This window comes from Oncorhynchus clarkii, chromosome 15 (assembly GCF_045791955.1).
Source record: "Oncorhynchus clarkii lewisi isolate Uvic-CL-2024 chromosome 15, UVic_Ocla_1.0, whole genome shotgun sequence".
Classification (NCBI taxonomy): Eukaryota; Metazoa; Chordata; class Actinopteri; order Salmoniformes; family Salmonidae; genus Oncorhynchus; species Oncorhynchus clarkii.
Window position 1 is genome coordinate 29,166,780 of NC_092161.1, and position 144,179 is coordinate 29,310,958.

The window sequence follows — 144,179 nt, forward strand, 5'->3', positions numbered from 1 at the left end:
CCGCATTCAAAACAACTGGAAACTCTGAACTGGGAAATCTTTGATTTCAGTGAGTTAAAGACAACTGGGAACTCTGAAAAAAAAACAAGCTCTGACTGGGAAAATACGTTATGAACGGTCATCCAACTCGGATTAGCAAATTGGGAACTCAGGCCTCTTTCTTGATCCAGCCTGAAGACCACTGACGTCATGATTCAACCTTGTTTTTTTTGGAGATCCCAGTTGTCTTGAAAGTATCATAAATCCAGAGAATGCCAGAAATTTGCCCACAAGGACCGCCGCACCACCTTCCTGTTCAAGTGAGCACAGCACAACAAGTTGAGTCCAAAAATGCCTTGTATGCTGCTGCATAAATGGTGTAATACGCCAGGGAGATATGTATACTGTAGCTAAGAAAGTAATACTAAGTGTATATTGTGTAGTAAGCTGTAAGTAGCCCATGTGCCTCACCCTAATAATTTGGTCCCTTTCCCCCCTCATAAGTTAGCCTACTGTTCTGACTTGGTGGTGCACATGTAGCCTGTTTTAGAGAAATGTAGTCATAGAATATTCTAAGAGCTTTCATTGTCTGCTTATCTGCTCCCTTTATCCTACAGTTCTGACTTTGTGCACAGGGAGAATACCGTAAGAACGGCCCATGTTCTGAATTATTTTGCTGCACATTTCAAAAGTGCTGAGCAAATAGTTATGGACTATGTCCGCCCTAGCTCACTAATTGTCTTAATCAAAATTACGGATTGCCTCTCACCTCATCGTCCCATTATGCCATAGTTTGTACATTTCAATTGTCAGTAGAAACCACATTTGTTTCAGCAAGTCAGCCATATCAGCTATATATTTTTGTTAAGGCAGTAAATGAGGGGGAATTAACTGTTTCACTGACAGACAAGGCTTCGCTGATAGCCAGGTGTAGCAGTGGTAAGATTTCCCTCCTTGGTGCTGAAAAGAAAGCTCTGCTGTTGGGACAGCTTTATGTAGGTCCTAACAGTTTGTGGGCACCGTTTGTCACCGTTATAGTGCAATGCATGTATCGTTTAGTATTGTGGCTTTGCTGGCATGCACCTAAACATTTTTGAGGGAGTTTGCCCCAAGATTTACATGCTAAAACTGCCACTGAGCCTACTTGAATTCAGAGTGCCAAGTTCAAGTACTTAAGCACCTCAGCATGGCTGACAAGTAGCTTCAAAGTCTCTGACTAGCCAATAAATAGCATGAGCAATCCAGAGTTTATATATATACACACATCATTGTTCACAACCGCAAAAATCTTTCGGTGTTAAGATTACTTCCGGGAGGTTGAGTCGTTCATAACTTTAATCGAATTACCTTTTGCAGAGCTGAATGATTGAACAATGGTATAGCCTATATTTCATTACATCTGTACAGGAATGCATTGTAAATACATTTTACATCTAGCTCATTGTTTGCATAGTAAGACAAAATCGTTTTTAAAAAATGAAGACACCATATCAAAAAATGAAGACACCATATCATGTGCAGACGACAAGTCTTATCTTTTTAATATTTAGCATAAAGGCACTATAGTATAAGGATTCAACTTATCCTGTAGCATATATGCAATTGGATAAGAAAATAATGTATAGTAAATAATGTATTACATACAGTATCATATTACAAATTCAATTAAAAATTCAGACCCGTTCAGTCTTCCGTGGCATTAGTTTTGCATCTGAGCTAACATTCACTCCTTTGCACTCTTCAGCTGCTGTAGATGCTGAATCAGTTCCTGGGGCAGACCCAGTTCAGACACTATGTCCATGCAACACTGTAGAAGTTGCTCAAGACTTTCCCCTGTAATGGCAAAGGGGTCTGTGGGCAGTGTGAAGCTCAAACGGGGCTTTTGTGGCAAGATGGGACCAATGTCCATATCACTGTCTTTCCTACAGCCGCCTGAGACTTTGCTGCATCCCCCGCCTGCACAGCAGCCCGACTCAACCTCTACAACCCCCAGATCCTCCATGTTCTCCGAGACGTCACTGACACTGGGTACGGGGTTCTCCAAAGCCGTCTTCATTGCCTCCATGAGAGAGTCCTCATGCTTTACAACCCGCTGTAGGAGGTCAGTCACTGAGGCAGGGGTGGGGGTGTCTGGTCTCTGGAGCTGGCACCAGCACTGTATAGCACTGTGTAGAGAGATACAAAGGGCCAACAGAATCAGAGACAATGGGAGAGAGAACAGAGTGGGACAGGCATGGGTCATGCACAACAAAGAGGACAGCAATAATGTAGCCAGCACAAAGAGTCATATGGTCACATCATGGAAAGAAAGCTACCTTATTATTCCTTTCAGCTGCCCAATGGCCCTGGTGCTTGCAGCTCCTTCTCTGTATCCCATGTTGAAACCAAGCTGGAGTGACGCTTCTTTTCCATGGTCGATGCCATCAACATAGCCGTCCTGACAGAGAACCACAGAACAGCATAACGTTCGTCACATTGTTTCTAGAGAGGGTGCTGTGGGTTACAATGCAGCCAGTTGTATTTACATTAGCTGCCTACAATGCCCACATTGTGTGCTGGGTGACGCTAGAAGCAGGGCGAAACACTTCGAGGTTTTGTTTCAACCTGGTAGTTAATTGCATTCTCCTGGTTTCCCATGTCTGAATTACCCTTATTAGAAGGAGAGGACCATGAAAACGAGAAATGTTTCGCCCCTACAGGTCTGACATTGAACAGCCCTGTGCTACAGAGAAGTGAACATTCTAGCTATAACTGGCTGATAAACCAAATAATTGTGAACAAGTCCAATAAACCAACGCAATATGTAAAATATTAGGGGGAAAAAATACGAAAAATGAACATGTAGCTAGCTATGACAGCTAGCTAGGTGGAAACATGATTGATAAACATCCATGCATTTACCTTCACACGTTTCTTCATATTGTACTTCCATTCTTTGTCCTGTAAATTAATATCATCCGCATCCTCGTCAAATACGTCCTCGCCACTGTACTGTACAGACTTAACCCAAGACATCGTGGACTTTAAAAATAAATGTTTGCCCCTACAAGCTTGAACGTTTAGTAACATAGTTTGACTGCAAGTCACGTGGGCCAGCAAAGTTAACGACGTCATCACAATGCGCGTTGAGGTTTTTTCTTCTTTGGATGGCAATGTATACCCAAAGAGACGAGTGCATACATTCTGCCATCTACTGCGGTGAAGTAAAATTACACACTCGTCTCCAGATGAGGTTTTATTTAGACTGTAGATGGCGCTAAACCCATACAGGTCTACAGAGCTGCTAAAAAATATGAAGGCCTACTGTACCACTGTTTGTCATCTACATTTGTTCACTCTATCCCACATTTTTTTAACAAGTAAAACGAATTATATGAAAATATTTATGAGGATGTAGTTCATAAACATCCAAGGAGTAGGTCTATTTCAAAGTCAAGATAGCCTACACAGAAATGCAAATGGGCTTTACTGTAGCCTACATCAAAATGAATTGCACTACAGATAGTATTTTATGCATTTTAATGATTGGTATTATCAATAACCTTTCCATCTACTACCCATCCCAAATAAAATGCGCACTATTCATATCTGGGAAATAAATATCTGATAACCTTGTTCTAGTCACTAGTGAAAATAGAAATACAGAGTATTCTCTTTAAAGCCTCTGTGGACACTGACAGTCTCTTATTCCTTCCTCTAAGCACTTCAGCCCATCTCTTTGGGATCTTTGCCTGACTGCGGACAGTCCTAATTCATTAAAGCTCCTTGAAACTGAGAGAGGGATGTTAATATTTAATCATTGAATTACTGGCACAATGGAGGAACACCAGAACAAAAATAATGGCAATACCTTACACTTTCCGACTACTTTGTGTGCAAGAAATGTTTCTGTCTATTTACAGAGTTTTGGAGCCCAGATATTTATCCATTAAGAGAGTTGCAAAATGTCTTTTGGGAGCTGGTGTACACGCAGAGTAAACATATTTTGAAAATGGACTACTCTCTCCCATAGCATTTCATTCATGATGCCGGAAATGTTGATACTTTTACTTTGGCAGCTTCAGTACCTAACCCACATCCTTGATTGTTCTAGCAAAATGAGTTTTAGGAATTATGATGGATTACTTTGTGTAACTGAGTAGTGACCAAATGAATGTTTATTTTCAATAAGTCTTCACATTTTGTTCAAGTAAATGTCACAGGGCTGAGATTGAATATCAAATGTAGACCGTCTTGTTGTGGTATTAGAGGTCTGTACCGTATGATCTATTTACACAATACACCCGCAAACAACTTTTGTCCAGCTTGACTGCATCTGTCGTTGATGTCACTGCTCAGACGCTCTTTGCTATCTCCTGTTGAAGTTTCAAAGAGGAAAATATGTTATTTGTGACGACAAACACATTACTTGCTCATCAATATTGCATTTCCCCCCTTCTTGCTGTTGAGAGAAGAAAAAAGTCCCTGCTTTATTTTAAGATTTCCCATTCTTCATGCCATGCTTTATGGAAAACACAGGAGAGATAGAATGTGGTGGACAAATGCATTTCACCTAGGTAAGAATGCATTTGCAGGAGCTGGACAACAATGGCCTTGAGAATACTCAGAGGCCACGGTGGGTTTGTCTTTGCTTTGGAAATGGAGTCAGTCCGTGGGCCTCATTCACAGCAGCAGCCACACCTTCAGTCCCTCTACACAGAAAGCAGAACAACCAGCCAGGGCAATCGCCTGACACATTTCCATCCAATTTCCACTGCAGAATGTGTTCATTTTCGGCCTAATGGCATGTCATTCTGCTGGAGCCTTTGGTCAAGAATTAATCCTGGAATCAAAACAGATTTTCCGGAGAGCAATCTTCCATCAAGTATTGATTTTTTTACACTCACGGAGCCTGTACTCCCTAATTTAACCTGACAGCCGGCAGCACAATGGACTGGGAGCACCTTGGCATCTCACAGAGGGAACTCTCCACCTCCTCCTCTCTCTCGTTCTCACTCTCTTTCTCTCTCCCTCCCTCCTTCTTTATCTCCGTCTCCCTCTTTCAAAAAGTGAAAGAAAGGTGGGGAAAAAAGAATCAGGGGATGTAAAGCTTCCTTCTCCCCGTTTTTACCTCTAATTATGTTTTCAAGTATAGTGCAACTCTGCAAGGTATGAGGCTGAGAGAGAAAAGGGGAGAGAGTCTTCTGGGGCCATCAGGTATCATTATGGGCCTGTTGACATCTCTCTGTTTTTGAGTGATTCTCATCTGTGATTTCCCCCCAGCCATTTTCCTGAGATGTGCGTGGAGGGTCTCATCATGGCCCCATAAAGAAGGCCAAAGTGTCCTCACTGGGCCCCCACTAATAAGACAGCAAAGATGCAGCCAACCATACCACTCACTCCTCTATCCATATCTCCTCTCTCACTCACTGCCTTTTGCTTTGTGCTCTCTGTCTCTTTGTCTCAAAGTACACTATAGGTGGTTCAGGGAGAGAGTGAGAGGCGGATGAAGAGGTGGATGTTGTCCTTACAAACATCTCATCAGAGGAACAGTTATCTTCCAGACTACCAAACATCCGAAAGAAGGGATCTCTGACCCTTCAAGACTCCTGTGATCCATGTACAAAAATATACAGCACTCTCTCAGATGGCACCACTCCACTTAGAATAAAACCCAGTCGTCTTGTTTTGACCTTTTTTTGGATTATATAAATCTGAAGGAAATGGACAGCACAACGATTTTCCACAATGATCAGGATAGCTATGCTGTCTGTATAATGAAATATAGCAGTGACTATGGCTAGAGACCCGGTTTGGGTCCATTCATTTCAACTCATAAATTGAAAGTCAATCCATGGGCAATCCTCCTATTTATAAAGCCAATTCCTTATTGCGTTAACTTGAGGTGGAATTGACCCTGGAAGAGATAATCAGACCTATAGATTTTCACCCTGACAACAATAATTAGGTAAAGCAGATGGTGTTTGCCATTAGATTTTTTTTACATCATGTTCTGAACATTACAGCAATGTAAATATCTCTGTTGAATTCATTCAAAACGATTGAATTTATCATTTCCACAACACACAAGAATGATAGAGAAAAAAATGAAGTCAAATCAACTCCCTTGGAGAAGTGGGACACATGAAACACTGGGCGTAACCCTGAGTCCTGATGGAAAACAGAAGGCATCACAAAGTGAGAAGATGCATTCACACAGTCAGTGTAGACAAGACAGTGTGGAAAGTTTAATGGGCTGTGGGCAATGCAATCTGCTGCTCCAGTCAGGGTGCCAGCCATCTCCATAAAAACCTTGGCTATTAACTCTTCAACCTTCAAATGCCTCAAATTGTGTCATGGCTAATAATGGTGGGAAAACCTCCAGAACAACACCAAAAGCAACAAGGGATCATATGCATGGACAACTTGGATTGCATGAGGATTGGTAATTGTACCCCCAGAGGCATCCTGGTGTGCAGAGCAGAGCAGCATAGTGGGAGACTCCTCAGCGGCTTGGGGGCTGAGCAGTGAGAGGAGCAACATCTCAACCTTGAGGAGAAAGTGAAAACAAGGAAGCAGAGGGCTGCCGGTAGTGAGGGATACACCGACAGTTCATTTACTGAGAACATCAGCCCAGTGCACATTGTCGGAAAGATAAGGAAAGTGAATGCCTCATGCCTGATGGAAAACAAAGGGGGCAATTTAAAACCATCTGCATCCAACACATGCACCCTCCTCCTCCACCTTTATCTTTCTGTGTCCTGACTGATATTGAAACATAATCCATTTGGACTGCCGACATGTCATAATATTTTCTTCTAACCCTCTTTCCCTTCCAGGACAATTTCAGTTGGCGTCTAGTTGAACAGGAATGTGCTATAAGTCAGTCGGTTGACTTTTGCAGAGAGATGATCTTTTTTCTATTCAGACTGTCATAGATCAACCCAGAGAGATTCTCTTGTTTGAAAGACTATATATACGTTCTGTAGCCAAAATCCAAATAGAATTGTCTAATTTGCCAACAGCACATAAAGAAGTGACAATTGTCCCCCTCTAATTTAATTGAGATAGGGCACTTGTTCTTGTCTATAGCTGTTCTGTACTTTGTCATGCATTTGTACGTTTTATATGGAACCCAGCAAGAGTATCTGCTGCATGTTCAGAAGCTAATGGTGATCTTAATCAACTAAACTAAAGTAAACTGCAAAGAACACGGACATGTTTATGATTATTATTAGGGGTCATGGATATTGTCACACCCTGACCTTAGTATTCTTTGTTTTCCTTGTGATTTTGGTTAGGTCAGGGTGTGACATGGGTGATGTATGTGTTTGTCTTGTCTAGGGGTTTTGTATGTTTATGAGGCTAGGTAAATAGGTAAATTGTATGTCTATGTTTGCCTAGATTGGTTCTCAATTAGAGGCAGCTGTCTATCGTTGTCTCTGATTGGGAACCATATTTAGGCATCCATATTCTGTGGGTACTTTGTGGGTGATTTTCTGTGTCTGTTGCTTGTTAGCACAGTTCTTATAGCGTCACGATTGTTTTGTGGTCAGTGCTTTCTTTAATTAAAATATCATCATGAACACATACCACGCTGCGCTTTGGTCTACTCCATACGATGATCGTGACAGATATTGTTTAAAATGCAGGGTCAAACAGCTACAGTATTGATTAAAGATACTTTACTAGCAACCTTACCCCACCCATATACATACAATTAATAGAACAGAATATTCTATACTGAACAAAAATATAAATGCAAAATTTAAAGTGTTAGCCCATGTTTCATGAGCTGAAATAAAATATCCCAGAAATGTTCCATAAGCACAAAAATATTATTTCTCTCTTGTGCACAAAATTCTTTACATCCCTGTTGATGAGCATTTCTCCTTTGCCAAGATAATTCATCCACCTGACTGGTGTTGCATGTTAAGAAGCTGATTAAACAGCATGACCATTACAAAGGTGGTGGGGACAGTAAAAGGCCCCTCTCTAAAATGTGCAGTTTTGTGACACAGCACGATGGCACAGATGTCTCAAGTTTTGAGGGAGCGTGCAATTGGCATGCTGACTGCAGGAATGTCCACCAGAGCTGTTGCCAGAGAATTGAACGTTCATTTCTCTACAATAAGCCGAGGCTTTAGAGAAAGTGGCAGTACGTCCAACCAGCCTCACACCCGCAGACCATGTGTAACCTGGCCAGTTCAGGATCTCCACATCCGGCTTCACCTGTGGGATCGTCTGAGGAGATGGGTGCTGCTGAGGAGTATTTATGTCTGTAATAAAGTACCTTTGTCTGGAAAAAGTAATTGGCTGGGCCTGGCTCCCCAATGGTTGGGCCTGGCTCCCCATAGGCTGGGCCTGGCTCCTCGATGGGTGGGCCTGGCTCCCATATGCCTGATGAATTTATTTCAATTGACTGATTTCCTTTTATGAACTGTAACTCAGTCAAATCTTTTAAGTTGTTGCGTGTTTACATCTATATTTTTGTTGATTATAATTCTAAACAATGTCCCATGATATGTGGTCCAAAATATCAGCATATCAACTGTACCATTTTGAACATTTGAGTAGGATTCTGTATCAGTATGGCATTGTCCAGAGGCAAATGGGTGAACTGAATAATATGGACTTTAAGAATGTTTGTCTATTCTATTCCATTTCTATGATTCCACCTCACGTATCGGGTTACACCTCTCCTTACAAGGGTAGTGTGTTGTTTATATGTTGAGAGTGAGATCTGTTGATTTTGTGCCCTGGTCACTCACTTATTGACACTAACTTTTGGAGTTGAAGTTGACTTTTCCATCAACAAACTATAAACATTTTAAGATATTGAAAAAAGACGAGTCAGAATAGCTGTCTCTGCACAATGATATTGTACATAGAAAAATAAAGAAACTGGAATAAATACAAAACAAAAGAATATCAAATAGCCCAAGTTATACCTCAACCATCGCCACTTAAAAATACATCTAGTATTTCGAAACGAAGAGGGGAAAAAACTGAAAGGATGACAAAAAACATCTTCAACATCAGTTTTCAGCCTAATGTTAATAATTTATGTTGTCTGTGCTTTTTATTATTATTATTATTTATTTACTACTTTCTATTCACCAGACAGTCAGTTTTCAAAGGCTTCATGGACAAGAAAGCTATTTCAAACTTTGGAGTTTAGTTTCAAAAGGCTTTCACCCAAGAATGTGTTTTCCCCCTCATACACTTGTCTCGGTATTGTTTTCTGCTAAGGCAAAGAAATGAAACATTGATGTGAAATAACCCTGACATGTATTCCTTTCTATTGACCCTATGGAAATCTAAATGAATTGCTACTGACCCCAGAGGTTTGCAGCCTGTCCGTTTGCTTTTAGGTGCAAACTCTCTGTATTGAAAGGTGGTTCATTGGTGGAAAAGCCTTTGTGGACACATCTCTCTCAATCATGGCACAGTGGAAGTGCAAGAAGAAAAAAAACCTCTAAACTGATAGCCAAGGGGGTGGGCTGGGGGGATACGAGCAGAACACAGAAGTCTGAGTTAACTTTATGCTCCAACTATACATGTACGTGTACACTGTGTCTGGGTTTTAATGGAATTGAGAGGCACTTGCGCTGACAGCAAAGTATGCATTGGTAAAATAGGAGAGGAAAATATGTCAAAATCTTCTGAGACTGGAGAACAGTGAATTCAAAAAAGCAGATTTTCTGCAATCCGTCCCTTATTACTCCAACTGCAGTGTTTACAATGTCTGTCGGTACACTCTTAGAACCCCGAGGAACCCTTTTTTTTCTAAGAGTCTATGTTGTTAGGAATGTGGTGCATTAGTGCTTTCTTCATCATCATATGCAGCTCTTACCAGAGAAGTTCTCTAAAATGTCCCTAAACATATATTTTAGATTCGGATGATTTATTCTACATTTCATAAGAAACAAGACAGTCCATTCATGTCAAACAATTGTTTATTATTCATTATGTTACAAATAAATGTGACAGACTTGAAGAATTGTAGAAATACACAAAGTGCTGCATAACTGACCAAACAGATATTGCTCTATAGATTAAGTTCAGTCTATAAAATTTAAAGCAACCTTTGCAGATTCATCAGCTTTGGTTTCAAGGTCGTTCTTGAGTTCTAACAACATTTCAAAACCAGTTGGTGTGTGAGTCTGTGTGGATATCGTTTGAAAACATTTATTTAAAATATTATTATTATTATTTTTTTAACATAATTGGGGGCAATTATAAAGCCTTCTTTGCCCCTTATGAAATAGGGCACACCTTGAAGACTGTAACTGAGCAGTGCATGTAACAAAGTCACAGAGAGAGAAAAAAACAAAAAAAACAAGTGACAACAAAGTTTAGAAAGTCCTGTACATGTTACCCTGGAAACCACTTGACTAAAATAAAACACATGGCATACAGAATCTCAGTTCAGACACCCCCCCCCCCCCCACTAGAAGTGAACACTACTTACAAACATTTTACAGGGGCCATTCTTCTGTATTTTCTTCTGTCATGGCGTTTGCGTGGCATTGCTCAGTGTGCGAGGACAGTGCTGAGGTAAAATGTCAATGAACTACAACTTATCTAATCATCGACTCTCTTCGTATTTCAAGATTGTCAGCGACATGAACCCATTTCTCTGTACAATGTGCATATAACTATAGAGCTTTGGTCCAGCATCGAAAGTTTGAGCGAAGGTATAAATCCGTTCCTTGTCTTTGTTTTTGGTTACAGCTTCATTGTTGAGCCTCAGTACTACATGCCCATACTGTACATCAGCCGCAGCATCATCACTTCTCTTACATGTTGGGATGAGGTGGGGTGAGACAGGGAGGGAACACACAAAAAAATCTTTGGATTGATTTAAATCACATATGACTTAAAGTATATTAGGATTGACCACTATTTAGTAATACTGCCTTTAAATATCTAAAAAGGTGTAGTATGACACTGTTTAACACTACTTCCTGTAAAGGTATATAATAACTAATAAATGGAATGAACTCGTCAGGGAGCTTGTATGTATAGTACCTCTTACACCTCGGCCTACTGGAACATACAGTCCAGGCTACAATATCAATGAATGTCTATTTCCTTATGCGTTTGTAAGTGTTATCAAGTGCACTTTACGTTGCTAGGCAACACCAGTGCACAGGGGGACTAACAGACATTGAACAAAACACACCAATACGAAAACACGGCAGAAAATCCAAGTTCACTGAGCCTGTCATGTAACACTCGCCATTCTCCCGTCACCTTATTTAAGTGTTTTATACGAGTCAAATAAGAACATTTCACATCAATGTGAAATCTTAAGAGTTCTGAGAAGTGGTTTTACACATATGTACTAGTTTGCAAATATTCAGTGGAGAGGTTCAACACATTGGCAGTATAGCTTATTGACACATCAACGGTGTAACAATATTGATTCCTTGAATCCTCCATGTGGGTCCTGGTAATATTGAAGTACACCTATGGGGAGGGGGAGGGGGGGGGGGGAGCTCGACGTTTTGATGAGACTCTGTTTAGATCTGTATATTAACAGCTACGCAGCAACAACACCCTATGATTTGTTAGTTGAAATGAATATGGATTATGTCTTGCGGACGGGCTATTGGGTTGTCTTGCGTTTCACACAACTTTTTCCAATACACTTTTTTAATTAGGCTATACTGTCTGTCAAGGCTTCGCTGTAGAATCACTCAAAGCAAAAGACAATGAAAACAAGCACAAAACAACAGCATGACATTTTGCAAACAGTGTTTGACCCCTGAAGACAACGATTCAGAGATGAGAAAACCTTCCGATTGATTCGATTAGAATGAGTTGCTGAATGCTTAAAGAAAGTAATCCATATTTTGCTCTAAGGGCAGAAAAATGTGAGATAATTGCTAAATCCTCTACATGTGTAATTTGTTCTCTGTGACAGTGTACTCTGAAGAATGTACTTAATGATTTGAAGCTCGGGCTACCTTTTGTGGTTTTTGTCGTCTTGTTTTCAGATTCCTGTAACCCAAACCTTGTTATCGGAAACATGCGGAAGCAATTCTGTTATGCTATGCTACGGAAAATAGAACAAACTAGACACACACTTCAGAAAGGGGTGGGCAGAAAAGTCCTCACAGTCCAACACATTTTCTATATTGCAATACAAGAGGGTTGTCAATTAACAAAGAGTTCTCTTTTGAAAGTAAACATTTTATTTGGCATTCTGTTGGCCTTTGTGTAGAGTAGTGTATGAAAGAAACCCCGCAGGAAAAAAAAGAACAAAAGGGAACGTAATAAGCACATCAAAATAACTAAAACTTTTAATCGGCCAAGGTAAAAAAAAAAAACTCTCCCCAAGTCCTTGAGCTGAAGCAATGTGTTCTTTGGCTATCAGGCTTTGGCAACAGAATGACTTACAGCAGCACTTGACACAGTATAACACTGAGGGAAGTTCTCCCTGACACAACACTAGGCCTGAAATAACAGAATTGACGGCATGTTTCTGTATGTATAAAAAAAAAAAAAGTCACAGTTGTCACAAAAGGAGAATAAGGTTGAAAAGACGTTGTTTTCCGTCGTGGGTGACATATATATTTTGGTGAACAGAGACAGAACCTTTATGGTTAGGTACTGAGTATACCCACACTGTTTGGACAGCCTTAAGTTTTATTGTCCTTCATCAACAAAACATAAGACAATCCCATAAAATCATTGATGAATACCTGTAAAAGTTGTTACCTGTAAAAACACCGTGACTTAAAATAGCTGCAGATGAGAAGGAATCTGAGACAAACAACAATGTCATTGTTTCACAGCAAAAAATGCATTTACACGACAAATCTTTCAAAGAGAACTTTGACATTGTGATTTCAATCTGAAGACGGTATTTAGTAGATATTTACATATCAGCCCAGGAAATAAAATGAAGTGAAACAAAGATAAAATGTACACCCAACCTCACACATATATCGTAGATTTTTTTGCCAGTACAAATGTAAAAATTTAGAACACATTTACACTTAAAAAATTATTCTTAGTATTCTGATGCAACAGACTTTGGTAAGTAGTTAGTGTTTTTGTTTTTGATTTTGGTATGATCTCTTTACTAAAATCTCCCTAATGGGAACCCAAATTTGGACAATGTTCTGGTCTATGAGGCCAGAATTCGATTGCTTTGAAACAGCACACTGTAGGTTTGTAATGTTTTCTCTCAAATGTGAACATATTTTTTCCCTTATATTTGGTTTTTGCCAAAATATTTAAATAACTGTGGTAATCACACTGACAACACTTATTTTTGTTTGCAAATGTTCATAACTGTCCTTACAGTTGCCTTTATAAAGGGAGAGGAATGTTCTTTCAGTCTTCATCCTACTTTGGGTCATGAGCCACCGTGTTGTTCGAACTTTCCTCTTTACCTCTAGTTTCGGTCGTTCATTTAGGGAGCTCTTCCAGAGAATCAGAGAGAGGGTCCATGGGCGCGGTCGGGCCGAGGTCCAGGTCCAGGTCACCGGGCTGTTTCAACCGCTTTATTGTGTTTTTCAACGCTTGCCTCTTGTTGCAGAACCAGACGCGGACCACCTCGCGGTCATAGTTCAGTTTCTCGGCTATCTCGGTCATTTCCTGTCCAGAGGGGTGCGTGTTCTTCTCAAAGTGGCTGTTGAGGATCTCCAGCGCTTGTGGGGTGAAAGAGGTCCTCCGCTTGCGTTTTTTGGAGGGCTCACTGCCGATAAACTCGGTCAGGTTCTGCATGCCGGACCGGTGGCGGGCCTCGGCCTCGGCCATCCAGCGTTCCAGAACCGGCTTAATCTTCTGGGCGCTTTTTGGGGTGATGTCCAACTTCTCAAACCTGGCAGGATATAAAAGGCCAGGGTTCAGTTTGCCTGTCAGACTGCTACCTATAGGGTTTTCTTGGGCTTCCTGTGGTAGGAAAAAGTGGCTTCTCAGGATGGTGTGTCTGGGGAGAATTGAGAGAGAAGAATCTTACTTAGGTGCCCTGCTGGGCCAAGGGATAACCTGCCTGCTCAGTGAACTGGGCCTCCTCTCCCAAGCAGCTGCCACTGGGACAGAGACACCCACCAGCCTTGGTTACATCCATGACAGTTTGTAGCCAAAGTTAAAGCAGCTGAAAGTGAACGTTACATGTGGTGCCATTTTGTTTTCGCTTTGTCCGCTTTACTTTTGTCTGGTTGGCTGTGGCTGTAGTTCTCTGTCCCAGATAGGCAGCGTTGGGGTGAGGAGACCCTGCCAATGGCTAGAAAAATACTTCAGGTGGACCAATAAAACTGCCCGAGCACCTGACTATAATGATCAAACACTGAGCTTTAGCTACGGAGACTACACTAGTATGCATTGATACACAATACCATCTACCCATCATATCATCAATCAGAAAAAGGTAAAAAGGGGTTAACCAAACAAGGCCATTTTTCCCAATACCTTCCCTTCAAGTGATAAAAGTCAAGGTTTTTCATTCATATGGTCAAACAGGCAGCAGTGCAAGCACTTAAGCACAGAACTATCATTTACAAAAGCAGTTTGAATGATTCATCAAAATGCACATTTGAATACATTTTTTTGAACTTTTCTCCCTCAGGCGCTCATTGTATATTTAAAAAGAATACATTTCCACTTTTCAGTCTTGAATATACTTGCAAGTTTATGAATGCATGAAGCACGAGTAAATATTCGAATGTAGTGTATTGTGTACTTTAGTGCCTTTGAAATGAACCCTCAATAGCTCAAAACAATAGTTCCAAAGTTTTGAAAGAGTTCCTAAGTCATGAACAGTAGCTAAATTAAGGCTCGCTGAATCAGTATGATCTCACCAAATAGTGGATAGATACTACTGTACTACTAGATCATTGTAAGGGGTATCTGTACTGTAACTCAGTGTATTTTGACCCTGTCAGCTGCAGTGTTCTGTGAGACAAGCACAGAGACGGCGTTTGGCTTGGACGTGCTGAAGGATGATGGAACTGGGCTAAAGTTGCTGGGTTTCTCACATGCCGTGTAATAATGGGATCAGTGTCAGAGTGCGGTTTAAGCTGCCTGCCCTCTAATGAGAGTCCAGGCATCTGTCTAGGTGTTCAGGGGCGAGCGGCTGAGAGAACAAGTAATACGCCTTTAAAACAACAGCGGAACACGCCTCTTCTATGACCTCGACCTATCACGGATGCCTTTGATATAATCTTCCTGGAAGGCAGTGGAGGAGATGCCTCAGAGCTGGGAGAAAGAACCCTCTCACAGGACCAAAATGAAAGACATTTCTTAGTGGCGAGTCGACTTGTCATACAGAACGATAGCGAATAATGCCCTGTCTGTTTTTCCGCTTTCCAACTCTGTTTTTACATTTCTGCTTGTCGACGGGCAGTATTATTTATAAGCCACTCTTAAACAGTGGAAAGAGGACGGTTCCATCCTGCAAGGAATACATTAGCCAGTAAATATATGGAGTGGGCAGAAACAAGACATTTCATGGATCAACAGGGACCAAATGCACTCAAATGAGTGGAGAGCTGCTCGGCTGGCTCCTCAGTAAGGAGCCACTCCTACTAGTTGAGAACCACCAGTGGGAAATGAATACATACTGTATATGTACCTCTTTTACTCCCCTTCCTCTCTCTCTCTCCCAACAGTCTTAAAAGTACCTTTTTCAGGCCATGCATAAACATCTGCTAAGTGCTAATGCTTACAGTGCTGTTTGCGTTTAACCATTTAACAATATCGTGAGGCCATGTGTAAGAATGGGTATTTGACTAAGTGGAAGGTCCCTTACTTACAGAATACAGGGGACAGATCCGATGTATTAAATCAGTATCCGAGCTTTCAGATATGAATCCAACATGCCAGGTACAGGTGGAGAAAGAAGTGGATGCGATGCAATATAAACAGGGTGGGTGTGAAGGCACATTTCTGCTTAATTTGATGTGTAAGTCTGAGTGTAAATGAATGTTGTAAATGCATGCAGCTTAAACATGGAAACATAATTCCCCTTCAGGAATTACACCAGAAACGAGTAGTTAGGACAACATTGTGCACCGATGCATTCTGAGCGGTAGTCACATTAACAGCACAGTGAATCTTTGGACGCGTAGTTGCATTGAGGAGGAGGTGGATTTAAACTTAATGCCGATTTTTTTCTGCAAGAAAAGGTGTCCTCCATTTGGGAAAGCATGCCATCGATCATAATTTGCAACGTTATCTAAAAAAGCATTTTTGGCAATATCATTATTTTAGTTTAACCCTAGATGACAGATTGCATTTGCTGCTGGTACAAAGCACTCTATGATAAGACAATATTCCAACCCATTGGTCTGATGATGTCCTTATGGGATGTCTGTGGCCCTGTGATAAGCTAATGAAGCCTTTTTAACAAAGTGAGCAATGGAATCCGACAAGATGGAACTCTGTGTCACTGTCTGTTCCAGTGACATATGACAACAGCAAGCCCCTAAGCTAGCATGCGGTCCCCTCGTCTCCTCCAACTTCCATGTCTCTGTTGATGTTAACTAAACTAAAGCATGTGAAGACTATCTACTTAAAACGTCATGCCAACAACAAAAAGACGGTCTTACCGACATAGATGAACTCACAAGGACACATTACCTGTTCCGTGTTTTTCTTCTTTTTTTTTGAAGCTAATGGCTTTTAATGTACGTTCTAAATGTCTGAATTATGCACGCGTGTAAATATTTCATGGGTGTTTTTTTTCTAAAGACTTGAAACATTAGTTTGAAAGGGCTGTTGCTCATAAGAACCCTGCTCCCCCAGTTTCAGATTATACCGGCCGTTTGATGCTGATGTGATGAACATTTTAAGAGCGCGTGGTAGCAGTGGGTCACATACTGTAGGCAGGACAGGTCATCAGCAGAGGACATGCAGTTCAGAAGCGCATTACAAATGAATACAGGAATAAGAAGGTTGCACAGTGATGATAACTGTTGACAGTGATGCATGCTACTGCAGTAAAGCACAATACTATGGGTGGGTAGGGTACAAAGAAAAGGCAAAATGACATTAGCCACAGGCCAAATGTCAGCGCTTAATTAGATGTGATTACGACATTTCAACTATTGATTTCGTACACTTGGTGAGAAAAATCAAATAGAACAGAGACAATTGTACTTTTAGATCGTGTGAAACTTAAGAATGAAGGGAGTTTGAATGCTGGGACGTAATATAATGGCGAGAGATGTGCACTTCTCAGGGGTTTAGTTAATTGGTGCTGAAGTTAAAGGAGGAAAGGCTTAAAAAGAACGAGACATTACCTGGTAACACTAAATGTCCGATTATCTAATGAATAGATAATGCGGCGTTTAAACGCACGTCCTTACGGGACTGTGGAACATGACAATCTTATTAACAGACTGGTTCTTGTCAGGTTCTCTTAAGCCCAATGTAGAGTGAACAGCAATAGGCCTTAGTAATTATTAAATGCTTTAAGTGCTTCGTGTAATACTCTAGGTGATGTATTTTGCATAAGTAAGTCATGTCAGAGGAGAGGGGGGGGGGGGAGAAGAGAGGAGGACAGAGAATTGACATGAGACCTTCATTTGACTGGATGGTCTTCAATTATGTATTCATTTTAATATCTTAATGATGTCTGCTTAAATATGAGATGAAATATGGATGTGAGTCGTCATGGACACCAGAAAACCATGTGCAGTCTCAAAGACAGCACTCCTGAGCACCTTTTGTCTACTGTGGCGACTACTACACCGACAGGAGAGCGCAGCAAGAGGATCCGTTGATCTACAGGAGAGTGACCGGACATCATTCAGATATAAAACGGTTTCAGATGTTCTACACGAGGTTCTACATATTTATTTGAATAAAACTGGTAAGATATTGCACTTGCACTTTTAGTACCACAATGAGTGAGTCAACTTAACTTCTGCACTGCAGTCAAGAAAAACACTTTTATCACTTGATGGGAAGGATAGGAATATTCCAGGAGACACCGAAATCAACAGATCTATGCCAGAAAAGACCACGCTTTGCTGTGAATCTTTCGGCACCCCAAGTTCTCCTTACCTGCAGATGGCAGACTGACTATAGGCCGGGCCCTCGGCCGCGCTGAGTGCCTGACCCACCTGCGTCTGGGTCAGCCCCAGGGACAAGCGGCGGATTTTGAACGCTTTGGCGAACTCCCGAATCTCCTCCAGGTTGACCCCATCCACTTCGCTGGCGGCCGTCTGGGGGTCTACAATACAACACAGATAGAGGGGGGGTCAAAAAACGAGAAGGACCAAGGCACTCTTCGTATAGTTAAAAGGCCTTTAAAAAACCCGATTTGTCAGGGAGTAGAGATGGAGGCAGAGGGAGGGGCGCTAGCACCATTAAACACACCGAATACAAAGAATATAGCTAATTCACACACATTCCACTATAACGTGACATTTCTGGTCTCTGTTGACGAACAACAGGAGTAGCTTTAGAAATCTATTATGAATTGAGTTAGCAGTGATTGCCATTCTGGGGCTTCTCTGCCCTCTAGTTGATAATAGCGGTCTCTGTACAATATGTACTGTAATGGTATCGAGAGTGAAAGGAGGGCTTTGCGTTTAACGCTACATTGAAAATGCTCCTCATTTAATCGTCAACGTGACACATAATGGACACAGCAGCACAGAGACATGTCCATTCAATAGGTTAGTCCACTGTGGTGCCATTGCCGTTCTCAGCATTCCTCCTGTTTCATTATGAACAATAAGCAGACTGAAAGCCAACCGTTTTATAGCCCAAACTCTGCGCTTTCATCATGGAAAAAGAAGCCTGTGGAATGTTTATTAAGAGGATCATTCCAATCATCTGTCCCTCCTTTGGGGAAGTCAGTTGACACCTCCGCAGAACGACTGTGCTGCTGTGTGTGCTGCTGTGTGTGCTGCACTACTCAGTTGTTCAACGATGGCATTCAACTCTACTCTAAAGAAGACATTTTATTGTTTGATTGTTGTTTGTAAATTGCTGCTTTTGCGGACCCACATCTAAGTGACTTTGGGGACCTATTTTCCCTGAAGCATTATGAAGAATTTCATAGCTAATAAAAAGTGATTTCACATTGTACATCAATGTCAGGTGCCCTGGCATCCTGCTTACTAAAGCAAAGTTTGTGCCAGTGAATTATTCATCTTGGTCATTATCAATGAATTATTAAAGGAATTTTCCAAGCGTTTTGAAGAAAAAAAATCTATCGGGCTGCCATCTTGCCGTGAGGCCTCATAAGAGACGCAGCGATTCTGAGCTTCTCCGGCGGCAGAGCTCTAGACGTGCGAACATTTGGAGACATGGGACCAAGTCGTCCCAAATGGCACCCTATTCCCAATGTAGTGCACTACTTTGACCAGGACCTATAGTTCTTTTTTATTTTTGACTGAATGGAGGGTTCGCCTCGTCAAATGTAGGGCACTATATACGGAATACGCTGCCATTTGGGATGCAGGCCCTGAATATCTTAAAAGGATGGGAGGATGGGCACTAGCTGCATCCTCAGTCCTCATCACTTCCACCTTGATGAGCATCTGATTATCCCCAATGGAGAGCCATTGAAGTGTGTTTCTCTATGAAATGATTCGTCCTCTCTGTAAGTGGTGCCCACACTGTCTGTCCACTGTGATCCATCACTGGTCTCCTTCCTATATGACTGCCTTCAAGGCTTTACAAATAATACATATTCCATATGATGGCGTTGGATTTCATTTACATTGGGTTTGAAGTTCCTATGTACCCTGAGTGGGCATTTGTGACCTAAAAAGACATTGAATGTTTGAAAAAAAAACATCCGCTCGTTTAGAATAAAAATCTTGGTCATACTTTATTATAGTATGGATACTATCAACAAACTATCTGTTGATAAGCAACTGCTTGCTAAGGTTACGGTTAGGGTTAGAGTAAGGGTTCAGGTTAGGGTTAGAGTAAAGATAAGGGTTACGGTTAGGGTTAGAGTAAGGGTTCAGGTTAGGGTTAGAGTAAGGGTAAAGGTTAGGGTTAGAGTAAGGGTTACGGTTAGGGTTAGAGTAAGGGTTCAGGTTAGGGTTAGAGTAAGGGTTCAGGTTAGGGTTAGGGTTAAGTTTAGGGTTAGGATAAGGGTTACGGTTAGGGTTAGAGTAAGGGTTCAGGTTAGGGTTAGAGTAAGGGTAAAGGTTAGGGTTAGAGTAAGGGTAAGGGTTTGGGTTAGGGTTAGGGTTAAGTTTAGGGTTAGGATAAGTAGATTAGTAGATTAGTAGATAGTTAGGCTAAACGTTAATGATGGTTTGTGGATAGTCTGTAGAGCATCTACAGATGGACTATCCAAAGAAAGTGTTACCCTTGGACCTTGCAAAGACAATGAGCTGGACCAGGGCAGTATATTGGCAAGAGGAATGTAGAATAAAAAAAAACGATATTATGTATGAATCGACACATGTCGATGTCCACGTACGTGTCCACGTACGGGATATTCACCTAAAGGGGCTATGCATTCCTGAACGACGTGGAAGGTGTGCTCCACGATGCATTGACGGAGAACCCCGACTTGATGTTCCCTCTCATACATACCATGGCGACAATTTGACAGTAGAAATGTGTTCAACATCCACTGAAGTAGCTAGAACGTTTACTAGGTAGCTACGGCTGTTGCCTTGGTAACCAAACAAACAGACTTGCTAGTTTAGCTAGCCAAGCCATCAGTCCTAGCTTGCTATTATGAAAATTGAATTCAACGATGACAATAATGTTTTCAGTTCGACTGTTGCTTTCAAAAGCAGCTGAAACATAGAACATGTAAGAATGAACTATAGCCATTGAATTTTACCGTGCTGATATACCATGCATTACAGGGAAATAATGCACGCTCTAGAATGGCCTTCAAGCCAATCAGAAACGAGTATTATCAACAATGCCATGGTGTAATTAAGCAATACGGCCAGAAGAGGTGTGGTATATGGCCAATATACCATGGCTAAGGGCTGTTCATAGGCACAGCCCTTAGCCGAGGAGCCTTATTGCTATTTTAAATTGGTTACCAATGTAATTAGAGCAGTAAAACAAAATGTTTTGTCATACCCGTGGTATACGGTCTGATATACCATGACTTTCAGTCAATCAGAATTCAGGGCTCAAACCACCCAGTACATAAAACAAGTTGATCAATGGCAACTTCTTTATATTGAATGCAGAACTCAGTCGCAGATGCCTTCAAAATGAGTGAATTTAGGTGAGTAGCCTGTGACAAATGAAATTTATATTTATATTTCTCTGACGAAAACAGAGTTTTTAAGGCAACGGTTTGCATGCTGACAGCCTTAGGCTCTATGATTTATTAAGGGTCCACAGAGGGCTAAGCATTTGGAAACTGAGGCTGGTGTTCATTACACACAGTGTTTTTGATAGTCTAATAAACAGAATATTAAATAAATGCTTTAAGAAGAGGAAGGAGAAAAATCTAAAGTTTCTGGACAAACAGAATTCCAGTACTCTTGAAATATAAGGTTCACCATACCAAAAGACTGTGGTCAATGACAATATGTAATTCTCTGACAATGTAGGTTTATCTGTAGGCTTGAATGTTCTCTTAATATGTGTGTGTGTGTGTGTGTGCGCGCACGTGTGCGAGTGTGTGTGCGTGTGTGTGTGAGTGTGTCACCGGGTACTCACTGCTGACCAGCTGACCCACGCTGAGGGCAGAAGAGGAAGATGAGGACGAGGAGGAGGAAGAGGCCTGGCGGAGAGGACTCTGGCTGTGGGGCATGTGGAGCAGGTTGGGCTGAGACGACAATGGGCCTGTCTGAACATGCTGAGCCTGAGGCAGCTGAGGACACACAGAAATGAAATATTGACTTAAAACAACAACACAGCCCCTATAACGTTGCACCAATAGCACTATAAGCGATCTTCATAACCAACCACAGCAGTTATGGTGACTCTCCAGCACCTGTACATTGCTGTGACACTGCAGCAATTATATTTGACATTAACAGCTGAACATAATAAGATTAGGTTTGTGTAAAGAGGTTATATGATCATTACAGTGTATGCTAACAACTATTCAGAATGATAACACACAATGCACTATCAATAGTCGGGTCAATAGAGTAAACTAGTCAGGGCTAGATTTCTATTGAAACAGACAGTGTTACATTTGTATAGAGACAGACAGTGGGGTTTGATAGGCGATGACTGGTGTCTCTGCTGTTTGTATTTCTCTCTCTCTCTCTCTCTCTCTCTCTCTCTCTCTCTCTCTCTCTCTACCATCCTCTCTCTCCTCCATCCATCCCTCTCTCTCTCTCTCTCTCTCTCTCTCTCTCTCTCTCCTCCATCCTCTCTCTCCACCATCCTCTCTCTCCTCCATCCCTCTCTCTCTCTCTCTCTCTCTCTCCTCCATCCTCTCTCTCCATCATCCTCTCTCTCTTCCATCCCTCTCCCTCTCCCTCTCTCCCTATCTCTCTCTCTCTCTCTCCTCCATCCTCTCTCTCTCTCTCTCTCTCTCCTCCATCCCTCTCTCTCTCTCTCTCTCTCTCCTCCCTCCTCACTCTCTCCTCCATCCTCTCTCTCCTCGATCCTCTCTCTCCTCCATCCCTCTCCCTCTCCCACTCTCTCTCTCTCCCTCTCTCTCTTTCTCTCTCTCTCTCTCTCTCTCTCTCTCTCTTTCTCCCTCTGCCATACAGGAGTGTAGAGAACACTATGACAATAGTGTTTTCTCCAGTCGTCAGACACAAGGGAATTGCTAATGAAGGCAGGTCTGTGCAGGAAAAGACACGTGGACACCGCCGTTCCTGTAGCAAACATCATTTAGGATTTACAGGCAATGTGCTTCGGCTCTAAGAAAACGATGCATTTTCATGTTTGTGAGCAAATGAATTGCTCTTACAAGATCAAGCTGATATGTCTTCACTCTAAAGTGAAGGCCGTCTCCTCCGTAAACTAGTTTGGCTTTCCCACTCCTCTCTCTTGCTATTAGTTATCTTCCCCCTCGGTATGTGTTTGTTTGGGAAGTGTGGTGGATGTCAACAGAGATGCACATACTGTCAAGACAGTTGACAGGCAGAGAGAATTATCTAGCTTCACTGGAAATATTCCGCACTGCCGGCGCTGACAACCGTAAATTACACCTGTGGAACTGTCGGTGTCGTGTGTCTTTGAAGTGAGGACAAAAACCATAAACATTATTACAAATGCATTCATTCGATCACGAGTGTGATCCGGTGTTCCGTGAAGTCACGTTTAAGACCATCTTCTGAGTTAATCCACCCTATCAGATTGAACTATTGTCCTTGCCATTTACCTATCATGTTTCACTTTTTTAAACCTGCTTTTTTTTATGGCTGAAAGCCTGGCCGATATTAGGTAGACCTAAAGCTGTGTCATTTATTTGGTTTCTTTGGTATGTGTGCGTCTGACACCTACCACCTAACAAGTCCAAAAGAAGGAAGCTATTTACTTTGTACATAAAACTTTTGCACTAGGTGGGATTTAAGCTCACTCATACAAATAGCACTAAAGAACTCGTGTTCTTCGGAGCACAAGAGAGCCTTCTGTCCCTTTTAGAGGTTCAGTCTGGTCTTGTATTGTTTTGCTAGCTAGAGACACATGATTATCCCTTTAAATGTTTGATTTTTAAGGAGAATTACAACATGGTCAGGTCACAGAGGTCAAATAGGTGTAGGGGGGAGTATTTTAGTTTTAGGTGGGATGATGAAAAGCATTGCTTTTTGTTTGGCTCTGCAAGGACTCTGCATACTTCTTGAGAGGGAGTCTAAGAGGATGCCTGACAGGTGCTTTACACACACGCACACACACACACACACTACTGCTCGACAGATTTGATTTCTTTCTGTAGTATTTCTATAATCTTTACTGCCCTAGTCAAAAGAGTCAATTTGAATGGTTTTATCGAAAGCAACGTCTTCCAAACACTGGGACCAATGAAATGTTACAGTTGGGAGTTATGTTTTTGTGAAGAGAAACCTTTTCAAGTTGTGTTTAGACAGAAGATGAGACGACTTGATAGCTGAAAAAAACATCAGACTTGACTCGTTTTGTAAAGGGTTACTTTTCTCAAGAGTAAACAGAAAAAAAGTTCAATCTACACAGAGAAAGATTTTTCTCCTCATCCATTTTTATAGTGTGTATCTATGTGCTCCTGTAACCAGGTTCCCATCCAACCTTTTTATGCCTAAAAAATGTCACGACAGGCCTGATGGAAAGAGCAAATTTGTCAGCAAACTTTCCAAATGTCGACAAAAAACATACGCTAGACAAGGTGGGATCTTTTTGTGATGGTAAAGTTAATTATGCGATAAATGGCGGTGGAAAAGCTTTAATGGGCAAATATTGATAATTTTTTTTTTATTTTACTTTCATTTAACTAGGCAGGTCCGTTAAGAAAAAAATATGATTTACAATGACGGCCTAGGAACAGTGGTTTAACTGCTTTGTTCAGGGGCAGAACGACAGATTTTTTACCTTGTCACCTCGGGGATTCGGCCAATTCTCTAACCACTAGGCTACCTGCCGCTCTAACCATCATGCCGTGTCTGTGGTCCTCCCACTACGGCTCGGGAAAGCATGCAGTTTATTAGGCTACAGATGAAATACGTTATGGTGAACCTCACAGGGTGGTGAAAGTGCACCGTGATGAGTTGCACCGTGATGCTCCTTTCCTAATAAATATAGAGGGTCTTATTCTGGTGACATGACGTCCGATGTTTGTTTGACGTTTGACAAATGTAAATAATCTTGCTCTTTTGTCCATAATAATCTCATCATGTAGGCTAAACCCGCACTGTATCTGCAAGCTGTTGGCTAGGGCGCACGTACCAATACCGGTGGACACATTCGCTAAATAATTGTCTTTGTGACAAAACCATCAGTAGATTTGAACATGCTTTTTTATTCGCACATGGGAATTTAACCACAAAAGTCATTTTTCTAAGCTCTACATCATCACGCACAGCCTTTTATCCGCAGTAAGTCAATTTGATGGAAACATCTCTGGTGGGAAAATGCGCGTCATTTGCTTATTTGGAATTTAGAATAGTCGCATGAGAATCTGTCGCCAATTGGATGGAAAATGTTTTTGGCCTGCAAATGTACTGTGATTAGGAACATATCTTCATGTGTCTGCATTGTGTGTGTGTGCACGTATGTTTGTATCTGTACATGTGTGCGTGTGTACTGTACGTCTGTGTGTGTGGTTACCTGCTGTCCAGGCTTGATTGGTGACAGTGTGATTCCCTGGGTGTTGATGACAGGCAGGATTTGATTGCCGATCACCGTGGCGATGATCTGGCCCTGGGCGTTGGTCAGAAGCTGGGGTGTAATTGGCTGGACCTGCAGCGCTGGGTTTACGCCCCCTGATTGGCTCGAGGGCCCCCCAGAGTTGGGCATAAGTGGGATCGTTCCAATTATCTACGAAGGAGGGGTGAGAGGAGAAGGGGAAGAAATCAGATGGGTCGTTCCAGTGATCTACAGTACACGGAGAAGTGTAGGGTGAACGTCATTAGAACATATTGTTCGTCTGATCTACTGGACAGAAGTATGGAGCGATGTTCATGTTCTGTATGAAATCCCACAGCAAGTAAAACATAGAGCACTGTGCACGTCCACACATGCATATCAGTGAGCACACAAACCATTAGAATGACAGTACCAAGCCCAGGCGCAGAACACTTGATGGTTGAGTAAGTGTATGAGGGAACGCACAGACAGATTCTCTGATCATCTGTCACAGAGGAGCTTTTATAGGCCAATGCAAGCAAAGGCAGAGCACCCAGCTGGGAGCACACTGCAAAGGTCAGCTCTGAGTACCTGTGTGTGTGCTGGTGCAGACCACTGACTGTGTTATCCATCACCAGGCCAGGAGAGGGGCGTGTGTGTGTGATTCATGTGTGTATATGCGTCTTTGTCCGTTTCTGTTAAGGGGGGTTGGTAATGTGGCTGGGCTGAGAGATCTCCCTCCCTTCCCCTTCCCTCAACGCACACACACACACGACCAAACAGCTCCCAGGGTCCCTGGGGTACTTCATCCCCCCCCCCCCCCAGCTCTCCTCTGCTCTCCTCCATGGCTGTAATCAGGAAGTGCAGATCAAAAGGGGCGGCAGAGTGTCACCGCAGCGTTTTAGCTCTCAGAGCTGCCAGAGTGCGGCCAAGAGTAGCGCTTTAGGGGGGGACTTAGCGCCTCTTCCCGATGATGAAGGTTAATGTCATCTGGGGTCTGGTCCTGGACAGACAACTTCAGTCTCTCTGCCTGCTCTCTCCACTGACAGAACAACAGCACCCAGGCTCATTATGCCAGAGGAGAGTGAACGTGGTTGGGGTTGCCATTATTTTACAAACTTGTCGTTTGGACCAGGCTGGAAGATAGATAATTTTATAGATATGTAAATAGTCGCAGGCAAAATTCAAAGCAAAATAAATGGACACAAGCACAATGAATGTTTTGGTAGCTCATGCTGCCCAGGGTTTCGACCTACTTCAAGCATCGTGTATAAATGAGACACTGGCATAATTTAATCGAGGCAGGGATTCAATTATTACACATGCACCTGTCACTCCCTATGATTTCACAGCGAGATGCGAACAGATCCCTTCATACTGTAGTCCAGCATCTCACCACTGCTCCCTGTGCTAATCTAATTCTTCCTGCCATACCTCCCTCTGCCCGGTCCCCCTCCCCTCTCTCCCCATTCTCCGTTTGATGTAATGTGGAGGGATCAGTGGTAGAATTGTAGGCCGGCAATCTGTAATTCATCCCCTCCACGGCTCATTTGCTTACGTTGCTTCGCATTAAGCGACAGATAATTTATCTCTCTCTCTCTCTCCGCGCTCCGCGTCGCCTGCTCTGATTCCACCCTGTAATGCTCTCCTCTCCTGCCACTTAGCATATTTTATTGCGCCGCCTGACGCTCATGCCTCCCGACGCCTGGCTTCGCGTGCCTCTGTGGCGGTTGACTTGTTCCGCTCAATTATTCATCCTTATTGGACTAAGTGGTTGTTCTATAAACGTAATAACACAGGCAGGGAACTGACAGCTTAGCTCTCGTCCCCGGATGCGCCGCTACCGCCGCGTCTCCATCTCTCCCTCAGACTTCCTGGGTGTTGCATGGTAGTGCTCCAATGGCGTTTCTCAAGGCAGTCGATTGTGACACTGATTTTGAAAACACATAATACATTTAGAGGGAAAACCTGGTGGGCGGCAGGTGGCCTCGAGTTTAGAGCGTCGGGCCAGTGACCGAAAGGTCGCTGGCTTGAATACTGGAGCCGACAAGGTGAAAAATCTGTCGCTGAGCCCTTGAGCAAGGCACTAAACCCTAATTGCTGACCAATGACAACCTTTACTGTGACCCCACTCCCTGTGGGTGTCTCAGGGGGAGTTGGGATATGCAAGAAACACATTTCCATCACACATTTGTGTATAACAGAACAAATATAAGCACCCACAAATGATTATTATTTTACCTGTAGATGCACAGAGAGGTCCATGGAGAAGACACACTTTGGTCTCAGACTACAGCCAGTTATGGCATTTTTTAACAACATAGGCTGTGGCACCTTGCAACAAACAATAGTATTGTCAGCTTTGTCCAACCAGCATTCTTAATGTTTCTCTTTCCTTTTTGTCTTTTCTTTCCCAATCGTGAGGCTTGTCAGGAATGGTCAGGACCTGGGTCCCTCTCTCTCTCTCTCTCTCTCTCTCTCTCTCTCTCTCTCTCTCTCTCTCTCTCTCTCAGCAGAACTCATTAAGATTATGCTGCTCTTCTCTCGTTTCCACAGAAACGTCATGTCATCTCCTCGGCCAGGCCAATCGGTGGTGTTAGCCACGCTGGCCAGACAATATCTTTAGCCATTTTCCCCTCCTTCTCTCTCCGCCAAGGAAATAGAGGCCCGCGTTGGGAAATCCTGACTTTCTTCATTAGAGCTCCAAGACACCAAGCATATCAATTTTATAAGGGACATGGTATGTAAATTGCTTTATACAGCTCCCGAATCCTCTTGATTGTCTGGTTCTAAAATGGAATACTGGTGTAGGTAATGTTGGGTACAGTACAATCTTCCACAAACATGCAAACCTGCACAGCAACTAGCATTCACCTGGCTTAATTTGTCCTGCTGTTATCGTTAAAGCAGGTGTTCAAAAGTTAAAATGGCAATGCCAGAATGTTTCCTCCACCTCTGAGGACTTCCACGAGCAGGAGTGATTTGTATTCCAATGGAGTCCCTCCCTGGTTGTGTTCATGCAGGTTAACAGTGCATGTGTGTGTTCCTACCTGGTGTAGTGTGCATTAGTAACAGCAGTGTCTGCCCTGTGGGCTGTAGCCTTCATCAAAGCCCATTGAAGGGGATGGATGGCTCATGGGGGTTTCACCAGGAAACAGAAAGACCAGCCACCAGGGTTAACAGGGCTGGGAGTTCCCCCATCACAGACCGTTTTGGGGCTAGCTACTTTTCAGGTCATAGATCTTACCATTGCTCTCTTTGTCAAAATATTATAGGTTTCTCTATGGAGCCATGGAAGGTATGGCACAGAATGTGTGGTAAAATTGTGCATAGTACAAGGGAATACGTAGTATGACAGTAACATTTGTGAGGAAATGTTTCCTCTAGATACTGAGGAACTAAGGTAAAATGGTGCAGTCATTATTGAATGAACTCTTTCTTACAGTACAGCCTGAATTACAAAGATGGGACTGTCGAGTGGCTTCGTTGATTACTGGACACATATACTCCATAATCAGGTTGACACATGTTAAAGCCACATTATTAAAGCCAATGCTTTTAAAAGCCCCTATCTGGAACCTACTCTAACAAGAAATCCAGGGCGCAACTTTCACTGGGGAAGGGGGACATGTCCCCCCCATATTCTGAAATTACATTTTCATCATTGGAATGTGATACAAACAAGGCAACGGGGTGCTTTAGGACCATGCGGATGCCTATGAGCAGTCGGGTAGGCTGTTTTGAGTGTTTATCTGACAAAAAATGTAATATATATATATATATTATTATATCACGTATAAAACCAAAGTTGCGCCCCTGAAGAAATCCAATGGGCATTAGTGATAGGGTAAATGACTGTAACCACTACTGTAGTGTTCCGCTCTCTTCAAAATACCAAATATACTTCATTTAGATTAAAAGACCTCTATTAGGAGAAGAAAGGAAAATCAAAGCAGGACAGGGATTTTCACACAGATACCTTTTTATCAAATTCCTTGCGCTTTAGTACAGTTACAACGCTGTCACAATGTTGTCTTACCTAGCTAGAGAATTAATATTCAAGAAGTGTACATGTATTCGAGCTAGTCTAGTCCCTCTATCCTTCTTCCAGCAAAATAAACACCAAAGTCTGATAAAAGCTATTCTTTTGTTTCCTGTTTGAGAATCTACATACCGACACCATTTCTGCTTTTACGGTGGGCAGCATCTGAGGCAGTGTTTGTTTTGTCTCCCAGTCAAGTTCCAAGCATGCATTTAGTTTCTGTAATGTTCTCTTCCCAGTATAAGAGGGGTGTCGGCTTGTACGTGCGCACGTGTGCGTGTGCGGTGGGGGGACCCTGGCTACGTTAGTAAAGTGTGGTGCACGTTTCAGAGTGCTCAGACTGAATAATGCTCTGAAATAATGAGGTGGGGAGCAAAGGACTGTAGCCCAGGGCTTTGACGGTCTCAGTGACCTGATTATGTCAGCCAATGTCAGTCGCCGATACACTACAAAAGCACAGAGCATCCCATCAAATGCATCTCCATGGCGATCTGTCCCTGTGGCCCCGGCACCTTTTCCCAGACCAGGGAAACCCACACTGTCTCATTAGCCGCATTTAGCATCAAGGGCTAACACAGACTCACACGAGCTGTTTACAGTATGAGTGGACAAACATAGAAAAACATCTACAGTCATAAACAATTATAAGTAGCCTACGATACAGTTGAAGTCGGAAGTTTACAAAGTCCCTGTCTTAGGTCAGTTAGGATCACCACTTTATTTTAAGAATGTGAAATGTTAGAATAATAGTAGAGAGAATTATTTATTTCACCTTTTATTTATTTTATCGCGTTCCCAGTGGGTCAGAAGTTTACATACACTCAAATAGTATTTGGTAGCATTGCCTTTAAATTGTTTCACTTGGGTCAAACGTTTTGGGGAGCCTTCCACAAGCTTCCCACAATAAGTTGGGTGAATTTTGGCCCATTCCTCCTGACAGAGCTGGTGTAACTGAGTCAGGTTTGTCGGCCTCCTTGCTCAAACGGGCATTTTTCAGTTCTGCCCACAAATTGTCTATAGGATTGAGGTCAGGGCTTTGTGATGGCCACCCCAATACCTTGACTTTGTTGCCCTTAAGCCATTCTGCCACAACATTGGAAGTATGCTTGGGGTCATTATCCATTTGGAAGACCCATTTGCGACCAAGCTTTAACCCTCTGACTGATGTCTTGAGATGTAGCTTCAATATATCCACATCATTTTCCAACCTCATGATGCCATCTATTTTGTGAAGTGTACCAGTCCTTCCTGCAGCAAAGCATCACCATAACATGATGCAGCCACCCCCGTGCTTCACGGTTGGGATGGTGTTCTTTGGCTTGCAAGCCTCCCCCTTTTTCCTCCAAACATAACGATGGTCGTTATGGCCAAACAGTTATATTTTTGTTTCATCAAACCAGAGGACATTTCTCCAAAAAGTACGATCTTTGTCCCCATGTGCAGTTGCAAACCGTAGTCTAGCTTTTTTTATGGTGGTTTTGGAGCAGTGGCTTTTTCCTTGCCGAGCAGCCTTTCAGATTATGTCGATATAGGACTCGTTTTACTGTGGATGTAGATACTTTTGTACCTGTTTCCTCCAGCATCTTCACAAGGTCCATTGCCGTTGTTCTGGGATTGATTTGCACTTTTCGTACCAAAGTACGTTCATCTCTAGGAGACAGAACGCGTCTCCTTCCTGAGCGGTATGACGGCTGCATAGTCCCATGGTGTTTATACTTGTGTACTATTGTTTCACAGATGAACGTGGTACCTTCGGGCATTTGGAAATTGCTCCCAAGAATGAACCAGACTTGTGGAGGTCTACAACTTTTTTTCTGAGGTCTTGGCTGATTTCTTTTGATTTTCCCATGATGTCAAGCAAAGAAGCACTGAGTTTGAAAGTAGGCCTTGAAATACATCCACAGGTACACCTCCAATTGACTCAAATGATGTCAATTAGCCTATCAGAAGCTTCTAAAGCCATGACATAATTATCTAGAATTTTCCTAGCTGTTTAAAGGCACAGTCAACTTAGTGTATGTAAACCTCTGACCTACTGGAATTGTGATACAGTGAATTATAAGTGAAATAATCTGTCTGTAAACAATTGCTGGAAAAATTACTTGTGTCATGCACACAGTAGATGTCATAACCGACTTGTCGAAACTATAGTTTGTTAACAAGAAATTTGCGGAGTGGTTGAAAACCGAGTTTTAATGACTCCAACCTAAGTGTATGTGCATTGCTCTGTCATGAGCATGTTGACAAAATCTTCCCTGTACAGCAAGTCTTACTCCTTACAGACTTCCTACACAAACAAGCATGGAATTAGGTCCGTCTTATCATAAAACCACAAAAGGTATTCGCCGGGCCGCGGTTTTAATTGAGTGATAAACAGGATAGCGGGAGGAGGGAGGAGAGCGAGGGATGAAATAGGGGTTAAGGTAAATAACTGGCTGGCGTGAAAGGGCACATTGTCCATGCGATCTTTCTTTAATATGCGCCGTGTGCACCTGCGATAAGATGATTCATTAGATAGGGCCCCACTCTGACAAGCGCCATCGTTCAAGCCTCTGGCTACTGATGGAACAATTCTGCAGCCACCCTGTAAATATGACAAGGTCAGCGTTTTACTGCGACGGGTGCATGCGGATAAGAGGAGGAAGGGCTTTGTTTATTCCCAAAAAGCTTAACATATGGCAGGATGGCTGCCGCGGAGCAACGCCACATAACACACAGCTAAAAAAGAAATAAATAAACCCCCAAACTGGATTACTACATATGAAAATGAAATATTGAGACCATCCAGTCTTTGGAATTGTGTGTTGTGTGTATTTAGTTAGTGGAAAGTGTTTTCTAAGACTGGTACAGTGTAACATTGACTGAAGAACATGGAAAATACAGTGAAACCATCATTACGTGATGTGATCTTCCCCCACTATAACTTTCGCATTTCATTTACAAGTAGTTCTAGTCAGGTCTAATGAACACTGTGAAACCTATAGGATACCTCTTTTGATATTACGACTGGTAAAGATCACTAACCTGTCCTTGTGCATTAGTGACCAGTTGCCCCGTGACTCCAGCTTGCAGGTTGGAGAGGGTGTTGCCAAAGACCTGGGATCCGGCCATAGAGCCCATAGCTGCTGCTGCTGCCGCCACCGCAGCCTGGCTGGCCAGAGGGTTCAACTGCAGGGACAGAATCATACCGTTAATGACGGTTACCGTTTGGTTATAAATTAGAACCAGTGATCAGTGTTCTCCAAGTGTTACTGTAAGTAAACACACATGGGAGACAGTGGAGGATGAGGAAAGTGAAGTAGACAGAATATAGTGCTGATGCTTTGTTACTAAAGTAGTACTGTGAGGTATATGACCAGTAGTCTATCATCCAGCCCTTAGAAGAGACAGGGTGGGGTCCGGGAGGGCAGGGACAGGGTGGGGTCCGGGAGGGCAGGGACAGAGTGGGGTCCGGGAGGGCAGGGACAGGGTGAGGTCCGGGAGGGCAGGGACAGGGTGGGGTCCGGGAGGGCAGGGACAGGGTGGGGTCCGGGAGGGCAGGGACAGGGTGAGGTCCGGGAGGGCAGGGACAGGGTGGGGTCCGGGAGGGCAGGGACAGGGTGGGGTCCGGGAGGGCAGGGACAGGGTGGGGTCCAGGAGGGCACAAAGAGGGGGTGGGCCAGTGAATAAGTGCCCATTTTACCAGTCTAAGGGCTTCCTGTGGCCCTCAGGGCTCCCCCAGGGCCCTGCAGCATCTCTGCAGAGGCCGGACAGCACCAGACCATGACGGTTTAACGACAGAAGGAGCCATGGTAGCTATGCATCATTGTATCCTCAACCATCTCAACACGCTCCCACTCTGAATCAACCTGCCACCATACCGGGCCACCACACTGCTCCTTTCCAGGGTTTAAAAAAATGATCGCGTTTACCCTGGCTGTAATGGACTCATCTGGAACTGGTGGACAGGCCAAGTGATTGTAAAGGACGTCTCCCGTGTGGGCAGAGCCTGTGGAGCTCTAGCCTCGTAGGAGCATGAGATCACCCAGATAAATCAAGCTAACCACTTTATTAGAGGGTGAAAATGCACTGCTGATTTGGTTGTAGTGCAGCAGAGCAGAGCCTTATTAGGTTGAGTAAGGGGGGGAAAAAATAGCAGGCCGGCAGAGGAGATCGTCCAATGACTCAAGAGAATAGAGAAATAATAGAAATTCTGTTTAGGCTGTGAATAACTATTCCTGGTTGGCAATAATGTTATGCAGAGGGCTAATACATATTCAAAGATGATTGGAGAAAATATTGAACAGACTAATAGCACCTTAAAGGGGCAATCTGGAATTCAAACCAAAACAAAGCCATCACCACACCACTTTTTGGTAAACAGCTGAGGGATGGGGGGCGGGAGAAATGTAATCACTCAAATTCATATATAGCCTTTATATATCACGCCGAGTAGACAATGTTACAGTCATGCAAAAACATCATTGATAGGTAGATAGATAACTTAGAGAGTAATGGAAATATATTATCATTCAGATAGTTCTGGACAATATCAAAAACTACTCCAGCACAGGCACAAATTCCACTCATTTTTCTGTCCACACAATCGCTCTACGGGGATTTGATCTTTGTTAAACTGAGGAGCGTTCAGTTGCCATTCATCTTTTATTGTTCCCCATCACCATGTGTTATTACGCTTTCTGAAATCAAATGACGGAGGAAAAAAAATGCCACAGAACGATCAATACTTTTTCATTGACAGTAAAGGTTAAGCACATTAAGAATGACACTGCATTTGTCTTATGAAATCATATTTCATGTTGGTGGCCTCAAATTGGCCATGATTGATATTGCGTCCCCTAGTCTGAAAGTCATCCGTTTTTTTTTCTTTCTCTCCAGATAATCACAGGTATTTTCTGTCTTATGTGCCCATGCCCCGTTCGTCCTTCTGAGCAACCTCAGTAGGAAACGTTAAGAAGAAATATCTTTCCACTTTAGTTATTTACCTTTTACAGCACATTGGAGAGTTCATTCAAGCTTTTCCTCATCATTGGCTACTTGACATCTGTCATCATCTCCACACGATAAAACATTTGCACATCATTTCCATATGTCTTTGGAGGGTTATAACGTTTGACAATTTGATTTGTTCTTCCATGATCTTGTTCCAATCAGAGGCTCATAATTTACAATTAATTTCCTCTACGGAGGGTAGTAAAAGGCCAGAGGAACAAAACAGAGGAGGAAGCATATATTTCATTACTTGACATTCAGTAATCGTTTTGAAAACATGTCACTCTACAGTGAAATGGATGCCCTGAAGGACTCGTGTCATTTTGGATCTCCATTTTTGCGATGATATCTACCGACTTCTAACCTTCTAAACTTATCTCATTCATTTTTGATCATATTGAAGCTCATGTCAATGGAGATAGCAATAGTTTGTTGATTTTTACATCTCATGGAATCAGCGGGAGTTCAAGATAAACAGGATCAAAATAACCTGGCTACCCCATGGAGTGGCAAGATGCCTTCATGCCAAAACGTCTTTGGAGTGAGATTGGTACCTAGACAAACTGATAGTGTGTCTAGACTCCTTTTTTTTTATGATAAAGTATGCAGTGTCACTTAGCCTTTTTAGCATGACATTGTCAAATCGAATCAAATCAAAGTTGATTTGTCACGTGCGCCGAATACAACAGGTTTTACAGTGAAATGCTTACTTACAGGCTCTAACCAATAGTGCAAAAAAAGGTATTAGGTGAATAGTAATAGTGAGAGTGAGATATACAGTAGATATAAGGGTTGTCTTCCTCGCAATTCACATGCAAGTTCACACAATGACCTGTATTTTTGTAATATTTTCATAATATAAGACAAACTAAAACAGCTCTAGGAGAGTGTGACCAGACCCCCGCCCCCCTCCCCCCCAATTCTGCGTCCCAAGTGGCACCCTATTCCCTAGTGCACTTCTTTTGACCAGGGCCCATAGGGAATCCCATGGCTGAAATCCATATATGTAGTGGGGGAATGGAGAGAGTCAGCCAGAACCCTATATCCTGCTTCCTGCTGGAGGAGCAGAGCTGGATTTGAGGGAGGGGCTTATCTGGGCCAAATCTTCAAATGACTACATGTATAGGTGAGAAAGTGGTGGGAAAGAGTCGCCTGGTGATATCAGTTAGTCAGCCAGGGATTGCATTAAGAGGTAATCCTCCCTTCATTTCTGAGTGGAGACGCTCTCTCTCCTCTGCTGAGGAGGGGGGGGGGGAGGGGGGGGGGGGGGGGAGGGGGGGGGGGGGGGGGGGGGGGGGGGGTGAGAGGTGATACAATGGCCAAGCCCAGGTGAGACAGAGAGGATTTGGTTATGTTATCGTTTAAATATCAGGCCCTTAGGCGTTTTGGTTATGCTGGTCTGATAAAGAGGATGTCCTCATATAACTGGCTTGATGATGTGTATTTGGTAATCCCATGGGGTGATGTGCTAGCCTGATAGAGGCACAGTGGAGAGGAGGAGGATGTAGAGAGGGGTGTCTACACAACAGCAGAGCAGAGCAGAGCCAGGCTTCATGTGGAGGCGGAGAGGTCTAGATCAGTAAACAGACAACGGTATCAGCTCTGACAGAGTCACTTGACTTCCTGATGTAGTTGGCGTCCAATCAAAATCAAATGAAATCAATAATGTATTGGTCACGTACACATATTTTGCAGATGTTGTCGTGGGTGCAGCGAAATGCTTATGCTCCTAGCTCCAGCAGTGCAGTAAAACTGAACAATACAAAACAATACACGCAAATCCCCCCCAAAAAATAATAAGAAAGGAATGAACAAATATAGAAATATTAGAACCAGCAATGTCAGAATCCACAATATAATATGATGGTGTGTACAGACAGTATGGACAGTATACAAATAGAAAAAGTGTGTACAGAAGTAGTTATATAGGATGAGCCATGACTTGAAGACAGTGTATACATATGAAGTGTGTAAAAGAGTATGTAAACATTATTAAAGTGACCAGTGTTCAATGACTATGTGGGCATGGCAGCAGTCTCTGAGGTGCAAGGTAGAGTACCAGGTGGTAGCCGGCTAGAACAGTAACTAAGGTTCAGGGCAGGGTACTGATTGTAGGTGATGGAAGCTGTTTTTCAGTCTCTCGGTCCCAGCTTGGATGCACCTGTACTGTCTCCGCCTACATGGTAGCGGGTGAACTGGCCTTGGCTCGGGTGGCTGAGGTTCTTGAGGAATTTCTTGGCCTTCCTGTGATACTGGGTGCTGTAGATGTCATGGAGGGCAGGCAGTGTGCCGTACCAGGTGGTGATACATCCCGACAGGATGCTCTCAATGTTGCATTTGTAGAAGTTCGTGACGGTCTTAGGGGCCAAGCAAAATTACTTCAGCCTCCTGAGGTTGAAGAGGCACTATTTGGCTTTTTTTAACACACTGTCTGCGTGGATGTACCATTTCAGATAATCAGTGATGTGCACGCTGAGGAACTTGAAGCTTTTCACCCTCTCCACTGCAGCCTCGTCGATGTGGATGGTGGCGTGCTCCCTGTGCTGTCTCCTGTAATCCACGATCAGCTCCTTCATTTTGCTGATGTTGAGGGAGAGATTATTTTCCTGGCACCACTCTGTCAGGGCCCTCCCTGTATGCTGTCTCGTTGTTTTTGGTAACCAGTCCTACCACTGCTGTATTCGTCTGCAAACTTGATCATTAAGTTGGAGATGTGCGTGGCCATGCAGTCATGGATGAACAGGGAGTACAGGAGGGGGCTGAGCACGCACCCTTGTGGGGCCCCAGAGTTGAGGATCAGTGTTGTTTCCTACCTTCACCACCTGGGGTCAGCCTGTCAGGAAGTCCAGAACCCAGTTGCACAGGCTGAGGTTTAGACCCAGGGCCCCGAGCCGTGTCGTTGTCAGTGTGTGTTGTGTGTGTGTGAGTAAATTTCCCACCCGGTGTGTGTTTGTGTGTGTGAGTAAATTTCCCACCCGGTGTGTGTTTGTGTGTGTGTGTGTGTGTGTGTGTGTGTGTGTGTGTGTGATACTCTTGTGCTTTGAAACTATGGTGCTATGTCCTGTGTAGCTACAGTGTATAAGTGGGCAGCTGAACAACTGTTTGTGGTAGTATTATTGTGTTTGATATCCCTCTGCTATTCAGAGGCTGTTATTCTAGTAAATCCAGGTAAAACGAGAGCGCCAACTGGGCTGTAGCCTAGGATCTTGTATGGGGTAATATGGCTAGCAGTTTGAGGGAGAGCCAGGCATAAGGAGGGGGGATAGCGGTGTTTGACACCTAAACAGGTGATTTTCCGCCACAGTGCTTCCTCTCAACAGCGCAACAGGAGGCAGAAAATGACAGACCTGGCCCAGCATTTGTGTTGATTGCGTGTGTTGCAGGAGATAAATAGTGATCTTCCCGTTTGCAGGGCCGCCATGTAAACCATTGTGTTCCAGACTTTTCATTCTCCCGTCAATAGGTTGGTGAATCGTGTGGTTATGGAGTGTTATGGATCTCACTAGTCGCTCACCGTGGCTGAATCGGGCCAATAACACACAAACAGGAGCCCCAGAAGCCTGATAATTACATTAAATAATTGCATAAATACATATTCTGGAGTCACCAGGGAGTCACAAGGTCCTCGATTCAAGGTAGGTCATTCTTTGATAAAACAGTCACGTTGTTAAAAAAACATGTTTTTCGCCATGGGCAAAAGTTGAGGACTATTACTATTATGCTCTATTATGCTCACTGTTGTTGCCTGTGCTGTTGCCATTTGACCATGAGGGTCACCCGGGGGCAGTAACCCGTGTAATCTCTGGAATAGGAGAGAAAATAGGCACTCTGTGAGCGTGGAGAAACCCCCTTTGGAAACTAAAGTGTCTGACACAAACTAACTGGAGTTTATTCTGGGCTGGCTCTTCTTATGTGCCTGTTTTTAAGTTAATAACTTTTTTCCCCCCGGGGGGACACAACGGGACAGAACGCAGCAGAGGTAATGGGTATCAACCGGGGCCAGACAACAAAAAGGAAGCATCTCATGGGACTTTAGTTTTGATAGGCTTGATGCATGCGCCGCGCAAACTTTTTGACGTTTAGCTCCCCGAAAAACCCACAATAATTTAGCAAAACATAATTATCTGTTTGTTTTGCAGCGATATGTATTGGAAAAGGAAAACAGAGTGTTCTAGCATTACCAACGAGCCTGGAACAACATCCATTATAGACCTCAGTTCTCCCAGCTCCTTATATGGTCATTATCAGAGAGTATTTAGCTGGACAAAACTGGACCAAACCACCTAAGAGTGGACAATTACGGTAGGATGAAAATAGTGGAATTGCATACTCAGCATGTGTAATGGACAAGCAAACCTGTACATGAGAGCACAGTATATCTGACCAGTATTGAAAATAATGTACTTCAGCTTGTCTGAGAGGGTCCTCATGTAGTAATGGGGTTGATAGCACTAGAAGGAAGCCTGGCAAAGTAATGCTATTGAATGCAGCCAGATACACATAGCCCATCTGTCAAAGTAGCACATCCATCTTAAGTCCTTCTGTCATACTCGGCATCACTCAGCCAAAAGTATGGCAAAGTGAACCAAACAGGGAAAATGAACAATCAATAGCGTTATCGCTTCTGGATGAGAGGAACGGGCGTCTATCTCAGGAGGAAAAACAAAGAAGTTCCCCATCCCTCGCTCCATTTTTCCCAGCCCCACCTCGCACATCCCTCCATCCCTCTCTTCTTTCCCCACTCCTGAGTGAATGTAATCAGCTGTGACATGAGAAAGCACGCTCTCTGTCTGCCAGTCCTCTGCTGGGCCTATCTTCCCCAAACAGCTCCCCTCCTTGCCCCAACCTCCTTCCCCTCGCATCCGCCACCAGGCTCATGTACATCGAAATGCCATTAGGCCCTCCCAAACACCTCTAGTCCCTGGGTTGGCTGGGGTGACTGAGGCTCACACACTGCGCCTTCACTCTAGGTCCTCAGAGCTCCTTCTGGGCCACCGATGGGCCTCTGTTACCACTCTACTTATGGGCCATTGTCACAAATCAACATTGGAAAGGACATTGAACATTGCCGATGAGGGAAGAGAAAGCTAGAAAGGCGTACAGAACGCCAGGGACAGTAAACGCCGTGACAATACAACACCACAAGACAACAGTAGCCATACGGACCATTCTACTGGCAGTGGACCAGAGACGGCTGGGAGTGGGGAGTGGTGCTTGCTAACGGAGTGATGTCATCCTATCCCAGCAGTCCGACAACTAGTTAACAGAGGGTGGTTGGGCTGATCAAATAAGATGTATTAACTCCAGGTAATAGACATCCTTAGTTGTCGGGGAGAATGGCCATATTTAATGAACTGAGTGAGGCAGAATGCAAATGAAGGAAGAGCAGAGTTGTGGAAAGGTTGGGGCTAACTATAAAGGGATGATTGAGTGCAGGAGAGTAGCCGCCAATCTCCACACGCTAGCCTCGTGTGAAATGAGCAACGGCTTGAATCATTAAGTAAAACCTGTTCTCGCCCACGCGTTGATAATTGTGGGGCTTGAGAGTTCACAACGGGGACTATAATGTTCAATTTCCTCTGTTCAGAGGGGCCACAGACTGTGTGGCTACAACATATACCATGTAATATCCCTTTCATTCTAATTCCTCCCACCGTTTGAGGAATGGTCCATAATATTAGTCTTTTTTTCCAGGTGTGTTACATTTACGGCCACTGGCTATGTGATGAAGTACTATTCGTGGAAATTCGCTGACCATTCCGGTTTCACGAAGTGACATTTGGTGCAGTTATTTCCGTATGGTTGTAAAGTTGAGAAACATGAGTTTTTTTTTGTTGTTGTTTAAAGCCACCTTGCCTCTCCTGCTGCAGATGTGAAACGGCAGAGAGAGTATTACTCTGGCTGAGAGTGTGAAGTGGAGGCATTGCGTTCCTGGTCTGTGCGTATACTTCTCAGTTTACCACAAAACTAAGTGAAAAATGAAACATCCGGTCAAAAATGCACTGAATAACAAAACCAGATATTCACATGGTAAATCACCAGGGGCTGGTTCCTCGGACACAGACTAAACAGTCCTTGACTTAAAAGCATTCTCAATGGAGACTCTTCATATTAGGAAGTGCTTTTTAGTCTGCAACCAGGCTTTACTGTCTGGAAAACAACCCCTGGAGAGGAATGAAATTATGTTGGGCGTGCATTCAACCATTTCTGTCCAAAAAGTTAAGGAACAGCAATCACTTAACAAGATTAAACAAAATGTATTGCTTAACTTTGGCAATTTTTTATGACATGATCACGATAACCTCCATTATTTTTCATTTGGCGTAGAAATGCCATCTCTTTTCACGTTGCTGTTGTTTGACATATAAATATAGCATTTGAATGACTTTAATATCCTCCTAATCAATGACCGGTGATCTTTCCATGTCCTCAATTCAATATAGGAAGGGTCATCCATGATCCAGCTTTATAAACACAATAAAGGTAAATGATTACTCTCCTCTGTGGTGTCCAACAACACAGCCTTTAATGAAGAGAAATGAGGGAGATTGAGGGGGAGGCCTGTCACGTGTCATTGGTCGACTCTTGAGTCCAGAGATTAATCACAAGAGAGGCGCTCCATGGCCGAGACGTGGTCACCCCAGATCAATAAACCCCACCGCTCACACACACACACACACACACACACACACACACACACACACACACACACACACACACACACACACACACACACACACACACACACACACACACACACACACACACACACACACACACACACACACAGACAGACACACGCACACTCTCACACATACACGTTTCAGTTTTTCTCAAGCGCGTACAAGCATTTTTTTGGAACAATGTTGTTGATTTTCAAAACAGAGTCGGCAAGACACAGAACTCTGTGGCCTTTTGCAAAACAGTAAGTTGCCTTCTCAAAACATTAATACATTCATCCAGACCATATTACACTGTCAAAATTGAAAATAGATTCATCAAATGAACACGACTGCCTGCAAAAAGATGAACACAGCCACATTTACTGAGTCCAAGCAGACAAAACAGAAAGTTAGTATTTAAAAATCCCAGTAGATGAATACATTTTCTTTGCTGTTAGTAAAGTACAACTATCCAAAGGTTGCAGAATTATGGGCAATTCATCTCCTTTTATGAATATTTCACCAAACAATTTCATACACATCAAATCAAATATTATGCCTGATTGCATTTTTTTTGCAAAACACAAGTACATTGTGTGCAGGATTCATTCATCAGTATCATCACAATCCAATTCCCTGTATTCTGTCACACTATCCACAATAGAAAGACGGAAAGGTGAATACAATGGAGGAACACAACTGATATGAATGTATAGGCCTAAATCCACTCCAATGCAACGCTATATAATGGAAGGCCACAATGTCGAAGAAAAACGAACCCACCCAACTTCCTTCTCTGCTTGTCTGCAATATTGTAAAAAAATCCTAACAATTAGACGGTCTCCATGGCCTAGATCCTTCCATATATTGCATTTGCATGGTGTGACACTGATGGGGTGATTTATAATGTTGTGCACTAGTATTTACTGATGGCTGGAAACAGTGAACAGAATTGCACACATTTCTCTTCTGACGAAAACAATGCGTTGTATTCTGTGAACAGAACCCTTAACGGTGAATTTTGAATTCACCGATGACATTTGGATTGAAAGTTTCGCAAAAGGTGGTCACAGATATGCAAGTCAGGTACCAAGGCAAGAAAACGATCAGATGTTCCGTAAACGGATTTGAGCATTTGAGCATTGCTGTTCGGCCATGAGATCGTTTCAACACAGATCTCAAAAATTGCTTGAGGAAAAACTAAGTAAAATTATTGACTTTGAATTCTGGTTCATTCACAGAATCGTCCATATCAGTTTCACTCTGCTAATGAAATGGGGCAGAAGATCACCCACCTGGACAAATACATGATGGAGCTTCCCTTTCCTGTATTCCAATGGTGTATCAGCAGTTTAGAGTACAGCTATTGAGTGCCCCCATTAAGCCTGAATTAGATCATCTAATTCCAACATAACATGCAAATAAAACATTTTCTGGTCATATTTATTTAGCTCTGACTTTTGACTTGGTCTTAGTATGATGCCATAATGTAATAACATTCAATTAAAATAGGAGGCTCTTTGCGCTGCTGCTGCTGTGCGATGCGGCTGTTTTCCTTGTGTGAGCCCGATGCTCTGTTTGCGGTCACTAATGGGCATCAGAAATTACAGGCGGCAGAATCGCGCCCTGCGGGAGGATTGGCCTCCTCAGTGGAGCAGAGCACTTAGAACGTAGCCTGTGTCTGGAGGGGGGGGGGACGACGACTCAATGTCACGGCTTACCCTCATAATTAAAGAAACCCTATTCTGTATCCACTGTTAAGTGAGCCTTGGCTCAGCTCCCCATCTCCAAGGCTCAACTGTGTGTTGCACCCAATGTGAGCGTGGGCTGATCTGGGCACCAAGTCTGTCTACTGGCCGTCTGCTCTGGGCTGGTAGCCTCCTCTCTTCAGCCTCCTCTCTTCAGCCTCCTCTACTCTACTCCTCTACTCTCTACTCAGTGGGAGAGGAAGGCTGGCTGGCGAAAAGGAACAAGCACCAAAACACAGATGGGAAGCAGCAAATAGGTGAGCATGTCGCTGTACATAGTAACAGAGTGCTGTGTAAAAAAAATCTGCTCGCAGTGGTGGGAAAAGTCCCTAATTGTCATATTTGAGTAAAAGTAAAAGTGGAAGTCACCCAGTAAAATACCACTTGAGTAAAAGTCTAAAAGTAAATATAAATGCTCAAATATACTTAAGTATCAAAAGTAAAAGTATAAATCACTTCAAATTCCTAATTTTGAACCAGACAGCAATATTTTATTGTTTTTTTAATCGCCAGGGGCAAAGCATGTACACTACATGACCAAACGTATGTGGACACCTGTTCGTTGAACATCTCATTCCAAAATCATGGACATTAATATGGAATATGTCCCCCTTTTGCTGCTATAACAGCCTCCACTCTTCTGGGAAGGCTTTCCACTAGATGTTGGAACATTGCTGCGGGACTTGCTTCCATTCAGCAACAAGAGCATTAGTGAGGTTGGGCACTGATGTTGGGCGATAAGGCCTGGCTTGCAATCGATGTTCCAATTCATCCCAAAGGTCTTCAATCGAGTTGAGGTCAGGGCTCTGTGCAGGCCAGTCAAGTTCTTCCACATCGATCTTTTGACAAACCACTTCTGTATGGACCTCGCTTTGTGCATGGGGGCATTGTCATACTGAAAGAGGAAAGGGCCTTCCCCAAACTGTTGCTACAAAGTTGGAAGCACAGGATTGTCTAGAATGTCATTGTATGCTGTAGAGTTAAGATTTCCCTTCGATGGAATTAAGAGGCCTAGCCCGAACCATGAAAAACAGCCCCAGACCACTATTTCTCCTCCACCAAACATTACAGTTGGCACTATGCATTCGAGCAGGTAGCGTTCTCCTGACATCTGTCAAACCCAGATTAGTTGGTCGGACTGCCAGATGGTGAAGCGTGATTCATCACTCCAGAGAACACTGCTCCAGAGTCCAATGGAGGCAAACTTTACACAACTCCAGCTGACTCTTGGCATTGCGCATGGTGATCTTAGGCTTGTGTGCGGCTGCTCTGCCATGGAAACCAATTTCATGGAGCTCCCGACGAACAGTTACTGTGCTGACGTGCTTCCACAGGGAGTTTGGAACTCAGTAGTGAGTTTTGCAACCGAGGACAGACAATTTCTACTCGCTACGTGCTTCAGCACTCCGCAGTCCCATTCTGTGAGCTTGTGTGGCCTACCACTTCACGGCTGAGCTGTTGTTGCTCCTAGACTTTTCCACTTAACAAATAACAGCATTACAGTTGACCGGGGCAGCTCTAGCAGGGCAGAAACTGACTTGTTGGGAAGGTGGCATCTTATGATAGTGCCACGTTGAAAGTCACTGAGCTCTTCAGTACAGGCCACTCTACTGCCAATGTTTGTCTATGGAGATTGCATGTCGGTGTGCTCGATTTTATACACATGTCCCCATACATGTAGTTAGTATATATATATATATATATAATTTGAGTCAATTGGAGGTGTACCTGTGGATGTATTTCAAGGCCTACCTTCAAACACTGTGCCTCTTTGTTTGACATCATGGGACAATCAAAAGAAATCAGCCAAGACTTCAGAAAATAATTGTAGACCTCCACAAGTCTGGTTCATCATTGGGAGCAATTTCCAAACGCCTGAAGGTACCACGTTCATCTATACAAACAATAGTACGCAAGTATAAACACCATGGGACCACACAGCTGTTATACTGCTCCGGATGGAGACGCCTTCTGTCTCCTAGAGATGAACGTATTTTGGTGCGAAAAGTCCCAATCAATCCCAGAACAACGGCAATGGACCTTGTGAAGATGCTGGAGGAAACAGGTGCAAAAGTATCTATATCCACAGTAAAACAAGTCCCATATCGACATAACCTGAAAGGCCGCTCAGCAAGGAAGAAGCCACTGCTCCAAAAGCCAGACTACGGTTTGCAACTGCACATGGGGACAAAGATCGTACTTTTTGGAGAAATGTCCTCTGGTCTGATGAAACAAAAATAGAACTGTTTGGCCATAATGACCATCGTTATGTTTGGAGGATAAAGGGGGAGGCTTGCAAGCCGAAGAACACCATCCCAACCGTGAAGCACAGGAGTGTCAGCATCATGTTGTGGGGGTGCTTTGCTACAGGAGGGACTGGTGCACTTCACAAAATAGATGTGATCATGAGGAGAGAAAATTATGTGGATATATTGATGCAACATCTCAAGACATCAGTCAGGAAGTTAAAGCTTGGTCGCAAATGGATGTACCAAATGGACAATGACACCAAGCATACTTCCAAAGTTTGGGCAAAATGGCTTAAGGACAACAAAGTCAAGGTATTGGGGTGGTCATCACAAAGCCCTGACCTCAATCCTATAGAAAATGTGTGGGCAGAACTGAAAAAGCGTGTACGAGCAAGGAGCCCAAGAACCTGACTCAGTTACACCAGCTCTGTCAGGAGGAATGGGCCAGAATTCCCCCAACTTATTGTGGGAAGCTTGTGGAAGGCTCCCCAAAACGTTTGACCCAAGTTAAACAATTTAAAGGCAATGCTACCAAATACTAATTGAGTGTATGTAAACTTATGACCCACTGGGAGTGTAATGAAATAAATAAAAGCTGAAATAAATAATTCTCTCTACTATTATTCTGACATTTCACCTAAGACAGGGAATTTTTACTTACTTAAATGTCAGGAATTGTGAAAAACTGAATTTAAATGTATTTGGCAAAGGTGTATGTAAACTTTCGACTTCAACTGTGTAATGCAGAATTCCCTCCTTTGAAAGGGTTTCCACATACTTTTGTATATATAGAGTATGTTTAGTGACTCGGCCAGATCAGGGTCAGTAGGGATGACCATGGATGTTTTCTTTATGTGTGCGAATGTGACCATGTTCCTGTCCTGCTAAGCATTCAAAATGTAACAAGTACTTTTGGGTGCCAGGGAAAATGTATGAGGTCAAAAGTGCATTCTTTTCTTTAGGAATGTAAAAGTAAAAGTTGTCAAAAATATGAATAGTAAACTACAGTACAGATACCCCAAAATAACTACTTCATTATTTTACACCACTGCCTGCTTGGTACATCCCTAATTCAAGAATGGCAGTAATTGCAAAATTCCGGGAACTTAAAATAAATTCACAGGTTTTCCATAAATCCTGGTTGGAGGATTCCGAATTTCCTGCTTGTTCTCTCCTGATTCCAAGTATAATTGTTTTTTAGAAAATATAGTAAACATGAATATGCTTATTTTTGGGACTTATCCCAAATGTCTTTGACCTGAGTCTGAATATTTTCTTGGCCCTAATCCCTCTCATTTGAAGTAAATAAAAGTAGCAGTGCTGTCATGGCCAGGCTGTTTCCCTCATCTGGCTCCCCTTATGCAGTATAATTATTCATATGGAAAATGTGGCGCTGTCTGTTGATGGGCAACAGTCTTATTTTCTGCTTCAGTCAACAGTGCACATTTGTATTTCTAAATTGTGGTGGTGGTGCGCAGGTCGTTACGTAAGGCAATTTTCTGCCTTCTTAAGAGCCGGATCCCCTGTGCATTAATGAGACTACCTCTCTCCACCCCCTCCCAACCTGAGCAGCTAAAGGATCCCGACTACTCACAGGGCCCTACTTCTAGCACTAGACGGCAGTGACGGCACTACACATGAGCCTTCTTCATTCGACAGAACCCAGCAGCACAATTACACACAAGTTTATAAAAAGTAGTAATATTTGTAAACAACAAATTCATCTGATGTGGTGCTTTATGAAATTTGATATCAATTCTGCCGTATTTAATTCATTAGTAGTTAATTGCGATATGACCATATGACAGTGGTGTGTGTATTAAGCCTATGACTTCTAACACTGTATTTTTGTTCACTACAGAATATTCGATTTTCTCATGAGATTTCTGAGACGCAAATGGACAATTTCATAGACTTAAGTCAGTCCGGAAAATGGAAATCACGGGTACATTTAAGCATGCTAGGGGCATGTCATTTTAATTTAGATATAATACACGGTGGAATTATCAGGGGCTGCAGGCGCGTACCTGATCTGGAAAATCAATGAATCGACGTGGAAGAGCCCTTTAATACACATGTTAATATAATGGGAATAACACCAGAAAGAGAGGAAAGGGGCAGATTGGAGGATTCTGATTCTAACAGCGGTTGACAAAGGAAAAAGTGCGCTGCAGCGGAAGACAGTGACACGGGTGTTTGAAGGAGCCTCAGCTGGAGACAAAAGCAGTTGAGATGGGCTGGAGACCGACTGAGGGGAGGGAGGGAGGGAGGGAGGGAGGGAGGGAGGGAGGGAGGGAGGGAGGGAGGGAGGGAGTGCAGACAGCCAGGCCCCTGAAAGCCTGTTGTGGTTGGCAGGTGCTGACCTTGGTGACGATGGGTTTTTACGATAGGGCTCTAATGAAGCCTGATTGCCAGGGACTGCTGACGGGGAGTCAGGAGCGGAGGGGAGAGAAGAGGGGAGAAGGAAGAAGGAGCGAGAAAAGGATATGGAGAGAGAGGGCTCAGGTAATTGCAGCACTTGTGGGTCTCAGGCCCCGCGGCCCTGTGATGTCGGGGTCCACTGAGGAAGAGAGAGAGAGAGAAAGAGATTTTGATGGTAAATTGTGGAGAGCTGGGACAAGAGGGAGGTAGGGAGAGAGCAGGGCTCTGGGGTGTAATTACCCCAGTGAGTTTGTGGGATGGCGGGAAAGAGAAGAGTGGACAGGCCCAGTGTGGAGCTCTGACAGGGACGGAGGAGAGGAAAGCAGAGGACTGCAGGGGGGAGGCCAGACACACGGCAGGAAGCTGACGAAGGGATAGAGGATGGAGGATAGAGACAGGACATACTGTAAGCCCTGAAACCACAGAGCTAGACACCGCTAGACACTGCGCCAAGGTCAAGGGCTATTAGTGAACACACAAACACATAGTGTGTGACAGGACAGCCCAGACCAAGACAAAAGATAGTGTTAGGCTGGAAAATACAAGATACTGTACATGAGCCTCTGGAAGTTGTTGCTCAACAAGAAACAGCAGATAATGTTCAGGCAGACTGCGCATTGGAGCTAACCAACCAGACAGTTTGTGCAAAGAGATATTCTTGTTTCTATTGAAAAGCAGGAACGGGGAGGAAGGACAAATGAGAACTCAGAAAAAGAAACAAATAAAACAAGAATGGAAGAGAATGATAACATGTGGAAGAATGCATGTATGTACTTCGTGACCCTGCACATCTATGTACTGGTACCCCTTGTACATAGACAAGTTATCATTATTCAATGTGTATCTATTATTACCTTTGTTATTACGTGTTTTACTTTTCTATTATTTCTCTATTTTCTTTCTCTCTGCATTGTTGGGAAGGTCCCGTAACTAAGCATTTCACTATGAGTCCACACCTGTTGTTTACGAAGCAGGCGATGAATGAAACTCGATTTGATGAGTGTGTTTGTGTGCATGCCCGTGTACAGTATGCGCAGGTATGCGCGTGCAAACCTGTGTATGTCTGTGTGTGTGTGTGTGTGTGTGTGTGTGTGTGTACATGCAAACAACATCTGTGTGTATACATGTGTGTGTGTGTGTGCTAGCTCCAGTGGATGGCACACAGGGGTCACGAGGACCCGGGCTCAGCGAATTGAATAAGAGAGAGTTGATGGGCTGGCCTAAGCCTCCCGCTGCCGCCGGATCAGTATGTAGCAGCCTCTCTCTCCCTCTTCTGCCTCTCCCTGCCGGGGCCGATGTAACTCAGTGGACTGGCAAATTACACCAGACCTACAGCTGTAGCCCGACATTATGATTAATTTGATCAGTAATTTCTCCTGTTTTTCATTTTAATCGCTGTGACTATTCTGCTGTGGCAGGTCTTTCAGATCTAATTAAGATCAATTCCGCTGTAACAGACTTGGCGAGCGCCGCGCAACCCGTCAAATCCCTGAGCTCTGCTGGGCGTGGAGAAAACCTACGCCTCTAATCAATCAACTTCCAGCAAATTCAGCCCGGGCTGCAGCAATCAGCCTATTAACACACTTAAGCAAATTTCATAATCTCCCTCCCTGTCTATTTGTCATCACTGTGGAGGGAGGCTGAGGCCATTGCCTGTGACTTCCTGGAACTCAGCATGCTGGAGAGGGGTGGGAGAGGTAGCAGCATAGTGGAGGCTTCTGTGGTGGAGACACACTGAGGAGTGGTTAGAGTGTAACTCGCGTTAAACTGTGGAGAGTCCACCAATAACCTTAGGGCTGCTAGGCTGCTCTACTGAAACAAAAACAAGGGAGCATTGTCTCAACGCAACCGTTTTGTTTTTCTTCATCCACTGTAATGTGGATATTGGTAAGCCAGTGGATATTTGTGCTGCCCTCGCCATACAAAGGCCGTTTTCACAGTGGCGATAGCAAAGGGTTCTTTTCGAGAGGTTCTCGAGAGGTATTGATTCTCGAGAGAGTAAACTTGCGAAATTATCTGTATATATTGTATATATTTTTGTGGTGTTGTTGCCTGATTTGGATGTCATTTTGGCATTAATACGTGTCACATATCAGTTTGAAAACAATGTAAAAACGTAGTTAATAAAGCCGCATACAAACATGGGCTCTTTTTTGCTTTCTTCAGTAAGGCAGCTCCAAAATGCAGGTGTTTCAGCCTAGCTCAGTGCTTTCTCTGGTGGTGGGGCAGCCAATGGGAAAATACGGAGCATAGGGGTTGGTAATGTTCTCTGGTTGCGCCGTGATTGGCTCAGGGTTCTGTCACTTATGGGGACACCACGTCACCGCAAAATCTACAGGGAGAGCTCGAAAAATCAGGCCCCTTGGGTGCTGCCATTGATTTACGTTAGAAGTGCCCATCCAAGCAGGCTCAGGGTCATTGGTCATTACAGATAAAATGACGTCAAATCACGAAACATCTCCATTAGCTTTGATTGGACTGATCATGTCAACATTATACTTTCAAAATCTTACCCAACAAGCTAGGCAAGCAGTCATCATCATGAATCAAGTCAACAATCTACTGGCAAATCCTTTCCAATCCTTGTCATATGAAGATAAATTATAGATAAAACACATCGGTGCTCATAGGCCATTGGACATAAACATTACACAACAAGTTGGAAATCTCAAATTCAAGAATGAGTTTGGAAAGAATCAGTGGCCAACTGCAAGCGTTGCAAAGCAATCACTAGCCTGCTATTCAGTGGAGTGGGTGTGTGGTCCAAGTCAGGGTTTAAGAGTCTCTTTTCCAAGCTTAAAAGGATAAACATTCATATGCAACACCATACGCCAGAAAAGTCTGAATACATTGGCCATGTTGTCAATCCTGCATGACTTCTGCCGCGTTCAAAACAACTGGAAACTCTGAACTGGGAATTCTCAGACTTCAGTAGGTTAAAAAAAACAGGGAATTCTGAGAGAAAAAAAAACGAGCTCCGACTGGGAAAACACATTTTGAACGGTCATCCAACTGGGAATTCCAAGTCGGGATCTCTGGCCTCTTTCTAGAGCTCCGACCTGAAGATCACTGACGTCATGATTCAACCTTGTTTCTTTCCGAGTTCCCAGTTGTCATGAAAGCACCATAAATCCAGAGAATGGCAGACTTTGATGACAAAGTTAGATGACAAAATTTGCTCATAAGAAGCACCGCCTCGCCACTTTCCTGTTCAAGTGAGCACAACAAAACTCTTGTATGCTGCTGCATAAATTATGTAATATGCCAGGGAGATATGTACAGTATACTGTAGCTAAGAAAGTAATACTAAGTGTATGTTGTGTAGTAAGTTGTTAGTAGCCCATGTGCCTCACCCTAATAATTTGGTCCCTTTCCCCCTCATAATTTAGCCTACTGTTCTGACTTGGTGGTGCACATGTAGCCTGTTTTAGAGAAATGTAATCAATAATTGAGTAATGTAAGAGCTTTCATTATCTGCCCCTTTTTTTAAGGTTAGGCTTAAGTTTAGGCATTAACTCCACATTTTAAGGTTAGGCTTAAGTTTAGGCATTAACTCCACATTTTTAAGGTTAGGGTTAAGGTTAAGGTTAGGGTTAAGTTTAAGATTAGAGGTAAGTTTAAGTTTAGAGGTAAGTTTAAGGTTAGGCTTAAGTTTAAGGTTAGGGTAAGCATCTGCGTTCAGTGCCAAAGATTGCATGTTTGAATCCAGCAATAGAAAGTTGTTTTGAGACTTTTGTTTTAACCCTTACGTTAATCATTCTGAGTTAATGCCTAACCTTAACACTTCGAAGTTACTGCCTAAACTTAAGCCTAACCTTAAAAATGTGGAGTTAATGCCTAAAGTTGACATTTGAGAAACATGGATGAATGTATGCATGAAGAGTTGCTTGCTTAATGTTAGCTAGTAGCTAGCTAGCTAGTGGAATAGTTTGCAATAGTTAGCCTCCTGGCTAGTGGCTACTGTGACATTTACGGTACTTTTGAGCTGCGAAGCAAGAACGCCAAACAAACACTTTCTCGGCTTGTGACATTCCTGTTGCTAATGTGAATTGAAAAGTGTTTGTACATACACTATATATACAAAAGTATGTGGACACCCCTTCAAATTAGTGGATTCGGCTATTTCAGCCACACCCATTGCTGACAGGTGTATACAATCATGCACACAGCCATGCAATCTCCATATACAATTGGCAATAGAATATTACATTGGCAATAGAATGGCCTGTACTGAAGAGCTCAGTGACTTTCAGCGTGGCACCGTCATAAGATTCCACCTTTCCAATAAGTAAGTTCATTACATTTCCGCCCTGCTAAGCTGCCCCGGCCAACTGTATGTGCTGTTATTGTGAACATCTAGGAGCAACAATGGCTCAGCCGCGACGTGGTAGGCCACACAAGCTCACAGAACGGGACAGCGGAGTGCTAAAGCGCGTAAAAATCGTCTGTTCTCGGTTGCAACACTCACTACCGAGTTCCAAACTGCCTCTGGAAGCAACGTCAGCACAATAACTGTTCGTCTGGAGCTTCATGAAATGGGTTTCCATGGTCGAGCAGCCACACGCAATGCCAAGCGTCGGCTGGAGTGGTATAAAGCTCACCGATATTGGACTCTGGAGCACACTTCAGGGAAAGGGGGATAACTAGTCAGTTGTACAACTGAAATGTGTTTTCTGCATTTAACCCAACCAGAGAGGTGCGGGGTGCTTCCTTAATCAACATCCACATCTTCAGCACCCGGGGAACATTGGGTTAACTGACTTGCTCTGAGGCAGAACAACAGATTTTTACCTTGTCAGCTCAGGGATTTCAATCCATTAACTTTTTGTTCACTGGCCCAACTCTCTAACCACTAGGCTACCTCACCATCTGACAATCTGAGAGACGAATTTGGGTTTGGTGGATGCTAGGAGAATGTTACCTGCCTGAATGCATAGTGCCAACTGTAAAGTTTGGTGGAGGAGGAATAATGCTCTGGGGCTGTTTTTCGTGGTTGGGCTAGGCCCCTTAGCTCCAGTGAAGGGAAATCTTACAGCATACAGTTAAATTCTAGACGATTCTCTGCTTCCAACTTTGTGGGAACATTTTGAAGAAGGCCCTTTCCTGTTTCAGCATGACAATGCCCCTGTGTACAAAGCGAGATCCATACAGAAATGGTTTGTCTAGATCGGTGTGGAAGAACTTGACTGGCCTGCAAGAGCCCTGACCTCAACCCCCTCGAACATCTTTGGGATGAATTGGAACACCGACTGTGAGCCAGGCCTAATCGCCCAACATCAGTCCCCGACCTCACTAATGCTTTGTAGCTGAATGGAAGCAAGTCCCCTCAGCAATGTTCCAACATCTAGCGGGAAAGCCTCCCAGAAGAGTGGAGGCTGTTATAGCAGCGAAGGGGAGACCAACTCCATATTAATTCCCATGATTTTGGAATGAGATATTTTGGTCATGTAGTGTATTATGTCAATTGAGATTTTGGTCCTGATAACTCTATTCAGTGAGAATCAGCTCACAGACATCTAGAGCTGTTGATTCTATTCACCTCCCAGTGGTGAACAATTAGGAGAGTAATCGTCTCCTAATGAATGTTTGTCTATCTGACAAGCCCTCTGGTTATTAAAACTAATGTCTGTGGTTATTAAAACAAATGGTTGAATGGCTGAGTGGTCATGTGTGTGTGAATAATAATAAGGAGATGAAATGAGAGCTGTTATCTTTGCTAGAGTGCATCTCAAATGGCACCCTATTCCCTATATAGTGTCCTACTTTAAAACCAGAGCCTTATGAAAAAGCAGTGCAGTAAATAGGGAGCCATTTGGGATGCAGCCCTTGCACGCACGCACGCACGCACACACACACACACACACACACACACACACACACACACACACACACACACACACACACACACACACACACACACACACACACACACACACACACACACACACACACACACACACACACACACACACACACACACACACACACACACAAGATGGAGGGTGAAGATCTATCTCTATCTATCGATCTGTCTGTCTGTCTGTCTGTCTGTCTGTCTGTCTGTCTGTCTGTCTGTCTGTGTTTCTATGTTTCTATGTTTCTATCCCTGGATTAGAGTGTCTGCTAAGTGACTAAAATGTAAATGTATCTCCAGTCATCATAATCAGGATCTCAGCTTCTTAATCTAATAGTAAGGATGAGGTCTGGTGGTGAAACTAGTGGATTTCATTATAGTACAAATAGATTATGATTGCTCCTTAATTGTGCTAGTAAACAGAGGAGAATTATATTTATTGCTCTCTGTAGCTCTGCTTTCTAGACCTGAAATTATTTTCAAAAATGAAAGAATATTCAAAGAAGACATAGGGAAGCTTTGCTTGATTGTAATGCACATCAGAACACTTATGTACTCCAGAAAAGAAGGTTATTACTGCAAGGCTTTGGCCCTTATGCTGGCTGTGTCTGAGTGGACCAGTACTGTGGGTTTGTCCCAAATAGCACCCTATTGCCTATATACTTTTGACCAGAGCCCTATGGGGGGAATGGATGGAATAGGGTGCCATTTGGGATGCACAGCCGATGACTGTGCTAGACTGTGGTTATAGTATATGGTTGGTGTCTAGGTCTGGGAGGCAGGCAGAAGCTAGCCAGCTTTTGGAGGCCATTAAATGCGGGGGTCTGTTTTTCCTGCTGAGTCTCACTGGGCCGTGACAGGGCCGGAGAGGGGTGCAAGGGGGAAACAAATGGTCGTACTCATCCTGGCCATAAAGAAGGGTGCAGCGCCACAACCCAATAAAGGCCTGACGCTGATGAATGTGGCCAGGGAGAAGGAGGCGACCCTGGCCGAGCTCCACCAGAAATGAAACCACAGGGATATAAAATAGGTTATTATCGTCGCACACTGACAGCCAGACGGACAGAAGGGGGCCGAGATGGATGGACAGACAAACTGACGGAAAAAGGAGGTTGGATGAGGGAAGGGCAGCTAAGATAAAAAAAAGACTGATAAACAGTACCTAGACAAACAGGGTCTAATGAGTAGTCATCAACATTGTGTTATGTCAAGATTGGCCTTCGTCTCTCCACAATACACCCCACAACACCATATCATCACAATACCACCACTAGTAAGACTATTCGAACACACATCCACTGGCTGAAGTTTTTGCATGAGGGCGTCAAAGACGCAGCAGCAATAGGAAGTAGGCCTATGTAAACTACAACTCTTGCAACTTGGATAACACAAGTTAAAGATCCTTTTGGGATTAACACAGTGGCATACAGTAACAGGGTAGTGTGAGCTCACCTGCAGTGGCATGGGCGGTGTGACGGGCGAGGGCAGGCTTCGGGCCGGTGATTGGTTCTGCCTGAGCGGCGGAGACAGCGGGGGTTGGCCCGAGCCGGTCATGGAGGTGGTGGAGGAGGCGGAGCCAGGGGAGGGGACCGAGACGGAGGACAGCTGTAGGCTGGGCGAGGTCATGTGACCCCGCGACGACAGCTGGTTGTGGACGTGGCTGTGGGAGTGCTGATGCTGCTGATGGTGTTGCTGTTGTTGGTGATGGTGCTGTTGTTGCTGCTGGTGGTGCTGTTGTATCTGTTGAAGCTGCTGCAGGTGCTGAAGCTGGGAGTTCAGGGATGAGGTAGCTGGTGAAGGAAGAGGAGCAGAACATCAAATTGATATCATCACTACTGTATCTTAAACCATTCACTCAAAAGTGTTTGTAACACATTCATGTGTAATCATGAAAACCAGCAGTCGGGGTATCACACCTAACAATAGATAGACAATAGGTCGAGGTGTGGGGATATCAATGTAAATGGTCCAGTCTCACAACAAAGTCCAGTAACATTGTAACCTCTACCACGGAGTTCCAGAAGAACCTGACTTCAGTAGTTAGACGACAAAGCTATCCACATGAACTGATATAATTGGCGTCTCTAGAGAGGAGCGCTTCATTTTCACTCGGAGGATGTCACAATCTCGCGTTTAATTGCGGGAAAATCTCCCGAAGAAGAGTCATTCGTCTTGAACGGCACGTCTGAAGAAATCATACCGTTATCCTCGTCTCTGGATTTAAACGCTAATGAAACCGGATGCACTTCTCTCACCGTTTCAGTGACACACAGCCAGAGATGGACAGACACATTCGTGTGTACATCAACACGGACGCAGCCACGAGGTTCTTAGAATATGCCATACGTCTACGTATCCAGCTCTTCATATATAATACAGTGCGTGGTGGTGCATTTCACAAATTCTCAACCATTGACTCAGAGAATCATTGGTTCTTATTTTTTTATATATTTTTTTACAAAACCCTAAGTGACTGTATGAGTGACTGTTTTGACCTAAGGCATACAGCATTTCACCCGTATAATCACTCAGCGGGCAGTATAAAGAGAGTGACACAAAACCAAGTCATTTCTAATGGCAAACCAAATATTTGATCAAGACGTCAAATTTCCCCCTGACCTTTACCAGTTCTCTAGTAAAAAAAAGACCAGGTTCTGAGACCATTATTTGACTGTGAATCTACTTGACTTTTCTCCTTGAGAAGAGGGTACTGGCGGTGCGGTGAACGACAGGCACCATACAAAAGATCCGATAGACATTCAGAGGGCTCTTGTTACCATTGGTCTGCCCCCAGCCTAACACTTGGTGGTGTTTTTGCCAGTCCTGGGACTGCATGTGAGTGTACTACAGTATCTTGCAAAAGCACTATTACCTACTTTCGGTATGTTAAGAATGCTATTTTAAGCCGTATAACATCGATATAACCTACAGTGGCCAGGCTACCGCAACGGAGTCCTCTTTCAGCCTTTAAAACAATGAGAGGTCTCGAGAAATGGAGAGAATAACAATAGATCAATGGCAGAAAAGAGAGTGTTGGCTGGCGTTTGATAACACAGCAGAGCATTTGTGAATAGAGGGGTAGACCAGCTTGTATACATACTGAATCAATGCGCTTCAATAATTAAACCAACGGCTGTTTCATAGCGAGATGAATTAATAAAACATGAGGGCAGACATTTCTTTGATTAGTCCGGTCGCTCTGGGTTCTGGAGAGGCACATGCGAGCATTTGATCAAGACCTCCCTCTTTTCCTCGGCTCTAAGTAGCAGAAGAAGAATCCCAGTGAAGAAAGCAAGTGGCTGTGTCCCAAATGGCACCCTATTCCCTATATAGCGCACTAGTTTTGACCGGAGCCCTATCGGGCCCTGCTCAAGAGTGGTGCACTATAAAGGGAATAGTGTGTCATTTGGGATGTGGGCCAGTGTCTCTGTGCCAGTAAATAGCGGCAACACTTTTACATTTCTTCTACCTCCTGACACATTGACACCTCTCCCACACCCACCATGAATTATATATCATCTTTGGCTCGCTAAAGCCAAGAGTCCAATTCTCACTTGAAATGTTGGGGCAAGTTGTCCAGCAAGCTATGACAGGACTGGGCACCTCTCTTCCTGCTCGCAAGTGTACCGCAAGGAAATGTGGAGGGCGCCAGTTAAAAAGATGGAAAAGGGGAGGAATGAAAGACAGAAAGAAGGAAAAGGAGAGCGAGAGAGATAAAAAGAGATTTCTGTCAAAAATGTTTTATCTAAACCAGGGGAAGATCAAAGAGGAGTCAGAGAATTTCCTCCAGCGTCGACCGTGAGGCCGAGGAGGAAAGAGAGGCAAAACAAAAGAATATGAAAAAGAAAAACAAACACAGAGGGAATATGGAAGAAGCCCCATGTGGCCTTATTATAACGGCTACACCGCAGGTAACTATATTCTTTAACAGCGATGCTTTATAAATTCTGTCATCTTGTTTAGACCGTGAGGCCCACTGACCCTTCTTCCCCCTGTTGCTGGAAGAGCATTCTTCTAACAGCGGCTGTCTGATTGCTTTGGCTGACCTCATAATCTAGCATCCCTGTATCCACTAATTGTTCGTGCTACCTCCTCAAGCAGACAGTGGATGGAGGAGGAGGAGAAATGGAGGTTCGGAGAAGATGGAGACAAGGGCAAAAGGCTGCTGGGATCCTATGGAGCTCATTATGTGTTCTTCACTCCCATGGCGGCACGTTCACCAATCCTGGCACAGTGTTCAAGTGGCCCTCTCACTTACAGGCACCATGCATAGGGGTACAGGATAAAGGAGCCCAAACTAGCAAGCCTCTGATAATCATGATATTAAGAATAAGCCACAACACAGACAAAATACTGAAAAAACATGCCAGCTGAAGAAATGAAGTTAAATGTTCATTAGATGTGTATTATTGTAAGTTGTAATCTACTGTATACTGTAGCACTTTTGGACCATAAGAGGTCCCAGTAGGTGGAAGATGAAATACCTCAAACAAGATACAGTGACTCTCTCTCGATACAGTGACTCTCTCTCGACACAGAGGAGTGGGAGTCATATGACCCAGGATACTGTAGGCCAGGGGTGATACTGTGGGCCGGGAGGGGGGGGGGGGGGGGGGCGCATTTGTCCTTCAACGAGGTCCGGAGGGCCGCACTGACAATTGGTTATACTTCCTCTCCGTCCAATTAGGCTAAGCAATACTCCCTATGTAGCTTTCATTTCGGTGATTATTAGCGAGCTGTACACAGTCAAGAAACTGTATGGACCATTATTTCAAATCAAATGTATTTGTCACATTCGCCGATGACAACAGTGAAATGCATACTTACATGCCCTTAACTAACAATGCAGTTTTAAGAAAATACCCCCCAAAAAGTAAGAGATAAGAATAACAAATAATTAAAGAGCAGCAGTAAATAACAATAGCGGGGCTATATACAGTGGGTGTCGAGGTAAGAGGTAATTATGTGCATGTAGGTAGAGTTATTAAAGTGGCTATGCATAGATAATAACAGAGAGTAGCAGCAGCGTGGGGGGGGGGGGGGGGGCAATGCAAATAGTCTGGGTAGCCATTTGATTAGCTGTTCAGGAGTCTTATGGCTTGGGGGTATGCCGTTTTGATTTGGTTTCAATCAATACAAAGTATATTGAGTTCGTTTTTAGGTATTTTTTTAAAACTCAAACCACCCGTGAGCCGGATCCCATTTGTTTGACACCCCTACTGTAGGCTCTTGTCAACTTTGTTTCAGTGTGGATGGTGCCACTGTAGAAATGAACTGTCGTCTTTGACTGCTGCAGCCCTGACTCTGTGAAGTACAAAGCGAGACTGATTGTCAAAGGTCGCGAGGCTAGGTCAAAACCGGCTCGTACGTCAAACAAAATGCTATTTCTGTTTCCTGTGTCGCTCAGGAGAGGATGAGAGAGAGAAGCAGCCACTTCTCTCATTACAACAGACTGGTCCCTGCCCCATTACTGCAGTTCTCTCTCTGGGCTTGATTTGGCCTCTGTCCTTTTCTCCTCGGTGTTAACAACAGCTCACCCCTGTGTTTGTGTGTGTGTGAGTGTGTGAGCGTGTAATGTGCACTTGTCCATATCTGTCTATAGGATGCATATGTGTAGTAACTATTTTGAAAGGTCAGGATACTAAATCATTCCATACATATAAGGAACAATAAAGACAAAAAATATATAGATTTATAAAGAAATGACTTTTAAGGAGAAGCAAGTTAACTTACTTTTATAGCACTGCACACTATATATGTGTGTGTGTGTGTGTGTGTGTGTGTGTGTGTGTGTGTGTGTGTGTGTGTGTGTGTGTGTGTGTGTGTGTGTGTGTGTGTGTGTGTGTGTGTGTGTGTGTGTGTGTGTGCGTGTGTGTGTGTGTGTGTGTGGTTAGGACACATGCATACGAGGTACAATATAAAATACTGTATAGAAATAATGAAAAAGGCCAAGTATTTGTTATATACAGTATTGAAAGAAAGTCACCAATGGCAAAAGGTCATGTGATAATTGAAAGGAGAAGCATTCAATGTCTATATCCATGCTCATCACACTCAGCTCCCAGCAAAGGCCAGGTCAAAGCCCACATGAAAGAGACAGTTAAGAAATAAACGGATAAAAGGACATTGACTGGTCTGGTTTCAACCCACAACGTTTAGTCCATTGGTTAACTCTTTACTAAATCTCTTTCTTACATTGGATTGTGTGTATCGCACAGGCAGAACGGCGAGGAGTCCAGTCAATCTAATGTTGCGTAAAGAGTTAGTTCTTCAAGTACAAAAATAAGAATATTGTAGGCTAAAACATTCAATGCAAAATGGTACAATATGTGTTCAAATGTTCGGAGGCATAAAACATCAAAAGGTCAAAAACGAATCTGAAGCGACCTTCGCTCTATCTTCACCTCTCTCCTCCCAGCATCATTAGCAGACTGCAGTAAAATAGGAGCCAGTCAGGGGTCTGAAGAGGTGCCTTCACGAAGTAAATGAAAAGATGTGTTCTGACTACTTTAGGCGGTCGTCTTAACATTGCTGTGGTTCTTGAACAAGCAAAGGGAGAGGAGAGGAGGAGAGGAGATAATGAGAGGAAACAACAGACCTATTATGTCTCTGCCTCACGTCCCACTGTGGGAGGACATAAAGCACTGTCTCGAATGGTTGCTCAATGAGCCACACGGATAATTACTCCACTGGAGAGAGATGGACGAGTCGGCAAGGCACTTGGCAATTATGAACATGGATGGAAGAAGGTCATTTTTACCCCGAGGATTAAGAGGAAGCACACTCAGACTAATAAACTGGGATGAAAACATGTTATTTCTACCAGAAACGTCTTTTGCACATGCAGCTGTTTCCATGCAACGTTATCAAGGTGGTAAATTAGGAGGAGCACTGACTCCACAGTGAAATAGTCCATGTTATTGGTATTAGCAATATGGCGGCTCAATTTAGCATGCAGCATTAGATTTCAGTGACATGTTTCCCTTCGCCCTTTTTGAATAGATAGCGAACTAAAACGGAACATATTTTATTTTGTGTCGCGGAGGATTTCAAATTTCAGCACCAGACGTCGTGGTGTTGCGTCAAAGTAAACACTGAAACGACAGATAACGCTCACACATTGAACTAAAGGTCACACGACACATTTCAATGTCATAGGTTTCCCGAGACATCTGGGAACACAAATGTGTCTCTCAGTTTTATCATTCGGTAGCTGGGGTATACGAATCACGTTGAGAGCATGAAACATTGATTCCTGCTCCGTGGCCATGGTTAGAATGAACACAGGGCAAATAAAACCAGATAAAAGATCCAACTGTGTAAAAAAAAATTACCTGCAGTCACTGTAGACAATATCAATGTTTCAGTGTCGCTTCGGAGGGGTTTAGACACTACAAAAATGGAAGCAGTAGAGACTGGAGTCGAATGGGCCATGGGGTTTTACAGAGTAAAACACACCGCTTGTAGGGATCCACAGATAACACTTTCACTTTGTGATGCAAGGCAATACAAAGCTGTGTTGTGGAATTCTCACCCCAGGGGAAGGATTTGAAAGTATTGAGTATTGAGTCCTCTACATGGAGATATTAGAACACAAATAAGTCAAAAGATACAGTATAAGAGCAGACCTACTTTATCTGTGATTCACCGTAGATATTTAATTGCTATAATTGAATAGCATTTATCTGTCCATGTGAAAGGTCAAATCAAATCAAATGTTATTTGTCACGTACACATGGTTAGCAGATGTTAATGCGAGTGTAGAGAAATGCTTGTGCTTCTAGTTCCGACCATGCAGTAATAACCAACGAGTAATCTAACCTAACAATTCCACAACTACTACCTTATACACACAAGTGTAAAGGGATAAAGAATATGTACATAAAGATATATGAATGAGTGATGGTACAGAACGGCATAGGCAGGATGCAGTAGATGGTATAGAGTACAGTATATACATATGAGATGAGTAATGTAGGGTATATAAACATAAAGTGGCATAGTTTAAAGTGGCTAGTGATACATGTATTACATTAAGATGGCAATATGCAGTAGATGATATAGAGTACAGTATATACATATACATATGAGATGAGTAATGTAGGGTATGTAAACATTATATTAAGTGGCATTGTTTAAAGTGGCTAGTGATACATTTTTACATCAATTCCCATCAATTTCCATTATTAAAGTGGCTGGAGTTGAGTCAGTATGTTGGCAGCAGCCACTCAATGTTAGTGGTGGCTGTTTAGCAGTCTGATGGCCTTGAGATAGAAGCTGTTTTTCAGTCTCTCGGTCCCTGCTCTGATGCACCTGTGCTGACCTCGCCTTCTGGATGATAGTGGGATGAACAGGCAGTGGCTCGGGTGGTTGTTGTCCTTGATGATCTTTATGGCCTTCCTGTGACATCGGGCGGTGTAGGTGTCCTGGAGGGCAGGTAGTTTGCCCCCGGTGATGCGTTGTGCAGACCTCACTACCCCCTGGAGAGCCTTACGGTTGTGGGCGAAGCAGTTGCCGTACCAGGCGGTCATACAGCCCGACAGGATGCTCTCGATTGTGCATCTGTAGAAGTTTGTGAGTGCTTTTGGTGACAAGCCGAATTTCTTCAGCCTCCTGAGGTTGAAGAGGCGCTGCTGCGCCTTCTTCACAACGCTGTCTGTGTGGGTGGACCAATTCAGTCAATATCTTACATCAATACAGTAGTACAGTCAATCAAGATGGCCGAACATCCCAACTGGCTCTTTAACTACAGCTGAGGAGTGACACGGCTGATCCCAGTTGTCCTCTGAGTTGTTCTCTGTAACACCTAATCGGACATAATACTAGGCATGGCTGCTTAACCAACTCATTCCTTACAGTAGGAGAACTCCCTATGAACATAGCAGGCTTCTCTCGCTCTTCAAAAGTCTGTCCCGAAGGGAGGCTCAGACAGAGGTGGAGGTGATACAGAACGTGCCACTGAACACAACAGACGTAAATCGTCCATCTAACAGTATCTCTGCCTTTTGCCATTCTGTGGTAGATAACAGAGGAGAGTCTGGAGCCCCTGTGAAGCCTGTCGGCCCTGGCAGGCCAGGCCGGGTTATTACAGCCCGTTCACAGTCCCATCATCTGTCGTCAGACCGAGGCGGAGGACGTGAGTAAAAGCCTCATGCAAAATTTATGTTCATGCGGCTGTTTCAGTGGGTGGAAAAATCAATATTGCGGGCCCGATGCACGGAGATGACTGAGTGCTCTCTGACTGACAGTAAAAGCTGGGAGAGATTGAGGGGCAACATTTACTGCTATCCGAAATGGAGTGTAGTCGAGCTCCTCTAATAGTCTACTCAACTTAAATTAGAATTTCATTGGGGATTATTTGGATAACAGTTGTGATTGTGGGAGGTTTAAAGAAATGATGCTGTTAGAAAAGAGAGAGGAGGGAGGAAGGGAGAAATAAGAGCACACGGGTTGTTTTCAAGTCCTTCAAAAAGCATCTTTCCTTCTCAGCTTTCCGGCAGCTACATTATGGGGTTATTAAGCATTGCTTCGTTCGCCTACTCACTCCCCCTCTCCCCCACTCCCCCAGATATGAAATGATTGTAAAATAATGAAAAGACAATGTGGGGATGAGTAGGACATCATAGGCCCTTTGTTGTAAGCTGCCTCGCTTACATAAGCTTTTGAAAGTGTGCCATATTACCCACAGTGCATTTGGAGAGAGGAATGCGAGAATAGAAGGAGAGAGAGAGAGAGGAGAGAAAGAATTCAGTGGGATGAAATAACCCCAAAACAATGGGATTTGCTCTCCATTCTTCTGCCTCCATATTCTGTCTTTAATTATTCCCTTTGGTTGTCTGTGGGAGAGTGTAAGCACTTTCGCACAGCACAACATGCCCACCAGCACAACATTGTCAGCCCCAGTGATGTGGAGACTTCTGAGTGACACAGAGCCTCTTGTGATTAGTGATGCTCTTTAATACAACACAACACAGCAGCGATATGATTGGGGGAGGGGGGGTGGGGCAGATTTCAAAATGCAAAGGCAAAGATGGTGTCAGAAATATATGAGAGCTTTACGATGTAAATCACAAGCACCACTACTTGTGATACATTTCGTACCACATAAACCGAAATGAAGGCAAATACGCTGCAAAATGCAAGCATCAGAAATGTATATTTCATTACACATGCAAACAATCCAACATATTTCTTACGCAGCGTTTAACATAACCTCAGCTGTTTCCTAGAGGGATTCTTTGTGCCGGTTTAGTAGTTTCCTCCTGAATCGCATATGAGATATTTGAGGGCCCAGAACGATGTATGATGAATGAAGTAGTGCACTACTTATACGCTTATCATGCTCACTGACTAGCAACAGGTTTAGCAAAGGGCAGCAGTAGTAAATGAAATTCACCACCGGGACAATATATCATCAGAAGAAAGAAAAAAATGCATGCACCCAAAACTTACAAGCCTTTGCCAGGTGCTTGATGGGGGAAGAGGACGGGGTAGTGGAGAGGGGAAGATGGGGTTGGGGTGAGGTGCAGGCAGAAGGGGAAAGCAGAAGATTTGTTGAATCATTTCTATTTTCTTATGGGGCTGATCTGTGTCTTGTAACCATTTCACTGCAGCCGGAAAAAGGGAGCACCAGGGCTAATTTCACAGTGAGAGCTCACTGAACAAAACCCCCATTGTCGGTGGGAAAAGGTGCTAAATCTACTTTGTCACTCTGAATTACAGCCACATAATTCAGGAACCGGAGAGGAAGGGGGAGGAGAGTACAGGAGGGGTGAGCGATGTGTTTGAACAGAGACAGAAACCATCGCTTTTCTCTCTACCCTGAGATGTACTAAGTAATGCTCTCTTATGATCAGAGAGTAATGGATCTCTCTGGTCTAAACATGCCATCCTGCTCAAACACTATATAATACATCTGTGATGTATCTGTGGTTAATCCAGAGATGGGCCCCCAGGGACCCCACCACCCCCCCAGACCTCCTGGGCTTTTGAGCTCCTCTGACACTGATACAAGCTCCCCTGTCTTAGCCCTGAGACACCAAACCTATTAATTAAGGCAATTAGGCCCCGGCCAGCAATTAGTAACCACAGATAGCTTTTAGCAGCCTAGCGGACCAGCCTTCTCCCAATGGCCATGGGGTTTGTTTCAACACTATCTGCTGTCACCACAGGCTCTCTGGTTTCACAGACATGGAACTGGCGAGCCGTGGTTAATAATGACCTTAGAGTGATCTGGGCTGGACTGGATCCTTGTGACCCCCTGAGCCTTATGCTCTTTACAGAGTCGCACTTTGTTCTGCTAAGTTATTTCTATTACTTTTCAAACACGCCAGACTGTTCCCCTTTGAAATCCCTGTGTTATGCCTGTCTGGTCATTGTAGGGAATGGAAAGGATGAGTGCACAGGCTATTGATTAAAATGAGTAAATGTGGGGTGAGTGTAAGCAGTATTCATTAGTAGATAAGTCGTTTATTGATTTCCTGTTATTATTAAGTTGATGGTAGATTTGTATTGAAAAAGTGTTGGGTTGTATTGATAATCTGATATTTTTGTATTGACAAAATTATGTATTCCAATCACGCTTGAGCTGCTTGTCCATTATGAAAGAAATATCTATTACTTTTGAAAAGTGTTCAGTGCTGTAAGAAGGCAAAACTATATATTTCTGAATAAGTCTCAGGATTTCTGACAAAAAAAAAACATACTGAATGTTACCAATTTCAGTTAACTATTTGTTTTGTAGGTATCCCTAGAGGAAAATTCAGATTGAATAGCTTCTTTAAAATCCTCACTTGGTAGAAGGAAAAGAAGCCTTTCAGTACTTTTCCCTCCACATTTCTCTAACCCATGAAGATGAATTTTCAAACAACCCCGTGGTAAAATACACTACAGTCTCCCTGTAAAGCCTTTGCTTCAGTAAAGGTGTGTGTTTGTAATGACGTTTGGAGTTGAACTGCCTGATAAATAAAAAATGGGCTGAATGCATACGTTCAACAACAGAGGACAGATCATTCAATAAGTCACCTTACTGAAAAATAGGAAATAAAGGACACAGCTGTGCTACTTTACACAATTCTACATTGTAGGCAATCTGTGATAACACCATGTTCATTCCAGTTCTGTCCCATAAAATGACCATTAACATTACAAGTCATGCGGAACACAGATAAATGTAAAATGTCACCCAATTCTGCCAGGCGGGAATTTCAGTTCCACAAGATTACCATCTCTGTCTGCTCTCTACCACAGCACCTTGTGTAATATTTCATTTACAATATTTCGTAAGGTAATTTTCCTATCAGTGACCATGTAAATCACAAATCAATTTTCATTTAAAATGCTCGACTACAGATTGTTCCTGAACGCGTAGGAATCGTGCCGTGGCAATCTCTGGCAGACCTTTAATGTGTGAGGGGTGCTAATCCTCTGTTAACCTTCTGGAGGGAAAATAACCAGAGTGAGAGGTAATTCTGTATATGCTAACTACCATCTGTCCGACTGTCTAGGCTCTGAGGTAATTTGCTAGAAATATTGGAAATATGGAAATGTCAAAATGTTTGAAAAACAAAATCTTTTGATGATAATAATAATAATTGTATTACCTAAAATACAAGTTCAGTATCGAAGAAGTAAAAAACATATATATTTAACACCATCCCATTTTTCATTCCATATTTGACTGAGCATGGGGCGACAGAAGGAATCCGGCTGGTAATGTAATGTATTGTTATAGTCCAGTTGATCGAATCAGAACTGGCTAGGGTAAAATGAATGTGTTCCAACTTCGTAATTTTATTTAATACCAGTTGGAAAATCGCAAGTCATTTCAGGCCTCCCTGCACCACCTCTCTGTCAGAAAAGAGCATTTTACTCTTCCACACAAGACCTCTATTGTCAGCCAAAATAGCTAGGCGACAAACACTGTTACTATCGTGCAAAGCCTGTGTAGAAATACACATCACACCCTATACAGTACAGGTACCTCATGTGTAGTTATTGGGTCTATGGTTATGACACGATGTTAGCAGAATGTCTCCCTCAGTGCTCTCTCTGCAGCAGTAAGGGCACATGTCAGGGCTTGCTGTAGTGAAGCAGCCACAGCCATGTCTGATTAGCATTGTTATTACTACACCGACATCAAGAGTGCTCTCTCTCTTTGTCTCTCTCTCCCCCTCTCTCCCGTTCCCTCTCTCTCTCTCTCCCCCCCTCTCTCCCCTTTCTCCCTCTCTCTCGCTCACCCCTCTCTCACCCCCCCCCCCTCTCTCTCACTTTCACCCTTTTTCTCTCTCCCTCTCTCTTAGGCTCCACCATCAACTCGCTGTCCTGCAGCACAGCTGAAAACAAACAACGACATGTGGAGGAGCTGGGATTTAGCAGGTCAATGTTGTGACCAGCAAAGCTGCGAGAGTATGCCAGACAATGGCAATTTCTTAAAGACATAAGCCGTAAATAAACTGTATACAACGAGAAAGAATAAACAGCATTCCTCGTATTACTTGATCCTATGCATGATGTTGCAATACAACCGCAAATTGAGGACAAACGTTTTGAAATAATGTAACATTTGGAGGTGAAATTGAATTACACCTCTGCTTCAAAAACTAACATGTAGGTTTAAATAGTACGTCTCAAGGGATAGGTGTATGCGTGTGTGTACGAGTGTTCGCCTGCTTGAGTGAAAACAAGGGTGTTTGATTCTAACCTTTTGAACACTGCTCTGGCTCATTCTGATTGGTGAGTTATTTTCTTTCCCTGAACTGTCACACAGGCAGTCGCCCCCCACGTTTCCCAAACAATAAACTAGTGGCAGCTGATATCAATGGCAGAGATGAGAACCCAGGCGTCATATCTGCTGGGATTGCCTGGGCGAACCTGCCTCAGTCTGCTCTTCATCTTCAACAGCACCTCTCACTCTCAATTATTTGGCTGCTGTCACAACAAATCAATCAAATTATCGCTCCAGGACAGTGTATGCAGCTGCTCCTTATGGCGTCGCTAGTTGCATTACCTTTGAAATGTATGAGGTCTACATTTTATCACTGTTATTTATTTAAATGCCACTCCCTCCCCTGCGAGTCACCTTACAACCGCAGCAAAGTTGAATCATTAAAGGAACGCCGTGGAATACACACTGGTGGAGGACGCTTCCAATTAAACAGGAGACGGGCTGGGATCGTTTCTATTGTGATGAGATAGGGAGAGGGGTGTTGATCTAGGGTGCGTATGAGAGGACCTGGCGGTAATAAAGTCTTACAATTCTGTCTGATATTATAATAATCCATCTTGATCCACTATGAATTTGACAAACACTTACAAAGCTGCTATATGTAACTTTATGGGCGATCCGACCAAATCTACATTGAAATGTGGGTTATAAATCTGTCATTCTCATTGAAAGCGAGACTAAGAAGTGGTGGATCTGTTCTATGTATGCTATTTCTATGCTTCCCTTCTTAAGTTTAGTTTTTGCAAACTGTGGCAGTATTTCCTCCAAACACCGGCTTTGAGGGCATTATTACTTTTATGCAACGGTTTACCAATATATTCAAATAATGATTGATATATTTTCCTTAAAAACGTTATTTTGATTAATTTATTCATACTATTGCATCCTTCCACAAGATATAGTCCCGAAACAAATCTAGCGTTGCAAGAGATGTGACCCAGTCATTTGGTTTTTTTTGTTCTGTATCTATGGACGCGACCCAGTCATTCAGTCTTTTCTTTCTGTATCTAAGGACGCGACCCAATCGTTCGTTGGACCCCAAGTCCCATACTGGCTGGCAACGTTCTTATCTTTGCTTGCTAGCTTGCCAACTACGGCAAATTTACAGTCACATTGTCACGTTCTGACCTTAGTTCCTTTGTTTTGTCTTTGTTTTAGTATCGCCGCCCCAAGGCAGAGCTGGAGGCAGCGAAAGCCGAGAGGCGGAGTTATGAGGAGGCAGCACGGCAGCGCGGCTGGAAGCCCGAGAGGCAGCCCCAAAAATGTATTTGGGGGGAGGCACACGGGGAGTGTGGCGATGTCAGGTAGGAGACCTGCGCCAACTCCCCGTGCTTACCGTGGATTTCCACACGCTAGCTGCGGAGGGTGCCTGGAACCAGTGCTGTTCGGCATGTTCCTGCACGGATTATCGGAGGAAGTAAAGGACAAGCTTGCAGCCCAGGAACTACCGGTGGATCTCGTCTCACTCATCGCCTTAACCATCCGGATCGATGGACGGGAACGGGAACGTAGGAGGGAAAGGAGGTCTGATTGTGGTCCCAATCGCTCACTCAAGGATCCCACCTTGCATCTGATGAACTCCGGAAGTCCCCGGCGTCTACGTCCCCGAGAGGAGCCAAGCTTACCCGAGTTCCTACAAGAGCCTCCGAAGAGTGCCGATTTACCTCGGCAGAGCCAATGCAGCTCGGCAGGGCTAGGCTGTCTCCAGCCGAACGTGTATGCAGACTTAACACCCATAGTTGTCTGTATTGCGGTACTGGCAGTCATTAGGTGTCTACCTGTCCCTTAAGAGACCTAGCTCATTTGTAGGAATGAGTACTCCTATGGGTCTTAAGGATAATTTTGCATCTCCCCCTACTCGCCCCCCTCTCCATGCCACCCTGCTGTGGGGCGACCAGTCCAAGTCTCTCCAGATACTCATCGACTTGGGGTCCAATATGAGTCTTATGGATGTTACCGGGACGTCTGTTTCACCTGTCTTTGTGCTTGTCTCTTCCCCATTATCCCCTGTGTATTTATACCTGAGTTCTCTGTTTGTCTGTTGCCAGTTCATTTTGTTTCGTCAAGCCTACCAGCGTTTTCCCCCCCTCTGTTCCTGTCTCTTGTTTGTTCCCTGTTTTTCCCAGTTGTGACCTTTTCTGCCCGCCCTGAGAATGCATGCCATCCTGTAGCTTTGCCCCACTACTCTGAATTACCGACCTCTGCCTGACCTGACCCTGAGCCTGCCTGCCTTCCTGTACCTTTGGCCCACTACTCTGGATTATTGACCCCTGCCTGCTTGGACTTGTCATTTGCCTGCCCCTGTTACTGTAATAAACATTGTTACTTCGACACAGTCTGCATTTGGGTCATGCTTGAAACGTGATAGTTTCACCTTTTTCAATTGACCTTTTTTTGTATATATCCATAAAAAATGATGCCAGCTGATTAGGGATTTCGACTGGCTGAGAAGCGCTGCCTGTCTGTCTCAACCGGTTCATTACTATTGGACAACAGGAGATTCAACATTGAAACAATGTTGCAAATGTCGGAGAGATAGACAGCAACATTTATACAAATCTCCACTGATTAATAACTAAATGTTAGACCCTCGTTGTATTATGATTTTCTACATTGCTTGTTTTGTCACATAAACTGAAATTAGGTGAACTATTATAAGTTTTGCATAGCTCATCTTTACCACCATGACAGTCTGCTGTAATGTTAGTTATTCTTAGGATTCTCAACATTAACATTTTTATGTGACAGAGCTTTTTATTTGCTGCCAAGTACGCACACATGCAAATGTGCGTACGCGCACACACACACACACATTGTGTGACAGTATAGTTCAAACAAAGTGGCATGTTTGAAATGCACCAATGATGGAATGGGGTGAGGAAAAGGGTATAGACAGGCATTCACTTTAAATCGCATGGTTCCTGGGAGCTGTGGTGCTGTGGTGAGCTAATCTCCTAAAAGAGCGGTGGCGTACCCCCACCTGCATTCAGCTGAGCGGGAGAGATGGAGTCTGACATGAACTAACTAGTGCACCCCTTTGGTGTTGTAATGAGCAGAGTGATTTCCATAATTTGTGTCATGTTAACACCCACTCACAACATGAAAACGGTACCGATAGTGTTTGAGCGTTTTCATCAAACCATGGAGGAGACATGTCTTTGATTGCTACTGACACGTCTTCTCATTAGGCGGTACCGCTAGGTGAGTGGGATGCACAGCGTTTATCTACCTGGATCCCCGAGTGCCGTTTCAAGTGAGGGGAACAATACTCTCACCTCACCATTGGAACGGTGGCCTCTGATGTCATGTGCGCGGTGCCTGGTGCCTGGGCTGAGAAAAAATAAGGACGGGATACGCTTATTAATAAGAAAGGGGTCTGTTTGGTTGAATTGAGTCTTGAATTAGTGTCGAGTCAGTCATAGAGAAAAGAAGCAGGCGAATGATGTTTCATTTATTTCCCTCCATTGAGCATTACAATTCTGCTTCTTTGATACTTTACAACTTACAATACAAGGAAGGAAATCTTGCATGGCCAATTACTGTAGGCTGTACATGCAACAAAGCTGTTTTGAAAATCCAATAAAATGTTATCACACTCCTAGAAAAAAGGGTTCCAAAAGGGTTCTTCAGCTGTCCCCATATGATAACTTTTTTTGGTTCCAGGTAGAACCCGTTTTTTAGTTTCAGGTAGAACCCTTTTGGGTCCCATGTAGGACCCTCTGTGGAAAGGGTTCTATGTGGAAGCAAAAAGGGTTCAACCTCGAACCAAAAGGGTTTTACCTGGAACCAAGACTAGTTCTTCAAAGGGGTTTCCTATGGGGCGGCAGGGTAGCCTAGTGGTTAGAGCGTTGGACTAGTAACCAGAATGGTTGCAAGTTCAAACCCCCAAGCTGACAAGGTACAAATCTGTCATTCTGCCCCTGAACAGGGGGCATTGAAAATAAGAATTTGTTCTTAACTGACTTGCCTAGTAAAATAAATAAAAATATGGGGACAGCTGAAGAATCCTTTTAGGTTCTAGATAGCACTTTTTTTTCTAAGAGTGCAGGGTATTTATGTGAGTAATCTATATTTCCAAGAACGCTATATCTAGTTAGCTACTTGTTGTGCAAGTGTGTTTTGTTTCATTCACATATCTAATTATACAATATACAACAGTAATATAGTAATAATTACGTCAAATTATGTTAATTACAGTTAATCAATATGAATCATCACATAATTGGACAAACAGCATAACCCTAAACTAGTTGCAGGTACAGCAGTGTAAACTCTGTTACACAAGATACCTTTCTCCCTTGTCTAGTTTCAATGGGAATTTGTTTGTACAGAATGTTTCCTGGCATAAATCATTCTGACAAATAACAAGTTACACTGGGTGCTGCTGTGTTTACCGTGTCCGCGACAAGATGCTGCTGCTGCTCCGTTTTATTTAAGCGGCAGCTCCAACTTTACTGCACAACCTCATTACAATGACGGTTATTCATCACTCCGTCTCACAACTCTCCAGCCTGCACACTCCTCTCTTCCTCCCTATCTCCCGCTCTCTCCCGCTCTCTCTCTCTCTCTCTCTCTCTCTCTCTCTCTCTCTCTCTCTCTCTCTCTCTCTCTCTCTCTCTCTCTCTCTCTTCTCTCTCTCTCTCTCTCTCCCCTTCTCTCTCTCTCTCTCTCTCTCCCTCTCTCTCTCTCTCTTTATTCATTTTAAAGAAGGATCTTAGACGAGGCAAAATGCCAGGAGTGTTTAACGAGAGATAAGTGATCAAAGATGCTTAACGGGAATCGCTTGGCTCTCACATTTCTCTGCTTATCTCAGTTGTAAGAATGTTTAGCACCTTAAAAAAGCTGATGGGGTGAACAATACGGATTTAAAAAGCCGGTGAGCGCTGACAGAAAAGGTATACTTTTTAGCATCACATTTGGGCATTTGTTAAAGCGTGGAAAAAGTGGAATCCATCCTGGCTGTAGTAGCTACTAAACTGTGCTATGTACTGTGAAGAATCCCCCCCCCCCCCCCCAAGTCAAACAGACATATTTGCTGATCATTAGCCGGGTCATTAGATTTAAATAGAGTTAGAGATCCTCCTGCAGTCTCATTACTGTAGGCTAATAGTTGTCTGTGTCTGTTGTGACGCTAATTAACCAGCGTAGCAGCGTGTCACGGTGCGGTGTAGCAGGGCTGTAAACACACTTGCTCCCGAGGTCGTGAAATGAGCTGGCTGCTAGCTCTGGGCACTGCAGGCGACAGTAGGGAGTAGGGACACTGACAACAGTAAACGTGTGATTAATCAGGGCTGGGGGGGACTGGGGTGGGGGGGGGGGGCTGGAGAGGGCGAAGGGGCAGGCCGGGGCTGCCTGACAGAGGTGCTGTGCCAGCAGGCCTCATAGTCAGCAGGGCCCTGATGAGCTCCGACAGGGGAGAGTGGAGGGGCGCCGCGTGGCCAGAGGGCCCTGGACACAGTCAAGACATTTAGCTTCACTCCTGACTTGTGTCACTTTCTCTCCACTGAGGTCCCTTCGATGCGTCCCTCTCAGATAGGATGGCAGGGGAACGTGTGAATGCGTCTGTGCGCTTAAAAAGAAACCGCAGAGGAGGCATTTCTTTCCTTAGCTTTGCACCCAACGAACGGTGAAGTGCAGCAAGGGATTGCGGACTGAACCGTCTGTTGAAAAAGATGACTGAGAGGTGTTGGTTATGTTCTTTCAACATTATGACAATGTGTTTGTCAGTCGGTTATCACAGCCTCTGGCTTGTCCCACATACAATATGAGAAGTTGTTGAAGTGTGAGACAGACAGACCTTCTGGTCCCATTATCCTCCATTGCTCGGGGATACATTGGAGGGGCTTCACTGGCTAGATAGATGTGGGGTTTATTAAAAGCTCACCCCATAGCGATGATGCACGTTGTTATTTATGCATGTTTGTGTCCATTAGGGGCTTCTAACTTCCTTCCCATTTCCTCACTCATTCCATCTGTCCATCCATTTCCTCACATGAAGAGGAGGTGGGGGGGGGCTCCTCTCTATGCACTTTGTGCTGCACTGGCATTATTGTAATCTCCACCCAAAAACACACTGCTTTACATGCAGCCTGGCATCTTTTTACATTAGCGACTCCAGGCCCCTCTCATCCAACATTCATGACTGAAGGTTTCCCCAGCCATCCCTCAATCTAATGGTATAAAAGAGACAATGTTTTAAACATTAAAATGAAAACCATTTACAACTATGATCAAAAGAGAACACTTGGGCATTAAAGTTTAAAAGGCGAGGATAAGTACAGCCACGTGGACAGACGGATGAGGATGAAAAGAGAGTACAGTGCACTCTTACGCAGAGAAAACAGGCACAAAGTGCTTTTGCGCCGCGCGGCAAAACGCTGACCTGTAATTAATATGGCTCTTTCTCCAGGAAAGTTGAAGATGAGATGCTTTTTGGAACATACCCCTCCCCTCAAACTCTTTTTATCCCCTCTGGGATTTTTAGATTGACATTTTTTTTTACAGGTGAATCGTAACACATAACCTGTGTAGCATAAACTGTAGATACTGGTACATACAGTGTGTGAGGACTAAATGTTTTTGGTGAATGTCATAACATAAGATCACTGCTGTTTTTACGTTAAAATGCATGCATTTATACACATTACTGTCAAAAACTAAAATTGAGTCTCCCGCCCTGTCCTCTATAGGTTATCTGGTGGAGCAGCCCTCTTACCTTGCAGGTTCTGTAGGGGAAGGGTCATGATGCCCTGTGCGGCTGCTGCAGCCATCAGGCCCTGGATGTTGGCCGTGGGCAGCGAGAGCACCAGCCCCTGCTGGCCTCCCAGGTGGCCGCCTGTATTGAAGGGGATGAGGATGGGCTGGTTCAGGCCTGGAGACCCCCCGGCCAGCTGCTGGGCTAGTTGCTGAGCCACCAGCAGAGACTGAATAGAAAGACACTGGGTTACAAAAATGTATTGACATTAGTAAAAGGCATAGTGAAGGTGATGAATGTGTTAGTGTGCATAGTAGCGAGAGGTCACATTTACACATTCCATTTCATCCATAAAGATGCATTCATGATATTCACATCAAATTCATCTGGGAGGGAATGAATGGGTTAACAAGGTAGCCACGCATGTCACGCTCATTTCACTCAAGTGACTGAAGTGCTTTAATCAATGTGCTGCTCTGACGAATGCCGTTTGTTTTTGTTGATGACATCTGCTTTGAAACATGCCACAGCCAGAGTGACAGCTGAAACGCAGTGCGGCTTATTGGCGTGTGGAAAAAGGAATACAACTCCAACCTTTGAATGAGAGCAGTGCATTTCCCTCTCAGATGGATGCAGAATGGTTTACATTTCATTACAATGAACACACAGGTTTTGCTCGCCCGAGGTAGAGTATGTCATGATACGCTGAAGACCACACTATTTACCGAGAGAGTTTTCATCTATATTTTTCGTAGCTGTCTATTTACCACCCGAAACAGATGCTGGCACTGAGACCGTACTCAACGAGCTGTATACATGCTCCTCCAGGGGCGGCGTTCCTAGTGGCCAGGGACTTTAATGCAGGGAAACTTCAATCGGTTTTAACTCATTTCTACCAGCATGTTACAACAACAAAAAACTTTAGACCACCTTTACTCCAAACACAGAGATGTGTAAAAAAGCTCTCCCTCAACCTCCATTGAGCAGATCTGACCACAGCTCAGCTCAGCATTCAAAACCATAGTGCCCTCAAAGCGCACCACTGAGATAAGGACCCTGTGACTAAACACCTCCCTCCGCACATGGATCCTGGCGTACTACAACAGCTGTTGTCGTCGGTGCATATGACAAATAACATTTGATTTGACCTCTGATACCCTAGAATCAGTCATTCCGCCAATATCAGCACTTTCCTCCTTTGCTAGAAGATACAGTACATCACTGACTTCGTGTAAGCATTCACTAATATTAGTCAGAGTAGAATCTGTGCAGTCACAGACACAGACGCTAAGATATGTTATCTGGAGTATTGCCAGGAGATATTTGGCAGAGTAGAGGAGCAGTTCAAAAGTATCTTCACAGGGAGTGGGTTTGCAAATATACAGACAACATTTCTATTGCCAGAGTGCTTTGACCCCGAGTTTAATTAATGTTCTTTACACACAATGTGGAAAGGTTGTAGCACCATCGGAATACAGAGCTGTGACATCCAGATATGTATTCAACTTGATATCATCGAAGATTTTCTTCAGTCTGCCAGAAACAAGCCTTTTGCATGGCGTAAAACGACATTATTAAATGACCTGCTGGGATGTGCCTCTAGACAGAAAGAATGCATGGTGTCTTTGTGTCCAAGCCCAGCCTAAAAAAACATCCCTTTAAACGTCTCAGCTCCTGTACGCCTGTAGTATACCTGCCTGCCCTGCGACCTCGGTGCTGCTCCTGCTCTGCATGACTCCTCTACACTGACCTGAGCCCACAAAACTTTAACAGCACTAGGCAGCTATCTGCTTCTATTTTGAATGGGTGTCTGTGGCGAGGGAGCCGAGGGGCCGACTGGTGCCAACATGCCACCGTACTTCCAGGCTTGGTGCTGCTGGGTGACAGCGGTGTCACTAAGATAACCTGGCGCGCTAAGGAAAGCAAGCACCAGTTCCGACATAATCACAGTTTAAGGAATGTGATGTTACACGGGTTTAAAGCCAAGAGGCTGGGAGAGATTGGAAGGTGAAACACTAGCATTTAAACAGAAAACAGGGCAAGAGAAAACCTCCATATGTTTCTAATTTCCTCATGTATTTGTTTCACCTACACCTTTGATCAAAAGGTGACCAGGTACGAAGCTTTAATAGTCAATGACATGGGGAGAGGTTCAGTGCTAGCAACTGTATCCTGTAAACAAAACGGATTAAATAACAATGATTCTTGTTTTGTTTTTTTATAAACGGGGTGGTTCGAGCCCTGAATGCTGATGGGCTGACAGCCATGGTATATCAGACCGTATACCGGGGTATGACAAAACGTTTATTTCCACTGCTCTAATTACATTGGTCAATAGCAATAAGGCTCCTCGGACGTTTGTGGTATTTGGCCAATATACTGTACCACGGCTAAGGGCTGTATCCAGGCACTTCGCGTTGCGTCGTGCCTAAGAACAGCCTGTAGCCGTGGTATATTGGACATATACCACACTCCCTCATGCCCTGTTGCTTAAACAGTCAATACTCATTAGGTTTAAAAAACATTCAGAACCATTTTAGTTTGCTTTGAAGTACTATAGAAAACCATAACACAAAGGAGTGCCACTGGTTGACTGTGAACGTATTCCAAATGACATTTGTCATTAGCTACAAATAAGGAATTAGTCACTTGAGTGAGCAAAGAGAAACCATCAAAGGACAATAACAAAGGGGGGGGGGGATTTTGTCAGTGCAAGTGACATATGTTTAATCTGGGTTTTTTTTAAAGTAAATTTCATGTTGAATTGTAGTGGCAGATAATCAAAGACATCTTTGAACATTCATTTCAACTTCAAATTAAATGAGATCCTTTCGCCTGACACTGAAGACAGAGCTACATGGAAGGGAATGCTATTAAAAAACAATTCTACATACATCAAATGTACTGCTGATTTATTATTACAAGCACGTGTCTGCCAGCTTCAGAGCACTTCAAGTAAATAAGACCCCTTGCTATTTGTCTTTGGGCTGTGTTTGTTGCTGGGCGGCTCATGGCTTTTGTGAAGAGAAGAGGGCAGTTTAGAAATTGATTGTCTACCTAACTTGCTTCTGTAAAACATGCAAAGTGTGAGTACTAATTTAACTGAACATTACATCTGGAAAACTTGCCTCGGGCCGCCACCACATTCCAGATCATAAAAACTATATTGTCTTTTAAAATACCAGAGCATTATAGTAAACAACCCATTCTGCTTCCTTTGGGTGTCTGTGTGAATAGTTCGGCATTATTTCCCATTCTTTTTTTGTCTTGCCTGTCTTTCCAACACAGGTCTAGTGGGGATGGTGTGGTACTGGCTTTGGCATGGCTGACAGTTGAGTGTGGAGGAGTGGGGCTCCAAGGGAGCAGGCAAGTGTTCTGGGTTGGAGTTTGGCTCTGGATGGGGTCTGGGTGGGAATCCAGACCTGGGTAAGGTACTCTGCCTCTCTGCATGTGTTATGGGTCGAGTTGGGCTCTGGATGGGGTCTGGAATGGGGTCTGGGTGGGGCTGGATGGGGCTTTAGACCTAGATGAGGTACCCTGCCTCTCTCCATGTGTCTGGGTCGAGTTGGGCTCTGAATGGGGTCTGGGTGGGGCTGGATGGGGCTTTAGACCTAGATGAGGTACCCTGCCTCTCTGCCCATTAGGGGCCAGCAGGCCCTTCCATCTGCAGCCCAGGCAGGCGCTGAGAAATTGCCCGTAATCACAGAGATAGACGACTTTTGTCGGGGGGGGGAAGGCACATTCATGTTGGGTAAACTACCTTCGGATAATGGCTGTTCACACAATATCCGGCTCTGGAGAGAGGATCTATCAAAACATATTGATCCCGAAACAGGAGAATTGGTTATGGCATGCGCAGCGCCTTTGTTTCTGAAAAGTGTTAGATTCCCTGAGACTGTACTGACAGCATTAATATATTAGACTGAGACTGTTGGGGGAACAATCTCTTACAGCTCATACAGTAGGCTCTGGCACAACCAGTTGCACTAAAGCATTTCTATTTGGTCTAATACCCTTGTTTAGCATCCGTGTATTAAACAGCTATCATATCTCTCGTCAACAGTGTGGTTTTAATCCGTTTGGTTGTCGGCTGCTCATTCTGCTGAGCTGAGTGAGATAATTCAGCAGGGAACTCAGTGAGTTAGTCTCTCTTCCCCTCACATATCCTCTTTTGTTTACCCTGATGAGGATTGATTCAGTAGCGGATCCCTTAATTGAGTAACACTGAGTGCCGTGTCCCAAATGGCACCATATTCCTTATCCCCTAGAGCACTACTTTTAACCAGGGCCCATGGAGCTCAGGTCAAAAGTAGTGCACTACAAAGGGAATAGGGTGTCATTTGGGATGCACTCCCCTGAGTGCCGGGAGAGTGGGCTCATTAAGGGAAGGGAGGGAGGGGAGCTCTGTGCCTGCTTGGTTGCCTGTCTGGCTGTTCACACTACTGTGTTTAGGGAGGTGACAGTGAGACAGCACTAATGAGATAAATGTTCATTAAACAGGGCAGAGCCACCAGCCCAGTAAAACCAATCACGTACGCTGGCTGTCCTACTGAGCTGTTTAGTAGGGTTGCCTGGGGTTGGAGTGCGTTTTGTTGGCCTTGAAGGGGAGGGGCAGAGGAAATGTAAACAACTCTCTATATATCCTATGCAGATGACAAAGTGATCACCAAAAAACTGCTTTATAGTATATGCTCATAAATACATCTCAACTGATTATCTTTGGGGAGGATTTGATATAATTTGGAGATCACGTTCATGTTCTGCTGTATCTGGTGGGATTATGTGTTTAGGTGCAGCCAGTGGTGTAAAGTATTTAAATACTACTTGAGTAGTTTTTGGGGGTATCTGTACGTTTTACTTGACTATTTATATTTGACAACTTTTACTTCACTACGTTCCTAAAGAAAATAATGTAATTTTTACTCCATACATTTTCCCTGACACCCAAAAGTACTCATTACATTTTGAATGCTTAGCAGGACAGAAAATGGTCCAATCCACACACTTATCAAGATAACATCCCTGATCATCCTTACTGCCTCTGATCTGGCAGACTCACTAAACACAAATGCTTTGTTTGTCAATTATGTCTGAGTGTTGGAGTGTGCCCCTGGAGTGTGCCCCTGAATATAAGGAATTTTTGATTATTCGTACTTTAACGTTTGATACTTACGTATAATTTAGCAATTACATTTACTTTTGATACTGAAGCATATTTAAAACCAAATACTTTTAGACTTTTACTCAAGGAGTATTTTACTGGGCGACTTTCTGTTTCACCTGAGTCATTTTCGATTAAAGTATCTTTACTATGACTGGGTGCAGGTCAATAGGAGACATGGAGAGACACCCACCTGTGGACCCACCGGGTAGGCTGGGTGACACTGTCCCAGCTGACTCTGTTCTGACGGGCTGCTGCTGGTATCAGACTGGACAGAGCCATCACGGGCTCCTGAGGTAGAGAAAGATAAGAGGGGGAGAGAGAGATGTGAATCCACTATAACATGGAAACAATCAGGCACAAAAAAACATCCACGCGCAGACATAGCCAGCTGTGATCACACAGCCCCGAGTACGGAGTGGAGGGGAGGGGAGGGGATTTTGTGTTAAAGTGCTATATCAATAACCGCTGCGGCACCGTTCACAATCAGCGCTGAATAAACGACCCGCCAGTTGAGAGTCTCATTGACGTGAGGATGATGCTTACAGGCAGCCGCACCCCGACGGCCTCGATTACAGCTGAGGGATGAGAGATGGAGGGCCACATAAACTGTGGGGCCCGGCCCTGCATTATTCCCACATTTACATTGTTGAGCATCATCACCCCATCTAACCCCCCTCCCCCCCTTGTATCAGAAGACAGCCTGTGGCTATGAGACACAATTAGACCTGTTTCCTACAGTATGAGGCCACGGCGGAGTAAGGAGGCGCACATCCGACAGGGACATGATAATAAGCCTGGCCTGCTGTGTGATGTGACGACCGGAGAGAAAACAAAAACCACTCAGGGTGGGTGGGCGGTGAGACACAGGTTTGTGTCCCAAATGGCACCCTATTCCCAAATGGCACCACTACTTTTTGACCAGGGCCCATAGGGCACCATTTGTGACACAGGCACGGACTGTTAAAACATGGACTCTCGCTCTCAGCATCTCTCAACAGCTCACGCGCATCTCAGACCTCAGTCATCATGTGTGATGACGTGTTTTGATGGAAAATTCCCTTGCCACTATAGTACAGTTTTTATTGGTACCTTCTGCCTAGCTGTTGTAACTTTTATACTGTCGATAAACCATGAAACTATTCATTAAAAGTGTGTTCCTTCAGATAGTTCAGTGATAAACTATTTGCTTTTATACCATATGGGCTAACTTGTATAACGTCCATCTTTGCCAAAAGTCAAGAACATTGATCACAAGTCAAAAGAAGTCATCAATACAGAGGTCTCGGCATATTGATATTTTCTCTAAATGCAGGCATACATCAATGGCAGGCCCTACAACCCTTTCAATGTATTGTACAACAGATTAAAACTCACTTTCCACAAAAACTTGAATTCAAGTTGGTAAAAGAAGTCAAGGAAAGTAGGAAAGCGAGTGGGAGAGTTCTAGAGAAAGCGAAAGAACATGAATACACTTGTGTATCCCTTTTCAATTTGAGCAAGTTACAAGTCAAAAAAAATATATCTAAAACAATCACTGCATCAAAGTTTGACCTTTGTATTACTTAAGGCTTTGCTGTCAAGATGTGGTTGCTGTTTGGTTGTGTGGGACTGGGACGGTACAAATTTGCGCATTACGTCCGAAACTCCACTCTGCCATCCAAAATCATCTCATCTTTACATAAACTCCAAATAATTGGTGAATTGTATGACCCATCAAATGAACCTTAAGCATTTGATGCTTGATTTAATTGCCCTGGGGGACAAGCCCACATTTTGAGCTGGTTTCTACCTCTGGCTCACTGGGCCAGCGTCTTGATATTGGTCCACATAAACCCAAGCTTGTCAACCCTGCAGTCACTTAACATTAGACAGTGCAGTTTCTTACCAATTTTACCCATTATGGGTCAAACATAGCCCAACCCAATGCCTTTAATTATTGAAGAGATGAAATACCACTTTGAAGACAGGCTTTGGATTTGGACAGCAGAAACCTAGTCTCATCCTAACACCAGGGCAAACATTCAAAAGAGGTTATCATAAGTGTATGACGATGAGCGTAGTTTAGGGTTTCTCACTGACATGATATATGACATCAATTCAACCATTTCCTCTGACTTGTCTTTGAAGACAAGTTTCTTCATACAATGACAACCGGAATTCACAAGTCAATTGAGGATCTCATTCACATTTGTGAATATATTAGGGCATTACTCCATAACCCCACTGGTTTCCAATCAACTTCGACAACTACAAGCATGCGTATCATCAAATGTCATATCAAAGAACGACAAGCACGACAGTGGAATTGAACATTGAGCACTGGCAGCAGTTCACCTCATTAGCATATATCCATTCCATCTCAATGTCAGAGATGAAATAAACAGCGGCTTGACTGTGGCATCCACCCCTAATCAGAGGGATCACTCCGCTCTATTATTGATGAGCGAATGAAAGTTTACAGCAATGGCAATACCATCAATAAGTAATGAACATAGTTTGTGTAGTGAATAATATATTCCATTTGATAAGCAGGAGCAGAGGGCTACGGCTGATTAAATAACTGCTTGTATGCCTTTCATTGCGTCATCTCGCAATAATTTAGCGGAGTGTTAAGAGAAAGCGTGATCTGCCTGCAAATATCTATGACGTAAACACGTTTAGCACCGGGAAAGGAATCGCTAATAAATAAATGCACATGCACATCTTTTCCCCGAGGTGTTGGTCGTGATTTCTTTAACAAAATTAAAACGCTGACAGGAGGAAATATCTTGGGAGTCCATCTTCAATCATCTTTTATTACTAGGTTCTTTGTTATTTTAACCAGTTTATATATTGTGAAGGTTTCTTCAAGCGGATTCCCTTTTGGACAGTAACACTGGACTGACAACAGCTATAATGACGCTTGGAATGATAAAATGTTTGCTGAAATAATGTTTTATACATATTTTCTACTTACACGTTAATACAATTTTATACTTCAGACTGAAGTAATTCCTTCACTATTTTGTGCCCAAAAAATCCAGAAAGCGTCAATGTGTTCACATTTCATTTTGAATTGGTAAACTCTCTTTGGTACACTTTTGCCAGCATTGCAGCACATAGACCTCGCATTGAACTTAAGAGCTTAATGCTTGTTATTATAAAATACAATTTCTCAACTCTGTTATTTATGCTGATTTAACACAACTGAACAACCCCAAACTCTCTCCCATATATCCTAACCACAGTCTTCTCTTCTACACTACAACAATAATGATTCCGATATCAGTGATCGGTGGCTTATGGTGTGGAAATATCCCCAATATCTGACACTAAATAAATTATCTTGCATTGATCCCCTAAGTGGCGACTGGAGGGCCACGTTCAATGCCCAAACAGGGCAGAGGGTTTGTATATGGGGTGCAAAGAGCTGCATTTAATTGACGTCATCCGCGGCTCGTCTCAATACAGAGTGCTGCCCCAAGCACAACACCACACAAAACAATTAGTCCGCATTTCATAAAGCAATCAGTTTGCCATCTACTCTAATGCAACAACTGCTTTATCTATTGACCATGTGAATGACATGGGTGTTATTGAAGGCTTTGTGTCCGAGTTAGCTTTCACCCCACTGCATTTATGAATCAATTTTTGTCCATAAAAGAAGCGTTAACACTTAAAGCTATTTTAGTGGCGATGCATTATAAGCTGTCAAATATTGGAGAGAGCGCAGCAGTAACGATTCAGGCTTTTCAAAATCAACCAGCCCATAAACTCCGCAACACCCCTTTTTTTTAGTAATGGCTCTTTTCAAAACGCTGGGCTAATGGCATGTTGTTTCGTTATGTAGCTGTTCTCATTGAGATGTAATATGCAGGTTGACGTTTATTGGGATGAATCTTGTCCTGGAGGCAGAGCTGAGTGATTTCTAGATGGGCCAGCGGCAAAGTCAAACTTGGCTATACAAACTTTGCCTTTGGTCTTCATTTAAGGTTAGCACTTTGGTTAAGGTTAGGGTTAAGGTTAGGTTTAAAATCCGATTTTATGACTTTGTTGCTGTGCCATCTAGTGGCTACCCTGCAGAGCTGCCTCCAGTACATGAGTTATCCTAATAAATGACAAAGTGCATTTAATATATTAACAACAACAATGACTAAACGTATCTCAAAACGGTTTATTCCCCCTCCATATTTATTAGTCACGCTTTTTTTCTACTATTAAATATCAACACAATATCGACATTCAAAAGAAAACACATTTGTGCATTCTTATCATACAGTTTCTCTTTGCCATGGAAATATGTGGTTTTGTTCCTTATTGTTGAGTGCTAAACAAATGAGAGTGAAAGCCCAGGCTGCAGGAATCAATAGAGATTCACTGATGATGGGGGTCAGGGCATCATACTGGGCGAAATAAATGACAAGTCACATCATACACAAGGTTTAATTCTATCAATACCAGACCAATTGTGTTGGATTGTTTGGCCATTGATTCCACTAATGCTTCTGAAATGCCTGACACGGCATAGCTTTTATGCTATTGGCACAAACACAAGTTTACTACACGCGGGAGCGAAAGAGGGAGAGGAGGAGAGAGAGAGAGTTTCCTCTTCCCCAGTAAGTCATACTGCATTATATCTGAAAATAAGAGAAGTGACAGTACTGTATAGTGCCCTGGATTTACAGTGGTTTAAATGGACACATACAATTAGATTTTGGATTTGTCAATAACTCAGCCATCGTTCGACCAATCCCTTTCTCAAACTAGGTTAACACACGCACCATTGGCCTACATTCCAAACTTCCCAAGCCTTTTTAAACCTCAAATACACTACAGGTCTGACATTTCCTGCGTTGCAGGAACGTTGTCCTGCTAAAGGGTGATCAAATACGTCTGTAGCATTGTTCTGTCTTTCATTGAGCACACCAAAGCCCTCAACAATAACCCAGAGGATAATGTTCTGCCAATAACCTCTGGGTCCTCTTTATTAGATGGCTCCCCGAGGATGAGCAGGAAAGTAATACTCTGTTTAGAGACCCTCAGAGGAGAGGCTGGCTGGTTATACGTCAATAGCGGTTTTGGAGTCGGAACGCCCCAGACATTGACTGTTGAGTGGCTGCCTGTAATACCATTAGCTGCATTATCGTACACTAGAGCCTGGAGAGCTGTCATTTCCTTAATTAAGGGCCCAGCGCAGGGGCTTGGTGGTCAGGGGCCGAGCCAGTCTCTCTGGGCCCCTTATATTAACGGTTGATTTCTGCTGGAGCAGCAAGGAACTCCAGACCCTACAGGCAAAAATATCAAATTAATTCATTATTCCACCAATAAGTGGAATTATGGAGTCAAGGTATTACACAGGAAGCAAAGCAAAGCACATGGCAGTGTGGATTGGATTTTTCACCTCAGCAGTTCTTCAGCCACTTCTGGCGACAGTAATTACAGGACCACCAGAGAACATGGGATAGAGGGGGTATAGAGACTGACTAAAGACTGTCTTACCATTAAGAAATGATTACAGGGTACAAAAACTATGTTTTTGAAGTGTAGACCCCCCCTGTTGCTGCTCAGTGTAGTTATTGGTCATCGTCAGTATATGTAAATGGAACTGATAACAGGGAAGTAGCATCCTCCCATAGTTATTCTCTCTTACATGGCCATGGGTCTTCCTCCAACAGGAAGTGCTCTTGGCCTGCTCTTACCTGCCTCTCCTTCTGCATTGAAGTGGACCAGGAGCCAAGCAGACTGGAGAGCACAAGTGGGACAGGATGAGGTCAATTGGAGGGAAGGGGTAATGCTCATCTCAAAGGTCAAGAAGGAGAGGGTGTGATGAAGAGTGAGAGAGACGGGGGGGGGGGTGGATTGGAGGAAGAGGGGGAGAGTTGGAGAGAGAGAGCATTTGTGCAGGCAACTCTCAGGGGAGCGGAACACTTTGCACATGAGTACATCTGTTGCGGTCCATTCTCCTCATTCCCCAAGCAATGTCAACCTGATTACCTCAGGGTTGAAAGAGACCAATAACAATCCCAAATTATTCCTCATCCTTTTATGGTCATCAGTGCAGCATGGACGGTGAAATCAGGGCCTGCCTGAGAGAGCTGTAAGCCTGTTAGGAGAGCTGGGGAATGCTGAGGTGCCTCCCTTCCTCCCTTCCTCTTCTGAAATTACTTAAATTATATTTGTGGTAAATAGGATTCAGCCTGATCTGGTGCCCCCTTCATCGTCACGCAAGAGGGTTTCTCTTTAACCATGGCTCTCTGTCTGGATCTCTATCCAACATGTTTTCCTGTCACAAACAAAGTCATTTGTGGAGTAATACGGCTTCATGTTCAAATTAGCAAATAAGTGATTCATCATTATATGCAATTAATTTCAAAAGTACTCGACATGACCAAAACTATGTGGACACTAGGGCTGTTGCGGTGACCGTATTACCGCCACACCGGTGGTCACGAGTCATGAAGGTAGTCAGATTCCACATGACCATTTTGTCACATGTGATTAGGCTTCTCCAAGCTCTGATGCTGCTGGTCATTAGTAGCCTACCAAACTTGTTAACTGCCTGGTACTCAGCACTCTATTGTCCCTCTAATCACTCTGACATCAATGCAAATGTAATCAAAAATCTAATCAAACACTTCATGAGAGCCCATGAGCTCATGTTGCGCAAAATTTCTATAGGCTATGCAATTGTGTGAGAAAACAGAGTGATGGCCTTTACTATAAAGAGGAGGATCCCATCAGTTTTCTATAGACTAGGAATACTATATTTATTTCTCAACTTTCCTAATATTTTTCCTAACATTTTATAATATGCTTATATTTAAAACCGGAGTATTGCCTACCTGGCTGGCATGAAAACGAACCACGAGAAAAGCGTCATCCATTCACTATTTAAATGCATAGATGACATGTATTACTTCCCGCTGCCCCTGTTTTGATACAGGTGCATGATAATGTTCCATTCTAAATCAAAACAAATTTCACACATATATTATTTAGTATATGTAAAGGCAAGATTAAATCAGAATAGTCTGATGGGTGATAATATTAGCCTATCACTTGTGAATTATATATTATCACTTGTGAATGATGCCCAGCATAAGAAACAATGCCTTTTTTGTTGTTGTTGACTTTTTCGAATCATAGTGGCACACCTCCTGTAGCCTAGCCGATAGGTCTATATGTTTTGATAAGGTTTGTATCACAACTAAAGTGGCCAAATAAATTCCTAAAATTAAGTCCATTAATGCGCTTTCCTAGGCCTGAGGTCAGGGCTCTCTTCCACATCGATCTCGACAAACCACTTCTGTATGGACCTCGTTTTGTGCACGGGGGCATTGTCATGTTGAAATAGGAAAGGGCCTTCCTCAAACTGTTGCCACAAAGTTGGAAGCACAGAATGGTCTAGAATGTCATTGTATGCTGTAGCGTTAAGATTTCCCTTCACTGGAACTAAGGGGCCTAGCCCGAACAGTCCCAGACCATTATTCCACCTCCACCAAACTTTACAGTTGGCACTATGCATTGGGGCAGGTAGGGTTCTACAGGCCAGTGATTCATCACTCCAGAGAATGTGTTTCCACTGCTCCAGAGTCCGATGGTGGTGAGCTTTACACTACTCCAACTGACACTTGGCATTGTGCATGTTGTTCATAGATGCTCAGCTGCTCGTTTGTGGAAACCCATTTCATGAAGCTCCCGACAAACAGTTATTGTGCTGACATTGCTTCCAGAACACTCACTTGGTAGTGAGTGTTGCAACCGAGGGTAGATTATTTTTTCCGCGCTAGATACTTCAGTACTCGGCGGTCCCGTTCTGTGAGCTTGTGTGGTCTACCACTCCGCAGCAGAGCCGTTGTTGCTCCTAGATGTTTCCACTTCACAATAAAAGCACTTACAGTTGCCGGGGCAGCTCTAGTAGGGCAGAAATGTGACGAACTGACTTGTTGGAAATGTGGTACCCTATGACGGTGCCACGTTGAAAGTCACGGAGCTCTTCAGCAAGGCCATTCTTTGGCCAATGTTTGTCTATGGAGATTGCGTGGCTGTGTGCTCTATTTTATACCCCTGTGGCTGAAATAGCCGAATCCACTAATTTGAATGGGTGTCCACATACTTTTGTATATATAGTGTATCAAAGAAAGAAACAGTGATATCTATGTGAACTGCTCACAACCCTTACATTACTGTAGGCAGAAAATGTAGAATGTGCGGTGAACTCACCGCATCCAAAGAGCGGCCGCCTGTCAACCTGCGTTGCATCTGGCCAAACGAGAGCAGTGGCAGAACAATTAAGAGGCAGCCGGTGGCGTCTGTGGGTGGAGACTGGGCTGGGGATGGGGAAGGGGACAGGGGCCGGTGCGGGGGGCGACTAGACACCCACATATCACGCTTGACACATCAGCCTCGGGCCCTCAGGCTATCCTACACTAATGCTGTCCCACTTTCTGCCCCCTGTCCCACAGAGCTTCTGTTCCCCCCCAATACTCTGCCTCCACATCGCCCACTCTCATAACGGTATCATAATAATGGATTACACTGCTACTGTGCAGCATCTATCATCCCAGAATCACAGAAAGTGCTCCAGTCTGCATAGGAGTCTATCTCACCTCAATCCCCAGCAATGTGAAGCAGGGCTAACCTCCAAATAAGGATTTATACAACTCACTATTAGTCAGGGGGTGACATGGTGAAAATGCAAAGTTCTGCAATGTTTTAACTATATAGATACTATGGGCATAACAACAAACATGGTGAAGGGGGGGCAGAAGCGACCCTCCATTCTCTCGAACAGAATTTCCACAGTACACAACATTCTCATAGTGCCGTCACGCTGTGGAGGGAGGGAAACGTACGGGATCGACTATTGCTTTGAAGCCCGTAACTCCATTTCCCAAGAAGAGAAGCATCACAATGTTATTTCACATTCTCAGATATGAAGGGGGGGGAGGGGGGGGGGGGGGGGGGACACATAATAACTTCTCGATAGCCTGGATCTCGACTGCCCTATACCCCCCCGCCCCCCGCACCCCATCCCCTGCACCCCCGCCTCCTCCACACACCCTTTTCTCTTCCCTCAATCTTTGGTTTCAAAGGAAGCGAATCAGCCAGAAGGACAGAAGGTTATGCATTAGTACTGGTCATTGCTCAAAGAACGAGCGCTATAAATAATAAAGGGTTGTGAAGGACACATGGGCTTGGATGGATCTCTGGTTCACACCACACAAGTCAAAGACAACATTGTAATTTCCATTCCCTGCTTCAATTACTTCCAGACATCAACGACCGTGTCAACGCCAAGGAGCTGTGACGTTTCTTTGTTAGTCCAACATGAAGAGCTTTTTGATATTGTTTATGGAAACTAGACTATGCAATACATATTTCTTTGAAAAGTATTATTTTCCCCCAGAGTATGGTGAGAACAGAATAGAGTGTATTATAGTATTCATTACATTTCCTTTGCCACTGGCAAAGTGCCCTCAATGTCATTTGCTTTACAATATTTCTTTGTACAGCAACGCAAAGGTTAACAATTCATTTCTACTATAGCTGCACAATATAGTCAACAGATCATAATGTCAGTCACTTTGAAGTGCTCAGTGTCACTATGAATGCAATCTACATGACTGGGATTTTTATGTGTAAAACAGATGACCTTCTCTCTATGTCCATCTCCATCTTCCTTATTTCCTCCTTGTTCCTCAATGCTATCTGATCTGTGATGGTAGAGATAGCGAAGATAGCCCACGGGAACTCCGGGCGCATTAGAGAATGTATTACACCTGCTTTATAGGCATGCAGCTGAAATCCTCCTAATGAGATCAACCTCCTGGAGAGAAAGAGAGAGAGAGAGAGAGAGAGTCCTACTCCCTTTCTTCCTCTCCTTTATCCTAGTCTCTTTAACTTTACTGAGCTGGTCCCATTCACACACTGTGTCTCTACCACTTCATTACTTAACCCCAGCACAGCAGAACATTACAGGCCTCTTTGCATTAGCAAGCAGCCAACCCCCCCCCCCCCCCCCCCCCCCCCAGTCACTCGCCCTGCTCACTAAGCTGATTACACAAACATAATAGGTGCGGGGGGCTGCCTCCAGCAGTGTGTGTCTTTGTGTTTATGCAGAAGAGTGAAAGTCAGGTTGAAGGAGACAAGGGGATGAGGAAGTGGCAGATAAGTGAGTGGAGGTATGAAATGCAATACATGCTGATCCTAATAAAATAAAAAAGTTCCTTCCTGGTGATAACCATATTTTTATACAGGCGTATCAACTACCACTTCGGTAATCCAAATCATTTAAATGATTTCAGTGAGGTACTGCACAGTAGCTGCCAGAGTGCAAAAGAACATAAATATATTTTCTTATTAAGATGAATGAGTAACTGCTCTTACGAAATACAACAAATTAAGAGATGTAGGGTATTATACAGTAGTCTGTCTAGACCTTTTCTTGGAATGACCTCCAATCGCATACATCAATAGAAGATTCCTTTTTCTCTCCTCTTTTTAGTCTGTAGGTGACCTTTCTGAAAATGTTCCTCCATTTTGGCAGAATCGGTATAAGTGCAGGCCATTTCATGTAAACAGTAAGTGTATGAAATGAGTGGCCCTGTCGTTCCAGCCAGGCTCTATTTGACAGCATGATGATAGAAGCGTCACATCCTTGGGAGAGTAAATGCAAACTGACAAGAGATGAGCCTTTGGTTGCGGAATATAATACCCGAATTGTGCTCCGAGTGCCTTATTATCTTGTCTGCTGGTGTTTGAAAGGGGGAGATTTGCTTGAGAGGGGAAGACAGAAACTGTACACAGCCACGCCATCTCCCCCCCACGGGGGGAAAATAGCGTGGCTTCCTAACCACAGCTTTCGCAACCTAATGTCCATTTTTCCTAGGCAATAAATACATGTCATCAGGATGTTGTGGTGCCTCATGGCTTCTGCTAGCTGGAGTGGAAGGCTATTTGCACAGCCGTGAGAAATGAGCTTTTTTAAAAAAAAACGTGTGAAACCATTTCACCAGTGAAGGGAGCATGGCTGGGTGTGTGGTAGACAAACATTACTCCCAATGACATTGTCTATCAGTGCTTCCTGAGCACTCAACCGAACCCGAGAACACCCAGAACGTGCACACCTTCACTTCAATCAACTTTTTTTTTTTGCAGAAGCAGCAGCAGCAATCAGAAATTTGTACTTATCCACTTAACTGTCAAAAAATCTATTAAAGCCAAAAGCAGCACTCTACTCTATACAAAACAGTTCATCACAAAATAACCTGGCTGAACCTGAACTCGCTCACTGTGTTGACGCCGTCAGAAAGAGTCACTGAATGTCATTCTCATACTCTTTCTGCTTTTTTTTCCCTCTGCTGCCTCTCAACCCACTATAGCTCATAGCCACCTAGGAGAATATAGGCGCTCTCAGCCATACAGTCTCCAAGGACATGCATGGATATTTTCAAGAGCATATGGTGTGAAACCATATTGTGCAGGTTTTGACAAACGCCTCTATCATTGTGTACAGTGAGGTTGACCCAGCGGTATGATTTTAACAACGAGGACGCAACAATGCAGAACTGATTTTTTCTTGCACGGGAGATTTTTTATGTCCAAGTGGAGATAAAGAGCTGGCGAACTGTACAATATCTACAAAATCAAAGAAACAGGATGATGAACCAAAGGGTCAAACTAAACCTAATTAAATAGAGCTCTTAAAACTCTGGCTTCAAATGCACTTGTTAACCCGGCAGCATGACGACCTTTGACCTGTTCCTGTCTGTCAGGCAACCTGTTCCTGTCTGTCAGACAAACAAAGAAATCAGTTTAAATAAGGGGAAAGGAGGATACCTAGTCAGTTGCGCAACTGAATGCATCCAACTAAAATGTGTCTTCCACATTTAACCCAACCCGTCTGAATCAGAGATGTGTGGGGGGACTGCCTTAATCGACACCCACGTAATCAACACCAGGGAGCAGTTGTTGTTGGGGGTTGACTGCTTTGCTCAAGGGCAGAACGGCAGATTTCTCCACCTTGCCGGCTCTGGGACTTGAACCAGCGACCTTTCGGGTTACTGGCCCAACGTTCTTAACCACTATCCATCATGCATCTGACCAACGGGAACCTTACATTTCACATCATGATCAATTAACGTTCAGTAGCATGAAATACAATGGAAATATCTTCAGATTATACACATACTCGAAGGTCCCCACAGGAAAATGCTACTTCCGCATTCCCCGTAACTCTCAATACTCTACGCCCTCTTCAATCGCCACATTTGACCGTCGCAACTACAACCAGGAAATGGACCTCTTCAATAAACGAGGATGTTGTTAAAAAATTATTTTAGCTCAACCTTAACGTTTTAATAGTTAAACATGATCACATTTTAGTTGTACCATCAGATCGCTGCATGCCTGCATAGAAAGGGAAATGTTGGGCAACGAAAGGATTTGCACACTGAAACCAACCTCCATAACCCTCTTTACAGGTGATCAACAATCAAATGGACATCACCTATCCACACATGATTGCAATTAATACATGTGCTTTTCTCAGTAAATGGTTGACTTAATCACTGTCTGGTTATTCAGAAGGCCTGTCTTTAGCTTAGGTGACAGGGGACAATCGTCACATGTAGGCTACATTGACCCCACCCATTGAAGTAATTATAAATTGTGCTGTTCTGGGTTAAATCATAAACAAACATTGTGAAGTGTTGCGTCACAAAACGTTTGGAAGTCCATCAACAGCAAATAATATTGTGGATTTTGTCTAATGTGTTAGGTTGGTGGCTTGGGACTTCTTAACCAAATCAAAAGTATCTGAAATGACTCATATTAGTAGCTTAATGACCATTATCCAGAAGGGGTTTGTTCACGGAGCTGAACTTACTATGATTCAGTACATAATGGAATCCTGAGTATAGTGCTGAGACACGTGGACAATCATAGCTTGGCTAATAAACTGGGGTCAAAAATGTAACACATTGTTAAGAGTCAGGATTTCTCTCAACATCCCACTTTTTTTTTTACTTGGACACATAAAACTACACAACAATACATTGGAGAGGGAAACGCTGGAGCATTGGGCATCCACATACATTATCAAACATTTAAACCACAACTTGGAGTCTTCATGATTTTTTTTTCTGATGAAGAAATTCAAAGTATAATCAATGTCCTTAATAAAACCTGCACGTTTATAAAAGTTTGCTTCGGCCATCGCAAAGAGATACGTATCCATCCTTAACCTCGAGTACATGCCTCTGTAGTCTACGGCAAAGGGGACTAAAGGAGGCTGATAAGAGAGCATGGAGTCTTCATACCTCACATACCTGTAACATAGGCTAAACATGCATAAACAAACGTGTGCACAAAGATACAGTACAACCTTGGCTTAACATTACACTTTTTCTTGTTTGTGAGCAGCAACCATCCTCCTGTCATCCACTTTGCCCTGTGGCCTGCAGTTAGGGGAGCAGTGCTGCTTCGTGAGAGGAGTTGAGCTACCTCTCTCTCTCTCTCTCTCTCTCTCTCTCCCTCTCTCTCTCTCTTTCTTCCTCTCTCTCTTCCTCTCTCCCTCTCTCTCTCCCTCTCTCTCTTCCTCTCTCTCTCCCTCTCTCCCTCTCTCTCTCCCTCTCTCCCTCTCTCTCTCCCTCTCTCCCTCTCTCTCTCCCTCTCTCCCTCTCTTTCTTCCTCTCTCTCTTCCTCTCTCTCTCCCTCCCTCCCTCCCTCCCTCCCCCCTCATCTCCTGACTGTAGCGTTTGGCTGGAGCAAGGAGGCTGGGTAGCCTGGCAACCACATGTCCTGACTGCCTCTACGCTGTGCCATGTCTCCCGGGAGGAGCAGTGGTTCTGAGGGCACACCCCAGGCACAGCCTACGGGCAGAGTCATGCCTTCCTCCATCAGCCCCACAAGGGACACCAACTCTGGCCAGTCACATATCAAGACATCCTCTACCAAAACACACCACTGTATTTATAACATTTACATAACTCTGTTATCATTTTGTAATTTATGTTAAATACAGTATTATAACAATAACAACGGCCATTTAAGAAAAGTGCATTGCAATATGAAGGATGTCATTTCTCATTTAGGAAATATTTTTTATCATTGTAGTCTGTTCAGCAGAAATGGTCTATAATTGAATGTGTGTGTGTGTGTGTGTGAGCGAGAGAGAGATACACAAATAAAGGGAGGGAGATAGAGAACAAACAAACATGGACTAATGGGCTTCAGCTGTTATCAGGAGTCTGAAGGTGAAGTGAAAGAAGGCTTGATGCTTATTACAGAGAATTGCAACAGTGTTGAGATGAATGAGCTACCTGTTACCCTAGTCTCTGTTTTGGAGAGCCTAGCCCTGGGATATCCTAAAAAATTCATTTGAATGACAGCTGGAGCCGTACACTGATCAGGACGTGAGGCTGTTTGGAGAACCTTCCCCCAAAATACTTCTCAGAAGTTCAGCCAAGTGGTGCTTTGTGGCAACAACAGAACACAACACTGCCAGGCTACACACTATCGTCCCCTTTGCACCACTCACGCGTCTAGTCCCAAAACACACAACTTGTACAGACACACAAAACACACACACCATACAGTACCTGGCTACTGTATGCTTTATCATAACGGGACAGCTGCCGTCTGATGTATTATTCATTTAGCAATAACCAATGCCTCTCTCGTCTTTTCACGTCCAATGTAACACAGCCTTGTTTATGATTGGTGTTACAGGTAGACTGTTAGAGCATTGCTCCTCTTGGGCACCAATGGTGTTGGAGGACGTCACCAGCAATGGGTCACTCCAGATGTTATCTGTACTAACGAGTGTAAGTGATTTCCTGCACTTGATCATTAGAATTCATCCAAAAGGAGATTAGCCCTGATTATACAGTGATTATTAGAAACTCAACTTGTTTTATTGTGATATGTTTGTGTTTTTTGGCAGCAGGCAGCACCACATAAATGAGAAAAGATAGCATCTCTTTTTTGCATTATCGTAATGCCTCCAAGTCTTAGCACTGAGTGCAGTACATCTGTGTAGTGGGTTGTAACACACGTGCTCAATGTTTTCTCTCAGGAAGCGCACCCCCTTCCCTTAACTAACACGTATGGGGGAGAATGTCACAATATTGCCAAATAGAAAAAACATCATGACACGTAAAAGTAAATGAGATGTAAAAATGGTATGTATTGTTGTGCTGACAGTGTTTCAATAGAAAAGGAGTTAAGGTATTGTAGCTAAGTGCAGGCCAAATGCAGAATCCAAATGGGTTTTTAATATGTTTTGTGTGTATGTATGGTGAGTATAATACATCAATATTTTTCTGTTTTTCTGGTATAATCTGAGCTAGAGGTAGCCTACGCTCTGTTGCCACCTATAAACCCACATCAAACCTTACACATACATTACTGTAAGGCCAAATAGAATAATCTACAATTATGCCATATGATGACTGCATTCTTCTCGTCAGAGTCCGTGTGTACATAACTTGGTATTTGTTCTTTTGGTACTACTTTTTCATAGGATGTTTATGTTACAGAGCAATGTGTGTCTTTTTTTTTGTATTACTATAATACTATCATTATTATGTTTATAATGTAGTACGTTAATACGAGTATGTATTTTCCTACCAATATAATCACGTATAAGTAGTACTGTAGTAGTTTGTATCAATATTATCTGTAAGACACAATTCAATTTGTTTTCTTTCATGAAAACATATTAAACCCATTATCCTGTAATTCCACAAGTTCGCATATCTCTTCAGACCACTAAAAGCCTCTCTGCACACGCCGACATTTACTGTAATATGAAGGAGGTTCATGGAATTTTAGTCAATAATCTTTTACACTGATGTCCATGGGCATTTTCAGAAATAGACGTATTACATCCTTAACGGCTGAGTACTGACTCATAACCTTAAAAGCATGTTCAGATGTGTACTAAGTCTAAAAGTACTGTACCATGAAATAGCCTTTGATGAGAGAACAGAGTAAAATGTGGTCTTAAATAGACCACATCATAGCCCCTCCCATCACCCACACCTGCAGCACAGTAGAACAAAAAAGTCAACTTTAGCCTCTCCACGGTTCTATTAGGTCATTTAATTCAAACATTCTAATTGCAACGCCTGAGAGAATTGGTAGAAGAAGAAAAAAAAAGGAGGCCTATGTGGTGCCTTTTTGAAAAGCAGAAATGCATATCTTAGATCCGTATTACCCATATCAATGTTGGAATCGCTACATGTTTTTTTTATTTTTTATTACACATAAATTTGATGGGACCAAACATTTACTGAGTGATCATTTGGTGTAAGTAAGGATTAGTGAGTGACTGAATGCGTTTGAATTATTTTTGTGACCGCATTGACTAAAAACTGAATGCCAATTCTTCCATCAAAAAGGATCTGGGGAAAATCCAAACAAACCAGTTGAAATAATTGAGGTTGTGTATAAGCTTTACTTTGAGGCTGAATCTACATGTTACAGCAGTCAATATTAGACATAGTGTTATGACCTTTATAGTTTCATTATAAAACACGTTTTAATCTCATTAGACCTATTGATTCATTGTTATGACCTGGGATTAAATTAGACTGCCTGGATAAGTAAATTAGTTAAACTAAAAGCATATTAATTAACTTGGTCACAACTGTAATTGAATCTGAACATGAAATGAATAAGAGAGATGGATAAATACATATTTTCTATCTGTTAAAATGACATCCATTTCTTTTCTAATTAGTATCTCTTAATATTCTATTTGTAGTATTTAAATGTAATTCCCTATAAGAACTATAGGCCATTTTCCAACAATGATTAATTTGACCATCATTTCAATGTCTAAATTGCTAATGTTATATTAAGTGATTTAAATGTGTTTACTGCATATACTTTTAATAAATATAAATTCATCTTCATACCCTTATTTGCCATTGGACAACAAAAACAATTGTTAGTTGCTTACATAAGAATACATTGTGATCATCCACCACTGCAGAGATAATCAAGCACGAGCACATTTCACAAACCAGAACCAAAGCCAGAGATCCTCACCACTTGCTCAATTCATAGGCATTTCCCCCCCCCCTGATACAATATAGCCTAACATTCTCTCTAATTTTGCATATTTTGTCACAACGTTCACACTTTTCACTTTCACACAAGCAACAAAATATAAAACGCCACGTTCCAAGACATAGGCTGCGTTTACACAGGCAGCCCAATTCTGATTTATTTTCTCACTAATTGGTCTTTTGACCTGTCAGATCAGCTCTGAGAAAGATCTGATGTAAAAAGATCTGATGTGATTGATCAAAAGACCAATTAGTGGAAAAATGAAAGAATTGGGCTGCCTGTGTAAACGCAGCCATAGATGCTTATTTTCAAAGTTATGAAAGGAAGGGTCACTTGTCACAAATATTTTCGTCTGTCCTACCAATCTAATCTATGTAAACTATACAAACACAAATTCCTAAATGTGTATGCCTATGCCTAAAGGCACATTGCAACTCCAAGTGTGATATTTGAACAACTCCAAGTGTGATATTTGAATAATCACCTGATGGGGACTCTCACAACATTCTATTTGAAAATGTTACCACACCTAAACTTCTCAAGATAAACTTCTAAAGATAAATCAATTAATCAATGAGCACAAGACTCATAACAAAATACCAAACCGTTTATATATATATACTTATATTTATATATATATATATATATATAAGTATATATATATATACTTATATTTCCAGTGAAAAAAGTCATGACGACATAATGAACATGTAAAACACCACATCACCTGAAAACTCAGAGGGAGGGGAAACTTGTCTTCTACAATACTACAACTCAGGCAACCAACCCTATTGCATCCACCTCTTCCACGAATCCCTGCACCTCAACTTAGTTAGGTCTATCACAGTCTTCTAGCACCTGCTCCAGCAGCACCTGGTCTCAGACAGCCTTTCCCTGGCCTCTCGTGCCACAACCAGTCCCCGAAGGGAGAGGAGAGACCGAGAGCTGTCCTGTCTGTCCATGGACTCACCATAGAGCTTGTTGGGAATGTCCTCTCTGTCCCTGGCCTCGGAGGACAGGAGCAGGGACTCGTCGTTGAGCTCGCTATCTGGGGTGGCCGCTTTGTCCTCGGCCCGGAGTTCCGCCACGCTCATCTCGCTGCGCAGGGAGAGCAGCGGCTTGCTCAGCTGCCCTGTAATCATCGGATCGTGGAGGGAGCTGGGGAGCCCAGGTGGGGAAAACAACAGAACAACGTGGTTAGATTTGCCTCGCAGCACACTACTCTACGCCGGCTTGTTCTCTCTGTCTACCCTTCACTCTCCCATTCTCTCTATCCCGGTGTCTCCCCTCTATCGCTCACTCGTCACTCTCTCTCCAGCCTTTCCCCTCCCTCTCTCGCTCTAGCGCTCGCTCTTGTATCTGAGACTGGTGCTGCTCCCGCTGATATTGCTGGCTGCAGCCTGCCCAGTGAAGAGCGGCTAAGGTTCGTATGGCTTTGCCATTATACCTTCCAGCTTTAAAGGTTCTCCACACCTCTCCAGGCTCGATAATACCAACAGAACAGACGTATCACAATTTCACCATTACACTCATCCTGTACACGCATACTGTACCTAGAAATTAAATTGCTAAAGATGTATCTGCTATTACAAAAAAAAAAAACATCTATGTAGACAGTTTATTCATTTCTCAAAGGTAAAGCCTGCACGATACTTTCAGTAAGAGCAAGAAGTCAAAGGTGTCCTTATTCTTCTGCATTAGTCAGAGGCAACCAGCGAACGATTAAGGCCTCTTCCAATCAAGAGCAGGAATAGATCACGGCATATCATAAGGTCCTCCCCAAATTACGTTTTGAAATTCCAATGTCTCACATTTTTACAAAACACGAACCACCATAAACTGGAGGGAATTAGAATGACTGTCAATGAATTATTAACAAAGTAATGTATAGTGTAATGAAGTAACCTGGCTAATTACTGATGTGCAACTATCTAAAAGTGCACAAAATAAATAAACCATCAAAAAGCATACATACCTAAATGAAGCTCCACTAAATGACAAAAAAAAAGCGTAAAAGATTATCTTCTGAATGTCCCAAAAAATCTGACAGAAACCAATTAAAACATGCTCGCCACCACAGAGCAGAGACCAGCTAGTGCATGATGCTTGCTACAAAACAGAAACAGCCTCCTCGACCTTGTTGCATCTGAATAGCCACTGTGGGTTCAAGCCTGAGGTTGCTTCCAAGACAAGCACTGGAGATGTCAACTCTACTTTCTCTCCTCCCTTTCTCTCTCTCTCTCTCCCTCTCTCTCTCTCTCTCTGCCTCTCCTGTGTCTCCTCTCCCTCGTGTCACCTCAGACTGTTCCCCCTCCCTCCTGCTCTGAGACACACAAAGAACCGCAGCAACACAGAGAGGTAAAACTCTGTCCCACTCACGCTGCCTTATTTATGGACAAGAACATTCAGTCTAAATGGGTTGGAGATGGGGACAGGTGACCAGCATGTATGGCAAGAGGGAAAGGGGGGTCATCCTTGCCCCTGCGCCAGTACACCACCACCCCCACTCCTGCCAGGGTGGTCGATGTTTTCCTGCCCAGAGGGGCTCTTTTAATGCGCTCATCAGAGGAATCGGGGGGGCTTTGATATGACATGATAATCTATGAAAATGTTCATCAATGGAATAGTAGCTGTCATCCAAAGGCGAGCCGGCTGGTCAATACTCATATCCCTGGTAACAATGTCGCTTGTCATCAGGGCTTCATTGGTGGAGCACTTAAATATGGAACTCTGAGCATAAATGCACCTCTCTGCCTGGCGAGGTAAACACATTTTCCCCTCTGTCTGAGGCTGGTCTTACGCTCTCTCTGCATCCATTTGGGCCCACCCCCACCTCCCATCTCCTATCCTTTGAGTCGCTTGATAGGTCCACTGGAGGGCAAAATTAATACCTAATTGAATCTTGCAGTCATCAAAATAATCAATAGTTTTTTATTATTTATTCTTCACAGTCTGTCGGCTGTTTGAAAGCTCAGAGGGACAGCAGCAGGGAACGCGGGCGGTGCTGAAATTTCACAATATCATTTTCACCGGGGCATGAGAGTTCGCAAGACAACATTTAAAATAGAATAAAAATGAAGGTAGTGCCTTTTGTTGGAATGTGGGAAAAATTAAGAGAAAGGGGAATCTTTCCCCCACTAGTTATGATGAGAAATATAATAATAATCAATGGACATTTAGATCAAGGCAGGGTCCAGAACTGTCCATCATTCCATTTCTTTCCCTTTTCCTCTTTTCATCATATAAGGAGTGTTGGTAATGCTGGCATTTCTCTTCCTGACAGACTCTAAACAAGTGGTGGGAATGAGATCACAGCTCTAATCATCAGTTCCACTGGCCTCTAAGTCTGCTGGAGGATAGGCGCAGCATCGGTCTCTTCCTCCTTCATCCAGGGCTGTTAATTACATGATTAAAAAAGGGCTCTGGGTGCAGCTCTTTAGCCGAAGTGGGAATGGGTGTGTTTGGTGTGGGGGCTTAGGGGTGGAGTGGGGGGAGTAGGGGGGAGTGGGGTTGCCTTAGTCCCCATGGCCTCAGTGCAGGAACAGGGAAAAGCACTTGGCTTTCACCCCTCTGTCCCTCCCACTCCTCCGTCCCTACCCTCAGTGTCCATGAAAGAGGTGGTCAGCACAGAGCCCTCAGCACTCATCAGATATCCATGCTAATAGCTAATGGCCTTAATGCCATTGTCCCCCTGAGCAAGGGACTTCTGCCTTGGTCGACCACGCTCAGCTCAACCGAAAATCAAGGCTCTGGACGCTGGAAGAGAATGATAATGAAGTAATGTTAAGAATAATAAAAATAATAAGAGTAAATGGTAATAACAAGGATACAAATGGTGGTAAAAATAATAATAATAATAATTGCACCCTGTTCGGTGTCAAACATATAGCCTGGCCTTCAGAATCGAGTAAGTTCTAACATAATATTATGACAATAATTATTTTACAATTATAAGTGAATACTCCTAATTCATAACACATTACACAATCGAAATGAGTAATCTATAAATGTACTAAACGCAAAAAGAAATGGGCAATTTACAGTGGCTATTTGTTTTCTGCAACTTGCCTCGTTCTACCCTGTTCCAAAGCTATCATATCCAGGTATTTGACAGTAAATCTATAAACTGATTCAGTATGACAACGATTGTCTTCTTTTATTAAGGCGCCATTGACATACTCACAGTCACTTGTCATAAGTTAAGAATAGATCATTCTTTGTGGCAGAATATGTGTTGCTTACATTTAGATCACAATTGATGTCCCCGAGGAGATAGCAGAGTGGTTACACTTGTGTGCAGTGTTTGAGTACAAGATGCAGGGTAAATAAGCCCTTATTTTCACCTGAAGAAAGTTAGTCTCCAAATAATAATAAAAAGCACATGGAGAAGTTGTCCGTGAGAAGTTACAGTGAGCAGTTACAGTGAGAAGTTACAGTGAGAAGTTACAGTGAGAAGTCCTCTGAGATTTAGAAAAACAAATGCCTATACAAGAGGAGTGTTAAAAGAGAATGTGCTTCAGCAAAAAATGAGTGACGTCATTGTCACCAATGCTGGCGGGTGGAAGGATAATACTGGTGAAATGGAAGGATAATGCACCCTACGCCCCAGAGGTATTGTATAATGTCCCATCCAGCACCTCTATGGCATGCTGCATGTGCTATGAGAGATGATAATTTGTCTCCCCCTTAGGGTAGGGAAACATACTGTTTATCCACCCATTCCCCCACTATGGCACGTCTGTTGTGCACTGGGCGGCTTTTACAGTAGTGTCCAGCTATTCCCATGTTAAGACAAAACGATATAAATAAATAAATGAAAAAATGTCAAGTGAAATATCAAATATACAGTATTTTCAATAAATATGCTCTGATGCTTTCTTATCCTTTATAGACATGTGACTCCAGTGCAATTCCTTCAGATTTCTTCATCAAGTGATACCGGTATCATACAGTAAACTGATGGCTAACTTGAAATTTAATGTAAGGTATCTCTCCCGTAAGCACATTATTCTCTGAATGGAATAGGACGACTTTTCCCAGAATGACCGTTTAAACCATCCAACAGGAAAATGTACGTCTCTCTTTCATATTTCTCATTAATAATCAATGATAAGGTTCCCTACCTCCACTAAAATAAAAAAACGCTCCAAAATGCCATGCCATAATGGATCAGCGCAGGCCGAAGACTATCAAAGACGGTATATTAAAAAGAGTTCTTTGAAGCCTGCAAACCAGGAGACACAGCAGATCCACAACAAATAAAATAACCTGATTGGCCAGGAGTGTTTTTTTGTTGTTACATCAATCCACAGTGCTGACATTCTGGAGCATCAAAGCTTTTGCTGTGTCTAATCTGACTCCTCCTACAAGGGCAGGGGAAGCTTTCCCTGTGGAAAATGCAGCAAGCTTTCGGTCGTGTTCCTCTGCTCAGACGTTGCTGACCAGATCTTACGATACCTGGATAGGTATTTTATGTATCAGCTAACCATATCATATGATATAGCAATCTGGCGCCCGACGGCACCAGATTGGTTGGTGCATGCAACATCTGAGCAGGGGAAAGCTACCTTTACCTTTACCTTTACCTTTACCAGCGCGACATATGACTGGTCATTTCGGAACGAATCTCCCTCAGCATTCTACAGAAGAGGTCTAACCTACACTACATACTGTCGATCTGCTCAAAACCGGCTTAATGACACAGCAATGTATCAACTTTAAGAAGGTCACTTCATCTTCATGTTAATTCCAATATCTCCTGTAGTCTGCATTTACCCAAAATCTGCAATTAGATTTCATTTAAAAAACAAAACATTACAAACACAGACAGCTGTGCAGAGGGGGAAAAAAGAGAGGGAAATAGAGAGGGAAAAAAGAGGGGGAAAAAAGAGGGGGAAAAAAGAGGGGGAAAAAAGAGGGGGAAAAAAGAGGGGCATCACTGGGCCAACGTTACATTTGCCACTATCACGACTGAAAGGCCCAGAGAGCCACACAGCACCATGGGAGTTTAAAGTCAACTTACCCCAGCCTCCCCCAGCCACCCCTGGGACCTGCACCATAACCACATTCTCATGAAAGGCGTGAAAATCTGATTTCCCAAATAGGATTGGTAATTTTCTATGAGGGAAGAGGCAGCGATCGATACATCATTGCTAAATAGATTGTAACGAAAAAAAATGATTCCCCACTGGTGTCAGTGCATTAGAAGTCTCCTGAGGATGGATAAGAGGAGGTGGGGGTGGAACTCAATCTCAATAAAGCAGATACAAATCATGCCTATAGCACCCATCTGGACCCAAGCCACACCACTACCACAGCAGAGTAAAGCCTTATAAATATCATTCTAGTTTGAGAGGCAGGAGAATGAGCACAAATGTTTTTACTCTACTGGTTCCCACGTGTTTGTTTTGTCTGATCCCCCCCCCCCCCCCCAACAATAAATACAATATGAGCCTGTAATGTTCTCTCTGGCCAAGCTGGCAACAGATGCCAGGAACGTCATTGAAAGAATCACTTCATTGAGTTTTCATGTCAACAGGGAGTGTTAGTCATTCACTGTCTAATACAAACTAATTGCAGAAGGGGGCAGTGGGTCGGATCTACTGTTGGTTGATCATAATTAGGGGAGAAGCAATACGCTGAATGTCAACTAGAGGAAGATATTGTTTTCCTGCTTAGATAGAAATGAATAGCTGATCCCAGCCCATATCTATCACATTTGCATGGAGATACTTTTTGTTGAAAAACATTACATTTATACCTTAATTGACATTAATGACAAGTTGGACAATAACATATTCCATTCCATTAAAGATAATTTGGACAATAACACATTATATTCCATTAATGATAAGTTGGACAATAACACATTATATTCCATTAAAGATAAGTTGGACAATAACACATTATATTCCATTAATGATAATTTGGACAATAACACATTATATTCCATTAAAGATAAGTTGGACAATAACACATTATATTCCATTAATGATAAGTTGGACAATAACATATTCCATTCCATTAATGATAAGTTGGACAATAACACATTATATTCCATTAATGATAAGTTGGACAATAACACATTATATTCCATTAATGATAAGTTGGACAATAAAACATTATATTCCTCTTGATACCTTGACTTGATACCTTGACTACCTTGATTAAGTTTGCCAACAACACGACGGTGGTAGGCCTGATCACCGGCGACGATGAGACAGCCGCACTGACAGGACAACAACCTCTCCCTCAACGTGGGTAAGACAAAGGAGCTTATCGTGGACTACAGGAAATGGAGTGCTGAACAAGCTCTCATTCACATCGACAGGGCTGTAGTGGAGCGGCTTGAGAGCTTCAAGTTCCTCAGTTCCTCTGTGTCCACACCCCGAAGGACCTATCATGGTGCAAACCTGTCGGCAGTTGGTGACGCTTTTTTTCATGAGCATGTCCTTACTTCTATTGCAGCATGTTGGACGACTATCATTCATGTTCCATTCACCCAGTTCAATGTAACAACCATAGGTTTAGGCTACTACATGATACTCACATTTTCCCTTTACCCATTTATGAGGTTACTACTACCTAGCCTACGAATTAAAGTCTACAACGTAGGTGCACACAGGTCGAGAGAAAAAAATTGAGGTGACAGACAGTAACACATGGACAGATAGCGATACATTCAATACCTCCTTGTACACTCCTTCCTGCATCTAGCTGATCTAGGGTATAATCATTAGACCAATAGTTGCAAACAAGAATTTCAATTGGACAAATTCAGGTATGTTTATCCCCGTTTTGCTCAGAATCGGTGGAATGAATACACCCCTGTACATCACTGAGGCCGAACTCCCTGCCATTCATGACCTATATACCAGATGGTGTCAGAGGAAAGCCCTAAAAATTGTCAGACTCCAGCACTCCAAGTCCTAAACTGTCCTCTCTGCTGCCGCACGGCAGAACAACTTCTACCCCCAAGCCAATAGACTCCTGAACAGTTCATCAATTGGCTACCCGGACTATTTACATTTGTATATATTTTTTGCACTGATTCTATTGCACCGGCTCTATGCACACTCACTAGACTTCACCCACTCACATATACTACACTGACACTCCAACACACACATACACATACACAAACATGCATATTGACACCAAACACACACAGTCACACAGACACACGTTCACACTCTTTACACACGCTGCCTGCACTTATTATCTATCCTGATTCCCTAGTCACTTTTACCCCTACCGACATGTACCTACAACTACCTCGTGCCACTGCACATTGACTCGGTTCAGGTGCTCCTTGTATATAGCCTCGTTATTGTTATTTTATTGTGTTACTATTTCCTTAATTGTATTTTTTAGCATTTGTCTTACTTTTTAACTCGGCATTGTTGTGAATGGGCTTGTAAGTAAGCATGTCACGGTAAAGTCTACGCCTGTTGTATTCCGCTCATGTGACCAATACAATTTGATTTCATTTTGACTAATATAGTTAACTTAAATGTGTGTGTTGGCTACCTTATTTAATATATTATACTAGATGCATAATGCTCTCAAGGCTCTACTTTACAGAATAGCTGTAACAGGCGTTGCTAAAGGCAGTACATTATTATAATACCCTACTCAGTTATTTATTATCAAAACAATTGGGCATCTATACTGAACAAAAATTGCAATATGTAAAGTGTTGGTCTCATGTTTCATGAGCTGAAATAAATGTGTTTACAATCCTGCTAGAGAGCATTTATCCTTTGCCAAGATAATCCACCCTGTAACGATCCTCTTCCTGTGAATGACTGGACCAAGGTGCAGCGTGAGACGTGTTCATGATATTTTATTAAAATCAGAACACTAGAACAAAAAATAACAAAGAGGAAAACGAACAGTTCTGTAAGGAAACTAACTATACAGAAAACAACTACCCACAAAACCCATGTGGGCAAGAGCTACCTAAGTATGGTTCCCAATCAGAGACAACGATAGACAGCTGTCCCTGATTGAGAACCATACCCGGCCAAAAACAAAGAAATACAAAAACATAGAAAAAAGAACATTGAACGCCCACCCTAGTCACACCCTGCCCTAACCAAAATAGAGAATAAAAGCCTCTATGGCCAGGGCGTGACACACCCCCTTGACAGGTGTGGCATATCAAGAAGCTGACTAAACAGCATGAGGGAGCATGCAATTGGCATGCTGACTGCAGGAATGCCTACCAGAGCTTTTGCCAGAGAATGTTATTTTCATTTCTCTACCATAAGCCATCGTTTTAGAGAATTTGGCAGTACATCCAAACAGCCTCACAACCACAGACCACGTGTAACCACCAGTACCGCCACATCCAGCTTTTTCACCTGCGGGATCGTCTGAGACCAGCCAGCCGGACAGCTGATGAAACTGAGGAGTATTTCTGTCTGTAATAAAGCCTTTTTTTAGGGAAAAACTCATTCTGATTGGCTGGACCTGGCTCCCCTGTGGGTGGGCCGGTGCCCTTCCAGGCCCATCCATGGTTGCGCCCCTGCCCAGTCATGTGAAATCCATAGATTAGGGCCTAATTAATTTATTTCCATTGACTGATTTCCTTATGAACTGTAACTCAGCAAAATTGTTGAAGTGGTTGCATATTGCGTTTATATTTTTTGATCCGTATATTATGTCCCGGGCCTCCCGAGTAGTGCAGCGGCCTAAGGCAATGCATCGCAGTGCTTGAGGTGTCACTAGAGACCCGGGTTCGATTCCAGGCTGTGTCACAACTGGCCGTGATCGGGTGTTCCATAGGGCGGTGCACAATTGGCCCAGCGTCATCCAGGTTAGGGGAGGGTTTGGCCGGGAGGGCTTTACTTTGCTCATCTCGCTGTAGTGACTCCTTGTGGCGGGCCGGGCGCCCGCAGGCTGACTTTGGTCGTCAGTTGAACGGTGTTTCCTCCGACACAAGGAGGCTTCCGGCTTCCGGGTTAAGCGGGCAGGTGTTAAGGAGTGCAGTTTGGCGGGTCATGTTTCGGAGGACGCATGACTCGACCTTCGCCTCTCCCGAGCCCCTTCGGGAGTTGCAGCGATGAGACAAGAACATAATTGAAATTTGGAGAAAAAGGGAGTAAAATACAACAACACCAAAAATTATAGTATATTTTGTCCCACTACTCTGGAGAATTGGCCCACAAATGTAGGCCTAGGTCATGGCCAAATATTCCTAGCCTATGTGCTGATGTCATTATATGCACCAAATAAAATTCACAGACCTTCCTCAAATGTTTGTTTAATTCATTTGAGATTATAGAGATTACAATGTATCTTATTGTTATTGACACAAAAGGCAGGTGTTTCATAATATTTTAACAAGATGATTTCATCTGGCAATGTTGACCACCAAAACATTTAAGAGTAGGAAGTCCCATATGACAAACGTTTACTGGTAAACAGCTGAGCGAGGTTCGGCAGGGTAGCCTAGTGGTTAGAGCATTGGACTAGAAACCGAAAGGTTGCAAGTTCAAATCCCCGAGCTGACAAGGTACAAAATCTGTCGTTCCGCCCCTGAACAGGCAGTTAACCCACTGTTCCTAGGCCGTCATTGAAAATAAGAATTTGTTCTTAACTGACTTGCCTAGTAAAATAAAGGTAAAAAAAAAAAAATGTGGCATAACAACTACGTATATAACCATTCACAAATGACATTGAAATACATGAACCTATATTTATGGATACAACTTATACTAGGCTACTTATGGCAAAGGTTACTATGGACTACCTTCCGTTTCAACAAAGATAATGATTGATTTCAAGCCAGATTTATTTTAGAAAAAAATATTTTTTGAAACATTTAATTTTTTTTGTGGAGCGGACCGGTCAGTTGTCATGACGTCATATGCTGACAGAAATGGCAAATTGCATTGTTTACAAGAGTGAATTTTCTTGCATATCATAGTCTGTACATGTGTATACTTTTACATTTTATTTACTTATTTTTTGGTCCTTTTTTTTCTATTATTCAAGTAAGTTTACTCTGTTATCATGAATATTGTCCTGTATTTGTGAAAAAATGCATGGAATCAACACAAAGGCAACACTGATAAGCTTACCCTTGGAGAACCCAGATTTGGTAGCCTACAAATGTCCAGAACTGGATAGAAATATAAAAGGGAAATGTGTACTTATGAGGTGCTTTTAAGGCAAGGTGACAACAAATGTTCCTTATCTGATACCTGCAGGGCCAAAGTCTCTCATGTGTTCACAGTAGACCAGCATGGAGTATTGATTTGTCCAGAATCACTCAGATCTGAGAGAAATGTGTTGATTGTTTCCCAGTAGTTCCCTCTTCTAGTGATGCGGTGGGATAGAAGAAGTAAGAGGTAAAGCCATCTCTGCCAAGATGCAGCTCTCTGTTTGCATCAATTTGGGGAGTTAAAGCCCTATAGTAAGACTGAGGGTTGAAATGCATACAGCGCATTTGGAAGGTATTCAGACCCCTTGACTTTTCCACATGTTGTTACATTACAGCCTTAATCTAACTTTTATTAAATATATTTTTTAAATAGTAATCTACACACAATACCCCATAATGACAAAGCAAAAACAGTTTTTTTTTTCATTTTTGTGAAATTATTAAAAATACAAAAACAGAAATATCTTATTAACATAAGTATTCAGAGCAATTGCTATTAGACTTGAAATTGAGCTCAGGTGCATCCTACTACCACTGATAGTCCTTGAGATGTTTCTACAACTGGACCTAGCCATGAGGTCAAAGGAATTGTCAGTAGAGCTCTGAGACAAGATTGTGTCGAGGCACAGATCTAGGGTAGGGTACCAAAAACATTCTGCAGCATTGAAGATCCCCCAAGAACACATTGGCCTCCATCATTCTTAAATGGAAGAACTTTTGAACCACCAAGACTCTTCCTATAGCTGGCCGCCCTGCCACACTGAGCAATTGGGAGAGAAGGGCCTTGGTCAGGGAGGTGACCAAGAACCCAATGGTCACTCTGACAGAGCTCTAGAGTTCCTCTGTGGAGATTGGAGAACCTTCCAGAAGGTCAATCATCTCTGCAGCACTCCACCAATCAGGCCTTTATGGTAGCGGCCAGATGGAAGCCACTCCTCAGTAATAGGCACATGATAGCCTGCTTGGAGTTTACCAAACGGCAGCTAAAGACTCTCGGCATTCAGGCCAAACAGCTCAGTCCAGAGAATCTTGTTTGTCATGGTCTGTGAGTCCTTTATGTGCCTTTTGGCAAACTCCAAGCGGGCTGTCGTGCATTTTACTGAAGAGTGGCTTCTGTCTGGCCACTCTACCATAAAGGCCTGATTGCTGTAGTGCTGCAGAGATGGTTCTCCCATCTCTATAGAGGAAATCTGGAGCTCTGTCAGAGTGACCATTGGGTTTTAATAATTGGCGCATTAATTAATTAGCGACAGTCTTTATGCCCTTCCACAAATCTGTTTCATGTCTCAGGTAGCTCGTGAAAGCAAGCATGGTTAGAATGCAATAATTGACAAATATTTGACATATTCAAATAATTCCCATGTGCCAACGTATAGTCACGGTCGGTGCCATGGTGAAACCTGCACTCCTGTAGATCTGTTCTGCAAAGAAACATTATTTTTATAGTAAAAAAAAAAGCCAATTTCGCTAGCTGTAGGCATTTAGAATGAAATGTGGAGTGGAGTTTTAAAGTTACGGGGTGACATCACGTACCTTCAAAATGATTCAGCAATCATAATTTCTTCGAAAAAAACATTTACATCATCATTTGTTGCAATAAAGAAAGCTCAACAAATGAAAAATCCACCCCTGTCGAATGTATAAAAGTGTTGGCGATCTTTATAACATTTCTGCTATATCTGCCATTGCCATTACACATATCGAAATGTTTTTTTTTGCGACATTGCTTTTGTCTAATAAAAATGGGTCAATGGAAACATGGCAGCAAAACAATTTTTTGATTTTTCAGTTATCTAAACTAATCATGGCCGAATACTGACCGGGCACGCAGGGCATGTGCCCAGGGGCTCTGACCTCCTTACTCTCACTCATATATCATTAACATGACATACGTCATGGCAAAAAGTGTAGAATTGCATGAAATTTGCTTTAAAACTGCAAAAATGTATCTCTGCCCCATGGCAAATTAAGTAGAATTGCATGAAATATGTTATAAAAGGACAACATGTTCTCTCCGCCCCATGGCAAAATGTGTCATCTGCAGAAAGCTTGCTTTAAAATTGAAAAAAAAAAAAAATTATAAGTAAAATTATTTGAATTGCATGAAATTTTGTTATAAAATTGCAGCAAAAAAATCCGCCCCATAGCAAAATGTGTAAAACATACATTTTTCTCTCCGCCGTCAAGAGAGGACACACAAAAAATGTGCCCGCTTGGTGGGGGTATCACTTAGGTATCCCAAAATGCTAGAGCAGGCCCTGATGTGGACCACCAAAACATTTCACAGGATGTCCCACTTGGTAAACATTTTATGGTAAACACCTTTGTTATGATCATGTTGTTTAATTAGCTTCTTGATATGCCACACCTGTCAGGTGGTTACTGTAGATTGTCTTGGCAAAGGAGAAATGCTCACTAAGATGGATGTAAACACATTTCTGCACAGAATTTGAGAGAAATTTGCTTTTTGTGCATAAGGAAAAGTTCTGGGATCTTTTCCTTGAGCTCATAAATCATGGGAACAACACTTTACATGTTGTGTTTATATCTTTGTTCAGTATACATAGACTCAACACACAGACATTGATAGGCCTACCCTTGGAGAACCCAGATTTGCCAGCCTACAAATGTCCAGAACTGGATAGAAATATAAAAGGGAAATGTGTACTTATGAGGTGCTTTTAAGGCAAGGTGACAACAAATGTTCCTTATCTGATACCTGCAGGGCCAAAGCCTCTCGTGTTCACAGTAGACCAGCATGGAGTATTGATTTGTCCAGAATCACTCAGATCTGAGAGAAATGTGTTGATTGTTTCCCAGCAGGTCCCTCTTCTAGTGATGCGGTGGGATAGAAGAAGTAAGAGGCAAAGCCATCTCTGCCAAGATGCAGCTCGATTTGAGGAGTTGGGCCCTAGTGATATAGAGGTTAAAAAGGCATACCACAGCCACAGCATACACAGGTAAAGTTTTCACTTCCTCACCTTGAAAGATGGAAGACCAATGATAGTCTGATAGTCTTGATATCACACCCATACCTGTATTCGACATTACAGAGCACAAGTATTTTAGTTTAATACATTGGGGGAATTAAGCCCTATATATGACTATTTTTATTAGACAATTTTCAGTATTATAGAATTAAAGGAATGGGGGATACCTAGTCAGTTGTACAACTGAATGCATTCAACTGAAATGTCTGTTCCGCATTTAACCCAACCCCTCTGAATCAGAGGTGGGGGGCTGCCATAATCGACATCCACGTCTCGGCGGCCGGGGAACAGTGGGTTAACTGCCTTGCTCAGGGGAGGAACTACATCTTCTTTTAGTAGTAGTAGTAGTAGTAGAAGAAGAAGAAGAAGAAAAAGAAGAAGAATTGCAGCAGCCATACAGATGTTGTAGTAATAGCAGCAGCAAATATGTGGTTGCAGTAGGCTATGCAGTGGTTCTCAAACCACTTTTCGAGTCCCCCAGACATTTCACAGTTGTGTTGTAGCCATGAGCTAGCTCACCTGATTCAAGTAGTCAAGGGCTTGATAATTAGTTGACAAGATGGATCAAATGTGCTAGCTCTGGAATGGTTAAATACATGGAATGGCTGGGGATCACTGAGCCGAGGTTTGAGAACTACTGGGCTAGTAAAGACTGGAGGAGGTGCAGTCCATTTGGCAACAAAAAACTCTGAGACCCATAATGCCACACGTTTCTGGTTTCTGTCTTCTGTCATGTGATTTTTTCTTTTGACTGGCACAGTTACGTTTGTCAACAAGGGGCTGCTTTGTGAATACACTGGTATTTGGTGAATTCGTTCAGTTTTCTTTTGAGCAACATTAGCTCAATATCTAAATTGACTAATGGACAGTTGCAAATAGAACGCTGTTTTGCTTTCTCTTCCAATCATCATGGCAGAAGTAGAGGAGAAGGTAAGCTTCATCTTGTCTGTCAGACATTACAGCAATGTTTTGCAGTCAATTCGACAATCGACTTTATCTTCATGTATCGGTTTTCCAGGAAATAATTCAAAAATGTAAATGGTTTAATTGCATTTGCGACCTCGTGTGCAATCATGCATTGTAATCGAGAATGCCTGGACATGGCTAAACAATGTAAACAAAGACAACATAACACTTAACAGTATTTTCCTATCTAGCTACTCTTGTACTATTGCTCTATTATGTATGTCATGAGTTTGCTCTAGCAGATTGTAAAGGCTTGCCCCTGTCCATTAATAAACACGTGTAATTTAGGGCAGGAAACCAAGTGAAGAATCCACAGATGAGTCTGAGGTAAGTGTTGTGTGCAAACAATAAGACATTTCATTAATTTAGGCTGAAGTAACTGTAGCAAACTTCTATGCTGTCTGCATTGATGCTATCCCCACCTGTAAACATAATACAACAACCTCTTATTTTACAGAAAAAAAACCCGGCAGATTTAGAGAAATGTTCTCATGCAATTTTCTGGATGTTTTCATGTTGTGAAAAAAAAGTCTGGATCAACAGCAGAATATACCATGTCTGACCGTGTCAGAGATGCATGCAGTTGTGAAATACACTGTTGCAACAAACATTTAGATTTTTTGGATATGTTTTATATCATCCAGCTCCTTTAATTTTGTGTCTGTGAAGCGCTAAATCAAATATAGCATGCCAGACTGCTAGGGTGACGAGCAGCCTGTCTCTAAATGATACAGAGAATGAAATGTCAGGAATAGCCAGTACATTGAACAATTCCATCCCTACTCCCCAAAAGGGGAGGGGGGGGGGAGAAATCTCAACCAGTAAATGAAAAGTCTGCTGCCCCCCTATCACCAGTCCACAAACAGAATCCACTCTACTACTTTAACACACAAACACTGACAGGCAACAACAACAAAAAAATCACCTGGGACTGCATGATTGTATGTCCCCTTTGAATTGTTACAAGGCCCTGTTTATTTAGTTATTGTGTTGTAGCTTGCCCGTTTGCTATTCGCCTGACTCTGACGCTGGGTTGTCAGCAGACAACACTCGATGAAGGCAGTGAGAGGGCAGCCGATGTGTTTAAGGCTTTGCCAGAGATTACTAGATAGGAACCAAGTAACATGCTCCCACCAGTCTCTTGGCCCATGCTCCGTTCACTCAATTTTCTCCCCTCGTGGGTTGTTGAAATATACATTTTCTGTCAGACTCCTAATTTAGCATGCCCTACTGAATATTTATGAATTGAAAAATGTGTTGATGTGGTAGAGCCTCATCAGCCTAAAAAAAAAGAAAAGGAAACTTACCACACTAACAAAAGTCTGCAAAACAGTGCATGTCGTCTCTGTATGGGGCACGAGTTTGTTGTTGTTCTGTGTTATGGCTCGGTAAACTGTGACAAATGCCCATGCATTAGAAATTTCACAATGGGAATAAACAGGAAATAGACATGGTGTGGTGCGGAGTGGGAAAGGATGGTTCTTGGAAATGACATTCTCTCCACACATTGCCAGCCCTCACCTTCTCCCATAGTGCTCATAAAAGCAGTCTTTGTTTTGTGTTGATGCACCATATAGGCGGCCACAGTCTATGCAGCATTGGTTATAAACTGGGTTATGGGGAATATTCAGGCTGTGACCGCAAATGTACACAGGAGAATATGGCAGCAGTGCATATTCTCTGGATTCTAGGGAGGGCTGTAATCCATTTCAGTTCCTGGGACAGTGTGTGAAGCAGGCAGTAGAGAGGTTGGATGATCTGGTTACAGGTGGAGAGTTGACTGACCTTTGCATTTGTGTGACTGTGTATATCTAGAATAATTTACCTTGCTGATAAGGAATGGGAATTTTGAATGAGATGTATTGAATTCCCTACCTTGCTGATAGGGAGTGGGAATGGAAATTCTATAAATTCCATACAAAATTCCTATTCCCTGTCAGCAAGGTAAATGCATGAATCTGTGCCAGTGTAATAGTCTGTATATTATAGATGAATCATGTTGGATTGTTTCAACTAAATCCCTATTTAAACTAGGAGGAGGACAGTGTGGAGGAGCCTAAGCTGAAGTATGAACGATTGGCCAATGGGGTGACTGAAATTCTCCAAAAGGATGCTGCCAGCTGTATGACTGTCCATGATAAGGTACAGATCCTAACCAACCAGGGCTCTTCAGGCTAAACTAAAATAGATTTTCAAATGTAATTGTTTGTGCACGTTTGATATATATTCAACATTGATTGGCATTCTCTCTGTAAAGTATGGAGAGGCAGGCCACCACACATTAGCGGCCACCAGCCATTGTCATTTTCCCTTGTTCCATTTCATCCATCTTTTCGCTCCCCTCTTCTCTTTTTGAATGTTGATATTTTTCAGTGGGCCACTCTGAGCTGGATGGCTAATCGTCATGGCACCGAGTGCACTCATGCACGCCTGGACAGAGGACGAGTCATACCTGGTTCTGTCTGCTCACCTGATGTTTTATTAGCCAATATTGATTTTCATTTATTTATTTTTACTTTGAGGATTTTCTTCCCCTTTTTCTCCCTCTTTCATCCTACAAAAAAAAGCAAGTGTGTCAGAGTGAGAGACGAGACATTGCTGTGCTGAAATGCCAGATTTGATCTGACTCTCTTTCTTACCAGTGTTTTTGTGCTTGTGTACCTCTTGCCGGCTACAGTACCTGCACTGTCACACAGACCCCCGACCCAGACAACCCCCAGCACCTTCAAAACCACCAACACCCCGCATTGCCTGATGTTGCCTCATATTTTAAGTGCCTGAATCGGGATTTAATTTGAACAATTCCGTTCTGATAAATCCTTTTAAAAGTCACTCCGCCTCGCAAGGTTAACCCCTTTATTTATTTATTTTTGGTTATTTTATTTGGGGAGATTGCAGGGGCTCTGTTTGACATGCTCAGCTGTGCCTGTAAATATAAGCATTTCATTACAGACTGCACTGAAGCATGGTGGGCTCACCGCACACGCAGGCATGGGGAGGGAGGGAGGGATTAGGGGGAGGGTCTGAAGCTGGGCCTGGGTGGAAAAGCGCACACTTAATCTAATGCCAAAAAGGTACCCAGTTTTTATAATTTCTTGTCCCAGCGGACCTACACACACACACACACTCTCTCTCACACACATACTCAAAACACACTCTCACACACATACTCAAACACACTCTCACACACATACTCAAAACACACTCTCACACACATACTCTCATACGTGGCAGAAGCAGGAAACATGGGGAACCAGTTTCTGCTCTGTAGAAAATAATAGCTTTACGGTGGGCAGGAGAGGCGGTGGTTGGGTTGTTGGCGACGCGAGGAGAAGCCAGATGTACAGTGCATTTATTATGTTTAACCCTTTTAATTTGAGAGACAAAAATACCATTTCACACTGTCTGCTTTAATAAATAGGGTTTTCCCTCCCCCTGTAATTTCACAGTTTTTGCCCCAGAGCAAACGGATTCCACCCCACTCTACCCGCCTCCCTCAGCTACGCTAGACAGGGTGCATTTTTAATCCTCTTGCCACAGCTTTCGTCAGTATAACATTTTTGCTAAAATCTTGGATTGTTCCCAGGTGTCTTAAAGATTAATCTCAGGTTCATTCCATTTCAGTTCCTTGCGCTGGGCACTCACTTTGGGAAAGTTTTCCTTCTGGACATCCAAGGCAATGTGACTCAGAAGTTTGAAATTGTAAGTACTCCACACAATCCCAAAAGAGTCACTTGCTCTCTGCCTCAGAACTTTCCCAGTCATTTAGTGTCAATGTTGTTGTGGTCTCTCCTCAGAGTCCAGTGAGGATCAACCAGATCAGCCTAGATGAGAGCGGAGAGCATGTTGGGATCTGCTCTGAGGACGGCAAGGTGAGAGCTCTCTGCTCAGAACTGGTGGCCATAAAGGAGGGCTGCGTCCTAAATGGCACCCTATTCCTATATAGCCCGCAGGGCTCTGGTCAAAAGTAGTGCACTATGTAAGACAGGGGTAGGCAACCCTGATCCTGGAGTGCCGCAAGCACTTCGTGTTTGTGATTTTTCCCGATCTGGAAGATCAGGTGAATTTAGGCAATCACTGAACTGATCAATTAGCTCAGATGGTCAGGTGTGGTGCCTAGTTGGAACAAGATCCTGTGGCACTCCAGGAAAAGGGTTGCCTACCGCTGATGTAGGGAATAGGATGCCATTTGGGATGCATCCTAGATTTCTGCACCGTCATTAGGTGGTATGCATGACACATTCTGACATTCAACATCACTTTCCACATACCCCATGCAATTATACAATTTAATGAACTCATATCATTCATATTTAGGATTTAATAGAACCTGTTACCTGGAGAAAAGTCATTTAGATATCTGTGCCCAAGTTCTCAAAGAGGATTTACAAACCAGAAGCTGTGTCTTCCTCATACCTGTTTACTTTCATAAATCTACACATTTCTAGGGATTCTGAACAAGCACATGTTCGTGCTCGTGTTGTGAGGGGAACGACTCTCCCATCCATCTGCCTGTCAGTCATCAGATCTCTATGGATACCCTGTCAGTGTTCTCTGCCTTGTTGTTATCTCTCCTCTCCTGATCATTATTACCATCCTTCATGGATCCTGCAGTCCAGATGTGCTCTCTGATATCGCCCCCTCACACGCACTCCAGTAGCAAAACAAGATCTTGTCGACACCGAAAGTGGCGCCGACAATTAAAATTGCCGCCACCGCAGTTGTTCATCCTCGACCAATTCAGTTTGCCGTTAATCCATGTCAATCCTTTCAGATAATCCAGAATCATCTATGCGATTCAAGATGGAGAGTGCAAAGGCCGTGATGTTGTTTATGTTTGCCTTTTTTTGACTCGTGGACAGTCGAGCTGTGGTACAGTATAATTGTTGCATTAGATATTGCTGTAGCTACGCTAACTGCGGCTGTGGTAAAAACCTGGTATCAAAGCACCGGAGGGTTCAGTGAATCAACCTGTCCACTAATTGGTGACCCGGCAGATGGCTATCAGTGATCCAATCAGTCTTACTGTCCAGAACTCCCCCTTCATACACAACAGTGACTCTGTAACTCTCAGACTGCTCCCAGACAGCTGCAGACAGACATTAATTAGGGACAGAGATGTATTTTGCCAAAGGCCCTGGTCTATTCAATGAACCCTGTAACTAGGTTGGAGGAACAAGTTGGAAAAACATTTCCATGTATATATTAGTTTCATTATTTTTCATTTCGTACTATATTGACGGATCCTTTCTTGTCATTCTATCATGTCTTTATTGCAGGTTCAAGTGTTTGGACTCTACACAAGGGAAGGCTTCCATGAGAACTTTGACTGTCCTGTCAAAGTAAGCAGATTTCAATATTCTTTTGACTTCATACTTTTATGACAAGTTGAGAGTATATGTACCGGGTGGTATAATAATAGCCCACACCATAACTTGGATGCGTTCTAAATGGATCTAATTCCCATATTCTCCAGGTGGTGGCGTTACACCCTCGGTTCAGCAGTTCAAACTACAAACAATTTGTCACTGGAGGCAACAAGGTGAGATTGAAAGGGATTTTTCAATGTGGGTACAGTATACAACCCATCTCAACAGTGTTAGCAGGAGTGTAGTTGAAAACTGTTGCGTATTAGCTAATGTGGACAGAACTCTACATTCATGTTTTAGTTAACAAATATTCAGCATAAATTAGCCTTTGTTTTTCAAAAATTGTTCTTGTGAAACAGATTCACTTGACCCCCCCCTGTGCTTGGTTGATGGCTGTGCACACACAGGCCTTTGTTGACTGGTGTGAAAGCCTCCTACTTTCCCCTGTCTCTCGTCTGGAGTGCACTCCGGGGCAAGCGGCCCATTTTCACAAAGTGCTGCTCGCTCAACAGTGTTTGAAAGGCAGTGCTTCACAAGCACACCAAATAGATGTCATTATCAGGAGGACCCATAGTCTTAGGGTCCCGGGTAGGCTGACACAGCAGTCTCTTCTCTAACATAACCATAAATGTGTCTCAGATTCAGAAAACACTTTATGTTAGGTACTAATGTTCCCTTTCCATTGTCAAAGACTGCAGTCTGCCGCAACACCACTTAGTGCAAATGACACAACAGACAAAAAAATCTGTACAGTATGGTACAATCCCCCCAACAACACTGGAGAAAAAAGTTATATACATACTGTCCTGTCTTTGGCTTTGCTGGATTAAGTGATATGACATGCTATTCTATAAAATAATTTCTCTGTCATCAATATTACCTGATTGAGCTAATCATGTAAATGCAATTAACTAGAGAGTCGGGCACCACTAAATAATATTTATAGAGCTGTTATCTTCCGAATAAACTCTTAAAGACCTAGTAATATTTTGCATCAATAGCAGTCAATATTAATCGTCATCTTAATTCAGTCTCATCTGAAAGTTGTAAATTCTTGGTTATCTGCACGAACCCTGGCTAACAAGTTGAACCAGCAATACAAAATTGGGTTTAATTATTTATTTACTAATCACACAGAATTACACATACACATAATTAAATCATAACTTGATTACAAATGACGTCATAAAGGAAAACATCCCTAGCGGGCGGAACAGATATGACAGCTGGTTACACAAAAGAAAAGGGTCTGGGTCTGAGTAAAGGAGCGTGAAGACTGAGGAACAAAGGCCGAAGCTGTGCTATCGTAACTACAGCATCTTATGCATTCTAAATTACCGCCCATTTGGAAAAGGAAAATGCAATAAATATTTACTCTGAGCTGCGCTTCGGTAGGTTGGTGGTAGATGGAAGGCCGTGTTGCCAAACCGAGTCCTCTGTCCTTTGAAGAATGTCTCTGGTGGTCAATTGGGTACGTTGTAGTAATGTCGTTGTGTGATAGACGGGATACTCTGTCTGTTTCTTCCTAACCCTCGTTTGCATCTGCTGTTGCTAACTCAACGGCTAGGTGGTATCACTTCTGTAGTGAATAAGAGTTCAAAGTTCATACCATTCGCAACCAAAGCTCACGCTGATGTTGGCTTCATTCTGTAGTTATTATCTGAACCATTCCGACATCGGACCGTCGTCCTACATCCTCGGAACAGGAGGTTACATTGTCGTCAAGGGCTTATATAGGAAGGGAGAGGAGGGCGTGTTTGAAAAGTTTTATAGCCCATGTCCCTTCACAGGGGCGGGCCACTGATTGAGCAGAGCCCTATCTTATGAAAACCCAAATCTCACATTTTAGAAGCTTAAATCACATTTCATCCCATCACGAATAATTTCATATTCAAACATTTAAATTGAACAACAATTCCATGTGAATCCGATAACTCTGATGTGTAGACGTTCCACTGTAGAGTTTGTCATCTTATCATTGATGAGAATGTCTCAGATGACAACCGAACTGACATCATATTCATTAAGTACCACCGCATATGTTCCATTGGCCAGATTACCAGAATATAGGTAATTTCCCCCCACCTTCTGATGTTCCCAGAACCTCTATGTTAACCGAGTGTTTTGCAAATGTAACTTCAGTAGGGTAGAGAGAGGAAAAAGGGGGGAAGAGGTATTTATGACTGTCATAAACCTACACCCCCAGGCCAACGTCATGACAATACCTACAACACTGGAGAAGCTAAAAGTGTTTAAGCTGCTCGGCTTATGAAACGCTCATTGTTAGTGTTATTTTTCCATTTTCTCACAATTGGTACTGATTTCTTCCCTCTCCGTGTGTTCAAGACCCTCCATAAAGCACCCTGTGAGGAAAATCAATAAGCCTCAAATGGAGCCACATCCTGTCAAAGGCAATTCAATTCTGTCTCCACAGTTCTTCCAGTGTCATATCCTCTCTTTGTGGAGAGAACTGTTAACATTTCCAGACTGTTGAATTAAAGGCCGGGGCTGTCTCCCTCTCGCCGCAACCCCCCCCCCCCCCCCCCCCCCCCTGTTCATAATAACTAAAGGCTATTGTACATCCATCTGTATGACTGTGACACTGAGAGATGCTTTTTATGTATATGGCCTTCTCTGAGGTGAAGCCACAGCCGACTGAAAAGAGGGACTACAGCCATCGTTATGTCTCAAAGCCATTGACGAGAATCAGTGATTCAGAGAAATACCGCGTAGGCCGTCAAACCTACGGAAATAATGAAGTTGTCGAGAATTGATTTTGTCAGTCTTGTACCACAATCTTTCATGCCATCTTTAGTTTACCCTTCCAGTTATTTATTCACATCATGTCATACATAAACATTGATCAGTTAGTTGAATCAGGTAAAGATGGCGTTGAAAGACAATGTCTGCTTTACTTAATATTTACGATAAAGCTCAAGTTGAATACAATCCTCCCACTCTGGGAGACCCACTGACACAACAGACTGTCCTCCTGTCCCTGTGCTCTACTGCCCTCTGTTGGTGGAAATACAAGAACTTCAAACCACCGCTCTAAGGACACGGGTCGCGTGTGCCTGTCTTGAATCCATGGTGGTAAGTTGGATATTAATGGCACGTGGTCCTGATGCGAAATGTTTTTTTTTTATGTTGCTCTCCCAAGCTTCTTCTGTATGAGAAGAACTGGCTGAACCGTTGGAAGACGTCCACTCTGCATGAAGGGGAGGGCACCATCACTAACGTCCAGTGGAGGGCCAATCTCATCGCCTGGGCCAACAATGTGGTAAGGACAGCAGTCAAAGCTTCAGATGCATGGGCTTTACAAGAAACATGGTGGACTTTTTATTGTATCTGTTTGGAATGATCTTTTTTTTAAAATGTGTTGCATCATACAGCGTGTCATCTTTCAATAGACGCCTTGACATGTCTGTCACAAACATGAAATGCGAAGTGCGTTAGACATGCAAAGACTGAATATACTCTGTTTTTTTGTCTTGGTCTCTTTCAGGGGGTGAAAATCTATGACATCAGCACCAAACAACGAATCACCAACGTCTCACGGGATAACATCAGCCTGCGGCCGGATATGTACCCATGCAGTCTGTGCTGGAAAGACAACTCCACCCTCATCATCGGCTGGGGCTCCTCCGTTAAGATCTGTGCCGTGAAGGAGAGGGACCACGCGGAGATGAGAGACCTTCCTAGCCGTTATGTGGAAATTGGTGAGGGTGGGGCATGCATGTGCTAGTCACAGAATTAATGTAACGTCATGTTTTGTGGGGCTTTACTGTAACAGGATGTGGAGGTGATGTGGAGTCGTTTGGGCTTCTCTCTTGCAGTGTCTGCGTTTGAAACCGAGTTCTTCATCAGTGGCCTGGCGCCTCTAGCAGACCAGCTGGTCAACCTGTACTTTGTGAAGGAAAACTCTGACCACGTGGTACTGTTTGGTTAGATACTGTGTGATGGAATGGCTAAAGTGGTCACAGACATTATATTTAAATGTTGATCTGGTCGACATGTTTACGTGTGTGTGTGTGTGTATTTGATCAGGAGGAGGAGTTTAGAGCGCGGCCTCGTCTGGACATCATCCAGCCTCTCCCAGAGGGCTTTGAGGAGATCTCATCAGACGCCCTGACCGTCCGCAACTTCCAGGAGAACGAGTGTCGAGACTACCGGCTGGGTGAGTCAGTCAGAAACCTCCCCCCGGCAAGCACTACTCCGAGAGACAGTCTGCATTTCCACGTTCTAGCTACTTTAACCTACTCTGCAGGATAGATCACATGCTCTGTCCTGTACCCTCGTTGTCAACAGAACATTCTGAGGGAGAATCCCTTTTCTACATCATCAGCCCTAAAGACATTGTGGTGGCCAAAGAGAGAGACCAGGATGACCACATTGACTGGCTGCTGGACAAGAAGAAGTATGAGGTCAGTGTTTTTAAGGATCAAGGATATCAAGCAGACTTGGTATGAGGATTTCAATATTTTTGCTTCGTTGTACAGTATCTTCTCATGTGATCAGTTGAGAGCAGATTTTCAGGAAATGTGTTGCATTGAGATACATATTACAAACCTTATAAGTCATTAGAAGATATGCGTGCTAATAACAGGTAATAATGCATTATACAGGAAGCTCTGATGGCTGCTGAGATCAGCTTCAAGAATGTTAAACGCCATGAAGTCCAGGTACTGTATAGGCATTGGTCATCTTTTATTCGTACCTTAAATAGTGCTATTCACTCTCTATACTTGCTCCTATTTTACCTACACATGTATTTTACCGGATCCCACCATAAGTCAACCCGCTTTAGCAAATTAACGACGCAAAGGTTAGTAAAGTAACCTTTGTCTTCTCAGTTGGTTGAAATCACATGATACACACCAGATGAAACTACAGAAGATGCAACACTTGATGAAGTTGCAGAAGACACAGTCCATTACTCATGTTTTTTTCCCTAATGAACTTTCTCTTCTGTTCTAATCAGAAAATTGGGATGGCCTACATAAATCACCTGGTGGAGAAGGGTGACTACGACACCGCTGCCAGGTACTACCAGCCTTTTAGTTCTTTCAGTTGTGTTTCTTCTGCAAAATACCAGTACAAGGAGTAGATTAAGTGATTGTTCTCTCTCGTTCTCTCTCTCTTTCTCTCTCTCTCTCGTTCTCTCTCGTTCTCTTCAATCCAGGAAGTGTCAGAAGGTGCTGGGGAAAAACATGGAACTCTGGGAGAATGAGGTGTACAGGTTTAAAACCATTGGGCAGTTGAAGGTGAGTCAGTCCACCTTGTGACATCGCAAAGTGATAGGGCCAGGATGATACCCGTATTCGTGATACTCCCTAGTATCTTGGCAAGGAAATCAAACCCAAAGCAGATTTAACTTTAGGAAAACACCCCTAATGTTGGACACAAACATCATTATGTTGTCATCCAGTCACATGTATTTATTTTCCAAGCTAGAGCACACAATATTTTACATACAGCAGGTTTTAAAGAACCAAAGAGTTTGGTCTGCTTCGTGTTTTCATTTTTGCCATGGAAGAAATATTGCGACACAGGTGTCATCCCGGCCCTAAAAAGTGAAAAATCATGGCATTAAAGACTAAGTACTTTTTAGAAGTAACAATACTCTGTGTTGCCCTCAGTATTAACTGTTGTTGTAAGTATCTCTTTATCATTTTCTCCTCCCCATAAATACTCGTATACTCTCATAAATACTCGTACTCTCTCTCGTCTCCTTTTGTCCTCCGCGCCTCTCCTCCGGTCTCTGCCTCTCCAGGCCATCAGCCAATACTTGCCCAGAGGGGACCTGCGTCTCAGACCTGCCATATATGAGATGATCTTAAATGAGTTTCTAAAGACGGACTATGAGGTATGTCTGCCTGTTCCTGATGTTATTCTTACTGCCGTGTTGTAGTATTATATCAAGTACTCAAGAAGAACCAAATATAGTTGCAGCAAATATGAACTCATTTACACAGCCTCTCTCTGCAACCTCTCTCTCTCTCTCCAAGGGCTTTGCCACGTTGATCCGCGAGTGGCCAGGAGAGCTCTACAATAACATGACCATTGTTCAGGCAGTCGCCGACCACCTCAAGAAGGACCCCACGAACAGCACCCTGCTCACCACACTGGCTGAACTGTGAGTGACTCTCCACTGGTTTCACAATTTGGATTGACATCACAACCTCTCGATTGTTGCAATGTCCATTTCCCGTTTGATAAATTGAGAGCGTTTGAAGTGCCACTAAGCTGCGCCTTTGTAATGTCCATGCAGGTATACATATGACCAGCGGTATGACCGAGCCCTGGAGATCTACTTGAGACTGAGGCATAAAGATGTTTACCAGCTGATCCACAAACACAACCTCTTCTCCTCCATAGAAGACAAGATTGTGCTCCTCATGGACTTTGATAAAGAGGTGGGTAGCCGGAACATCATGCATAATCTTTTGATAAAGTCAACTCCTTGCTGTATCATAGGACCTTGCACCTGTATTGCTGTGTTGTGTATACTTGTCCTTACTTGAATAGTAATATCATCTTGCCTTTTTTTTTTTATTTTTTTTTTAAGTCTGTCTTTGGAGTGCTTTAAGCTGTGCAAAAGTCATGGAAAACCTTTGCCTTGAGTCATCGTGTCTCGCACACCTCTTAATGCATTTGGATTGGAAGACAACAAAGGTCATAAGTCACTATGTGTTGTATCCCTGTCTGAAGAATGGGTTTATTTGTGTTGTCAGAAAGCTGTCGACATGCTCCTGGATAATGAAGACAAAATATCGGTATGTGTACCTTGCTACCCTTGATCTTTCATAGAATTATTATTATATATATATATATATATATATATATATATATATATATATATATATTAAAAAACTGCTAACCACGTTTCTGTCTTCGATGTGCTACAGACCGACAGAGTAGTGGAGGAACTCCGGGACAGACCTGAGCTGCTACACATTGTGAGCCACACTATTTTTCACTAGTCGAGTTATTTTCGTGATTTTAAAGTTTCTCGTTTCCTGTGATAATCTTGATTTGAAAATTGTATGACTTTAACAATGCAGCCCCCCCCTCCCCTTCCCTCAGTACTTACACAAACTGTTCAAGAGGGACCACCACAAGGGTCAGCGCTACCATGAGAGACAAATTGGCCTGTATGCTGAGTATGATCGGCCCAACCTGCTGCCATTCCTCAGGGACAGCATCCACTGCCCACTAGAAAAAGTACTTAGAGACACTTTCACACTGCCCGCTCAAATACAAATGTCCATGAAGTACATTTCTTTGAGTTGACATTCATATGATCTTATCAAGTATGTCAGATATATTAGAACCATGATGAATCATCTTACGTGTACAATCCTTCAGGCTCTGGAGATTTGTCAGGAGAGAAACTTTGTGGAGGAGACTGTCTTCCTGCTCAGTAAGTGTCCCCGTACAGTTTATGTTCGTAACGCTCATGAATAAGCCATTTATAAATGCTCAGAAGTGCTTTATAAATTGTAACAAAGGCTTCTAGATATGGGGGGCGGGGGGGGGCAAGCTGAACTAAACCACCAGCCAGTCAGGTAATTGACTGCATTTGGTCTGAGGAAACTGACCCACTGTTACTTGCCCCTCATAGGCAGGATGGGGAACTGTAGACGGGCCCTTCAGATGATCATGGAGGAACTGGAGGATGTGGACAAGGCCATAGAGTTTGCTAAGGAGCAGGATGATGCTGAGCTGTGGGAGGATCTCATCTCCTATTCTATTGATAAGCCACGTAAGTCACATGAACACACAAGCACTTTCAAACTAACGTGGTCCAAGCACACCAAGACAGTCGTGAAGAGGGCACAACAAAACCTATTCCCCCTCAGGAGACTGAAAAGATTTGGCATGGATCCTCAGATCCTCAAAAGGTTCTACAGCTGCACCATCGAGAGCATCCCGTTGAATCACTGCCTGGTATGGCAACTGCTCGGCCTCCGACCGCAAGGCACTACAGAGGATGGTGCGAATGACCCAGTACATCACTGGGTCAAGCTTCCTGCCACCCAGGACCTCTACCATGCCCAAAAATTTGGCAAAGACTCCAGCCACCCTAGTCATAGACTGTTCTGTCTGCTACCGCACGACAAGCGGTACCGGAGTGCCAAGTCTAGGTCCAAGAGGCTTCTAAACTGCTTCTACCCCCAAGCCATAAGACTCCTGAACACCTAATCAAATGGCTACCCAGACTATTTGCATTGTCTCTCCCCCTCTTTTACACCACTGCTACTCTCTGTTGTTATAATCTATGCATAGTCACTTTAATAACTCTACCTACATGTACATATTACCTCAACTAACTGGTGCCCCCACACATTGACTCTGTACCGGTACCCCCTGTATATAGTCTCGCTATTGTTATTTTACGGCTGCTCTTTAATTACTTGTTACTTTTATTTTTTTTACCCTTATTTTTTTTAACTGCATTGTTGGTTAGGGGCTGTTAAGTAAGCATTTCACTGTAAGGTCTACTACACCTGTTGTATTCGGCGCATGTGACTAATACAATTAGACTTGGATTTGTTTAAATAAGCAGGTCTACAACATAGTGTTTCCATCACTGTCATTTTAAGTTCCTCTTTTTATCCTCTTTCTCAAGCCTTCATTACTGGTCTCCTTAATAACATTGGGACACATGTGGATCCCATCTTGCTCATCCACCGCATAAAGGAGGGAATGGAGATTCCTAACCTCCGAGATTCTCTAGTCAAGATCCTACATGACTACAACCTGCAGGTCAGAATATCAGCCATCACATATTGCACCTAGAATATCACCGTAACAGATGAACAGTCCAGCCTCACCTCTTCTCTTATTTGTTTCTCTGTATCTCAGATCTTGCTGCGGGAGGGCTGTAAGAAAATCTTAGTGGCTGACTCCCTCTCCCTGCTCCAAAAGATGCATAGGACTCAGATGAGAGGAGTCCGAGTGGATGGTGGGTAGATGGTCAGATTGAATATGTGTTAATGTTTACTGCTTAAGATTGACTTAAACCTTGTTATTGTTGACTTTTTCAGAAGGGAGCATCTGTGAATCCTGTCACACGTCAATATTACCATCAGGTGGGGTTACCTTTAACATTATACAGTATTATGTTTTATATTGTTATACAGTGTCTACACTACAGTATCATAATTGGGACGCTTCTTACCATCATTATATTTTAAGCTATTCAACACACCTCTATTCAGTAATGGCTCTAGCTAATAAACTCATCTGATGAGGCTTGCTGGGTGGAACTAGATTATTTAATGCTGAATTAGTCTCAGACATCTGTTTGCAATTTATGTTATTCTTCAATAACACAAACTCCAAAGCAAATCAGGGGGAGAAAAGGTTTATTCAGAGAGGACAAATCAAGATGTTATGCTGGGAGGTAGATGATCAGATGTCAGTCTCCCCTGTCCTCAGCTTTTCCCCACCGAACAAAGGAACAGGATGCCATTTATAACCCCCCACCCTAGCCTGGGTTTGCCAATCAGAAGTCCTTGTAGTACAACTTGGCCAATGGCCAAATAACAAGCATCCTGCCCCCGACTTAATGTACAGACCAATGACAACGTGGCACATGCCGCTCTGAGTTCAGGAGTGACATTCCACAGATCCCAAACAGATGTTGAACTGAAACCCAACTCCTATTTACAATTCACTATTGACCATTAGTACTCTAGTTTTTAGTCCTCTCATCCTCTGCGTTGTGTATTAATCTTCAAAATATTCTTATACTTCCATTAATGCATTTGCTCCTTTTGCTGTAGATATGGCTCAGAACTTCAGTGTGGCTGTCTTCCACTGCAGACACATGTTCCACAAGGAGTGTTTACCTTCTCCTGGAACAGTAAGTATCTACTCCATCATCTCCCCTTCTCTTTCTAGCTCCATATGGACTTTCAGATAAGAGCAGCAGACTAGGGACTAATATGGCTTTTGCTTTTCACTTTCAGATTCCTGGAGTCCAGTTTTGCAACATCTGCAGTGCAAAGCGGAGAGGACCAGGAAGTGGGATACTGGAGATGAAAAAGTGACAGGAAATGCTCACCTTATCATGCCATCGCTTCGTCTTTCACCAGTTGGGATGAATGGCAGTCTCTGGGTTGATAGATTTGATCTTTCTCCTTTGCTACGGTGTGATCTTCTGAATCAATGCATAATATATCATTATATTAACTGTTACCAAAATACAATAATAAACCTCTTAATACACTTCTTGCAATTTGCTTTGGAATCCAAATTCCAAATAAAAGGCTATTGAAATCTCAATGTGTGCTAAAAGTGATCTATGATTTTAACTGTAGCTCATTGAAGAATATATTTGGTTCTACAAGGAAAACATTACTTTTGGTCTTCAGTGACAACACATTTGTGGCTCAGTCGGTAAAGCATGGCACTTGCAACACCACAGGTTGTGGGTTCGATTCCCATTGCGGCAATCGTTAAAATGTATGCATGCATGACAGTAAGTTGCTTTGGATAAAAGCTGTCAGCCTCTTCATCCTTCCATTCAGAGACTGGCTACCCCTGACCGAAACAGAGGCTGGCAGGAGCAGCCTAAACCAACTGACCATACCAAAGTCCAACTGAATGGTACCCATCCCATATTTCTGCTAATTAATGAATGTCACTTTAAGACCGCAGGACATTTTTGATTTATTAGGAGTTCACAGTGAAGCAAACTGGTTTGCGACTATGACTTCCCATTGTAGCCAATTCAACCGCATAATTATAAAAAAAAGGTTGGTCAAATTACTCAAATTACTCAAGCATAGATTGAGCTTAGAAATGTCCTTGTTTTCCATGAAAACATACATGAAATGAGTTGTAAAATGAATAGGAAATATAGTCCAGATGTTGACAAGTTTATAAATAATGATTATCTATTTGTGTACATATATGTAGATGTATATGTGTATATATGTATAAATATGTGTGTATATATGTGTGTATTTGTGTATATATATGTATATATGTGTGTGTGTGTATATATATGTGTATATATATATCTATGTGTATATGTATATATGTATATATATATATATGTGTATATATATATGTGTGTATTTGCGTATATATATATATATATATATATGTATATATATATGTGTGTATGTGTGTGTGTCCATATTGTTTACTTGTGGATATATCGTATGTTTCAAGAGAAAATAGCCTAATTAAAGAAAAAAGCATCTAATCAACAATGGCATTCTTTTCAATGAACTCTGTAACTCTCCCAACTATTGACTTCTTTCACAACTGCGGTAACCCTGTCACTAAGGTATAACTAAGGTAGAACTGAGGTATAATGATTACGCTCTTAACACACCCTAGCCCCGCCTCCTCAGTTCCGGCATTTTTGCTCCGGAAGTACACCAAATCTTTGGTTCACAGGAAAAGGAAAAAAACAGCTGTTGTTGGGAAACAAAACAGTAAAGTGAGTTTTAGTGACGAATGTGTTTATTTTATAGTTTTACTATAGGACTACGTATCATAACAAATGACGAGACGTGATTTAGTTAAGCATTTTTGTTTCTTGCAAATTTTAGCTAGCTAACATTATTAGCTAGCTTGGTACGACACTAGGCTGTAGCCAATTCTTAAGTGTCAACGTTATCGACTGAAAAGCAGTGATTTGCTTGCAATCTATTCATTATCAACTAACTGGCGTCCTAATCTTTACCTGCATTGTGAATGGACGTGAGTTTGATAATTGGAGTAACTAGATAGGTGGCTAGATAGATAGCTAAGTAGCTAGCTTTCTTGTTATTGTTGCAGCTAACAACATTAGCTAGCTTGCTAACTGTCTAGCCATCCACTTAGCTGTTGCGCTCATTACAGCAGGCTAGCTAGTTCGTTTTCGTGCTGTACTTAGCTAGGTTACATATTCCAATTACTAGCTTTATAGGCTACAGTACAAGATTTGAGCAATAACCACATACCACGCTTCGAGTAAATGTTTTAATTTGATAAATATTTCTGTCATTGGCTGCTTACTCTGATAGTTATGATTTGACACTGTCACAGAAGCACATACAGCTTGCCAATACTCCATGTAGCGTGGTTTTTATAGTCTCAATGGTATTGACTGTGTTATACTTTTTCAGTAATGACAACAAACACCTATTGCCATTCATACATTGCATCACCTTTTCTTCATAGAATGCCTGCCCCTAAAAGACAACAGACTTCTCAGGATCCTCAAACTAAGAGAAGAAAGTTGGATCAGAATGAAGTGGCCATGCCATCTAACAAAATGACACCAGCCTCTGCAACATCAAGCAAGCCCCATAGAGAAGGACCTTCACAGAGAAGGAATAAGAAAAAGTCCCCAGCACAACGAAAAGACAGAAATAAACCATCAAAGTCCGGCCGTCATTCCTCCAAGACAAGATCAGCCCAAAAGGCCACCACAAGGACCAAGTCCAATCCCCCTGTCAAGAATGCTAAGCTGCCGAAAGCCACAAGTACCTCATCAAATAATCCCAACTCTAAAGGAACCCTAAAAAGACCAGCCAAGATCTCAAAAACAGCTTCCACAGAGTCAGACGAGGAGCTTATCAGAACTCGCAAACCCGATTGCATCAGAAAATACTCTAATGGGGATAGAGGTAAGCGTAAAGGGGCACAGACTAACCCAAATGAAGCAGCCTTACCCTCAGACCCTGTGCAAATGGATCACAATTATGGTATTATGGCATCTCGTGGTAGTCATTCTGCATGTGATCAAAGTCAAACGAAGGGAGTCACAGAGTCCACCAGAAGCCCAGAGAGCCAGAGAGATGTAAAGATGGGAACTCAAGCATCTTCAGTGAAGGCTTCAGATCCCATACCTGGACAACCTGAGCAGGTGAACCAGAGCAGTGAGACACAGGAGATGCAGGGAAATTCTGTGACTACTCCTACAGATGAAGTTAATGAGAGTGTAGAGACCAAGCCTGACACACAAATAATGTCTCCCGCTATGTTAGCATCCTCTGAGAAAGCTTCAGACCCCATCCTTGAGCAGTTGAACCAGAGCAGCGAGATGCAGGGAGATTCTGTGACTACTCCTACGAATGAAGTTAATGAGAGTGTAGAGACCAAGTCTGACACACAAATAATGTTTCCTCCCACTATATTAGCATCCTCTGAGAAAGCTTCAGACCCCATCCCTGAGCCGTTGAACCAGAGCAGTGAGACACAGGAGATGCAGGGAGATTATGTGACTACTCCTGCGGATGAAGTTAATGAGAGTGTAGAGACCAAGCCTGACACACAAATAATGTCTCCTCCCGCTATATTAGCATCCTCTGAGAAAGCTTCAGACCCCATCCCTGAGCAGGTGAACCAGAGCAGTGAGACACAGGAGATGCAGGGAGATTATGTGACTACTCCTACAGATGAAGTTAATGAGAGTGTAGAGACCAAGCCTGACACACAAATAATGTCTCCTCCCGCTATATTAGCATCCTCTGAGAAAGCTTCAGACCCCATTCCTGAGCAGTTGAACCAGAGCAGGAAGATGCAGGGAGATTCTGTGACTACTCCTACAGATGAAGTTACTGAGAGTGTAGAGACCAAGCCTGACACACAAATAATGTTTCCTCCCGCTATATTAGCATCCTCTGAGAAAGCTTCAGACCCCATCCCCGAGCAGTTGAACCAGAGCAGGAAGATGCAGGGAGATTCTGTGACTACTCCTACAGATGAAGTTAATGAGAGTGTAGAGACCAAGCCTGACACACAAATAATGTCTCCTCCCGCTATATTAGCATCCTCTGAGAAAGCTTCAGACCCCATCCCTGAGCAGTTGAACCAGAGCAGTGAGACACAGGAGATGCAGGGAGATTATGTGACTACTCCTACAGATGAAGTTAATGAGAGTGTAGAGACCAAGCCTGACACACAAAGAATGTCTCCTCCCGCTATATTAGCATCCTCTGAGAAAGCTTCAGACCCCATCCCTGAGCAGTTGAACCAGAGCAGGAAGATGCAGGGAGATTCTGTGACTACTCCTACAGATGAAGTTAATGAGAGTGTAGAGACCAAGCCTGACACACAAATAATGTCTCCTCCCGCTATATTAGCATCTTCTGAGAAAGCTTCAGACCCCATCCATGAGCAGTTGAACCAGAGCAGTGAGATGCAGGTTGTTCAGGAAGGTTCTGTGACCACCCCTACAGTTCAAGTTAATGAGAGTGTAGAGAGCAAGCTTGATGCATGTATCAAGTGTGCAGACCCTGTATCTGAACAGAGAACCAAGATGCAGGAAAATGCGACGACCACCCCTGCAGGTCTTGTTAAGGAACGTCTAGAGACTAAGGTCAATGCGGAAATATTATCTCCTCCAGCTAAAGGCCTAGTAGCATATAGCAGCAGTAGTGATTCCGAAAGTGAAAGTGAGGAAAATGAAAGGAAGGCAGTCGAAGAGTCAAGCGATGTGACAATGGAAACTCAAGTATATTCAGAGAAGGTTACAGACCCTGTACATGAACAGGTGAAGCAGAGCAGTACGAGCCAGCAGATACAGGAAGATTCCATGACCACCTCTACATTTGAAGTTAGTGAAGGTCCCATGACCACCCCTAGTGAGAGTGTAGACACCAAGCTTGATACAAATATAAAGTCTCCATCTATAGAAGCGTTTTCAGAGGACGCTTCAGACCCTGTCCCTGAACAGGTTAATCAGATATGCATCGAAATAGAGGATATGCAGAAAAATTCCATGACCACCTCTCCAGATGAAGTAGTTATACATTTAGATACCAAGCTTGATGCAAAAATAGATATCCCTCCACCTCTAGAAGCGTCCTTTGAGGAGACCCATACAGTTGAAGTCAGTGAGAGTGCAGGGACCACGCTTGATGCACATATAAAGGGTCCACACCCTGCAACTGTACATGTGATGCAGAGCACTGAGATGCGGGAAGATTCTGCGCCCACCCCTGCAGATCAAGTTAGTGAGAGTTTAGACACCAATCTTGATATCAAAGTAAAATCTCCTCCGCCGGTGGAAGTAGCCTCAGAAGAGACTTCGGACAATGTCTCAGAACAGGTGAAGCAGAGCGCTGAGAGACAGGAGGTCCAGGAAGATACCATGACCATCCCTACAGATAAACCTCGGGAAAGTTTAGAGACAATGTCGGGTGCTAAGATAAAGTCTCCACCCCTAGAAGCACTTTTCAGCGCTCTGAAGGAGTCCAGTCTTTGCAAACACCCCCTGTCTGACACAATGCGCTCAAATGTCAAAGAGTTTCTGGAAGTAGAGGATTCCTTAGAAATCATGAATAAAGACTGTGACTTTGGTGTGACGGAGAGCATTGAGTGTACCTTAGACCTGGAGACCCCGATTATTGTTGAGGATATGGAGATCGGTCACTGTGTTGTGGAGGTGGTGGGAGAGAATGGGGAAGATGTGGATATGGATAGTGATCTGGAAATCATAGACAACTCTAAGGAGGTGCCAGAGAAGACAGTCCAGCTAACCAAAGGGTCTGAAGATGAGTGCCGTCTAGATAACAGTGAAGCTGGTACTGAAAAGAAAGGCACACGTTCCTCTAACCAAGACAGCACAAATAGTGGCAAGAAGGAAGTTGCCAAAAAGACACAGTGTAGCCCGGAAAAACCTAAGAAACAGCAGATGAACCCTCAGGCCCGGACTAAGGCCCGACTAGCGGCGCTAGCTGAGCAAAAGGCCGCCGCCTCCAAAAAAGCGAGCAGGCAGCTCAACCTCCTTGCCTTATGTGAGGAAATAGCGGACGATATCGCCACGGACACCATGCTATTAAAGACGGAGGAAGAGGATGAGCAGGTTGTAACGGTTGAGGCTGAACCCAGCAAGGAGCCAGAATGCCCACAGCCTTTCACACAGACTGAGACTGTCCCTATCCCTCCAACTCCTGCCGGGCCCAAGGAGCCCTCTACCCCAGTAGCACCCGTTGCTGCAGTTTCTGCTCCAGCCAAGCCCCCAGCTCCAGAGACACCACAGAGGCGCTTCTTCATCAGCCAAGTGACGGTGCCCCTCAAAATCCACGAGAAGAAGAAGCTTACCAGGTTCCAGAGGCTGCGGCAGGTGGAGCTGCAGCGGGAGAAGAATATGTCCTGGACCATGGTGAAGAAGCTCAAGTCCGATCAGGCCAATCAGAAGATGTTTCCGGAGACAGAGGCTAAACCTGCCCCCCCATTACTGTCCACTCCAGCAGTAGCAGCACCCATCCCAGTGACCACAACACCCTCACCCCCCTCAGCCAGTCCAGCAGCACCCACAGTAGCTGCACCCTGTCCTACCCCAGCCGCAGCCAGCCCAGCAGTAACCCCTAAGCTTGAGCCCCCCAAAGTTGAGCCCCCCAAAGTGACCCCAAGTAAGGGACCCACCCTGAGAAAGAGGACACTTCCAGCAGTACCCCCGCCGATGCCCAACGGGCTGAAGGCTCAGAAGGCCAAGCCTGTGGCGGAGTATAAGCCTTACAAAGCCAGGCCCAAGTACTCTTTTGATGACTTTCAACTGGATGACGAGCCGAAACCCACAGTGCAGAAGGCAGTATTACCGACCGTGCAGAGGGCAGCATTGAGACCTACATCTACCACCATTCCGAGGGCAGCAGTGATACTTACGACAACGGCCAAACATGAGGTAACTTTCTTGAATGATGATCTTAAATGATAAAATGCACGGATTAGTTTTTGTGTGGCAAAAACTGTATTGAAATTCATTCTAGAAAATGCATTCCAAACCTGTTCTCCTTCCACAGGACTCAAAACCTACCGGCCAGAAGACAGCAGTGCTTACCATGCAGAAGCCAGGGGTACCTACCGGCCAGAAGACGGCAGTACCTACCATGCAGAAGCCAGGAGTACCTACCGGCCAGAAGACGGCGGTACCTACCGGCCAGAAGAAGGCGGTACCTACCGGCCAGAAGACGGCGGTACCTACCGGCCAGAAGACGGCGGTACCTACCGGCCAGAAGACGGCGGTACCTACCGGCCAGAATACGGCGGTACCTACCGGCCAGAAGACGGCGGTACCTACCATGCAGAAGACGGCGGTACCTACCGGCCAGAAGACGGCGGTACCTACCGGCCAGAAGACGGCGGTACCTACCGGCCAGAAGACGGCGGTACCTACCGTCCAGAAGACGGCGGTCCCCACCGTCCAGAAGACGGCGGTACCCACCGTCCAGAAGACGGCGGTACCCACCGCGCAGAAGACGGCGGTACCTACCGGCCAGAAGACAGCGTTACCTACCGGCCAGAAGACGGCGGTACCCACCTGCCAGAAGCCGGCGGTACCCACCGCGCAGAAGCCGGCGGTACCCACCACTCAGAAGCCGGCAGTACCCACCGCGCAGAAACCGGCAGTACCCACCGCGCAGAAGCCGGCAGTATCAACCGCGCAGAAACCGGCAGTACCCACCGCGCAGAAGCCGGCAGTACCCACCGCGCAAAAAATAGCTGTACCTACCACTCAGAAGGCAGTTGTGACAAATCCAACAGTGCAGAAGGCAGTAGAGACACCGACCACTATGCCCGGAAATGGCAAACATGAGGTAACGTTCTTGTTTTTTAATCTCCTTGAAGTAACTTTCTTGGTTTTTATACTATTGAAAACGACTTATAGTAAAATGAGTGCATACATTTTTTTTTATATCCCTGTGGGATTTGAACCCACGACATGCTAGAGCTTGGCGCTAGCAATGCTCTTACCCACATCCTTATAATTGATCTAAAAAATATTGTCTTGTGTGGTACAAGTGTCTTCATCTCCCCTCCTCCCACAGGACTCCAAACTCACTGTACAGAAGGCAGAAGTGCTTAAACCCACTGTACAAAAGGAAACCTTGGTACCTACACTTACCCCTCAAACTGAGCAGAAAGCGGAAGCATCACCTACGCCCAAAACTGCCAAAGATAAGGTAACATCCTTGGACCTGTTCTTTCTTTTATTAAGATGTAAGAATGGTATTTTTGTTTATTGAATTATATTGAAATCTATTCAATAACTGTACAGGAGCTGGCTTCCCGAAAGTATCTTCGGGATAAGTTCATCATATGAACTTAGCCTTAAAATGCTTTTCTGAAACTTAACCCGGGTAACTTCAGTGACACATTTAGAAGCAGTGTGGATGATCATATAGCTGTTTACATGCCTGGCATAGTTTTGGGGATGCAATTTATCCTTCTTAACCTCTTGTCTTTCCACAGGATTCCATAGCACCAGTGTCTTCCCCTCCCTTTGAAGAGACCCCACGAGATTCTGTTGACAAGGATCAGTGTGAAGAAAAGCCTGCTGGTACCCTCATGTCTGATAACATCCAACCAAATGACATTTTGAACAGTGTTATAACTACGGCTGTCAGAGTGCGTTATCATTTTACCTGATTTTGGTAACCGTTACTTTGGACAAAATCAAGACGTCAATATCCTGGTAATGCTTTTTGTCGTAAAAAAAATCTGATTTTAGAGCTCAATTTGAGAAAATTCTGAATTTGCGATTAATCACAGCAAATCCTGCAATTAACTCGATTATGTTTTTTAAATAGTTTGACAGCCCTAGTTATAACATGTCGTCATAACCTCAGTGTAACATGCTTTGTTATAGAATCTGTCTCTTTCTTAGTTGCTGAGATTAAACCGGCATCCCCAGAGGTCAAGACAGAGGGCACGACAACAACAGAGTCCTCTGATTCGTAAGAACCTGCACTCAAATTGCAATAAATCTTTCCCACACAAATAACTATTTTCCAGAGTTAATTCAAACAATTTCTGTGTTTCCGTGGTAGTGTGGTCGTGCAATCAGCAGATAATAGCAGTCCCCTCTCTGACGCATGTCTGCAGAAAGAGATAAAAAAACTAAAGGAGGCCGACAAAGATGACAATCAAACCACCACTGTGAGTGTTTTGGTCTTTTGCCAAATACTACCCACTGTATTACTGTACTTTTGTAGAAGAGGGGTGTTATCCAAAGACTATATATATTCCTACCATGGTCCCAGATCTGTTTGTGCTCTTGCCAACTCACTCGCTGTCATTGCCAAGCATTTGGCATGACAACGATTGACAAGGAGCTGATAGCACAAACAGACTGGCACTCAGGCGAGTAAGTTCCTGTAATTGTATAGAATCTAGGTACCGTATTTATGTCAGAACTGATCCAGTCTGCGTGTCGTCTCCTAGGATGCAGGGCAGAAGCACTTTGGAGCGGTGACCTGCGGTGTGTGTGGGATGCTGTATTCCGCTGCCAACCCGGAGGATGAGTCCCAGCACCTGCACTTCCACAACCAGTTCATCAGTGCTGTCAGATATGTGGTGAGAACTAGCGGTCTCCCACAGCATGCATGCGTCCAAAATGGCACCATATTCCCTTTGTAGTACACTACAAGAGTAGTGCAATACTGTATATAGGGAACAGGGAGCCATTTGGGACGCTGCCCTTGCGTGCCAACTCTACCTAACGCGTCACCTCTGACTCAAACCGCATCTCTCACACACATCATGCATCTCTCATCCTATAAGCCACTGATTTGTCATGTCGTCCACAGGGGTGGAAGAAGGAGAGGATTCTGGGAGAGTACCCCGATGGCAAGATCATCCTTGTCCTTCCAGATGACCCCAAATATGCACTGAAGAAGGTGTGCTTCAGGCTCGAACTTTACACATTATCACATATGGAAATACCTTTACTGTAATACAATCGGAATATAACAGCATTATTGATCTTAAATATACTTTGAAGCCCCTGATACATATCACAATAGTTTATTCGTCCTGTAGGCAAGGGTTATATTCACTTGGCATCAAACGGACGAAAACTCACCGGAACGGGGAGGGATAAGAAACTCTGGTTTTCGTAGCGAAGCGTTTTCTGTTGCAAAACCTTTTTGGATACGACGTGCAGTAATGACTAGGAGCTTGCGAGGGTGTCTCACAGTTTGTTGTGCTGTCAGGTTGAGGAGATCAGAGAGATGGTGGACAATGACCTGGGCTTCCAGCAGGTGGAGACCAAGTGTCCCTCCCAGACCAAAACCTTCCTGTTCATCTCCAATGACAAGAAGGTGGCTGGGTGCCTGATCGCTGAGCACATTCAAGAGGTGAGCAAGACGTCTGTGTGGGTTGGGGCTGTACTACTTCCTTCTCCCCTAGTACTTGTTGAGTGTCGTAGTATTCTCTATAGAGCTCAGTGGGAGCATTTCCCAAGCAGTCACAAGTATAGGGATATCACAGTAGACTGTCTGCTCAGTCTGATTCAGTATAACACTAGTAATTAGTCAGTCCTATAATTAGGACTGCAGGCAGTTTGTTTCCAATTTATTTCACCGCAGGTTCATGTCATTATAAAAGCCTTATTGTTTCCCAGGGAGCCCATGTAAGTGATCACGTAGTACTGGATGCAGTATCCATCATCTAGCTTGTATTGCAATAACAAAACCAGGAGTATGTCATTGGCTAATTACTGTAGAAGCCATTTTGTTGTCTGATTGTAGAAGTCTGGTACCGTGGCCATTGTGAGAGCAGGCTAATTGAATAATAGTCAAACGAGTGAATGAGTGGGTGTGTGGAGTGATTTACTGCACAGAGGAGTGTGCTTATCTCTCCCTCTGCCCCATGGTGGAAGCAGGGATGTCACCAGGCAGATTAGAAACTTGGCACAGCTGATACAGAGCTCTGTAAAATGGAAGGGGTGTGGGACCTGTGTTTCTGTCCATGAATGTGGGTGCTGGGATGATCTGCCTTTATGGGAAGTGTGTGTGGGAAGGGGTTTGAGATGGAGACTTTATTGTAATGATGTATTTGCGTGCGTGTGTGTGTGTGTGTATGTATGTGTGTGTGTGTGTGCAGGGCTACAGGGTGATCGAGGAGGCGGTACCCGAGGGCTCGGAGGGAGAGAAGGTGATGTTTGAGCGTCAGAGAGCCTGGTGTTGTTCCACTGACCCAGAGCCAGCCCTCTGTGGCATCAGCCGCATCTGGGTCTTCAGCATGATGAGACGGACGGGCATCGCCTCGCGCATGATCGAGTGTCTCAGGTCAGTCTTAACTAGCTGCAAGACTTTTTTTCTTTTTTTTTTGTGAATCTACAGAATTTCATTGTGTAGTGCAGAGCCTGTGGTTTAGGGGTATAACGCTCGCTCCTTCAGTCACCTCTCCCCACCGGAGACGGTTAAATCGCTGCATCCACCTTTCCTGCTGTACTCCCACTTGCCTGTCTACACCTCTGTTTCGGACTGTCCAAATAAGTGTCAAAAGTGTGCTTGTAAAATGTCAAAGAAATGTATATTTAAATCTGTAGTTTCTTCTCGTATTGCCCTCCTCAGGAACAACTTCATTTACGGCTCCTACCTGAGCAAGGAGGAGATTGCCTTCTCCGACCCAACGCCCGACGGGAAGCTTTTCGCTACACACTACTGCGGCACCTCGCAGTTCCTGGTTTATAACTTTGTCAGTGGGACTCGTTCAGACCAACCAAGTCTTAGCGTGGTGTAAGTAATCGCATCAAGGTGGATTTATTGCTGAGGCCCAGTGAGACTTGCCCTCACCAACTAACCAACCAATCTCTGGATGTTGTCGTGGGGACAGCCTGTCACAAGCACATTGTGGTTCTTTTAGACTGAAGAGTTAAGACTCAGACTGACTCTTCTGAGGGGGACATCTTGGTTTTTAATCTCAGGTTGAAAACAACAACTTGTTGTTTGAAAAATATTTAAATTCTCCCTTTAATCCCTGCATAGTATTTTGAGACAAATAATATTTTTCTTTATGTTTTTTAAATAAGAAACAAGCGTTTTATTAGAAGTATTAAAGCGTTTACATGCATGAAACTTGACAGCAATAGAATACAAAGAGCATTTCACAATTCATAGTTTCCAAAAAATCGGAGAGATACACTACATTTTACTCAAACGGTTCTAAAACAATGCTGTGGTCCTGTTCTAATAATGCATTGAATTAATTTTAGCCTCTTAAATCAGGTTAAAAGTTGCTGTACTAAGGTGAAGACTTATTCCTCTTGTGTAGGGGATGTTCTTGCACACATCATGTTCATCATCTCTTGGCATTTCATGCAGTGATATTATGACCACAGAGGTTCCATTATGTGATGGGGTACATTGCTAAACTCAGCAAGAAAAGAAACGTCCTCTCACGGTCAACTGTGTTTATTTTCAGCAAACTTAACATGTGTAAATGTTTGTATGAACATAACAAGATTTAACAACTGAGACAGACTGAACAAGTTCCATAGACATGTGACTAACAGAAATGGAATAATGTTTCCCTGAACAAAAGGGGGGGGGGGGGGGTCAAAATCAAAAGTAACAGTATCTGGTGTGGCCACCAGCTGCATTAAGTACTGCAGTGCATCTCCTCATGGACTGCACCAGATTTGCCAGTTCTTGCTGTGAGATGTTACCCCACTCTTCCACCAAGGCACCTGCAAGTTCCCGGACATTTCGGGGGGTATGGCCCTAGCCCTCACCCTCCGATCCAACAGGTCCCAGACGTGCTCAATGGGATTGAGATCCGGGCTCTTCGCTGGCCATGGCAGAACACTGACATTCCTGTCTTGCAGGAAATCATGCACAGAACGAGCAGTATGGCTGGTGGCATTGTCATGCTGGAGGATCATGTCAGGATGAGCCTGCAGAAGGGTACCACATGAGGGAGGAGGATGTCTTCCCTGTAAAGCACAGCGTTGAGATTGCCTGCAATGACAACAAGCTCAGTCCGATGATGCTGTGACACACCGCCCCAGACCATGACGGACCCTCCACCTCCAAATCGATCCCGCACCAGAGTACAGGCCTCGGTGTAACGCTCATTCCTTCAACGATAAACGCGAATCCGACCATCACCCCTGGTAAGACAAAACCGCGACTCGTCAGTGAAGAGCACTTTTTGCCAGACCTGTCTGGTCCAGTGACGTGGGTTTGGGCCCATAGGCGACGTTGTTGCCTGTGATGTCTGGTGAGGACCTGCCTTACAACAGGCCTTCAAGCCATCAGTCTAGCCTCAGTCAGCCTATTGCGGACAGTCTGAGCACTGATGGAGGGATTGTGCGTTCCTGGTGTGTTCCTGGTGTAACTCGTGCAGTTGTTGTTGCCATCCTGTACCTGTCCCGCAGGTGTGATGTTCGGATGTACCGATCCTGTGCAGGTGCTGTTACACGTGGTTTGCCGCTGCAAGGACGATGAGCTGTCCGTCCTGTCTCTCTGTAGCGCTGTCTTAAGCGTCTCACAGTACGGACATTGCAAAGTGTTGCCCTGGCCACATCTGCAGTCCTCATGTCTCTTTGCAGAATGCCGAAGGCACGAGTCAGTAGAAAGAACACTAAAGAGGCCTAAGATTTCATAACTGTGACCTTAATTGCCTACCGTCTGTAAGTTGTTAGTGTCCCGTTCCACAGGTGCATGTTCATTAATTGTTTATGGTTCATTGAACAAGCATGGGGAAACAGTGTTTAAACCCTTTACAATGAATATCTGTGAAGATATTTGGATTTTTACGAATGATCTTTGAAAGACAAGGTCCTGAAAAAGGGCAGTTTCTTTTTTTGCTGAGTTTACAAGAGTTCGCTCTCACACAATTTCTCATAATGTGTTTGTTTGATTCTGGGGAGTTCTTACTCACTATTTTCTTCACATTAAATTGTCGTTCTCACTCTTGCTGCCATGTGTCCTAAAAGGGAGATTCCTTTTTTTGGATAGTTATCCCTCGGCGGTAGCATGGACGTACTAGCAGGCAGGGAAACAGAGCTAATAACGTTGGTTGGATTTCTAGATGGGGCATTTTGCTGTAGTGTTCCTATTCAAGGCTCTTTACCCAAGTTGCCTCAAATATATCTAACTGTACAAATGTTAAATTTGAGCCATGATATAAGTGAATTGGCAAGGCAGTGAGCAGTTGCTTGTGTCCTCCGCTGTGTATGATTGTGCCTGACTGATAGACCGACTTGTGATACTGTAGACTTCCGCAAAAGTTCTCGTTTAAGTTGCCCTCAACGGAGCATTTTTCCCCCCCTGAATTCACATTTTTTACGACATATTATTTCTTCTATCGGTAGAAAGTTTTATCAATGAGGTCATGCATTGTCCTAAATGCGAATAATAACTAAGAATTCAAAGTAAACCATGTGACATTAATTATATCAGCAATGCCATTGAAAGGGTTTAAAAGCTTCGTGTTATTTGGTTTTTGAGGGAGTTGAAAACATCCATGTCAAATATTCTTATTATTATTTTTTTTACTACAGGAAACCAAGGAACTGTTGCTTAGCCATCACAGAGGGTTGTGATTTATACATTTTCATGTATCAATGTGATGCATTTAATCATCACATTGCCCTTCATGTTAAAACATTTTCTTTTTGAAAAATTGTCACGTGTATGAAAACTAAATGGATTTATACAGAGCTGTCATGTAAATAGTTATTTAAAAATAAAAAATGTGAAAAACTATCCTGCTATTGATTTAAGTTGCAATGTCTCAGTTGAGTGTTTTGAACATGCATGCAGCAATCATAATATTATAGCTGACATTGACAAGTAAAGCTTCATGCTTACATATCACATGTATTCTATACCACCTTGGAATAGGTTGGGTGATGAAAGCTTCTTCCACCACCTAGTGGACACAGTACATGTCAACATATTTTCTCTGTTCTGTGTTACCAGTGGTGGCCAGTACAGACAAAGCCCAATGTTACCAGGAAGTTTGATGAGATATTTCTGTGCATATCCTATCAGTCACGGTGGCTCTGTTTGACAGACAGGTTTCTATCCGATTTGCTGTTGAATGTTCTAATTTAAGCCACAGTCATTATTACCCCAACAGCACGAGTGGGTGGGTGTTGTATTACTGTCAGTCCTATGTGTCAGAATAGGCAGTCACACGTTTCCTTATGAGTTTCATATCAGCTCTCTGAGACTGGCTAATACTAGAACAGGAAATAATTGATGCTTCAACACCAGTCATACATAACTCAATGGACCCGGCCCGGCAACCATCCCGATTTAAATCCCCAAATCCATCTGGCCACCATGTTCTCATTCTGTTTCTTTGTAGATGGAGCGACGTAAACACTCTCATGTTAGTGCATTCCGCGGCTCTCCTGTCACAACACCGGGCCTGCTCGGAGGTTACTTCAGAGAAACAAAATAACCTTAGAACAACATGGACACTTCCTCAGACGGTGGGCGTGAGAAAACACTGAGCTACGTTGATCCTCAGAGGTGCTCTGATACTGATCAGGAAAAATTGTGGAAATGACTGAACGTTTAGAACAAAAAATAACAGGCCGGGAAGAACTGCTCAGTAAATCTGAAAAGATCAAAACCAGGAGGTTAATCTCTATTACAGTGTAATACTTTACTACTTCCAAATGCTACATAGGGGAAATATAGTTAATATAATTATTTCCACAAATGTAGGGTCTACTGATTAGCCACTAAACGTGACCACACACATCAGTATATTCACCCAAAATGTGCATCTACAGTAGACGAGCCCTTTACAGATTAATCTTGTACACTTGTCAACCTGTGGCTACATTAAACACAGAGAATAGACAAACAGCTTGGACAAAAACAGGTATACCTTTTGTTTTTATTTATAAATGACAGAAATTCAGTAAAGAAAACACTCAATAGAATAAATCACAGCTGCCAGAAATGTACATCTATGATAGAAGTGATGTGATGAAAGTTTGTTATTGCAAGTTGTGCTTATGGCTATTGTTTATAAATGCAAATCTAGCGATGTATGCTTTCTGAATTCATTCTATACTTTAAGAATTCACTCTCATGTAATGATGCAAGAGAAATGCATTTACACAAATAAATGAACTGTACAGTTAATACACCATACAATGCTATGTACCAGGGGGTTACTGACAGACAATACATTTCTAGAGCTTGTGATCAAGCACCGTTTTGACCACACTGCACAGGCATGACCATGAACCTCGAGGGGGAGGGGGGGGGGGGGGGGGGGGGGGGGGGTTCGGGGGTCGTTCCACCAATTCATTGCCTTTTGAGTAGTGTAACTTGGTGAAACAAAACAAACATTTTGTTTCACCTAATTTAAAATGTCTGTCATAAAGAGCACATGTTCAACTCAATAAAAAAATATGTTTTCCCATCTCAAGAGGTTAAAACCCTGTTACAAATCACCATAACAGGGTTGACGGCTTTATCTTAAATCATCCATAAATCCCCTTGTGACAGGGGGAGGCAATTGAATGCTAGCTTCACAATTTTAAAAATGTATCGTTAAAACATTTATAGCCTGTCTATCTATGGGTAACAGCGTTGATGTGTTATGCTAGAACTGCTCAGTTTTCCACCGCAAATTGCTCAAAATGGTAGAACCAGCTCGCCTGCTTTTACACAGTTTGAATATTAGATGTTCAGTGTTTAAAAAAAAAATCTTTAAAAAAGATATATAAATTTTAAAAAGGAATTGTTTACCATATTGAGTTGAGTTCACGTTATAGGGCTCACCTTAAGAGGGACAGTTGTTGGTTTTTTTTAAATCTTAAAATGAATCACTAATCACATTAAATAAATAACCTTTATTCATATAAAAAAAAAATCTGATTTATTGAATTTTCTATGTGGTCTATATTAAAGGGAACTTTATTTAATATAGCAGACTTTTAAATGCTATACTTGTGCACAGTTTCTACTTAACATATCAAAGGGACGCAAAAAGGCACTGATTTTGTGGTACGACCCAGAGGCATGTTAGGTTCTGAGTGAAGGGGATTGCCATTGCGTGACATCAGTGAGGACCTGATCTGTTTAAAGCATTTTAAACAAGATTACAGTAATGCACAGGATGCTCATTCTTAGGACAGCCCACCTACCTAGTGCCAATGGAGGGTGGAAAATACACAGTACACAGAAAATACACAGTCAAGGTGTTATTGTAAAAATATGTACAGATGCAATATTTACAGAATATTTTAAAAGGTATTAAAAGTTGAACATGGCATAACAGATTGTTGAGTAAAATGTTTTTTGAAAATTGTACAATTCACATGATATAGAAAAAACGAGTGAAATAAGTTTCACCCATTAGTGTTGTCTATTCCACCTAAGTTATTGTAAAATGTATATTTTCTTAACAATCCATTACAATGTGTTATGATACAGTGCCTTGCGAAAGTATTCGGCCCCCTTGAACTTTGCGACCTTTTGCCACATTTCAGGCTTCAAACATAAAGATATAAAACTGTATTTTTTTGTGAAGAATCAACAACAAGTGGGACACAATCATGAAGTGGAACGACATTTATTGGATATTTCAAACTTTTTAACAAATCCAAAACTGAAAAATGGGCGTGCAAAATGATTCAGCCCCTTTACTTTCAGTGCAGCAAACTCTCTCCAGAAGTTCAGTGAGGATCTCTGAATGATCCAATGTTGACCTAAATGACTAATGATGATAAATACAATCCACCTGTGTGTAGTCTCCGTATAAATGCACCTGCACTGTGATAGTCTCAGAGGTCCGTTAAAAGCGCAGAGAGCATCATGAAGAACAAGGAACACACCAGGCAGGTCCGAGATACTGTTGTGAAGAAGTTTAAAGCCGGATTTGGATACAAAAAGATTTCCCAAGCTTTAAACATCCCAAGGAGCACTGTGCAAGCGATAATATTGAAATGGAAGGAGTATCAGACCACTGCAAATCTACCAAGACCTGGCCGTCCCTCTAAACTTTCAGCTCATACAAGGAGAAGACTGATCAGAGATGCAGCCAAGAGGCCCATAATCACTCTGGATGAACGGCAGAGATCTACAGCTGAGGTGGGAGACTCTGTCCATAGGACAACAATCAGGCGTATATTGCACAAATCTGGCCTTTATGGAAGAGTGGCAAGAAGAAAGCCATTTCTTAAAGACATCCATAAAAAGTGTCGTTTAAAGTT

General features: G+C 43.3%; 4 protein-coding genes across 4 annotated transcripts; 2 read left to right on the forward strand and 2 right to left on the reverse strand.

Annotated features, from left to right (window-relative positions):
- Positions 1-1,490: 1,490 nt before the first annotated feature.
- LOC139366765 (OTU deubiquitinase with linear linkage specificity a) lies at positions 1,491-3,085 on the reverse strand. The gene is made up of 3 exons (XM_071104468.1): positions 2,881-3,085; positions 2,295-2,416; positions 1,491-2,144 (listed from the first exon to the last, which is right to left on the reverse strand). Exons 1-3 carry the CDS (start codon positions 3,046-3,048, stop codon positions 1,703-1,705), a joined length of 732 nt encoding a protein of 243 aa, XP_070960569.1. The 5' UTR covers positions 3,049-3,085; the 3' UTR covers positions 1,491-1,702.
- A 10,151-nt stretch (positions 3,086-13,236) lies between these two features.
- On the reverse strand, positions 13,237-96,898 carry LOC139366766 (POU domain, class 6, transcription factor 2-like). The gene is made up of 9 exons (XM_071104469.1): positions 96,727-96,898; positions 78,889-78,986; positions 73,556-73,763; positions 54,567-54,904; positions 32,213-32,356; positions 25,129-25,338; positions 21,586-21,739; positions 17,986-18,154; positions 13,237-13,906 (listed from the first exon to the last, which is right to left on the reverse strand). The coding sequence occupies exons 1-9, from the start codon at positions 96,896-96,898 to the stop codon at positions 13,384-13,386; spliced, it is 2,016 nt and encodes a 671-aa protein (XP_070960570.1). The 3' UTR covers positions 13,237-13,383.
- A 13,725-nt stretch (positions 96,899-110,623) lies between these two features.
- On the forward strand, positions 110,624-126,544 carry LOC139367167 (VPS41 subunit of HOPS complex). Its single transcript, XM_071105300.1, has 28 exons — positions 110,624-110,846; positions 111,171-111,209; positions 112,917-113,024; positions 114,507-114,584; positions 114,680-114,754; positions 116,162-116,224; positions 116,359-116,424; positions 119,412-119,531; positions 119,757-119,970; positions 120,088-120,185; positions 120,299-120,428; positions 120,560-120,675; positions 120,877-120,933; positions 121,233-121,294; positions 121,434-121,515; positions 122,025-122,117; positions 122,260-122,387; positions 122,523-122,667; positions 122,986-123,027; positions 123,160-123,210; positions 123,338-123,475; positions 123,620-123,674; positions 123,876-124,016; positions 124,884-125,020; positions 125,120-125,219; positions 125,302-125,346; positions 126,043-126,122; positions 126,229-126,544. Exons 1-28 carry the CDS (start codon positions 110,826-110,828, stop codon positions 126,307-126,309), a joined length of 2,565 nt encoding a protein of 854 aa, XP_070961401.1. The 5' UTR covers positions 110,624-110,825; the 3' UTR covers positions 126,310-126,544.
- Positions 126,545-127,637: 1,093 nt separating this feature from the next.
- Positions 127,638-140,711, forward strand: LOC139367168 (mucin-5AC-like). Its single transcript, XM_071105301.1, has 12 exons — positions 127,638-127,712; positions 128,438-132,890; positions 133,009-133,803; positions 134,035-134,169; positions 134,459-134,546; positions 134,874-134,943; positions 135,037-135,145; positions 135,431-135,562; positions 135,796-135,885; positions 136,201-136,344; positions 137,093-137,277; positions 137,566-140,711. The coding sequence occupies exons 2-12, from the start codon at positions 128,439-128,441 to the stop codon at positions 137,732-137,734; spliced, it is 6,369 nt and encodes a 2,122-aa protein (XP_070961402.1). The 5' UTR covers positions 127,638-127,712; position 128,438; the 3' UTR covers positions 137,735-140,711.
- The last annotated feature ends 3,468 nt before the right edge of the window (positions 140,712-144,179 follow it).

Coding starts and splice junctions, on each gene's coding strand:
- LOC139366765 (XM_071104468.1), bottom strand. CDS start 3,048: ATGTTACTAAACGTTCAAGCTTGTAGGGGCAAACATTTATTTTTAAAG. Junction 2,417..2,880: donor ATATGAAGAAACGTGTGAAG/GTAAATGCATGG, acceptor GTTCTCTGTCAG/GACGGCTATGTTGATGGCAT. Junction 2,145..2,294: donor CAGCTGAAAGGAATAATAAG/GTAGCTTTCTTT, acceptor CTCTCTACACAG/TGCTATACAGTGCTGGTGCC.
- LOC139367167 (XM_071105300.1), top strand. CDS start 110,826: ATGGCAGAAGTAGAGGAGAAG. Junction 119,971..120,087: donor TAGCCGTTATGTGGAAATTG/GTGAGGGTGGGG, acceptor TCTCTCTTGCAG/TGTCTGCGTTTGAAACCGAG. Junction 122,668..122,985: donor TCATGGACTTTGATAAAGAG/GTGGGTAGCCGG, acceptor TTGTGTTGTCAG/AAAGCTGTCGACATGCTCCT.
- LOC139366766 (XM_071104469.1), bottom strand. CDS start 96,898: ATGATTACAGGGCAGCTGAGCAAGCCGCTGCTCTCCCTGCGCAGCGAG. Junction 73,764..78,888: donor CCTACCCGGTGGGTCCACAG/GTGGGTGTCTCT, acceptor CTTTCTATTCAG/TCTCTGCTGGTGGCTCAGCA. Junction 13,907..17,985: donor AGTCAGTCTGCCATCTGCAG/GTAAGGAGAACT, acceptor AATTCTCCCCAG/ACACACCATCCTGAGAAGCC.
- LOC139367168 (XM_071105301.1), top strand. CDS start 128,439: ATGCCTGCCCCTAAAAGACAACAGACTTCTCAGGATCCTCAAACTAAG. Junction 134,547..134,873: donor GTGTGAAGAAAAGCCTGCTG/GTACCCTCATGT, acceptor TCTCTTTCTTAG/TTGCTGAGATTAAACCGGCA. Junction 135,563..135,795: donor TCAGTGCTGTCAGATATGTG/GTGAGAACTAGC, acceptor TGTCGTCCACAG/GGGTGGAAGAAGGAGAGGAT.